Raw genomic sequence first — 144,179 nt, 5'->3', positions numbered from 1 at the left:
TTTGTGTCCTGCAGCACATCTTAACAGTGATGGCCGGTGCTAATGCTTTGAACTATCACCTTGCCCCAGCTAGACTCAGAAACCCAAACAAAGCAGAACTATCGGGACAAGGGTCTTCAGTTACATGCTAGCAGAAAACAGCTGGGGATAGTAACATCTTAAACTAACACAGCTGTCTGCAAATTGAACATCTGTCCACAGGCTAAGTATTCGGCTACATAATAAATGGAACAAAATAGATACACTTTGGACGACTTAAATATGTGATTCTTACTAGGAGATATTCTCTTAAATCTTACAAATCCGTAAGTATTTCTTGCATTACAAATATGGCAACCCTCATTTGCCTACTTTGTGTCTCGATTCTCTGTCAACTGGAAGAGAAAAAAAAGGAGATGCAGAAATTCTATTATGCCACTTGTACAGGGTGTTACTTGCTAGGGATTATCACCATTTACTTTCAAAGCAATAGTGGTAATCACACACACACATACATATATGGAGATATACATGTGTCTTCAAATAAGTCCTCTTAAAACTGAACAGTCTGTGCTGGGTTACACATATGGAATAAACGGAAAGTAAATTGAATGGATTGCTCACTTCCCAAGATGTTACTGAGCATGCTAAAGCCAACAGCAACCTGAAATTGTGCCATTTTCATGACTGTGGCCTACGAGGGGCTGTGTGTTTGTGAAGTGCGAGGTAGTCTTTCTTAAGAGATTGTTAAGCTCTGATGCAGAGGAATTTCTATGCATTTTGTCAAAATGTCCCAGTTTTATCCCCCACACTGGCTCTGTCCCACTCACTCAAGCTGGCAGCAGAGTTTTCTGTTGTGTCTTCGTCATCTAACCTCCTACCATCAACCTGGCAGGGCTTTCTGCTTTTCTGGGGAAGAAGTGCCTCAAGAGTGCCCTTCAGGGTCCATGGAAAATCAGCTTAGTCAAGGGAAGCTGCTGTCGGTGCTCTGCTGTCATCTCCCTTCAATGCTGCCCTTCAGAATGGAGTGCTATGCTTTTGGGGCTTCGCTTGCTACAGTTTTCTTCCAGAAATATTCAGCTTTTTCAAAAAGTATTCAGCCATATCCTTCAGCATTAGAGCTGTTTGGTTTTGATTCAAATTACTCCCTGAGTATTCAGAAGGCTGAGACCACCACACAGTTGCTTGTGCAGTTGTGGAAGAAGCAGCTTGTAGTGTGTAGTTTCTCCAGTTTGAGTCCCTGTCAGCCTTGATGGGCAGGTATGTCCATAGACCTGAAATTTGAGAGCCCTGGGGGAATTCTTCTTCCTAACCCTCTGAGCATCCATCTGAGGTTCAGGCAGTTACTCTGTATGACTTTTGTTAAACCATAAAGCAGGTGCCCCCTGCAATGAAATGTCAGCTTTAGCGGTTGGAACCTGCATCCGTAGCTGCCATCCAAGGTCAGCTTTGCAAGATGGTCAGAATTAGCCTGTCCAGTGGAGCACAAGGGGAAGAGAGTGTGCTTGCACCGGACAGAAAAGCAGGACTGGGAGATATATATCTGCCAAAAGAGTGCTTTGGGAAAAGTTACTTTATTCCTTGCTCCTGCATATCCCTGTGTGAAAAAAAAAGAAGAATAGTTGCTTTCTTCTCAGAATACTGTGAGGTGGGAATAAAGTCCATTATATAGTTCATAAGACATAGACTGATAGATGTAAACATAGCTGGATTTGATAATAGCACCCATCCCAAAAGAGTCTCATGGGCTGGGGTCAGGGTGGACAGTTCCTGACAGGATCAAACTGGGACCTTTTTCTAACATCTATATTTTCTCTAAAGAAAGGCAGTGAGTACTTACAGCTTTCCTGTCAATTAATATCTGCTATACCCTTCCTACACCTTGAGGAGGCCCTGCAGGGAACAGCTCCAAAAGAGTAGAGTTAGCAATATAGAAGATGAGTTCTCATAATTAATCTCAGAAGTGGCTGAACTAGTTTTCTCATTAATGCTAGGTTTTTTGTTTGAGCTCTGCAGAGTTGGTTTCTTACTTGTGCTCATCACAGGAATACATCAAAAAGAGCAAACCTTCTGAGGCACACCAGGATAGTGACTGGCAATTTCCTATGGTAAACACAATATGATTTATTTTTATTAGCTATGGCATGAATGTATATTAAAATGTGAGGGCTTTGGCCCCCTTTTGCTCTAGTATTATACAATATATGCTTCCAGTCACATAATAGAGAAATTTTTAGACAGCTAGACCGTTTTCCTTCCCATCCCAGCCCTTGAGGTTTCTTTTAAGAAACACACAAATATAGACGCCTAGCATGCCACGTGTTTGCTCTATTTTGGATTTAGCTATTGAGGAAAACTAGCAAAATAAGCACTTTTGTCACCAGAAAACAGTATTTGCTCCATGACAAATGTCAACCACTGCCTAAGTTTGTTTCCCTCTTCTGCACTTGAAAATTATTGATTAACCACAGGAACAGAAGAACCTTTGAGTACCAGCCCAAATTGTCTGAAAGCTTTTCTTGGTTTCCCAAGCATGAATTCCACAGCACTTACTATAAAGAAAAATATTTACAAGCTGGGTGGTAGCAGACACCTGGGTGGAGTGAAATTGATAGTGGGAATAGAAGTCTGCCTCAAGTGTAGTTAGAGTGAAAAGCTTACCCAGAAAATACAAATGATAAGCCATTAATAGAAACGGTGTTCTTGAGATTCATCCCATGAGTCTGATAGTACAGCAAGGAAATAGCATCAGCAGTGCCAACTGGCAGCAAAACAGAAAAACAAACATCAGCAGGGTATTAGAAACAGATCTTGAAGAAAAAAAAGCTGTTTACAGGTAAGATATATTAGGTGAGACTTGTCCTGTGAGTGCAGCTCTTTTATGCAGGGAAAAGTCATGAAAAGAGCCTCTGAAAACTTCAGATGCAACTGGAGAAGGATTTCCTCCAGCAACCACGAGGAAGGCTTTTGGCTGTCCCTCTAAAAGTCACTGGTGACCCCAGGCATCAAATAGGCCCCCAGTGGAGGTGGGAGCCGCAGAGCCAAACCACATGCATTTCAGACACATTGAGCAACACTGTCACCAGCAGAGCATACAAGGCAGGTCTCTGGGCTACTTAAATTCTGCAAAAATCTGAATACTGCCCCAATTCTTGCAGCAGCCTGGGCTAGAGGGGGGAAGAAGTGGGCTGAAACTGCCTTCACTTCTCACTCCTGTGTGGGTAGAGTCCTGTGCTCTTTGGCAGGTCACCCAGGCTGTCACCCCTGATCTTTTCTCACTGGCACTGACATTCGCATGGAGTTGCCTTTTAATTTAAAGACAGACATATTTTAAGAAAAGAAGAAGGAATACTAAACCCAGAACTTGCACTGGGAGAGACACGTGCATACAAGCTCTGGTTTCCCACAGGAACACCATAGCACCCACTGTGCATCTCCTCGTGTCCCAATAAGCAGCCAAGGCATATGGAGCTGCTCCCGTTGGGCCAGGCCCCCGCTCACAGCTTCTTCCAGGTGTGAGGTGTTTTGGTGATCACTGGGATAGCACACCCTCCTGGGCTTCAGAGGCTTTGGCCACAGAAAGAAAAGGAACCATTTGTCTGCTACCTTAAAATCTCATATTTTATGACTTAGTTCATGGCAATTCACTTCCCATGACCATAAAGCAAAGAGTAAGTGGAACAAGGAGAAGGAGAAATAGAGGGATATTCTCATTCTAATGAAAAAATGAGTAGGCACATAAGCCTAAAGTGACACATGGGAAGATGTCATAAGCATTTCTTTGCTCTGACAAGCTGCTTTAGCAGTGAGAGCATCAAAGAAGACATTGTCAGTAGCTAAAAAGGAAAAATCCTCAAAGTGGCCACAGCATTCAAGGATGTGTTCAGGTCTGAGTCAGCTGTTAATTAGGTAGCTTCGAATGGGAGAAGTAATTTATAAGAAGCCTTGATCCTGAAAAAAAATCCTATGTATTCCATCTGGAATTATGACAAGTCAATGAATATTAGATAGAAGAGAGGAAAAGAAATGAGGCAAAACAGTGGTCAGGGAAAGTCTTTAACTCCTTATCACCTTCTCATTAACATCTGTCTTCTCCATCAGATTTCAGTTCATCTAGATACATTAGACTGGCTGGTGGGATGACTCAGCCATTGAGGTGAATAAACTCTTTCCAACAAAAAAGCAGAAGGTGACCAAGTGTGACCATGACAATCCTTTCCCCAGTGCTGCAGGGACAGGGCAAAGAATCAGATGCCATGATGGGCAGTTTTGTGGTGTTAATATAATTTGAAACAAAAGTAGCCAGGGAGAACAATTCTGCAGCCTTCTGATTTCAAGTTTAATGCTGCTGATGTGATCTTGTCATTCCAGATTAGTGGATTAGTAAATAGTAGATTAGTGGATTAGTAAATAAACTTCCCTAAAAATACAGCTGCTTTGATGGGTTCTTGCATTCTGTTGGCTTGTATCTAATTTATTTTATTCCCATTCAATTTGTAGAACAGACTCTTGCAAGTATTTCCCAATAACTTTTAAATTTCTACAACTGCTGAGATAGTGTCTCAGACAAAGACCTATAGGGCTGAAATAAAAATAGTGAAGGGTTCAAGATGACATCATGTTTTATGAACACAAGACGTGACCACAAATAACCTACAATAACCTTTAAAATTAGTTTTTTCCTGACTTCATAAAACAATATTTTATTTGGCAGGCCTTTATTGGCAAGCACTTTGAACAGTTCTATTTGTTTTCTGTAACCAGGAAGACACAACCAGTGTTTTCACATAGGTTTCCTCAGTACTGTGGTTTTGCCATTTTCTGCCTCTTTATTACTGCCTGCTGCTGTTGAATATTTTTCTTTGGGATGTTTATTAAGAACTAGGATATGAATTAAAAAAAAAAAATAAAAAAACCTTTCTTTATAACAGCACTGGTGAATTTCTCCCACTGTAATATTACTGCATCAAAAACACAGAAATAGATCATGGTATCTAGAATGATCTGGTTGCTTTAAGTTTAAAGTTATGTAATAACATACATCTGGCTACATGTATATTATGAGAAACTGAAGGAAATCAGCCCATATGTCCTTTGATGCATTAAGTAAGACCAAGGTTTAGAAATCCACCATAACTTGTAACATCATATAAAATGGAGGAAGGGGCTTAGCCAGTCACTGAACTAAATAACAAAACAAAAGCAAAGTGTTTCAGTTAAAGTAAATTAGAAACTAATATCACAGAGTGCAAGAAATGCTCAAAGTTTCTTAGGGGATTTTACCTGGGATTAGATGCTATTTTGTTTCAGCATCACAATTTATCCTAGTTGTGAGAGCCACCACTTGAGAGGAATGTTTTTCATAGCGCCGCCTGTAACTGAATGGGACTGCTCTCTGTATGTGACACTGCTCAGGCTTTTGTTGTTTTGGGTTGTGCTGCTGTGGAAAAATATACCATTTTCCCACCACATCTGTAGGGGTAGTTACTCTACTCCCAGTACCTTATATATGTAATTTTGGGGTTTGGTTTTGGGTTTTTGTTTGGTTTTTCTGTTTGGTTGGTTGTTTGGTTGGTTTTGTTTGGTTGGGTCTTTTTTAATATTCTTTAAAAACATCTCTATAATATTTTTGTTCAGTATATTTTAAACTAAGAAAGAAATTTAGTCTGCAGTCCAAAATACACCATTCAGCAAAGCCCATCCCTCCCAAATGTTTTGTATGTTTGAGCAGGGGCCATGCAATTCAGATGAGCTTTTCAGCTTCTGTACAGGGTTTGGACTTCCTAGTAATCCCTTTCTCTTCTCTACAGCATGAAGCTTGAGTGAATAAGGAAAGTTCCAATAATTAAACTTGCTCTATTGACCTAACCAAAATTAACTGGCTATGCAACAATGTAGCTGTCCATGTAAAAACAGGAAGTCAGATTTCCCCAAGTAACCCTTATTCACCATGAGAAAAACAGCTGGTGCTCTCCCTTTACATGCAAGTGTGTGGGGCATGGATAAAAGATGTATACTTCTGATATCCTCTCTTTTAAAAGGGTGTGTTTTTTTTCCAGTGGAAGTTTTCCAGTACTCAGTTCCTGAGAGGTAGGGCCCCAAGATAGTCTGGTCAAAATAGTTAGAATCATATCTTTGTAAGGAGAAGTCTGTGAAAACGAACAAAGAAGCCACATTAGTATAACATGAATAATCCTCCCTGACCTCCAAAGAGAAAAATAATAAAGGATTTATTACGCTTTTTTTTCTCCCTAAGAAAGAGTAATAAGAAAAATCCTCCTTACAACAACAATAACCACTGTTTCAGAATCAGAGCTTTTGTGTCACTGTTTTTCAGTAGTTACGCTACATTTCTCCCAGTACACTGCTGGGATTTTTTATTTTTTATTTTGCTACGCATGCTTGCACATCTGCTCCACATGTGTGATCAGCAACTGGATTTTCTGAGCTGAACGTCCTGTTAAATGGACAGAGTGGGCAGATCATTCCTTAGAGAGCAGAGAATCTGCCTCTGGTGGATTGCCGCCAAATGCAATGGTGTAATAAAGAAAAGAAAGCTGCTCATTCGGATTGCTCTGAAATGAACTGTGTCCTCTCCTAAAATACCATCTGGTTAGGATCCCTGGAGGCGCAGCCCAACACACCTAGGTCTGGCAGTCTGTGTGTTTGATGGCTGTAAATGTCTCTGCGTAGGTCGACTGGGGGAAGGCAGGATCATTAAGAATTAGAAGAGGTGAAACAATTGTACTCTCATTCCCTTTCCCTCACCCAGACAAAATAACACATGAGGAGGTGGTTGTACACATGGAGGTGATTGTACTTTCTGTTGCTGAAGCTGACAGCTAATCTTTAAAATAGCTGTCTTAGGCTTCAACTTTCTCTATGTTGTCTAAATGCTTTGTTTTCGGCTGGTGTAAACCAGCAGCAGTCTGGACTGATCATCTCTCTTCAGATTTGGCCCTCAGTGCATTAATCAAGGGTTTTGTAGTAAACTGTATGAAGGAGATTGAAGCAAGCCTTATGGTGTGTGTGCAAGGAAATCCAGCTTCCAAAAATCAAATCACACCAGGGACTGATAACAGATGTACAAAGTAAGAGGAGAAATTAACAGATGCTTCCCAGTTTGGGCCATTATCACCAATGAAACCCAACTCATATGGTCTATAGGTCACATTAAAAAGCGCTGTAGATGAATTTGGTTCTTCCCTGATGCTGGCAAAATTAAGATTGTGACTGCACAGTGCTGGATCTATCCTGAATACAAGTTGATTTTCTGAAGCACTATCAGTGCTGCTAAAAGTCCCTCTGTAACTTCAGCAGTTAGTTCTGCAGCCCAATAAATAGCATCACACTGGTTTAATCCCTCTCTGTAATGGATGTCCTGTAAAGCAGGAAATGTGACAGTTCCATTCTCAGTTAAGCAAATACTTAATTTTAATTTTCTTCTCAGACTCCATCTATTCTGGTGAATTAAACAGGGCCTGGAAACATTCTTGGGCACTGGATCGTGATAATTCACAGTGTTAAACAGCCAGGCAAGTCCCTAGCACCCTCAAGGCTGCTGCCAACTACCATTCAAACTGCTCCCAGGCACAAATCCGAAGCAGGGGATTTCCAGAACCATTCCCAATAGGCAATTTGCAAGCAACCACCCACTTTTGAAGGTTAAGAGTGTTTACTAGAGCTGAGCTGGCTGCCCCGTGCTTGTTGGCCTCAGTTCCTGGGAACCTCTGGGAATGTCTCGGCTGCCCATCCACAGCCCTGGACAACTCTCACCAGTGAGACTTAATTTTAAGCAGGGGCAGAGTCTACCACTTTTTGAGGCAGAGGGTTTTTTCTGCCTGGGGAAACCATTTTGGGGGAAACCATTTTCTTTGTAAACAAGCCCAAATTATAAAACTCGAGTTATTTTCAGAGCTTCCCTCTGCAGCTAGCACTTGACAGGATTTTGGCTCTGCAATTGCCCTGGAAGCTGTTTGGTGACCGAGCTCCTGGAGTAGTGTCATTGATGGGGTAGATCTCAGCCTCTAGCTAATGCAAGTGCTCTGCCCCATTGAAACCAACCTAAAAATGTCCCGTTTGGTTTTCTTTTTTTCCCAGAGATGGTTTAAAATAGCTAGCTATTGGTTATATTGTGAGTTCCTATTGTCCTTGTTTATCCATCTGCTTGTAATTGTGTTGGGTTCAGTTCAAGATGATTTTTAACTGATTTGAAATCATTAATTTGATTGTTGCTTACCACCCAGCAAAGAAATGGCCAAAAAGTAGGATTCTGCCTTTTCAGGACTTTTCAAGAATTTGGATTCAACTCAAATACAAATGAATTATTATTGCTAGTTTTCAAATGTCTCTTGAGCCAGACATTATAAAAAATTGCATTAGAAACAACGACAGAGAGCGTATCGTAAAGAAATTACTCCTTTGGCTAAAACTGTTATTTTAGCAACTAGGGAACTGAGAAAAACATCACTTTCACTAACAGCTGTGCTGGCTCAGTGGGTCTCAGACCAGGTATTCCAGGGAAAGTATATTGTTTTACTGGTACTTTCTGGGCTTCCTTGCCTGAAGCTGAAGCCTGGCAGGAATTCCTGAACCAACCAGCTTCCAGTCCCGTGGAGGCCTTTGTCTGAGCCCAGCACTTCCAGGTTCCAAATACCAGCTACAGACGTGACGGGTGCAAAGAGCAGGATTAAGGGCCAGGACTCAGAAGGCTTCCAGCCAGCTGGGGGTAAGCCCTGGTGCACAAACCTGGGAAGCCAGCAGCTTTCAACCTCGACTTTCTGCTGCTTGGGGTTTGGGAAATGCAAGGCCTTTGGTATCCAGCATTTTGGAGTCGGTGAACCAGCTTTATTCAACAGGCAGTTTCTGACAGACCGTTCCATTAGCTAATTCCTGATAGAAATTAGTGGAACAGACATTGGGTAGAAAAGAAAGCAGTGAATGGAGCTGTTTATTAACTAATCACTATGATTAATTAGTGGTATATAAAAAAGTTGAACTCCCAAACCCAAGTGAAGGTTTTTCAGTTTGGCAGTTGGAGGTGGCTGCGGAGGGAGGTTAAATGTTTTCAGTCAGACCTTAAATTGGGTTCAGAATAAGGCAGGATGCATCTAAGGAAATAATACTTACAAAATAAGACTATTAAGTAATATAAAGAGCTCTCCCATTGTTTCAAATGCAGATCCTATCTTGATCATTGTGTACAAAAATATGATTTAGTAAATAGCTAGTTGAAATTAGACAGAAGCATTAAGACAACCGCTGGAAAAAAAAAAGTTTTCATTCATTATCTAAATCATGGTGACAGGGTAATAACTGACTATGAAGTGAAGCCATTTTTGTGATGAACTAGATGACTCAGAGCCCACCATTTGAAATGAACCCATTTTGAAGTCTGGTTAAGTTCATTTAGAGGTTTTCAGTATTTTCTGGTTTTCTTCCTGCATTTCTGGGTCCCCACTGATGCTCAGCATTCTCCTCTGTTCCCCACAAGCTCAAATCTCCCAGGAGTGTGCTTCCCTTCTCGGTGACAGCAGCACCACATGGCAGTGATGCGGCTCCTGCCACAGCCAAGCTGGGCAGGTCTACTCACACTGCCGGTGTCAGCAGGGATCTACAAAACCTTCTGCAAACCAGGCTTGTGGAGAAGGATAGGGGCAAAAAATCATTTGGAAGTGGACATGAGAAACAGGAAGCTGGCTTGAACAGAAAGGATTCCTTCTTTAAAACTTTCTTTATCAGCTGAGCAAAGCACTTTGTCCTGCATGGCTGTACTTTTCCTCATTGTGAGACAGGAGAACTGAGAAGCAGTGATTGCCTGTACAAAATCACTGAAATTGAGTCTAATCTTCTCACCCACCTTGGTAACTGATCTGCTGCCCTTTGAAAAGGCTTCCTGCTGGCTCAGATAGGTTTTTTAATTTGGTCCCCATGCAAGTATAGTAGAAAGCCCTTAAGCAGGCAAATAAAGCTTTGTCAAATCAAACTATTCTATCTTTTGTAGTTCTGCTACAATGCATTCAATAATTCAAATCTTAGCTATTTTATGGGGTCACATAAATGGAAAAGGATATTGAGGAAGACACAATGTGGGGCATAGAGTCCTGCATGATAAATAGGCTATTTTAGCACATATGGTGGCACAAAGGCAGAGCTCTTCAGACCCATGCAATAAGCCATGCCACCTGTCTTCTACTCTGCCTGGCACATGGCTTTCTAGATCCCACAAATCTTAAGAAAAGGACTCAGTAGTAAAGTACTGTGCTATACCACACCACACACCTCATTTCACAAATACCATGACAGCATTATGGATTGGTGAGAGAAAAACAAACAAACAAAAAAAGGCAAAAAGCACCTACTACTGGGGAAAAATGTTTGCCGACTTTTTCTGTTCAGTGTTGGCAATACAGTTTTAGTTACCTCAGCAAGTTGTGGTTAGGTGAAAGATAACAGCCTGCCAAGTCTAGAGAGTAAACATTTTGTGTTGGTCCACCCACAAAGCATTCAAATAAGAAACTGGAGCTTGTTCAGCATAACTCAGGTTTAACTGTCTCATTTTCAAGACAGTTCGCTCTTCATGGCCTTTTACGTCCCGGTCTCTTCGTGTTTGTTCTCAGCCTCCTGAACCTTCCAGCCTGCTCTTTCATGTTTGACATCTGGCTTAATCAGAGTTAGGTTATCGTTATATTTGTGAACATGTCTGATGAAGGTGCCTTTTTTATTACTCACCTGCAGTCTGGTTTTAAACATTAACATCTTAAATGTTGATAGGTTTTTTTCTCATTCCCCAAACTGCATATTGTTTACACATGTTTCTCCTAGGCATGTAATAAAGATATTAAAATGCAAGCAAATAGATATGTGCATAAATGTTGCATCCACACAACATACATTTTATATATAGATATATATGTGCATACTATATATAATGTATGCAATCTTTGTGCGTATTTCTCTTGACTAGGACATGGCTTTAAATTCAAATATTTCTTCAATTATAACAGCTCTTAGTGATGTATCTCTAAGTTTCCTTAACAATCAGAATGGACTTGTGTTGACAGTAAAGCAGTCCAGGGCACCCTGTAATTAAGGGCTCTTTCCACATGAAGTTGATAAGTAAGTTGCACCAGGTGGAACACAACAATATAAAAACAAGAAAAGGAAGAAGGAAAAAAAAAAAAAAGGAGGAAAAAGAAAAAGGAAAAGGAAAAGGAAAAGGAAAAGGAAAAAGAGAAAAAGCTTATCCTTGATATTATAGAGCAAGAAAGTAAAAAAATAAGGGTGTATTGTTCTAGGAAACAGAAGAAGGAGTTTCCAGAGGAGGTTTCTGTTCTCTTGTGGAAACTGAGGTCAATTATATTTTTCAATTCAAAGAAGATCAGGAAAAAGTAATAATGGGAAAAAAGTAATCAGGGAAAGAGTCCTTGCGCAGGAAAGGTACACCTGAAGCTCATGAAAGTATGGACCTGGAGAGGATGGATTTGAGGCTGACAACAGCTGCTTATGAAGGGCAAAGGAACTCTGCAGCTGATGTGGCAGAAGGGGGTTAGGCCAACAGGACACGCAGCTAAGGCTGAGGTACAATCTGGAAAGGCGTGCAGCTGACCAGGAGCATTGGAGGCTCTCACCGTTGTCAGAAGTGTGTGCAGTGCTGAGTTCTGGCAGTGAGTTCACTGTTCTCTCCCTCCCTGATACATACCCCTGAAGCTACTGGTTTTATCACTTAACAGTGCACAGATCTCTAAAGTATGGAAATCCCTACAGTGCGGTGCGTCAATCAAAGTAACCCATTTACCTTTATCTGAAGACTTTTGCTCTTCTTACTGTAATCTTCTTGGAGATTACCAAAGTTTGTGCATGAGACTTCAATCCTGTTCCACCTCAGAAAGCAAGAGTGCAATGTTTTTATTAGCCACTGCTGAGCTATATAGTTTCTTGGTCTCCATCCCTCAGGAGAAATCTGATAAAGTATCTCAGAATGTTGGTCAAAATTTCTGCTCTTGTTGTCATTTTGGACCTGAGACACTGGCCAAAATTCAAGAGGTTCAGACTGTTCCAAAGAGGAGAAACTGGTACAGGAATCAATATTTCTCTCAAACAACTTTGTACATTTACAAGGAATGGCTTGACCTTTTTTCTTAGGAGAAAAACCACAGTTATTCACCACATCAATGTCCTCCTAAGTTACCTCCCCATGAGGACTCTCTCTAGGCTTTTCAGCATTGTGCAACCAGCTGTTCATTGGTTTCCCTCTATACCATGGAAAGGAAAATGTTGCAGAGGGATCACAACAGAAGCCAGACAAATAGAAGAATCAAATTAATACAGTTGTGTCAGATCTGTGTTGCACTTAAGCTAATGAGATATGCTGAAGGTAGTGTTTGTAAGTGCAAACCCAGTACAACATGTAGGAAAACGATTTGTTTGGGGAATATTGTTTACAGTCTCCACAAGACAACACCTGGGTTAGTATGGTTGGACCCTTGGGTTACTGTGGGGGATATCTAGGCAGGTCTTCTTTTTGATTCCATTAATTTCTCTCATATATGCAACTATTAATTTGAACTATACCCTTTCCAGCCCTCCAGCCAGAGAGCTGATATTCCTCAGTTGCTGTCAGTATGTCTGTGTTAGTGTGGAGACCAGTGGTGCTCCATGAACTGTTTATTTGACTCCAGGTGGTCAAAACTGTCCACTTTGAGGGTGCTTCACTAGACTGTCAGTGACTGAAAGCACTGGAAGAAGCCACAACTTCAGCAGCTGTTTTCTCTTTCTATGAATAGTATATATGAAGAGACAGGTATACCATGCACCGCTTTACCAGTTATATCTGGAGTAGTCTTCTGATCTTTAACGTGGACACTGTGGATTTTAGTTTGAGTACCTGGGATCCAAACTTAGTAAACTTAGTGGGTTTGTTTTGGTGTTGTTTTGTTGTAGTTGTTTTGCCTTTTAATGCAGCACCTTGCCAAATCCTTCAAACTGGTTAAACTGTCACAGTCCTCTATAGAAAATAGCCAATGAGCTATTACGGAGAGTGGGGTCACAGGAGCAAATCATTGTAAGAAAAGGTGGGGGCAGAGGCAGTAGCAATTCCTGGGTGTGTGCTTCTGTCCTGCAGAAGGGGTATAATCACGTTATTTTGCTGTATAGGCTGTGGGTGAAGGGAGACCAAGAAATGATGTCTCTCAGCAAAATGGGAACAGCTCTCCCTAGCTATTCCACATTACTTGCCGTCACCTTTAAAGAACGTTTATAAAGTACCTGGGATCTTCCCATGCAAAGTGTTACAAAGGAGCCAGTGATAATTAAATGTTTTATTATGTACTTGTTTAAGCCAATGCTAACAGTAACTAGTGGAAAACTTAAATCTCTATGTCTCAAAAAGGTCAGAATAATTGGAAAAAGCAGACTGTCTGGGTAAAATGTGTGAAATCTGAAAAAAAAGCCTCTGTGAAGAGTGTGATGTGTTCTCACAAATGGGTGGAGAAAGGGAGTCTTTTTTATTTGTCAGCACTAGTATTTAATCTAATGTGAGAGATTAAGACAGAGAGCGGATACAACCAGAATATTTTCTGTGTATGTTGCACTGATAGAAGTCAGGACTTAAACTGGATAATGTATCCGAAAGGATCCAGTATCTATATGATGTTCAAACATACTACATGTAAATGGTCATTAGACAGCTTCAGCAAAGGAGTCCAATCAACTTATTAAGAGCTCTGAATCTTCTCTGAACGGGGGTGAGACACTTGTTATCCACAGCTCTGAATACTAGTGCTTAAAACAAGTAGATGCAACAAACAGTGCAAAAGAAAGAAGAGGTTGGTGACAATGGAGAACAACGCTGACTTTGCCCTGGCTTAAGCACAGGACCTATAAATTAACATGTGTGCAGGTGCAATTCTGAACGTGCCTTTGTGCATGTGCACACACGTTCAGTGCCTGCCAGACAGATCACAGGGAGCTGCTGCGGCTCCCTCAGCCCCTGCTTGGCCCTGGCAGCAGTTGAGGAGCTGGTGATTGTTTCCCTAAGCTATGCACCAGGTGCAGCTCCTTTGGCTCCGGGCTGCCATTCACAACCCTACACTGCACCCCCTTGGGCAGAGCTCACACCATCTTACAAAAAGAAGACAAGTGAGAACCAGAGAGTTAGTACTTTGGTATTGAATGAATATTATATGTATCAATGGCCCTTGCTGTCTCTATCCCTAGCCATTACTATGTGATTATATTACTTTATTTTTAAGATAATGTAATTTTAAAAATGTAACTGTAGGATTGGCTGAACAATATACTCAGTTGTTTCACCACACTTGTAAGCTTCGTGCATCTACCTGTGAGCCTGGGTCTCAACAACTCCATCAGTGGGCAGAGATTTTAGGCTCATGTTCCTCAGCCTGAGCTACGCATCCGAAACCTTGGTATATGGCAGGAGACCTTACCCACCTACCCGCCCGCCACACACATTCACTTCATAATATCATAAACTACCAATCTTTATCATACACAGCATATATATCATACCTAACAGGGTTAAGCTGCTAAATGGCTCGATAGATGAGAACGCGTGCTTTATGGAAGCAGTCGCTGCGGGGTCACAGGGTGCCGAGCGCCCGCAGGCGTCCCCCGCAGCCCGCCGGCCGCCGCTCCGCCCTCCATCGCTGGTGTTCGACTCCCCCTGCAGGCACCGGCCCGGCCCGGCCGGCTGCAGCCGCCCGCCCGCCGCCCCTCGGCGTTTCGCCTGCTCCCGAGCATGTTCGCTTTCCGTCCCCTGCGGTCACCTACCGTTCACCGGCGCGTTAATCAGAGCAGCGTTCCGCAGAAAAAGGCTGTTAAGGGGTAACACCGCACGTTTATCACAGGAGGAACCTTGATATTGTCATCACTTACTCTCTCTCCTCTTGCTCAGCATTTTAGAGTTTCACATCCTTTTTTACAGATCTCAGGTGCTTCCAGGGATCCTGTTTTGCCCTCGAGGCAGAGCCCCCTCCTGCTCCTGTGCTGCTGTCCCCCAGCACAGGTCTCCATCAGGCACTCTCGCCACCGCTCTGTGGTGACAGCTGAGGGACACCAATGGTCTTTTTCAATCCCTCCGTGAATACTGACACCTGAATATTTTTCAACCCAAATCAAAGCCAGAAAGAGACATTTGCTTTTGTTTGTTAGTTTTTTTTTTCCTTGGTATGAATAGTGAAAAAGTAAATTTTGAAACATCTCTTTGAGTACTTTCAATCAAAGTAAAACATAGTTCATCATCTAAATGCAGACGGTTTCAAATGCTTTGTCTTAAACTGGTATTAAACTGCATTTCCCTATAAAAACATATTGCCTTGCAGCAGGAATATTTGCCACGTCTTTCCTATGGAGTCCTCTCCCCAGCTGTCTTTCACAAAGACTCCAGAGATGCACGACTCCCACCCTCGCTCAGGGCTTGCTCAGAGGAAAGCTGTGGAGGATGGTGTCCCTCAGGCGCCTGGCCAGAGAACAGCAACAAGAACGGGCACGAGTGCCTGTGCCGCTCTCCTCTGAGACCTGTGTAGCGATAAAGAAATTGATGGCAGTGGTTTTGGTGAATTACTTGATGCCCGTGTGTTTTAAGCCCACTAAAAAAATCCTAAAATATTCCGGTTTGGTTCCATGGATTGTTTCAACTTTGTACACACTGTGTTTTCTCCCCAGAAATTCGTTCAGGTGGAAGATTTCCAAAGGTTTTCTCCTCACATTGGCCTGAGGTGAAAGGCAGGCAGCAGTGAAGAGGGGTGTGGGGACTGTTCCCTGCTGAGGGTCCCTTGGGAAAGGATGATCCTGAGCTCAGCTGCCACCCCAGCCAGCGGTCTGCTAGGCTGAGCCACTGCACCTCCCTGGGAACGTGCCGAGCCGCCATCAGGATGGGACTGTGGGTGTGATGTACCTGCAGCACAGCCCATGTGGGGATCAAGGAGGCTAAGCCTGAAAATGGCTGCCAGGCAGAACAGGGAGTGGCTGGTCCTCCAGCCCTTTCCTCAGCCAGGGAGTAAGCTGTCCTCCAGCAGGCCTGAGCCTCCATTTTGGGGGAGCCTGTTCTGAGCCTGGTGGGGTTACACACACTCTGACTGGCCTTGCTCCCCTCACACTGAACACACAAGCTGGAAGTCTGGTTTCCTCTTTTAAATGCTTTGAAGAAACCCCAGTTCTTAACAGTGTAGTCATCAGTGTGAGTGACAGTCCCAGGTCTATCCAAGAGAGATTTCAGCTCAATTCATGTTGCTGATGCGGAACATAATTAGGAATGAGCATTCATATATCTATTGCACAAAATCAAATCAGTCAAATGAGAAACATGGCTGGATAATTTTAATACACTGATAAATTCTGCAGTCCTTGCCTATATTTCAGGTACATGAGTAATACCACCTGTTATCTCTAGAGCCACTGAAAAATAAATGCAGTGAAAGAGATTTCCATGATTCAACTGGTTAATCAAGGGTTCCCTGATACATGGAGTTGTTTTCAGCACTAAAATATTGTCTCAGAAGTAATAAATTTTACAAGACAGCACTTTTAAGCTTTTACGGTTTTCAATTTATAAAGGACTTCATAAATATGAATACAACCACTATAACAAACACTACTGTGAAGTAGCCATTATTCATGTACCACAGAGAGAGAAAATAAAGCATAGAGATGTTTACTAACCTGCTGGTGCTCGTCTCTCCCTGAGCAGGACTAGGGCTCAGCTCACCTCACACTCCAGTCTGTACTTTAAACCTGAGACCACGTACACAATACATGCTTTGCTCTTTAATTGGGAGAAAACAGAGCAGTGAGATATAGTAGGGACCTGAAGGGTCTCTGCAACCTAACACTGGCCTCACCATCCTGGTACCTTGTCTTTCCTGAAGTTACTGTTTTCTTGGCTTTTTCCAACCTTTTTCAGGTGCCTGTATCCGGCCTCACTCCCTTTGTTGTTTATTTAGGCTATGATTTCCTTGGGGCCGATGCACTGTGTCTCAGTCAAGATCAGAAACCCCAAATAATGCATTCAAGTTATAGTGATGTGTTAGTTACTTCAGAAGATACATTCATGAAAGCAGCATCTGACTTCAGGTGCTGTGCTTACCAATGAACATACATGACAGTTACAGCCGTAGGCCCAGGGAGCTAACATGAGGTGTTTTTGTTCCACTTACACATATATATGCAGCAAACCTGAGGGCATAGGCAAGGAGTAACCTGTTCTAGTCCATGCTGGAAGTACCTGCCAGAAACGGTAACCAGCAGCCACTCTTCAAAATTATCATTGGTAGGCAAAATAACACATCTTTGATGTTTTAAACAGCAGATCACCCCCTCAGCACTGCTGACTTTTTTGCTTGCTCTAATTATTTTTACTATGATGATTATTATTACTGCTGGTGTTATTGTTATTAATTCTTTGGTTTAGTTATATCATACTTGTTCTTCCCTTCCCAAGAATGCTTTTCTTCAGTACTGACCTTCTCTGGCACTGTAGAAATAAGGAGGAACGTATTTCTCAGGCTGCCTTCCAATATAACTTTTATTTTCATGCACATGAGTCATCTCCATGGATAATGAATATCACCTGCTTTTTTACATATATGCTAAAATGCTTCGCCAGAGTAGGACCTACAAGAAAGCCATCTACAGCCTTTATTTTCATTTGAGTGACTATTTTTTGTGTCATCCAATTACATTTTTATACACCCCTGCACATTTATCTCAAAGTGTACACAGGACTATGATTCCCTGTATAGAATTTTACATGTCCAAAAGTTAGACATCTATTTGAAATTAGCTGAATGGAATCGAGGTACAATCAACTGAAGTAAGACACTTTTTCTCACCTGTTTTCGTAACTGAGTAGGGTGAATCACTTCATATGTTTCTGTGCATAAATGGGATACACATCCTCTGAAAGTGATGCAAAAAGAAGTTACCTGTAATTATGAAACTCACTGCTGTTTTAAGGTAGTTCATCAAGTCATCTGTACATAATTTCTACTTGACAGCAAAAAATTCAAGAAAATCCAAACCTGTGTGGAGGTGGTTGCATGCATGCAGTGAAACCAAGTGTGCACCAGCAAAGATCTCATACAGGAGTGCTCTTCAGCTTCTTCTGAGCTCTCAACTCTTGCTATAAGCGGTACCACTGGGAAAGCACAGGATCATCTGATTTACCATAACGCTTACTAGATGTGAGTAATAAAAGCCACAGCCTAGCCCACAGGCAACCCAAAAAAGCTTCCAACAGTATTTACTGCTCTACAGTTTTACATTAACCTGAGGTACTACATTCCATCACCAGGAAAAACACAATTTGAGTGCACAGACACAAAACAACATTTTAACTGCAGAGGGCAGGAAAGAGCTACTGAACAGCACCGTGTTTTACTTCCAAGGCTCATTACTTGCAATGTAATTTTCTAAGAGTTTGATTTCTTCCACACTGACTATGTATAATATCACATTTTAGTCTTGAAACATTGTCTAATGATCCATCTGATTGATTTATTGGGGAAAAATACAAACCTAAATAACAAACTATCAGATTAATTCAAAAGGATATTTCTTAATTATAATCATGGACTAGAAATCATTCTGTCATCCTTGCTGAATGTAATGCATGTCGCTTCTCACTGAAATTTTATTTCCCATTTTACTTTACACTCAAAATCACTTTGTTTTTGCTTTTTTTCATACAAAACCGCTAATGTAGGATGAGCTGATATTTACCTGTTACCCACTTAAAGCCGCTTTGAAAACCCCCAGCCGTTCATTAATGCCTACTAGAGTCACTGACCATATCCAGCACAGTGCAATGCAGCTATTTTCTAACACTGTCCTCATGCTCACAAGGCTTTCACCAAATTGAGCTTCAGATAAAAGAAAAAAAAAAGCGTTGATATTTTCACTGAAGTATAAATTATCATTGAAAAAAAAAAAAAGCAGTTGAAGATTTGTAATTAGAGCACAGAATTTTCTGGAACTTGCCCATTTGGGCTGTATTTTAATGTCTTCCGGAAATCTGAAACAGATCTTACTCTGGGTGTGTTTCTAGAGGAATGAAAAAGGTCTGCAGAAACCGCTACCAAGAATCCAGCCTGAGGCAGGTACGTGTTGGCAGGAGCAGTCCCAGCCGATAACAAACACTTTGCCATCCTCCACCCACACAACCCGATTTGTGTGAATCCCCAGTTTTCCATTAACCCCCATGCTAAGCATCTTTCCCAGGCTCCTCTTTAAGATACTCGCACCTTTGTTATTCACTTTGCAGCCGTCAGGGCTGGTGCGGAGCTGTAGAACCCACCGTGCTCAGTATTTTTTCAGCCTGTCTCAGTACCCCAGGCTGTCACTGCTGGGAAACAGGGACGGTGCAGAGAAAATTACTGGGTCTTCCTCTACTACAGGCACTGTTCATCTTCAGTTAGGGAAGATTTTTGATAAAATATTGATGGACACCACCAGAGGGTGCATTGCTGCCACTGTAATGCTGCTCTCACACTGTAAGTAACCATGCTCTGCTGTTGCAAAACTTCAGACGCACACTGTACCTTTGATTTCTGTGGAGCTGCCTACACAAAGGTGCACAATGGAAAGCAGGATTAAATATCCAAGTCAGTGAAGCCAATTGCTTTAAAAAAACTGAAAATGAAACCAAACACACAAAAAAAAAACCCCAACTAACCACCACCACAACCAAAACCAAGGAGAAGTAATATAGTAATATGCCTTCTGTGCTGTGCACTCAAGGCATTTTTGCAGGTTTTCTTGAAATATCCATCATAAGAGTATTTCTTTGATCCGCTGCTAGCAGCCACTCCCAGAAGGGGTGAGAGACATCTCGTTTCCTTCCTTCCTTTCCTTATCCTGACCTACCGGTCTGGAATGCAGTTCACCTCTGAGCATTTTCAGGTGTATCATTTTCAGAAAGGTTTGCATGTCACAACACACAGCCAGGGCTTACTTCACTGCTTACAAAGCCTGCACTTGACAGCCAAACAGGGGAGCCACATACTGTGTCTGACCCTCCCCTGCTTCACCTACGTATAACAAATATTCACTTCACCCTCAACATAGGCAGGACCCAAGACTGCAAAGTTGAAAAACTAGTGCCTCAAGGGTGCAGTTAAACAGCAATTTAGGCTGGTCTATGCCTGTATTGCTGCAGCCCTACATGCCCCCAGCACATCCCTTCACAACAGGAATCATGACATACCTCCTCCCCCAAAGTCATCCCACCTGGTGTCTCTGGTGGAAGCCAATCACTTCTCACTGGTTTAGCTTCCAGCCTGATAACAGTTTGGTTTTCAGCTTCCCCAGCTGACTTGCTACACAGCAGCACAACTCTCAGTAGTAGTGTACAGGAGAGGGACAAGCAGATTGTCTAGAAGAGGCCAAGCTACTTAAACACTAACTTAAACAAAGCACAAAATCATCCTTTTAGGCTTCCTGTGCTGTCACTGGATTCAGAATGAGTCTTCGAAGAGGGATTTTAGACTCTGAATTGCCCTTTAGAAGTGCCCCTATTGCCCCTCCATACAATAGGACTGTGGATGCTTAAGTTGGAGAATTCCAGAATTCCAAAAACATACTTGGCATTAATTAAGACCATAATGTTCCCCCACCAAGTGGCAAGGGAGTTGAGCACAGCATAAATACACACATAAAACTGCAGCACAATAAAAATAATAATAATAATAAACTCCCAGCATGGTTGTGTGTGAGTTAGCTGAAGATGGCTGGAGGGAGGAGATGCCAAACATTCTTGAGTGCACTGCAAGGAACTTTCAGTCCCATTGATTTCAATGGGGTTTCAATCAGGCTGTGTCTCTGCTGTGGAGAGGAACTGCTTCACACAGCGTCGTGGGGTTCCTTGGGTTTTGTCTCTGAGCAACTCCTGGCAAAGCCACTGGTTTGTAAGTGAAAACACACTTTTTCCAGTCACCGAGACTGCAAGCTGTACCTGGATTTGGCTTCTTTTCTTCTCTTCCACCCTTCATTGCTGCTGAGACTCTGACAGATTTGCAACTTTGGCTCCTCGACTAGCTGTTGACTTTACAAACCCAAGTTTGGCTACTGAAGGGGGGCAGGGGGTGACCTTGGAGCAGATCATTTCCCCTTCAGTGGGCCAGCTCCGCTTGCAGCTCGACTCCAGCTAACAGGCGGTGTTCAGCGTCAGCCCAGCAGCTGCCATGCAGGAGGTCCCTCCCTTGGGCAGCTGCTGCTCGTTTGCCTGCAGCTGGCAGCGGAAGTGACATCTGTTCTCGGTCCCAGCTGTGAGCAGCGCTGAGGTGCCAAAGCCCAAATGCCTCAGTTCTTGATCCAGGAGTGAGGAAGGGTTTCTGATGCCAGACCATGGCCTGGCTTGCAGGGGAAGGGAGGGTTGGGGTGGGGGGGGGATTGTCTCCTTCAACGATGGTGGGCTGGGAAGAATGGAAAGAGAGGGACAAATAGGGAGAGAAAGAACAAGTAACAGAAGTAGGGGAAAGAACGGGAAAAGACAGGAATGGCTGAAACAGAAAGATGAAATTTGAAGTGACGGGGCAGTCTGAGGAGAGGAAGAAAAGGGAAGGAGAAAGAGTAATGAAAGAGATGCAGAAGTAGCAACAACTAACTATCTAAGGGAGGCAATTATCTAAAAAGGCCACTAAACAGGGAGACGCCTTAATCCAGCTGCCATCTCAGGCGCTACTCAGCCTGGAAGTCTTTCCTGCCCGCAGCCCTCAGCCCGTTGTGCCATTCCAGAGGTCTGCCCTGCAGATTTTACTGTCTGGAGGAACTCTGGTATATTCTCTCTTGCCTCCCTGCTTCTCTATCTTATTTAAATTCACATCACTTTTTGCTTGCCCAAGTCTTTTGCCCTCTCATTTATCTCTGTAACTGTGTTATAGTTCAGTGTTGTGGCATTCTAAGTGAATTATAACTTAAGTTTCTGAGACAGGAATACGTGCAGCATGAAGGACAAGATCAGTTTCAGTCTAAAGACTGAAAAGCAAACTTAAATTACCCTGGGAATAAATATATTAAGGAATGCCACTTTGATCCCCAGGCTGGTATATGCAAGCTGAGTATATATAAATGTATTTTCACAGTTGGTGCTGTTTGTTCAGCACAGGCACTGAAATTGTGTTTTTCAGATCTCAAAACTAACTGAGGATTCCTGGAAGAAATAACCAAGGAAAATGTATATCCCACAAGTGCTTTACAGCCCTGTCAATCAAAATTGACTTACACTGGGAAAAATACAGTGGCAGTGCCTGCTTCTTTTCCTTGGTGCTTGCCAGAAGCACAAGACAAACTGAATTGTGGTAAACAACCGGGCTGAGGAACGGGTCGAGGGGGACAGACATCATAAAAACTTACCAGTCCGACATTGAAAGGGGGCACACAGATTTGAACCCCTTTTGATGCTTTGCCTTGGTATGTTACTGGAGGCACCCAGAGCAGGGAATTAGTCATCGAACTGGTTGCCATTACAAATTATTTGAAACCAGGTGCAAAAGATTGGATTGATTGAGTTGGGAGGGAATAATGAAAGCAGTTTCTTAGTTTCTCAGAATTCAGCTTTTCAAGATTGGCTTTAAATAATGTAGTTATCATTGAACTTTTTATATCACAATTGTATATAAGATATATACACTAATACTCTGAAGGGCACAATTCATCCCATAACACAGTGTTTACAGCTACCAGCCATTTATATGGCCCGGTCACACTAGGCCAGGTCAAAGGTAGCTCTTGCCCAGAATTCTGGCTCCTGTGGGAACACTGTTAACATGAGCCTGAACCCCAAAACCTTCCTCAAGAGGGACAAAAGGAAGGACGCATCATCTGCACATCTTGGTGGATGCTTGATACGATGAACTAGAATTTTTCAGATCAAAGTTACAGATGAAGAGGAAGGAGATATGAGATAAAAAAGCTTTTGCTTATCTGTAAGTAAATGTGCTTTTCTTCAGAAATAAAGCCTGAACACAAAGCAGTGAACAGCAGTAAGTGTCTGACACAGGGAGAACAGAGCAAACCAACTATGACCCTTCTCTGGTGGAGTGGCCTACAGACAGGAGAAGTTGCTGTATTATCAGAAAGGGCTAAAGCAGTAACTGGGAACCTTACGCGTCTGTTTGGATGGCACCTAGAATAGATTGTGGGGATGATGAGGCTCTGGTGTCACACAGAAACACAAATCTGAGTGCACCAAAGGCTTCAAGGCATCCAGACCCATTTTTTGTTCTGCTGCCTACATTAGTTATTGACATGAACGTAAAGCTTCATGGTGATATTTTAAAGTCAACTAGAGTTGTGACACTGATTACAATAAGGTCACATCTCACTTTGTTTCCCTTTGCTTTCTGGTTTGGTTTGGGGGTTTTTGTTTTTAATTCCATTGTCTTCTATCTTTTTAGAGGCCTTTTATTTTTAGAGGACCATCAAACCATCCTTTTCAAGCTAGGTAGCCTGGAAAGCTAAAGAAAAAAAAGGACTGTAACTAGCAATTCTGCCAGCTGATCTAAGACGTCTGAAGTAAGTTCATTTTCAGATTTCGCATGAATTGAGTTTGCAACATAGAAATCTAATTCACTCAACTTTTCAGTTACGAAAAGCCATATTCTGTATTCTCTCTCCTGATGAACGCTACCCAAGGAATACTAATTAGAGTGCTTGAGGAGTAAGGTAAGCAAGGCTGGCAGAGTCTGAGCTTTTATTTACTCTGTTATCTCTGTCCAAATGTTCAAAGCAATATGGGTGGTGACTGATGGACTAGATAAATTCCTAACAGCATGTGTGTACAAAAGGCTGCCAAGTTTCTCATGTATATAGCTATTTGTGAGATGCTATGCATAGACAAAAAACAATCAACAAGTTTCTTAATTTCATTTTATATCTTTATTCCCATTGTATTGACAATCATCCAAAAGACCATTTAAATTTGGTTTGGATACAGAATAGCATTAACCACAGTCCAGTTTCTTTTTTTTTTTCTTTTTTTTTTTTTTTTAAACTACAGTTCTAATATTTCATGATCTGTTTTAGTAGTACTGTTGTTGGTGTATTTTTCAGTGTTTATAGATTATTTAAAGAGAATGTTAATGGTAAAAAAAAAAAAATCCATAACACAAAGATTAACAGTATATTAATAAAGCTTATTATATTCCATTTAAGATTAGTACCAAGTACGTCTGATGACCTGAAACTTACTTTTTTTGTGCATTGTCTGTCCTCTTTTCAAAATAAGTTCATAAACAACCACAATATATTTTTTTTCATTACAGCAGTTCATTGTAGTAACATTTTAAAACAGATTTAAATCCTTTTAAGAGAATGAGGTGAGTAAAACAACCCTAAAAAGTAAAAGGTTCTGTTTAAGCAAGTGACAATTAAACACAATCCAATGCTAAGGAAGTATCACAATGTATAAGTTAGAGTGGATGGAGAACAGAAAGGGTCCCTTCCAATCCCTAATATTCTGTGATTCTGTGTGACTTTCTTAATTCACTTCTATATTATTATGTAGGGAAAATACATCATGGATTCTGTGATTCTGTGACTGTATTTTAGTCTTCAAGCAAAGAAGAATCACAAAATACAGTGAAAGAGACATCTTTCATCATGTCTTTTAAAAGTCTGTGAGATTAATTCCTTCATCAAATTCATTAATGTAAAAGCAAATTCAGAAAACTTATTTGTAAAAGCTGTCCTGTTAAATTATGAATACCAATAATAAATTCTTTAGTTCCTCATTTATTTGCATAGTCTGCATATGAACAGGCATGAATATTTATATTAATAAAATACGCCTATTGTATAGCCATACACAGAGCTAATATGAATGCTTGTGTTGTACAATGTCAGAAAAGGACAAATTATTAATCAAAGTTGAGAGGACAGAAAAGCAAAGAAGAAAGCAGACGATGCATGAGAACTTTGTTAGTTGTTTAGGATGACTTCTTTGTGGAAGAAGTTTGGAAACAGAACAGTCAGCTAACAACTATTTATTTTATCGTGTAATGAAGAAGGTTGGGATCAACACCAGCTTCTTGCAGAGATTTAAAACAGAGATATAGATTGTCAGGTGAAGGGGAAGCGGCCGAGTGTGGATGACGCTATCCTAGGTTTTGTTTGTGCACCAGAGGGAGTGGGACATGGTGGGAGTAAGGGGAGGAACGCTGGTATCAGAGGGATATGTGCTGAACTGACAGTGCTCCTGCTCAGGACAGACCGAATATCGGGCTCACTGGTCACTTCTGGTGGGGTTATTTCCCCAGCACACTGTTCCAAGCATGACAGGTACATGAGACATTAACCTACCACCTTCCCAAATTGCAGGAAAGCTGGAATTCCTGAGCCTGATGCATAGGGAGGACATACTTTTTTGGGGACTATCCTCTTCTTGTATTGATTGCTCTTAGTGGTTGTAATACCTGGAGATACTTCACATAATAACCACTCACCATTTTACATTCCGGCCCCAACGTTTCACACTTGAATATCAATTTAGCATCTATTTGAACTCATAACACCCAGTTCTCTTCACCGCTATTTAATACATAAAAATGCCAACCAGCAAGAGTCAAAAACTGTATGCTTGTACATGAGCTAACAGAATCTTCCTATTTTTCCATTATCTACAGATTGGGTTACAAAACATTTTTTTCAGTCTTAACTCTTCCTTTATGCATGCATATGCAAATACATGCATATACGTACCCACACAGGTGCACACACACAGAGCATGTGTACCACAAGACTCAGAGGAGCGATTGGAGCTACTTGGGAATGCTGGCACAGGGGCACTGGCACCAGTCCCTCCCTGGGGCACTCCCCACAGCCCAAGCACAAAATGGGGCTTTAGCACCTCGTTGCCCCCAGGAACATCTTTGTTTCAAGGTCACCTTCATTACATGGAGGATGGGGACCTGACCCTTCAAACATACCTTGCAATGTGCATTTCTGTTGATGTCAGGAAGGCTACTCTGTATCGTGAACTCTGTATTCACTAATAGGCATAGCAGCCATTTTTAAATAATTTCATGTAACGATTATTTTACCTTAAATCAAATTTCATTCATGCAGTCCTAGAGTACAATACACATATACGGTTAAAGACAATTCTGTACGAAGACTGAATGCTTTAGTGTCCTCTGTGCACCTTTTCCAATGATCAGTACCTCACAATAATGTCTCAGTATTATTCCTCACAGTATGTACCCAGTATATCTCAGAATGAGTTGTATCTCATTTTATACTTTATACATAATATCATACCTGCATTTTAAGTATCAAAAATACACTGTCAAAAGATCTTAATAGCAAATGTCATAAATCCAGAGTTTTCATCAAAGGGTAAAATGATTCAAGGCCTTTGGTGAATGGATGATGAAAAAGACACATTTCCAAAAGCTACACATAATTTATGGTCTTATGCTACCAACAGCTGCCCAACCAGCTCTGGGTTTCTGTCCTTTATTAATGCCAGGATAAGAGCAGCAGCAGAATTTACTGTGTCCTGAAGCAGCAAATGGTCCTGGGAGGGGGAAAAAAAAGGAGTGGGGGAAACAATATGTTAACAAAAGTTGAAAAAGTAGACATTTAAAATCAATTTTCAAGCATGCAAAATTACCATATGATTGTTGAAAAAAAATAAGAACATTTATTTGCACTTATTAGAAGAAGAACTTGTAAAATATATTTTAAGGAAACACAATTTCATTGTAATACACATTTTCCAATGTCTACGATGATTTGAAAAGCAAAACTATTTTTCAAAAAGAAATATAATTTAATTGCTAGAATTAACGCAACTGGTGGTCTCCAGAGACCACCAAAACAGATGCTTGATTCTGTCACTTGCTTCCTAAGTGATTTTTGAAATCTAAAAGGTAGTCAGAATTTGGGGTTTGAAAACATTGAAACACAATTGAGGATTTAATTGAGTAAGCATAGTTAAAGATCTATAACTTTAAGCACCTACTGAATCCCACCTGTAGCCTACAAACTACTTAAACTCACGACAGCATTTAAGCACTGGGACTTCAGTAGTTTAGGCTGATCTTTGTATCAAATAACATTAAAAGTAGTCTGGTTTTGACAGGCAAGTATAGAGACCAACACAGGATGAAGTAATGAAATGAGACTTTGATTTTGTGCTTCTAACTGAGCACTGCAGCTCACATTTGAAAGAGCCCTTTGTCTAATTGCCAAGTTTTCTTAATTGTATTGACTATAAAAGTTTGGCCTCCTGCTACCAGTAACATTTTCATTTGCGCACTGGGAAAATATCAATAGGTGTGGCCAGACACAGACACATCTCTGCAGAGAGAAATAGGCGGGAACAATTTCTGTGAAGCAACAGAGAAAAAGAAAGGTCTACAAAACTCTGGGGAGAATCTGGAAGAGTTTCAAATAAAGAGAGGGAGCTACAAAGAGAAAGCAAGAGCTGTTCTCCATGTCCACAGTGGACAAAACTGGAAGCAATAGGCTTAAGGGAACTTAAACTGGGACATGAGAAGTTAGGGAAGTATTTTAACATAAGGACTGGAATACAATGGAACAGCTTATTGGGCAGATCACAGAAACTTCATCATGAGGATCCTGTATAAACAGGGATGCAGGTCCAGCTTCCTGCCTCAGGCAGGAGGATGGAGCAGTATCTTTTCACTACAACTTTCCTAAGATGCTGCACCAAAGAATAATACATAGATGACATGTTTGAGACACTTGGATTAATGGAGATAAAAGAAACAGTTTCAATAACTTACTTAAAACACATTAATCACTGCTTTTTTAGGAATAAGACTACTTCTAAGCAGACCTAGCTGTTCAACTAGTACAGAGGGGACCTGGAGACTTAGAAGTTTGGGTTGCAGGAAAAATTGTCAGGGGAAAAGTATCCCCAGAACATTCTGAAACATAGCATTATATTTAATAATGCTCTCATTAACTTTGTGCTTTATGTAAATGGCAGGAAAATGCTAGAGAGGTAAATTGATAGAATTAGAAATATCTAGTTTACACCTGATTCTTTTATCATTTCTGGAAACTGATACTTGCATGTGACTAGATTTTTATCCTAAAAATGATCAAATAAGTAAGCTGTTTGTTACGATTTGTAAACTCCCAGAAGATTACAATTCTCACAAATTTATGTTATATATTCCAATGTGTAGTAAAACTATTTATTAGTGGTCTAAAAAATTGTCTTAGAGTGAGAATGTTCACCACAGCCATGTCTTGCAGTTTACTGAGTGACACCTCCCATTCAGCGAAGCAAGGGTTGCACAAGTCAGCTCAGAGGTCCTGCTCCTCCAGCACCTTTTGTCATGGACCGAGGGTACAACGAGGAACTCAGAATCCATTGCTCCAATTTGGAAGGGGTTTCACTCCCTCATTTCCCACAGGTATAAATGGCCGTATAACGTACATGGAGAGCAGAACTCACGCATGCACCCCTCAGACAGCAAACACTGCAATCCCTTTCAGGATCTAGCAACACGTTTCTTGATATTCAGCAGTGCCAACCTCTTTGTGTCCCTCATCGCTATTTGTTCCGTTTGTCTCGAGAAGCACTTCACAATTATAGACACTGTGTTTTCCAAACGGGCCTCCAGCCATGTCTGAAATTGGCTGGAGGTGTATATTTTTTTTTCCCCATTTCACAAAAGAAAAGAAAAGAAAAAAAAAAGAAAAAAAATACACCTGGCCAGGAATGCTCTTATGTTTCTCCCAATAAATCTTTCCACATCCTCTGTTGGTTACGGGATTCAGTACACATTCCTTTGCAGTAATAAATTATTTAAGTTTTTGAAGATAAAAGGAAGCAAGAGAAAGAAATTTAACTTTCACAGGAGAGACTGAAAATGACACCACAAGATTCCTTTAGACTGAAAAAAGCTTTTTCTAAAGCTAAACCTAAGGCTTTAGTGCTAATTTCCATGTTCTGAAGGAAAGACATGCAAAAAATGGTGAGTAGTATTTGTAACGCAGGCAATGTGGCACAGTAATATGTACAGAAACCTGCATGCAGAAGTGGTTTATAAACCACACTGACATCACCATGTGAATTGCAATTTGCTCAAAAAGAGAAACACAAAAAGTAGGCAGCACAAATTGAAATGCGTTTGCAAGTTTTACAGTTACTTCACTTCTAATTATCTGATTATTAATACTATTATTATAACAGGACTGGTTCCTGTAAGTCATTATTTTGGAAATAACCAGAAGTGTATTCTTTAAGTGAATACACACTATTTAAGACGACAAAGGTAATAGAAAAGATATTCTTAATTTTATATGAGTTACAGTTGATGGTTAAGTGACATCATGAAGCATGTACTGAAGCTTTCAACAGCACAGTCCTTTGAACTATTTATCATGGGGGTTACTAATTTTTCCTGGTAACACTGTCCCAGTCTAATTTCAGGGTCACCTACTCATTGAACAGTATCCAGCACCTGGGCCTGCGAGCCAGCCTCTGAGTGCAGGAGAAATCAGTGCCACAAAAGTCAAGTATGTGCCGATTTTAACTTGCTTTATTCTCACAGTCACAGTCTTACTGGAAAAAGGCAGTAAATAATGCAAAAAAAACCCTGGACTCTTCCAGGAATTTCAAAATCGTTGTATATCCTGTGTCATTCTGAGAATCAGAACTCACCCTTATGCTAGAAATTATTGTACTATCTGATAGTCATAGCCTACCCAAAATTTACAACTTTTGTTGATCATTTCTACTCCTTATTATCACAAACAACAAAACAGAAATTTTAGCAGCTGAAAGAGAAGACATTGTTTAAAGCGTAGGCATAATGCTGACTGACACAACAGTATTCTTTCTTCTCCTCTGAATCCTGCTGTGAATTTCATTTTAGGCCATTACTGTGCACGTTAAGTGGATCTTTTCAATGTGCCACAATGATACTTAGCTTTTCCCTAAGTAGTTATAGGTAATTTGGATGCCAGCAGTGTTTACAAAGAATATTAAAAAGAATTTGAGTGACAGAATTCAACAGCAACCCAGGAAGGAGAAAGAATCTTGTGGGTCTTTATTAAAGTTAAACAAATAAGTGAGCACTTCAAGTCCCCCAGCTATACCCTTAAAACACCCATGTTTCTGACTCTGCAGTGTTGCTTCTGGCAACAGTGTTGATTCCAGCTGATAGTGCCTACAGGGAGGCTGCAGTAAGGATGCCAGGACAAATTTATCTACCACACCTAACTCCATTGCACATACAGGCCCCCAATCCTCTTTTATAGTCAATGGCATAGCACTAAATCTTTCAAACATCTCATTATTAGTTGCAGGAAGTCAAATAATCAAGCAGAACCAGGTCTTCACACGTCTAATTGCCTGCCGTGTTTGCATATACTGTAACGACGATAAAAAACAGGATGTAAGAGCAGAACGATCAATACAAATGCTCGTGTAGCCCACAAGAGCTCTCCCACCCACTGTTCAGTGTTGCAAACCCTGAGCAGAGAACACACTCCAGCTCGCTGCTCAGTGAGTGTGTATCCCTGCACGTGCTGGAGGGATCAAACATGAATAGTTCTTTCCCTCATCAACGAAATCCTTAAAAAAGACCATGACCTTTAAATAAGACTCGGAGGCACTAATGACTGTAAATGGATTAATGATTGAAGTTCCACATGACCAACTGATGTGCCAGATCCCCCCCTAAACCATTGTGATACTCACTGTCTATTCATTTCATCCAGTTGACTTAAATGAGTCTCTTGTAAAAAAGAAACCCCCAAAAACCCTAATGTTTCTTGGCCATTAATAAATAGATTTTTTTAATTGTTTGAACAGATTTTTAACTGCATTTATAAGCTAAAACCAAAACTTTTACCACTTTATATTTATGTACTTTGGAAAATAAAGTACTCAGAAACACTGCCAACCTTATAAACCATAAATCCACATAACAGTACTTTGATTCCAAAATAAAATATCCACTTTGTCTGTTATTAAATAGTAAAAATATTCCAACATAACCATATTGTGTGATGGTTGTAACTCATATTCAGAATTCATTTGATGTAGAGTTACTGACTGCAGGGGTTTTCTGGTCTGCACAATAAGACTGGGAATGGATACAGGGACAGAGTTAAAGTTGTGCTTGGAATATGCAATCTGATACTTCACAAATGTGCATTTATTTAAGAAACTGTGAGGATATCTGAATATTTACTGACATTCCCCTAACGATTCATTTCCTTGCCTCAATCTTTTTTGTTTTTTTTTCTCCCCAGCTGGAGCTTCACATACATGCATTTCAATTTACGTATGTACTAGTTCAGTTTAAGCATAGCTTGAAAAACACACATGAGCCTTTTTAGCTAAAATAAATAAAAAAATAAAGGAAAAGCCTCTGCAGGTATTACCTCTGCCTTTTACTGTGTCCCTCCAAAAGAATAAAACAGCTGTGTTCCATTATTTGCACTCTGTTTTGCTGTAGCGTTATTTGACTTTCTATTTAGTACAGTTTTTAAAAATTAATAGAACTGTAATGTTAGCCCAGATTATAATATATAGGTGACGGGAAACCTGACAACATGATTTAAAGATGCTGCCAAACTAGAGAACAGGGACGTGAACAGGGTTCTGTTTGCAGCGGGGATGGACAACCCCTGCCCTTGCTGCGCCATTGTCCGCCTGCTCCCTGGCACAGCTCCGGCTCCTGCCAGCCAACAGTTTCCCACACAATGGCTGGGCAGGGTTCAGGGGACAGCACGGGCCAGGGACCGCTCCCAGGGGACAGTCTGAATGAGGCCACCCTCTTTTGGGAAAACAAGCACTTAGCCATATGGACAGGAGGCATGCTGTGCCGTTTAGCTCTGGGGCAACAGAACCATCCCCGGCCTGCATTATTACCAGTATAGAAGTAGCATAAGTGTTGCTGGGAAGTGACAGTTGTGCCTTTCTCTCCCTACTCAAACACATCAAGAATATATTGAACAATCAAATAATCCCTCCCGGAATTAGGCACAAATCCCATGTAGCTACCACATAAACAGTCATCATTTACAAAAAGGATTAAGTGCTCTACGGACACCTTTCCCACCAAAACAGAGCAGGAGGGGGGGAGGACACAGAGCAGCAGACAGCACTTGTGCTGTACCTCACCCTCCTGCCACCTCATGGAGACAGGCTGGAGTCAGCAGAAGAACCGTGGGATGGAGCATATCCACTGCTCCCTTCCACGGGGTGGGCCTGGGGGCACACCAGCCACACCACACAGCAGCAGTGGGAGAGAGAAGGGCCGAAATAGTCTGTGTTCTGGCAAACATACTGCAAAAGACTACGTTGGCAGTACAAGAGGAGCTGCTGTTAATTTAAAGCTCCATGGGATGCTGCAACTTATACTAAGGCTATGCCAGGTGTCTTCAAACATCACCTGATGTCACATACTGACAGTTTTATTTGCACTCAAAGTGAGTACAGAATCCAGCCTCAAAAACTACAATACTTGAAGTTTTAATCTTCAATTTCTTTTTTTTTTTTTTTAATTTAAAAAGGTGATTTGAGGAGGAACTGAGGTTTTTCCACTACTAAAAATCAATCGTGTAAAATGGTTTGGTGTAATTTGACCATGAGGAATTCTCTGGCAGATTCACGAAGAAGCATTTTTTCCTACTCAAGATATGTAGTGGCATGCAGCTACATATTAAAGCAACCTCCATTTCTGTAACAGTACAAATTAATCCGAAGTCTCCTTTCTTCTCAAAATGCTTCCACATCACATTTTTGAATCCATGTGCCAAAGGCTCTGTTGATAAGTGACATCTCATACATAATATCAATCTGGCAATTTACCTCAATAAGAAGATAGCTATGCAGATCATTTTAAAAGATAAGAAAACTATTTCTCTGAGTATGTTTGCATTTACTTTCAAGTAATATATAAATAATTAAGGTAGCATTTGAGTTCAGTTAGGTAGCTGAGTTCAAAATTACTTCAGCAGGTTGATAATTGAACCTCTGTATACACAGCCTTGCTTCTTTTCTCAACTAAGAAAATGCAATCAATTCTTCTTTAGTGGATATTCCTCAGAATAGAAATAACATAGAAATTGAGGTACTCGGGATGCAATGAGGGTTGAGAAAAGAGATGAGTAGCACTGGAGGAACCGAATTGTCACTGTGCTGATGAAGCCTAACAGAACTCTTAGTTAATGAACTCTGACAGATCCGAGTTAACTCCCTGCAGTTAAATAGTTGTACATCTGTGCTATGATCAACCCAAACCCAGACAAATTGTGCATAATATGTGATAGTGTACTGCACCCTCTGTCTCCTGTACATTGATCAACCATGCCTCTTATAGTTCATCGTAAGAAAACTGAAAGCAATCAACATTTAAAGTGACTGTGTGGCTACACTGAGATCAGACAAGTATTTTAAATCTTCTGGAGTCTGTAAGGATTACATCCCTAATGCTATTTCATGTATCTTTCCACGTAAGATTATCAGATTCAAAACTGAAGCTAAACATAGCTCTCTTGGAAAATAAATAAATAACAATAAAAAAATAATTAAAAAAACCTCCCAAACCAAAACAAAAAGACCCAACCGCCACAAACAGCCAACCCCATAAATTGGATTAATTGCATTCTCTAGTATGAAGCAAATAGACACAGTTCCCCTAAATCAGCTGTTCTAAACCAGCTCCATTATCCACACACTCTGCAGCGTGTAGGTGAGCAGGGTTCAGTTCTGTTCTTTATGCAAGGTGCTTCATCTACTCCCCAACTCACGCTTTATTTGGATTGGCTTTAAAATTCCTGTGGAGGAATTCCCATTTCATGTGCAGTCGCTGTATCACAACAGAAAGATGACATGAATCCAGGCTAGACACTAGTCCAGATGCCTGGGGAGCAAGTGAAAGCTCTGTTTTAACTTTTGCTCCAAAGTTTGTTCATTTGATGTAAAATAGACAAATGGTGTTTGGAACAACCATGAGCTAGGTGCCAATGCCTCTGTCATCTGCATAACCAGACTTTATATTTCCTTGTTCTTGTCCTCTCCAAGTCTTTTTTTTTTTTTTTCCTGTAAGAAAAATTGTTAGCGTGATCATATTGAATAATCAATAAAAATTCCTGGACCAAAAAATTCTCTTAAGAGTTTGTTATAAAAAGCATTTTCAGCACATTCAATCATTGCAGCTTAAGCAAGAGTTTTCATTCAGCACTTACCACTATCTGATCTAAGCTCTTGGCAAGAGTGAGTCTGCCAGTAGTGATAGCACAACCGTCTGTCAACCACCTTTCCTTCTAAGTTGTTCAAAAAGCTACCTCATGCTTGAGCTAGCAGCCAATTCTGCCACCTGTTTGGGACTAGTATGAAAATACTGGCAGAAATAAGCCACGTAACAGATGTGGTTGTCTGCAAAAGTATATTATGTGTTTGAGGTTTCTTAGAGGTGGTCTCTTAATACAGTATGTTACCAAATAAGACTATAATACAAAATGTTAATATATGTTACTGTACTACCTACAGGCCCTATGAAGTATCACTCTGGCAAACTTGTAAAACACACCATAAGGGTTTTTAGGGGGAAGGAAAAAAGTTTCTTACTATCAGTACAGGAAAAGTGAGATGCTCCTGAGGCACAGGAGACCTGCTTCCTCCTCTGACAACCACCACTGCAAGCTGCTGAAAATCTGAGATCGGGCTGAAGTCGAGTGAAGTTGCGGCAAGTCTCTCCTCCGGTTTCCAAAAGCTGTGGATCAATCTGAGAGCACTGACAAATCCACGTGCGAGTGGCATTTAAGCCTCACATGCAGCAGCAGCACATTACAGCGTGTATGTGCGGTGGATCCTCTGCTGCCTGTTCCACTGTGAGAGTCTATAAATCCTTTGATGGGCTGCAGCATTAAGTTCTGCAGGCGGCCAGGAACACGTAGCAGACCCACCACACACACACGCATATCAAAAAAAAAATGGGTAAAACAGTGCTGGCCTCCTGCAAAACATAACACCTCAATCCTGCAAGTCACTTGGACACTCAGAGTACACCAGGCACCAAGAGAAGATGGAGCCGCTATGGATCGTGTGTGAGTGCATTTGACACATGGGGCTAGTAGCACAGCAAAAGCGGTTCAGCACAGATTAGCTCAATTTTTCCTATTATAAACTGAGAAATACAGCGCTTTCAAGCTCAGTTTCACTCAATGACTAGTGTTTTAGCCCTAGTCAGCAGTATTAGGAAGGTAAAAACGTGTATGTGGAGAAGATGGAGAGAAGTGTTGGGGGAACAAGCTGGGAGAAAGGAGAATAGAAGAAATGACGGAGGTAAAAGATTAAGTACACAACTATCTCAATCCTCAGAACATAAAAAGACATACCTTTGTTAAAGATCAGCAGAATTACTATCAATGCCAGAGTTTCTCGCTGATTAGCAAACTCTGTCATACAATGCAGGTAAAAAAAGGAAAAATCTTCAAAGAACTGAGTAGGACATTTCTACCCAGTGAGAACTGAGGTCATCAATGTAATTGTAAAATTACAAGCAGAGAAGTATCACATATCTGAATATTTCTCTTCACTTTTAGAGCACTATGCCATCATTACTTAGGATCTGACAAAACCTACCTAATGGAGACAGAGAAAACAATACAGCATTTCTTCATCTGAAATTCTAGCAAGAGCAAAAAAAGACATATTTTATGGTAAATTTAACACAGAATATTATGATATCACAGGTTTTCCCTTTCTGTCCCATCTTATGTTGACAATATAGATTGGTTGTTGCATTTTTCAAGAAAAACATGAACACAGTAGTTCACAAACATCTAAGTTGCTAATATGCAGTACAAGACATGAAACGCTTTACTATCAGAATTTTGCATACAAATGTGTAGGAGCGGTTTTATATAATTTGTGACATAAAATTTGTGACTGTGGTTATCAGTGTTACATAGAAAGTCTGGGCAACTTTTAATAACAAAATGGGAAGGTCTTTGGAAACAATGAATGATGCATTTGAATTTCCTAATGGGATGCTGAAAATCAGTGCAGAAGAAATGTGAAGTTTTTTTCCATTTTTTCAGCCTAAAGCACAATTCTCTTCCCTCCTATAGGTGCCAGCTTCGTATGGAATATTATGCATAACAGACATCCAGCTCTTCAAAATAAGAAAAGGCAAGTTTGTGTCCATTTCAACATAAGCATTCTGTTCAGTCATTAAAATCTTCATTATACAACTTCTACAGACTGTGAATACTCTGAAATACAAGCACACGGCTGCAGTAAATAATTGATTGGAAACATTCCTCTTGATTACAGATCATTTATTTGAGATGGCTCAGAGGAAAAACTGTATCGCCTACTAAAAAACAAAATTAAAACTTCTCCTTTGGGGAAAGAAATAAACAAAAACCAAGAGATTCTGAGGGGCTAAGTATGTGTACACATGTGCTGGGCTATTGTTCATATCCCAGTCTTGTGGCTTCCAAACTTTTAGGATGATAATATCAGTTCAGTGGGGTAAAGGCCACATTCCAATCTTTGTTACAGAAATACAAACCAAAGTAGCTAACAGTATTACGAGACCAGTTGCTTTGCAGTTGCAGAGACTGGAATCCAACTTTAAACTCTGCATTTTGCTACCAAAGATCTAGTATTTAACTGTTTTTAAATTGTTTTCTCAAAATTTCAAAAGTGGCTTCAAAGTAACTCAAATGTCAGTGTTTTGAGCAGTGAGACACACTGAGAGGGAGTGGCTGTCCAAAAGCTCATCACTGAACATTCGATATCATAGATTTCCCTAATTTGATACTCTTAATTAAATCTAGCTGTCTGCTTGCAAGTGGATTTTGAGTTGCACCATCTCATCGTTGTTCGAGGATGGAATGATTACAGAATAAATCATAAAACCTTCATGTTTAAGTTACCCACTGAAATCTGAAAACATCCTTTAATCAACCTTGACATTTTAAATTAAATATCCATCCTACATCTTTCATCTCACCACTCAAATTCTACTTCTCTGACCATTTGTCTGACATTTAGGCATAGTTTATTTCCCGTCTCTGACTTCTTTTCCTGTCTACAGCTGACGGTCAACAGCCTACTGGAATGCAAAAGCTATGAATTCCTTACAGTTCAAGACTTTTATGTAAGGCCAAGCTCGTCTGCTTTCTCCCAAAAAATAAAAATACCAGACTGATGAAGAAGTGTCCAGAAATGAGACAAAAAGTTACAAGGACATAAGGTGACATCTCTCCTTGGAGAGTAAGAGGAGAGGAGTCACCAGGGGAACAACCAGTTACAACACAAGTTATTAATAAAGATTCATTCCCTTTGTCTCGCACACCAATGTGATGTTCTAATACATTAATTTTGTGGTAATTCTGATTGTTCTCAACATCCCTTTGCACAGAGCATGGACTTGTTCCCTACTCCAAAACACTCCTCATGCAGTAGATGTAAGAAGCTGGAAAGGAACTTGCATTTCTTACAAGCACAAATAATTCTACAGGCAAAGGAGCTCTAAACACACTCAAGTGCACTCAAATGTATTCAAATACACTCAAAGCTGCTGTGATTGGAGAAAGCGTGTTTGCCTCTGTGTATCGTTTTCTTTCAGGAGTGTTGCCTACGCTATGTTTATTTACACACGTAAGGCTGGACAGTTTATCTGAGCAGCACCCGAGGCCATGAACTGAATGAATCCCTATCCAGTATGCACAAAGAAATAAAAATAATTTCTAAAAATGTTGATCCAAACTCTCAATTTTCCCAGGTTAAAGTTTTCAGCTAAGCAATGGGAGGAGCATATAAATTTTGAAAAATTAATCCTAGAGGAAAGATGGCCCTTTGAGTCCGGTGTGAGCAGAGGCGCTGGGTTTGGCAAGCAGCAGCAAACAGCCTGTGTCCAATCCGCAGAGCAGAGAAGAATCATAAAAACACACACTAGGAAGCCACTGTGGCCAAGTGCTGTTTTCACTGAGGGGCTGAGAGGAACCGCCCTGGACACACCGAACCTTTTGTGGAAGTGTGGATGGTAGCTACGGATGGACAGGGCTCAGGGGCATAAGTGCCATTTTTAAAGACACAATCGAAGCATCTTCAAGCGAGCTAACTTGCTAGCAGTATGACTGGCGCAGCATAAAATTTCAACACAGATCGATCACACGTGCAGTTACTTTCTCAGCTGTTTTTTGCAGCCACTTGGTAGCTGGTGCTGTGATGGCTGTTGTGAGCCTGGGCCCCCACCTGAACATCCCTCCGTAGCGTGAACTGCATGAAAGAATCTCTCCTGTCACTAGCTACTGACTAAACCATCACACAGCTGGAGGGCAAATAGCCCATTCCAAAAAAAGCAACCCCTTTGAGTATAAGCCTAGTGATAGGAAGGCAGGAGAGGCTCCAAAACTGGCCTTGTAGCCAAAAGACAGCAAACAGATGAAGCATTTAGTACCATTCCTCAGGGTTCCCTGGTAAACACAAAATGTATAATCCTTACAATTTTAAGGGGACTAGATGTGCTTGCTTTTACATTCTGGTTTTCTTTCAGGCTATGAGAGTCCAGCTACACCACAATGACAGAGCTCACAGATGTTCTCTTACATAAAAATCAGGGTTTGCCAAGACAGGCTTCTTTTTCTTTCTGCCAGCTAATATCAGCCCAAACCACGTAACACAATAGCCTGTCCATATACAATTTAAGGCACTCAAAATTAAAATATATCGAAGTGATAAAACTATTGTAAAATAACAAAAAAAAAGTTTTGCTTTTTTTTTTTTTTTTTTTGGAAAAATGGCTATTTTAAAACTATAGAAAGAAACTGAATACAAAGTAAAAAGAAAATTAATAAAGAAATAAAGATATGAGTCTTGATTTAGCAGATGGGTGAATTGTACTCCATAATTAGGACACTTTATTAAAAACGAAACAGACAAAGTATTTTGTTTAGCTATGAACACATCCCTTTTTATGAGATTAGCGTTCTATGTTAGGCTTATCCTTCAGGTATGTTGCATCTTGAGTTGCATAACAGAGGAGTCTGTGTTTCACAGCCTTTAACACTTTCAATTAAATTGTTACCAATGTTTCCTTTCAAAAGATCCTAAAAGCATCTTGTGCCTACTTGCAACTTTAAATATGTCCTGACTGTCTGTAAAGATAAGTTCAGTTCTCCCTCATATCTCCTCACAATAGGCATTTGATTAAGAAACTATTTATGACAGTTCCAAGGGCATGACTAAACATGATGTGTGAGTTTACCACATCACTTACTCCTCAGTTTAAAATCTGGGTTATCCAAAGCTGATAGAAATCAATGGGCTGAGAACAAGTGACCAGTGCTGTTTTCATGGTGATGGGCACTAGTCTTTTTCATGGGAAAGGGGATTGTTATTCTTTCGAGACAGGAAGGCAAAAGAGGTGATATTTGTGTCTTGCAGACTGCCTGCATGTGGAGTGATTTTGTTTTTCAGCTTTCCCTACAAAAGCTGAATATTCAGCTAAGTATTTCTGTCGCAAATATTTAGAAGTGATGCAAGAATCATGATATGGGATATTAAGTAAATACCTGTATAAATCACCGGCATGATCTCACTTTAAAATGTGAATTGGTAATAATATTTAAAATAAACTCAAGAATAATTAAGAGGGCTTAACAGCATTATTGGATTATTTTTCACAGTCCAAAATAAAAGCAAGCAAAACACTTAAGTAGTTTTCAATCTGATAGTAATTTTGACAGCAGTTAATCATTACAGATCCTAGACATAAGACTACAGAGGAATTTTGAATTGATTTTTAAAAGTCATTACTTTTTTTTGGTAAGAACTGCTTTGTAATAACAACATTCACATTTAAGGGAAACATTGTAGTTTAATTTTTTGGGGTTTTGGTGTTGATACCCACAGCTACTGAGGAAATAACTCCCACAAAATGGTGCGACTACTCAGGCGGGAACACTGGATGGCACAGATGTGAATCTGAGCACCCAGGGTGTGAGCCCAGCTATTACAGCCTGTAGAGTTGCTATGTCATACATTTGTTTGGTTAAAAAAGGAATAGAGCTGTTTAAGCCTCATTCAGAATTAAAAACTAATGTAGCTGCTCAGATGAGTTAGGTGTTAGTTAAGAATTAATCTCCTGGTGCTTCAACTAGAAAGCACAAGATTTTCTCTTTTATTTGCCTTTTTTTCCTCCCAGCTTCAATACTTGCTTCCAAGTGCACAGCTGCATTTAGAACTGCATGCATCTTTGTACATGGACAATGATTTCACATTGTTCATCTCCTCAGCCTGTATTGATTAGATGAATGTGTGGTTTGGCTTTTCACGGACATGTTTTAAAAGTTTTCTCTGGACAAAAGAGTAATCTCAAACTCCATTTCCACTAATTCCTCTCTCGATTCAATATCTCTTTGTCTTCAACAAACTGTATTCCCTTGTGCCTGCTCTTGGCCTCAGCTTTTACCCCATACGCTCTGCTGTCTGTTCAGCAAGCAGAACTCTGTCTGCAGCGCTGTGTACGTGCCACAGCCTCGTCTCTTAACACTCTGAGCTGCCTTCAGTCACAACGTCTCCCTCACAATGACTACTGAGATTAACTTTCTATTATTTTCTTGAAGCTTACCCGTTAGCAATTTTTGCAGTAACTTTAGCTGCTGAATACCCTTTTATATGCACAAAGTGAGATTCCATTTTCCCAGGCAAACAAATCTGCTAAGCGAGCTACACGTTCCCCTTGGGTCCACTGAGAAAACACAGGCTGTCTTGTACTTGGGGCTCTCTAAGTACTTGCTTCAGCCTAAAGACGGGGCTTAGAAAGCCTCATGCTCTCAGTTACTGCTTTCTGATTATTTCCTACTGGTTTCCACATACCGTCTCCTTTAATCAGCCCTGACACTAGCAGAAAGGATTTCCCAAAATGCTTAGCCTAACCTTCACCTGAAAAAAAATACTATTGTCTTCATGCCTTAGTTACTTTCCTCCTCTTATAACATTGATGTTGCAGCACAGATTTTTACATAAACTGTATAGCATAATAGAAACAGGTATTAGAAAAAAAACTGTGTGTCTTCCACTCCCATGATATCTTAAAACTACTTCTCAAATCTTTGCTCTCCTTACCAATATACCGCACAACATAATTTAAGCAACTAGTTCAGTTTTTCCCTGAGAAAGCTGCCATGGACCCTACAATTTTCAAAGTCCTGGAGTTGGCCACTGTGATGTTACTTTCTGCTGTGACTTTAGTGTGTGTTCAAAGGAACTAATATTGTATTTACACAATAGATAATACATAAACTGTAATAAGTTATGACAGGCATTGTATTTCAAGACAATTATAATTTGCCTCCAGTAGCTTTATAAGGCATGAGACTAAATACCTATTGAGTTTTACCACCCAAGAAGAACTGTTTTGGACTAAAATGCCTGGATTATATTACTGATATAAAATAGAAAATTAACATCAAAATAAGGAAAACAGGCTACATATTGATTTGTGAATGATCTCATTGCACACCAGCTCCACAACATTATTTTTGTCAAGAACCCTGAAGCTATTTATAATGGCAATTGCTATCAGTTCATTTTCAATTTCTTAACTTGTTAGGCAAAAGAAAAACACAGTTCAGATGAAAAGAACTAGAAAATACTCTCATAAACAGTTAAACAGTTAAAAAGCAGAAGTAGTGCATGATTGTGAGATTTTGCCAGCACACTCTGTTTATAAAGCATACATTCATTTCTTAGCTTAGAACCTGAAGATAACGTTTTAAAAATTTCAAATTCACAGAACAATGCTAGTTCATGAGCAAAGGGTCAAAATTCAAGACGCATATTCACCATGCATTCATTAAAATGGCAATCCATGAATCCTTGTATCTAAGCAAGGTAATTCAAACTGCTGTGTGATTTGCAATTGCAATTAAAGTTTGTTACTTGTGAAAACTCTTACATTTATTTTGGAATCAGTTCCTTCTCTTGCAAGAACTGTAAAGGCATAAAAAGCATCACAAGGCACCGACACAGATTATTTAGTTACTGCCCACTTTGTCAGTCCAACCTTATGTAGAGACACACACCCAAGATTCAACATCAACAGAACATGAAAGCTTTTGGATGAAACAAACTACCAGCAAAGACTGTTGGTAATAACAAACTCAATCATCTCCACAGGAGGTAGATACGCACTCTCTGAAGTCACACATATGAAGGTTACACTCAGGTGCTTCAGGTGCAATAACTGAGGATGGCTTCTGGCAAGTGCATTGTAAAGCTCTGAGGGCACCCCATAGACATCAACCTTTTTGCAAAAGTATAAATATTTCTGATATTAATTGCTCATTTGTTACACACATGTCCATACTGTACTTAAGCTAGGACTCTAAATCTCTCTTGGCTTTATTTAAGACACAAAGCACTAATAGCATTACTGATAAGTGTCTGTACCTAAAAAATACTTTAAATTAGTCTTGATAAAATATGTAAACCACACACCTTTGTTTCTACTATAAATGATTTCTAATGCACCTTCAAATGTGAGATCATCAAAAGCAGACATGAGCATGAAAGATATTGTGTTCAGCCAAAGAATATTTCGTTAACCACTCCTGTTAGTTGTCCATTCTGTTCTCTCTCTTTTGCAAATTCTGTTTCTGCAACTACAGCTTAAGACATGATATGAAAAGTAGAGAATGAAAAACAGGTGGTAGAACACTACCGTACAGCTTAAATGGGTGAACTGTATAACCTAATTACATAAATAAAAGTAGGAATCAGATTCCAAAGGCAACATAAAAAAGTGAGAAATCTGGCTTGTATGCCAGTCAAGAGGTGCTTTCCATGTTTTATTTAACATGAAAAGAGTTGAAAGTAACAGTGCACTACAGCCTCCTGGGGTACAGGTATCAACAGTGTCTCAATGACACCAGAATTTACTGTTAAAGATAATATATCCATCCATGCATATATGCTTATACATAAAACAGGTGAATAGGTGAATTAATTTGTAGTAAGAATAAAGGCAACTTTTGAATACAATACTACCATTATTTCATACGGATCCCTTTGTTAATATTTATTACATGTCCAAGATCAGAATTTTTTGTGATAGTATTTGGAGACAAGGTGTACAACTGCACAGTTACAGATAAAGGACTAGCACTGAGTTGATATAACCTCACAAATAATCCATAACAAAGCCCATGTAATAATATGATCTGACATATACGGAAAAATGTTTTAAAACAAAGGTTTTAAAAATATCCTTCTGTGTAACATAACGAGCTCTCAATGTCTATTGTGATGAAAGAGATGTGTGGCTATAAATGCTTTCTTTTAAAGCAGACAACCAGATTGACACAATCCACAAGAAATTCAGGATTACAAAACCAAGCAATGGGAGAACAGCTCTTAAAGTAGCTACTAAAATTTACTCCTACATCAGATGACAGGATACAAAACCATATCAGATTTAGACACCGATTCACAGAAGAGTTTTATGGCTTTCAGTAGACCTTGGACAGGAAAAGCGTGCTCAAGTCCAGAAGTACCACCTTAAAATCCAAGGATACGCACAAGTCAAGTAGTTCACACATTTTGATGCTATGCGCCTGAGATATTCTGGTTTAGAAGGAACAAACCGCTAAAACGCACAATCACTAAACCTAAAATCTGCTAAATCTCTGTATACTTTCTCTAAGTTGTCTGACTTACTGCACTTCATTACATGCAAAAAAGTGGATAACTAAATCAGGAAGCCTCCTTCCCCTAGACCAGGGGTGTCAAACTCATTTTCACTGCGGGCCACATCAGCCTCACAGTTGCCTTCAAAGGGCCGAATGTAATTTTAGGACACTATACATGTAACTACTCCTACTTTTATACAGTCCTAAAATTACATTCGGCCCTTTGAAGGCAACTGTGAGGCTGATGTGGCCCGCAGTGAAAATGAGTTTGACACCCCTGAACTAGACCCTCTTTAGAGGTATAAATGAACCTCTCCTTCACAGTATCACAGTATGTTTGGGATTGGAAGGGACCTCAAAAGTCCAATCCCCCTGCTGGAGCAGGAACGCCTAGGTGAGGTCACACAGGAAGGTGTCCAGGTGGGCTTTGAATGTCTCCAGGGAAGGAGACTCCACAACCTCCCTGGGTAACCTGTTCCAGTGCTCTGTTACCCTCACTGAGAAGAAGTTCTTTCTCAAATTTAAGTGGAACCTCTTGTGTTCCAGCTTGATCCCATTGCCCCTTGTCCTATCATTGTTTGCCACTGAGAAGAGCCTGACTCCATCCTCGTGGCACTCACCCTTTATATATTTATAAACATTAATAAGGTCACCCCTCAGTCTCCTCTTCTCCAAACTAAAGAGCCCCAGCTCGTTCAGCCTTTCTTCATAAGGGAGGTGCTCCACTCCCTTAATCATCTTTGTTGCCCTACGCTGGACCCTCTCCAGCAGTTCCCTGTCCTTCTTGAACTGAGGGGCCCAGAACTGGACACAATATTCCAGATGGGGTCTCACCAGGGCAGAGTAGAGGGGAAGGAGGACCTCTCTCGATCTACTGACCAGCCCCCTTGTAATACACCCAAGGATGCCATTAGCCTTCCTGGCCACAAGGGCACAGTGCTGGCTCATGGTCATCCTGTTGTCCACCAGGACTCCCAGGTCCCTTTCCCCTACACTGCTCTCTAATAGGTCATTCCCCAACCTATACTGGAACCTGGGGTTGTTCCTGCCCAGATGCAGGACTCTACACTTTCCCTTGTTAAATTCCATCAGGTTATCCCCCGCCCAACTCTCCAGCCTGTCCAGGTCCCGCTGGATGGCAGCACAGCCTTCTGGCGTGTCAGCCACTCCTCCCAGCTTAGTGTCATCAGCAAACTTGCTGACAGTACACTCAATTCCCTCGTCTAAATCGTTAATGAATATATTGAATAATATTGGCCCCAGTACTGACCCCTGAGGCACTCCACTAGATACTGGCCTCCAACTGGACTCCACACTATTGACCACCACTCTCTGGCTTCTCTCTTTAAGCCAGTTTGCAACCCACCTCACTACTCTATTGTCTAGACCACACCTCCTCAATTTAGCTGTGAGGATGCTGTGAGGGACTGTGTCAAAGGCTTTACTGAAGTCAAGGTAGACCACATCCACCACTCTGCCATCATCCATCCACCTTGTTACATTCTCATAAAAGGCTATGAGGTTGGTCAAGCATGACTTACCCTTGGTAAAGCCATGCTGACTGCCCCTAATGACCCTCTTATCCCTGATATGCCTTGAGATGACACCAAGGATAAGCTGTTCCATTACTTTCCCAGGGACAGAGCTGAGGCTGACCGGTCTATAATTACCTATAATTACCTTCTTGCCCTTTTTGAAGACTGGAGTGACATTTGCTTTCCTCCAATCCTCGGGCACCTCTCCCGTTTCCCAAGACTTGGCAAAAATGATGGAGAGCGGTCTAGCAATGACTTCAGCCAGCTCCCTCAGCACCCGTGGATGCATCCCATCTGGACCCATGGATTTATGGATGTCCAGACTATTTAATTGTTCCCTAACCCAGTCCTCATCGACTAAAGCAAACTCCTCCATTGATCTGGCTTCATCCGGGTTCTCAGGGGTACAGGGCTCCCCAGGACAGCCTCCAGCGGAGTAGACAGAGACAAAGAAGGCATTCAGTAATTCTGCCTTCTCTGTGTCTTCTGCCACCAGGGCACCCACCTCATTCATCAGTGGGCCTACATTGCCTCTGGTATTAGTTTTATCTGCTATGTATTTGAAAAAGTGATTCAGATCAGGAGCCTGATGCCTACAACTTGTTTAGATATTGTAGCTGGATGTCTTAATCAAGTGACTGTAATATGGAAAGGAGTGATTTATTTTCTTTTTTTTTCAGATTCCAAGCAGAACTTTGCATTTCTTACAAAATCTTGTTTAGCTGAGAAAAATTCTTGTGTGGGTGAAGGGCACTATAAAAAAAAAATCTATTCTAAAGGCATGCAAAACCTTATATATATTAGCAGCAAAACACTAAACCAAGTACCACAGACTCTTATTTTTCATAAAAACTGCACTTAATCTTTCTGTGGTAATAAAAAATAACTTAAGACATTATTACTTGAATAGTCACTGAAAAGAAAAGCAACATATTGCAATGTGTTGTTCCATTAGAAAACTATACGTAATTCTGTGTCCGCATTAGTTGTCTCCCATGCACAGAAAATTATACTGGAACTTGATAGATTTTAATTGCTGCAAATGATGCTGAAGAATTTTACTCCTAAGCACTTGTAATAAAAGAAGTTTGTATTTTCTGCCTGCCTTTTTCTTGCAGGTTTGTTTTCGATTTCCCATTTTACATAGTGTCTGAGTAAAAGTACTACAGGTTAAGTAACAGATATTTTCTTAAAGACTTGTGATTAATTATTTCTCTTTGATTTAACTTTTTTGTTTAAATGCTTTGTATACTGTACAAAGATAAGGAAATTCGAATGCCAGGTTACCTGGTTCCAAAGATATTTTTGTGTAGTAAATAAAGTTCTGCAACACACAGTGATAAATTCAAATATACAGCGGTTTAATATATAGAAAATGAGAATTCATTAGAGAAAATTTAATATTTCTACAATTCTATTATATTTTTTTATTTCGATAACTTCCACAGATTATCAATCTGCAGAAAAAAAAAAAAAAAATTGAAAACACAGAACTGAGTATTTCTATTTAGTAAGAATTAAGAAAAATTTTAAATACCCCACTAATAGGATGGAGATAAAACAAATTCAGAATCTTGAAACTGGAAAAGCTTTCCTTTCCATTCTTTCTTGTGGTGATTAACAGGGATGGCACTGCACATGAGAAGTGTCCAAGCCACCAAGATTAAGCCAAACAATTAAATATGAACATTTAAGAGTCCTAACAACTAATTGAGCACAATTGAGATGAAAAGAGAAGTTCCATAAACTTCAGCGATAGTCAACTTAATTAATCTCCTTTGCTTTTTTTAAACACCCAGATTTAATAAGTGTAGGACAGAGCATATCAGAAAAATGAAGCATGCCTGCCAGATACTGTTGCTTAATTCATTGGAAGGTAGACAGGGAAGCAACAGATGAATGACACATACTGTATGTGATTCAGAGATACTACCAGTTCACTCAAAAGTTCATTTTAACAAATACACAAAAGAGCTCTAAAAATGTCAGCTGCATTATCTATAACTGGATGAGTTTATTAAGTCTATTCCCAAGTCACACCTATCACACCCACTCACTTAGGCAAAGACAATTGTTAATGAAGAAATATTTTCTAGTTCAATCTATTCAACCCGTGCTACAAATCTGCATTCAACAGAGCACTTCCAATTTGTCTGAAGTCACGTTTTCAAATTGCATGAATACACAAAGGATGAAAGAAATTCCACTCTTCTTGTGCATATGCCTTGCTTCTCCATACTTCAGAATTTGAGTTATTTCTCAGCAAAGCTTTTTTAGTACTATCACCTTCTATACTTCACTCTTAAATTGCTTTTTTTGAGCACTCATATCAGGCAGCTGCTATTATATTATTTATATTTTCTTTCCTAGAAACAGTATTTTCCCCAAAGGTCTAGAAAAATTTTTAAGCAAGCAAGTGCTACAAAGCCTACCGTTCCTTACAGTATAGTATTGCTGGTACCATCTTGCCTTAAGTTGCATTTGTGTGATTATTTAGACTACTGAACAATATCAGTATATAAAATATACTGTACAAGTATTTAAGACAAAACACATCTGTATACTGACTACAATGTGGAGTAAAGTCCAAGTATCAAATTCTTAATTTCTTGGATATAAAAACACATATGATGTTAATAAACATATTGATCATAGTTTTGTAAATGCACACATTTTAAAAAGGGATGCTTTAAGCAAATTTCTTGAACTAATAAACTTTTTTCTCTTTCACTGAAAAATCTGCTGAGTCTAAGACTAAAATTTGTATAGAATACTCCTCTCTCTTCTGTAGTATCTCTGCTTTTGTGCAATTCAAATACAAGAGTACATTTACCACAGAAAAAAATATTTTTTTAGACACAAGTAACTATGTGAGGAAATCCATCACCCATCAGAGGACAGGCTTTCTCACCATCTCTTTCTTGGTAGTAATTATGGAAAGAACCCATCTATTGATTTTGCTATGAATTCATATGCTGTTTCAAATTGTAAACCTGCATGCTCTATCACATGCAGGTGATGGGATGAGAACAGACACATCTCTCTCTTACCGTACCCAAGAGTTTCTTGTGGGTTTTCACTCTGTAATTCTGATCATGGAATTTATTTCAAAAGCATCTTTTAAAAATAAACCTCTATCCTAATATCTACTATCTTCCTACGTTTTGTTTAGAACACAGTGGTTGTGGCGCCATTCAGAGGGACCTGGGACAGGGTGGAGAACTGGCCAAGAGGAATCTTATGAAGTTCACAAGACGGGGAGATGTGAAGTCTGCACCTAGGGAGGAACAACCCCATGTGGCAGTACAGGCTGGGGACTGACTGGCTGGAAAGCAGCTTTGCAGAGAGGGACTTCAGGGTCCCTGTGGATGACAAGTGGGACAGGAGCCAGCAATACACCCTTGCAGCAAAGAAGGACAAACAGCCCCCTTGGCTGGATTAGTCAGAGTGTCAGCAGCATGTCAACGGAGGTGATCCTTCCCTGCTATTCGGCACTGGTGAGTCCACGTCTGGAGTGCTGTGTCCAGTCCTGGGCTCCCCAGTACAACAAAGATATGGAATGACTATATCGGAATACAAAGTTGATTAGGAGAATGGAGCATCTTTCATATGAGGAGAGGCTGCGAGAGCTTGGACTCATCAGCCTTAAGAAAAGAAAGCTCAGAGGCATCTTAGCATAGAAATAACTGATGGATGAGGATGAAGCAGCAGTCAGTAGTGACCACTGAAACCATAAGATACAATGGATGGGAATATTTTAAAAAAAAGAAGGCAACAATAACTACAAAAATCCACTACCACAATCTGGACACTGTGAAGGTGGCCAAACACTGGAACAGTCAGGCTGGAGAGTCTGTGAAATTTGTCCTTGGAGATATTCAAAACCTGACTGGACAAGGTCCTGTACAAGCCCACTGTAGCTGACTCCACTTTTACAGGGCAGTTGAACTAAAAGATCTCAAGAGGTCCCTTCCAACCTGAACAATTCTATGATTCTGGGACTTGGAACCACAGGAGAATCATTTCTGACAGTGCCATAACAGGCATCAACCTGTGGGTATGACTGTCAACATTTACCAGAATATGAAGCAGAACTGGTGGCAAAAAGCCAGTACAACAGCACAATGTACCTTATTATCATACTTTCTAAGCAGCATCACTCTCAGCTGTATCATTCATCTCATTGCACTAGTAAAATCACTGCACATACATCCTCCCTGTTCTCTTAATGGGCTTCTTGCAAATCTACCTCTCTTTTAATCTTCAGAGCACTATTTTGCATACAGGTGTCAACTCTGGCATTTCATATCAAACAGAGTCCTGCTTGTTTAAGTTGGAGTGTGTGCGTGTGTTTCCAAAATGTCAGTTTTGCAGCCCAAATGAGAGTATTGGTGGATATACTGTATGTTGCTGAACAATAAGTCTTAAATTATTTTATCCTATATTACCCCAGAAAGATGTTAAAATCTTAGTTTTCCTGAAACTGGGGTTGGGTGGTGTGCTTAACCTGGGCACAGTTATATTGTGTAAGGTCACTGCAGCACTAACTTAACATTCCAGGAGTAAATCTTGCTCTGGCTAGATTTAAAACCAGCATTATACCACTGTAACAGTTTTCAGTCGATCATATACTGCTGCAAGAATGGAATCAAGCCCAAAGTCTCAAGTTTAGTGCTACATCTCGATGTGTTTTAAAACTCTGAGCAGTGCTCTCAAAATAACAGCATATGTCATGTTCACCTTCGATGGTAAAGTTAATGTAGATATAGACACACTTGTGTGTTACAGCCTCACCCCACCATCATGAGGTTTCAGCAGAATTTTCAAAATGATAGAGAAAAACAAAGTTTAAAAGGCATTTATGGAGAAGTTGTTTAACAAATGCCTGAAGAACACATTATTCACAGATGATGTTTATAAATGTTCATCAAATCATAGAGTCATCCATCACTTGCCCTATATACATTGTGAGATAGGCATTTAAACTCAAAAGAAAAGCACATTATGAAGTCTGAGCATTAGAACTGATGGACTATTTAGAACTGTACAAAATTGCTATGTTAATACCACTTGGCTTTAACTTCCAGTGTATACTGTGAAAAAATGCTTTTTTGCTAACTGTATTCCCATCACTTCCAATTTTGAAATATCTATTTAATAACCAAAATACTGCTTCACAATAGTAATACTTAATGTTTCCACATTCTTTGCATGTTTAGTCTATCAAAATAAATTGCCATGAGAAAAACAATCAGACAACAAAGTCTGTTCCTATCACAAGAAGATCCTTATCTACATAAAATTTTTTAACGATGAATTGAACTCTCATTTCTCATCACAGTTGGCTTTGTACTCAATTTTAGACATGCAGCACCTTTACTACTGGCAGTGCTGCCGTCCTTGTACCTGCACTAGTGAGCACAACCCCATATATTTGCAAGGCAACCTGAATCTGTGTAGGGTCCTCATCTCACTTTTCGAGTATGTGAACAGCGCTGAAATGGAGCCACCAGCCACATGTTCTCAGTGGAGATGGCTTCCTGCACTTTGGGATATGTCAGGAAGTTATTTCTAATTATCAATATTTGAGCAATACTACCTGTTCGGGCCAGCCTGCTCAGGATATTTTCTTTTTATGAGGGACGTGAACAAAACAACATCTGGAAGACCTTTACAGCCCCAACCCCCTTTTCTTTAAAATGATTGTCTGACTTGATGATTCACTGTTGTAATTTTTCTAGTAACTGGCAACTTTGTGTTGCCAATTATTTAAATATCAAAATAATATACTTGCCTGAAGCAATAAAAACCAATAAAAGTAAGAGTTGGCATTTATTACTTACATTATAAAAATCCTGATGCAAAGAGTTTATCCAATTAGTGAAAAGAATGTTAGTTTAAAAGTACACTATGCAAAATGTTTAATGCTGTTTTCATTTAGATTATATTTGTACTCAAGTCCAAAAACAAGTAGTGAGAGTGACAGGGCTCCATTTTGCGAATCCTGCCATCTGGCACAGGATCCCTTGGAAGAGTCACAGAACAACTGTTTAAGCACCAGCTGCTGTCGAGGGAGACAGATTTCTTCTGTGAGGGGCACGGAGGGGAAAGGAACAGCCAGATGGGGGGATCACTGAAACATCTTCTCCCAAGCCCAGCCTCTAGACTAGCAGCATCCAGGCTTTTTAGATTTCACTTAAGCGAACCACCCACTCTTGGCTGCCTCTGCTCATTGCCAGCAGCCAGCGGCCTAACAGCTGTGAGGAACTTCTGAGCAGTGGTAAGAAAGTAAGGGAAATGAAGATAATTTAGAGTAAATAACAAAGGTAACGGGTAATTCCAGGGAAAGAGACTATTTGCTTACAAAAGGGATGCTACTGCTGTAGATAATTACATGCACTGAAAAGACAGAAGGAGAGGGGAAGGTTGCCTGGCAATGAAGAGAGGCAGGCAGCTGCTGCAGGGAAGGGAGGGACCTGCCTGCTGCTTTCCAGTGTAGAAGGGACAAACAGCTGAAGCTTAGGTTCTGGAAGGCCTGGGTTAATATTTTAACCCAAGGAATCCAGGAAAAAGAAAAAAAAAAGCTCCTGGGATTTCCTAAATTCAGACTTCTTCAGCAAGCAGGGCAGCATAAGAAGAGCAGATCAATAGAATGATGTAGTTGCTGCTGAGGACCTTGCAATCACACAATACACATTTGAGGGATTCAATACACATTTTGGGGGGTTTACTTCAGACTAGTTCAATCTGAGCCCTAGATCAAGCATTCTCACTTCAGTAGTTCAAAGGAAAGCTATCCCACAAAGATTTTGTTTCCAGAGAGCAGATATTTCAGCTGGATACTCTGGGAACCACTTCACCATCCTTTTGTCTGTCACAGGTCATACTGCTAGGTGGCAGGGGCAGTGACAGGCATCTCCCTTATAAGCCTCACATATGAAGTCAAGCTTTATTTCTGTTTTGCTTCCTCGTTTCTTCTGTGTGTGTCTTTGTCCTTGCTTACATAAAAGAGCCACCATAAAGCCCTCAGGAGTTTCCTGTCAATTCTGACCTTGCACCACTATTTTGTCAGTGACCAATGTAGAAGGAAATGTGACCCTGCTCCTCTGTCCATGGTCATTACTCCAACAGGATACCCCAAATGAACTGACTTCAGACCTCATGGAGGCACTTCAGTCTCATCAAGGAGACACAGAGTCAATGTCTTCCAGGAGTCTCTACCACCACTGCTGCTTTGTTTCTAGTCCAACACCACCTGAAGGTGCTAGAACCCCTGTATGGGACTACATCATCTTGGGACATTGTGTCATACAGACAGTACATGCAGGATTTTGGATGCAGAGACACAGTGAAAGCATTGCCATAAGCTGGCATCGTGATTTTACCACACTTAAAATAAATTTTCAGTGCCTACAAGTGTATTCAGTTAAAGTGGGCTAACCCAGTGTGGGAAAAGTCATAATCAACATCTCTGAGAGTGTTTTGCAAACCATAGTCTTTAAGCAGCACATACATACTCCATATGTAGAATATCCTTTCCTTACATGAAGTGATATGGTGTACGATATGATCAAGTCTTGAAATGGAGACTTTCACATTACACATGAAATCTCCAGTGAAATTTCTTCTTGAGGGACGGCAATCACCAGCACTGAAGTCAACGGCAAAGACTACGAGGTTTTATTAGCCTATGATGGTAAAAGCAGAACATCTTGGCAGTATATTTCATAAGCAGCAATACAAAATACTATGATTCCAGAGGTTCCCTTTGTTATACTAATGTAAAAACTTAACAAAAGCAAAAAAAGAGGCAAGATGTCACTAATATATTTAACATTTGTCAACTATGCTAATATACTACAACACTAATACCAGTTGGTTATTTCAGAATGACTCACCTGGGAGTCCACTCTCTATTCTACTCAAATGTAGAAATCACCTGAAAACATTTCTATTTTGCCAGCCTAAAGCAGCAATGAATAACTATAAAGCTTGTCCAAGCCCCATTCCAGTGTACCACAGTACAAAAGCAGAATTTTGTAGTAAATATGTCCAGGAAACATCACCTATGATTCTTAAGGGAGAAGTTTCTTATTCTTGCAAGTTGCAGCCTTCATATTTATATTCATGCATTTGGGGTTTAAAATTTTACTTTGTAATTTTAAAGAATAGCCCTGCCATTCCTTTATTTCACCTTCATAATCTTGCGCTAAAATGATGTTAATATGAATAACAAAGTCTCTGTTTTCTTCTAAATTAAAAATTTTACTTTGCTAATCTCAGTCTTTACAGCATAATCAACCAGTCTGCAAGCACAGCAAGTTCTCTCTTTTGAATAGGATATACCAGCATCATTGCAGAACTTCATTAATTGCCACTGAAATGATTTTTCCCTCAGCATATCAGATAATAATTGGGTCTCCACTGTACATCTTAATAAGTCATTGAGAAATGCTTTTTAACATGCATGTGCGGTGAAATATGATGAGTAGTCTGGCAAAATCATTTTCATAATTGAGTGGCTGTTAGGAATTCCATTTTCTTAAATAAAAGCATAAAACTGGAGGAAATCTCCACAGTCTCCAAACAGCCTCCAAAGCTCTGCTCCCGAGCTCTCCACAAACAAGATTGCTGAGAAACTGGAATACTGTTACTATGGCAACATGGACCACAACACTAACTAAATCCTGCTTCTCACAACCAGGCATGCAGACAAACCCTCCATTCTCCTAGAAGGGCGTGCAGGTTCCAGCCTACTTTAAATTCAGCTTTCTTGAATATAATTAACCAAAACCCACATTGTTTATATACGCTCATACATAGTAGAATAAGGTACCAAAATAAGCTCTGAAATATTGCAGAATTAATTTGCATGCCACAAAGAGAAAATATTTTAAAATAACATTGTTTTCTTTAAAGACCATGATTGTGGAATATCAAAAGAATGGAATAAATCAAAATAATACAAGGTAGGGAAAAAAATTTTCAAAGAAAAAAAAAACCCCACACAACAAAAAATACTGTTCAGCCTAAAAGCTCAGCATGAAGTAGAACCTGTCCTCTATTCCAAGCTTAAGATGAAGAATTCCTCACCACTTTTTCTTTCTTTCAGATCTGATCCTGTGTGTTCACTCCTCTCCGAGAGACTAAGATTTGTATATCCAGATCCGGCCAGACACAGCATTCCCTAGAATATGTCCCTCACATAGAGCACAGCATCAGTGGTCCTGTCATCAATCACAGATGCAGAGAAAGGAATACAAATATGCTTATTTCTAAACCCCATAGCTTGTTGATACTTGAAAAGAAAGAAATCACTCCATGAGTATCTCATAAATAGCATTTACTTACAATAAAAGCATTAATAATTCCAATAGCGTATATATGAAGAGCTATGCAGAAGACTACTGATCTATCCCAGGGTAGGGGAAGGAAAAACTAATAGAATTAACAGTTCAAAAATTCCGCGAGGCAAAACAAACTTGAAAGTTATAAAACACTGTTGGAGAAAAATTTGGAATCACACTAAGATCTTGTGAACTAAAGCTGTGAATCCATACACATTCCCCTCCTTCAGTGATATTTGCCCTGGGCTACTACATTTCTGAAAGAGGGTGTCTGTGTAGAGATTCACAAATTAACTTCACTTGATTTTCAAAAACTGCTGTTCATCATTGCATCATGTTTTCAATGAGGGCAGTCAAAGAAGCTGAAGTGCTTCAGCTGAAGCCACTAAATATTTGCTAACTTGATACTCATGTCGATTCCAGGGTGGAGAAAAGCCCAGAAATTAAGGATCATGTTAGGCCCATTTCACAAGAATTTTGAGGAGATCACTGTTTTCATTCTGACTTTTAAAACTCCTTTCTGCTACTTAGATTTTTACTGGAGTTCTTTCTTCCTTTTTGCTTATACTAAAAACATTGCATCCTAGTTTCTTCTCTACTGAAAGATGTGAGTGGGAAAGATGGAATAACTAGGACATAACCTGCATTACTGGTACTTTTCTTTATATCTGACAGTTTGAGCAAAAAAGAACAGTTTTGCAGTTGCTCCCACTTTACCCTTCAAAAGGCCACGATGAACAGATACTGTTAACAATAATAAAATACCTTATCCATCTAGGAAATGACTATAGTTTAGAAAGCGAGATGTTCAATCTATTCAAAAAATAGTATGAACACACTCTTTCTTCGATGTAGTGTGCACTTTTCATGGCTGGTAGGCCTTGAGTGTTTTTGCACGCATGAGCATGCGTAGGAATGTCTTGTTTCAAAATAAACAGTAGAAGCCTGGGCAATAAATTCATCTGGATAAAATCAGATGCCTAAAATCCTATTGCCTCTGAGTATAATTATAGTAATAAAAGCGTTGCTGACTGATGAAGAAATGTACTATTTATGCTGCAGGGATTGTAAATCAACACTTCTTTATACTCAGCCACTTAAAAAATCCAGTCTGCATTATAAAACTTCATTGGTATATAAAATAATTCACCTCTGGACTGTAGTGATTAATCCTCCTGGCTTTCTCCTCCTGTATTATTCCTTTCGTATGATTTATATTATTGTAATGATAATAAATTCATCAATTCAAGATAATACTTGCCCTTTACTGGATAAAACATGTTTATATAAAATGCACGTTCATTGTCCTAAATCACATCTTTAAGATACCTTTCATATGTAGTAAAACATTGTCTCAGTAGATTAGAGCAAATATTTCCAAACATGTCTACAAAGCACAACCCTCAGAAACCTCCTATCTTATTTTAAAATCATATCTTTAATCTTATTTTGCTCACTATATCCCTGGAGTGAATATGAAAAAGAAGGCCTATTTTACAGTTGCCAAGTGGGGATACATCATCTGAACTGCAAATTTAAATTTAAATGCTTTAGATCTTCTAGCAAGATTAAAAATGTGAGTAGTGTTTTCATCTATATTTATGAAGTACTTATTGACAGTTTCCAAATTCTGTCAGTAGCGGCAGAAGAGCCTTCTCTCATCCAGAAATGGTGTGGATATTGCAATGCCTTTCCTGTTCTCCAGGGAAGAATGGTGGGCAGTGGTCCACCTTCCACTGAGCCAGCTCATCATCAACTTTACATTAGATCACTTTTTGAGAAAATAGAGACAAAATATACTGCGCACTAGATCCATTTCCTATTTTGAAATACAAAGATTCCCTCAAAAGTCAGAACTCCAATAATGAAGGTTTCTCTGTACAGCCTGTTTCAAGATACTTGTGCATAAAGCGTTTTAATACCATGTGATGACTGTTTTCTTCACCCCACCAGACACACTGGGAACAGCACTGAGAAGTGCTGCAGACTCTTAGGAATGGTAACATGACTGCAGACCCCAGCATCTACTCCACCTGTGCCATAACAAGCCAAGTTCATTGCTGCTGCCCTGTTCCCCACCTTTTTTCTTCCCATCTCCTGCCATTTTCACTCCTGTCTTGCCTTTTTTCTCCCACTCTAACTAAAATGTCTGTTTACCCCTCATCCTCTCTTCTTGACACCAGGTGCCTAAGCTGAGGAGGACTGTGAGCACAAGAAATTCATTTCACCCCATCTCAACTATTACACATTGTAAAATAACAACAAATGGGTGCAATGAGCTGTAATGTGCTCCCTGGGAAAGAAAAAAAAAAAAGACAAAAAAACCCCAAACAAAGCCTGTGTGGGGTCTATTCAAAGGCTTTGTGGAAGTGACAGCCATAGTGAAATCTGGGACCTGGGAACAATAAACCATGATGAGTACAGAGGAATGCCTGCAGATTTCAGGGCTGTAGCTTTCACTGTCATCAACAGTGTATGTACAAGAAGAGTGTTTATATAGCAGCATCACTTGGCTAAATCTGGATTAATGCTTACAGGAAAAGAGGAAAATATATTCCTGATATTGTGTTGAGTCTCCATAGCAGGATACAGCTTATTGAACATAAAACCAGGATTTTGCTCATTTTTTGCAAAACACAATGTTAGGACAGGCTACACGTATTTGCTAAGTAAGTGAACAAACCACACTTGCACACAGTAAATCTGCTTTCAGCTGCTAAGAGAACTATACAAACAAGAACATTCCTTTCTTAATTGGAGAACCATTTTTCTAATCTTACCCAACAAACACATCCTGTGTTTAAGTCAGAAAGCTTTTGGTCAGTTTTACATTAATCTTGTACTTACCTCAGTTACCAAATAAAGTCAAATCCTAGAGATAACACAACTTCAGACTAAACACAATGTGTAAGGATATCAGTTTGCTTACGGTGCTCACTAAAGCTTGCAGAAACAATAATCATGTTGCTACCAAGTATAAAATCATAGCAAGATAAAGAGCTCACTGGACCAACACTAGGAGTGTACTAGCCAAGGCTAGTTAACACAAAAGTACCTAATGATAAAGCTCATCCTATAAATTAGCACCCTCTAAGCTGTTCTACCCAAGGTTCCCATCCCAAGTACATCTGATCTTCCAAATCCCTAATTATCCTGGCAAGTACTATCTGAAACATGGCTATACTGCCTTTAGAAAATGTGTCTTGCAGCTCCTGTATATTTACAGCATGTGGGTAATTACTCCCCACTGCCAGTTTGAGAAACACTCATACAAGCATTCTGGATAATTCCTTGCACATTTTCCACTATCTATATCAAATATGGAATATCGATAGAGAATCTCTGAAAAAAACACTTTGATAGTTTCACCAGTGTTACTGCTTTTTTAGTAAAAACAATATTTAAAATAAATTTCCTGTCACATTTTCTCTGTGAAGAAAAAGCTATCTTCAGTCTGCTCTGTTGTAGCAATTTAGTCTGTGATGGGCTTTGATCTGAGACAAGAGTGGACATCATTTCTAACAGGCAACATGAAGAAAGATCTTGACTTGCAAAATAAGATGTAACTGAACATTATCATGATTTGGGCAGACAAATGGAGATGAAAAAAGGTTGCTTTTCAATAATAACCCTGAACAGTTCTGTATGTCTGTGTGTTTGAAAGATACTGCTTATGTCCCACTTAAATAAGAATATGTAGGTAGTAATTAGGCACTGAGCCAGTGAGCCTCCAAGCAGTTTCTCTTAATGCTGTAATATTAATTAGTACAAAATATGTCCTTGCTGAATAGAAGGGGACAACAGCCTAATTCATAACAGAAAGAACTAGAAGAGGAAAAATATCCACAGTTAATTACATAACATCTTTTGCCAAGCAGTGAAAAACTGAAATAGATCGTTACACAAAACAAATCCACACTTCAGATACGCTGTATCAAGTCACCTATGCAAGATGGATAAGAAGTACCAAAACCAATACAGAAGGAAAGCAAAGACAATAATGTTCACCTTAAGGAACAATCTTGCATGTAGAGTGGGGGATGCTGGATGATGATTTTTTCTGTCTAATTTCTAACTGCCTCTGTATGAATAACAATAAACATTATTAGCCACTGATTTTGTTCAGCACTGAGCATTCAAATCCATCTCTTTTAGAAAGAGACCAGTTTCAAACTCCTACAGACAGAGTTGCAAGGAGCTGTTGGCACATTATATAATTACGAAATTATCCCCGCTCTTCTACTAGATGTACGAGCCCTGTTAACAACAAAAGCATCACTACAGTTGACAGAAACACCAGCTTGCATGGCTTTGCTATTGCTGTGTCTGACACACAACCTGACCATGAAAAGCTCTATTAGAACAACCAGAAATTTTCAGCAGCTACTTTCTTACAGCACTGAATTTTACCTCCACCCTCATGCTTGGGATGAACTGTTTCAGCAAGATTAATCTCTGATTGCTTACTCTTACATGCACAGAGGACGGCACAGTTTCTATCAGACCGAACCTTCCTGGCCAGAGACAAAACATGGAATCTGAGAAGCGACCCACAGCCTTAAGTGGGTCTCCCAAGATGACCGACTGAAAACCAAGCTCTGTTTAGAGTTTTGTTTACTGCACCCTCTCCTGTGGGATCAAACACCTGTATACTAATTTACTAGATCATACATGTAGTATTACTAGTCTCCATGAGCCTGTAACGGTAGTCATGCCATAATTCCACAGACTAATCTTTGTGCCTTGAACTTCACGAACACAGAGCGTGCTTTAAGGACAAAAAAATCAAAGCTGCTCTGTGAAACTGGTATCTGATCTAGTCAAAGGAGGGCTTTGAAGCCATTTTACCTCATTTTGGATAATGAAAGATCTCACAAGACAGGGAGAATGTTCTAAAACTGCAGAGCAAAGTGAGTGGATGGAACAGTGTGTGTGTAGTCAGGCTTACAAAGAGTACTTAGTTTCACTGCTGTCATTTAAGTAGAGATCATACTTTGTCTCTCAGATGTTCTGTTAAAAATTTCTGAGAGACACTTGAGCACGTATCCGCATAAGAATGGAAAAACTGAGTCAGGGAAAATGTTGAAGGCAGAGGCTCTGCCAAAAAGGAGCATTCACACTGCTGCCAGTACCACACAGGTTGAATCAAACTCAAATGTAAACAATCCCATTTTTTTAAAATATTCTGCTTGGTGGAAACTTCAGAGATCAAAACAGTTATAAATCAAGCAGATTTATTTAAGCACATTGCAAAGTAATGGGCTCTGCTTCTCAATAGAAAGTATAACTTTTCTGAGCTGGTGGGAAATTACACTGTAAGGCTTGGAATATAGTTAAAATGTTATTTAGGAGCATGAATAAAAATTGGCTTAGGAAAACAACAGCTCAAAGGATATTTTAAAAGCGAATATAATTAGTTCAGACTGCAAATGCTGGAAACTCTATAATGATGACATTTTCCTCCTTTTTTTAATCCAAGCATACAATAGGAAAATAGCTTTCAGAAATTACTTCACAACAAAATTCAGATGAAAATCACTACCTATAGAGCTTTCCTATGACATACCTGTCCTTCTCTGAATGACAGTATTTTTGATAAAATGTAAAAACACCTCATTCTACCTCTACTAATCCTAAATTCATGCACTTTCATGTCTTCAGAGAATTTTCACTGTTGAGTGTAATCTAACTTCAAATGCTATGTATCTCACGCTATCTTGAGATATGAACATATCTTCATACCCAGATGTTCCAAAACATATTGAGATGAAATGTTTAGAGACTTAACATTAGCGAGATGAAGTTGCCACAAGATTTGCTCCTGTTATCTCTTAAATGTTAAAAAGTAAATAGCTCTCAGCAACCAGAAGCAAGCAGAAGAATGCACTAAGAGATTCTTCTGGCCTTATCCTTGGTGAAGAGAAACAACATGTATTTATTGGCTCCAAGTGAATTTCTTTGCTTGCTTCTTGCTTGGTGGTTGGTTTAGATGCTGCTTGTAGCAAGGTCTGTGAGCTGCTTGATGCAAATGTGGGTAGGGAACACTGAAGGAGCAAGGGTACATTCGCACCTTTGAACACTGTAACTGAATCGATAACATGAGGAAAGTGGCTAAATGAGAGACTATGGCTGACAAGGGCACGAGAGCAAGCTAGGAATGGTTCACAGACATCTGGGGAGCTTGCACGAGAACGTTCCTTCATTTCTCTATAAAGACAGATACGTAAGAGATGAAAACAATACTCACATAGCAAAAAGAATCACACATTGAACCTGAGAGACAGTCAGTGTGCATGAAATATGTTGTGCTAGAAATCTCAAAGGCAAGATTTACCTAGGACATGAGGTCACAGCTAAAGAAAGCAGAAAACAGCCTGTCTAGGTAAGACAAGATTTGTCAACATTGCTGAATAACAAACCCAGGGTGACGAGCCACAATAGAAGCAGTAAGATCCATAGAGGCATAGCACAACAGAGACAAAGCAGAAAGAAAAAAGATAACAGGAGAGAAACAGAACCGAAGGATAAGTTTCCTGTCCCAGCAAACAGAAAAGAAACAGGTCAAAATATAAGACATCTTGCAACAAGAATCAGATCGTGCAGCTAGACCTACAAGCGCGAAGATCCTGGTTTCTGCAAGAGTCAGGATCAAAGGCCAAGAAAGAGGAGGTCAACATCACAGACTGAGGGAGAAAACAAGACAGAACAAATTGCAGATGGTGGGGAAGAGAGAGCGAGGAAATCAAACCGACACAAGAACGAAGTTTCGTATGACATTTTGAATTTATAATGCAGATGTGTCACAGAATGGGTCAAAGTTAAGGGAAAGAGCCTGGATTACATATACTGAATATAAAATGACAAGGGGACTGAAATGAAAACTACATACTGAAAAATTGAGGAAACTTGTTGAAAAGAAGGTAAATGAGTAACTAAGAGAATAAAATCCTCACAGGAAATACAGATGTTCCTAAGGGCTCAAGGCAGGGCAGAAAGAGGGCGGTATGGTAAAACAGCAGGATAAGGGAGATGGAAGAACAACAAGGCATCCTTCAAAAATATGGAGACATCCCCAGATAGGAAAACTAGAGAGAATCATAATTTTTGCATATTAAATATGAAAACACAGTAAGGCAAACAAAAACACACACACACACACACACAAAAATTGAGAAACAACTAGCAAAAAGAATCAAAACCGTTAATAAATCTTTCCTCACAGACATCAGAAAGAGGAGGCCTGCCAGAGAGTCTGTAGAGCCACCTGATGGTCAGTGTGTACACTGAGCACTCAGGAAAGACACTGCTATTGAAGGGAAACTAAATTAATTCTCCAAAGTGGTGTGGGGAAATTCACATGCTGGATCCACTCTTTGTTAACAGCCAAATAACCTGTAAAATTGCAGTTAACTGTAGAAGAGGTATGTAAGAAATGAAAGAGAGGAATGGAACAAATCCTTAGGACTGTATGGCATTCACCCATCAGTTTTGAATGTTCAGCTCCTAACAGAGATACGCAATCGCTAGTTTGAAAATTGCCTTAGTAGGCACAACTGGGTGGTAGTAATTGCCAACTTAAAACAAGAACAATATGGAAAGATACAGAGAACTGTAGGATAGAAAGTCTTAAGCCTGTGCCAGGCAATTTAACAAGAAATGAAATACCAGATATTAATAGTAGACAGCGAGTTAAAGATGATGGTAGAGTTAATGTGCTTTTGTTTTGAAGTTTTACTTCACAATCTTACTGGATTTCTTCAAAAGAGTTGGTGAGAGTTGATTGGCTTTACTGGCATTTCCATGACTTTCAACAAAATTCCTTGCCAAAGGTTTTTAAGAAAACTAAGGTGCCACGATGTAAGGCGGAAGTCCTCATATGGATCCATACTTGCTCAAAAGACAGAACTTGCTCTCAGAACAGAACCTGCATAGTTCAGGTGGGATTTGATAGAGGATCTATGTTGTTTAACACATTCATAAACAAACTAGACAAATGAGTAAGCAATAAGACAAGTTTGCTTATGATAAAAAGTTCATTAGGGTAGGGCTGACTGAAATGAAGTGCAGAAAGACCATTATAAACTGAGTAAATAGGCAATAAAATGGTAAATGAAACTTAATACAGATGATGATAGAATAATGCCTATGTATTTTGCATTTTAAACGATGGGATCTCACCAGACCATTATTACTCAGAAGTAAGACCTTGCAATTAGGACACTACTTTGTGAAGACTTAGTGTGTTTCTCTTTGTTTTCCAGCCTATGTAGTTGTTCATTAGGGGATGCTGGGGATGATAAAAGTTTACATGGACCTCAGGGGACTAGACAAGAGCTTGAAAGAGAAATCTATTGAAGTCTAATACTTCCATGGAAAATAGCTCTGTCTCGGGAAATACTTAACAATAAATGAGTATAGGGAGAGAATGAGGGGATGTCATATATGCTTGCCCTGATGTGATTCTCTCCTAGGCATTTCCTTACAGCCAGTGTTGGACACAAGAAAAATGGCCTGGACAGACTTCTGATCTGATCCATTAGGGTCATCTTTGATGGTAATAAATGATAGCATAATAAAGCCCAAACCTGAGATGTATCAGGACAGGTACTTCCATATGAGATGGGTAAGCGACACAGTTCACACAAATCTCAAGAAGGCTCAAGTGCACCAAGGAGCTACTAAGATAGACAGGTATCACACAACAGGAGGATGGAAGAGCTTGGATTCTATATTCTATAAAAATGATTCTGATAAGGATATGACTGCACTGTGAATGCAGAGATAAAATACAACCAGTCTTCCCATAAAAATGAGAGATGAAGAAAAATCCAGCTCATTTTGGAAGAGCACTTGACTGGTTACTGAAAATAATGCAAGACTGGGAAGCAGGGGTGTCAACTCAGTGTCAGACACGCTCTTCCAGTTCTATTTTCTTGATGCTATAGCTTGACCATTTTTTTAGCTGCATTTTCGAATGTAACAAAGGTTATATGAGTGTTGTTAGTTGTATTAAGAGAAACATTCTTAAGTAGTTGCAGAAGTAATGTATGAAAAGGAAAGCTCTCACTCATCTTATGTAAAGATGCATCTTTCGTTCAAAGAAAAATCCTATTGCAGTGAAGAAACTCAGCTTTAGCATAACAAATAAAGTAAATGGGGGCTGGATTAATTCACATTTTTTCAAACCCAGAATCAAAAAGAGTAGAAGTCTCATTTGAAGACAATAGAAAATACATGTTGGGGAAGATCTAGAGTAGCAAAAGCAGGTTTATAATTTCCTACTGTTCCTATCACAGTTATGCTGAGAAAATTATCTTTATCTCAAATAAACTATAAAAGTTATTGCTCTTCTGATATTTTCAATCCAAAATGTCTATTATGTTTTATTTCTGTCTTCCCAAATAATTTTTAAAAGTTCACTAGGACTTAAAGGCTGTGCACAGGCTGGGGAGTGAAGGGCATTTTTCATTCTTGACATTACAGGGCTTTTGCCATAACATGTAATATCATATATTATTTTTATATACTTCAGCACTGGGTTTGTTCCATAATGGATGACTTTCATATGAACAATCTGAGATAAGCAACAAATAAGTTACGGGGCTTAGTATCTCAAATCCCTACAGAAACATCAAGCCCTGCTTCCAGCCCCTATAAAGAACTGGCCAAGAAATCAGCACAGAGCTGGATTACTTGATTCCTGCTTGTAAACAGCAGAAGAATGTACAAGTGGAAAATAATATTTCCAATATAGATTTGATGGCCGTTGCCTCTGCTACACAAATTTTAGGAGCTACCATACCTTGAGGACTGCAGCAAAAGCCACCGAATGGTTTCAGTTACTAACAATGTACAGCTTGATGTGTTTAAATGGCTGAAGAACTTTGTAAGTTTTCCTGGTCAAATACAGTGATGAAAATGTGCTACAAACTGAGGAAGTTATATGGTTGAAGGGATAAGTTGCATGGCACAGTAAAAAAAATATTAAAGCACAACTGCTATCTTTATCATGGGATACAAGTAAATTAATGGAGCAGAAATGACTGGTCTTTGCCTGTAGAAACCTAAATTCCACAGAAATGTTACAGATCTTTGCCATATGATTAAATACAAAACCTACTGTAAAATATTGATCAACATCTATATTACCAGCCACGTTAGCACTGACTTGATAAAATCCTATTTTCAGGGTTGTTTAATACTTCAGCTATAAAACCAAACCTTGCATTGAAAATGGAAAAAGTTATGTGAAAAATTTCAGCCATATTTTTTTGCTAAAACTGTGCATCGAAAATACAAAATACCATTAAGAAACTAACACAACAGAGAGCTGGTAGCATTTTCAAAATGGCTCTTAAGCACACATGACAATTTTAACAAGCTTCCTTTTCATTGTTTTTTTACATATTTAGAGCTAAGCCAGAAAAAACAGATGTGCTCATCTCTATATATTTTGGTTACCTGCTAAATGAGGCCTCTGGGGGATAGTATGGAAGCAAGGTGAGAAGACTAATTTTTGATGGTCAGTTCAGTTTACAATTTTGACTAATTTTTGATGCCCAGTTTAAACAGTAAAAGAGACCAAGGAGTACAAGCATTGCTTTAAGCCAAGAATTGGAACACTAACAATTCAAAAGTGCAACTGTCCATAAACAGATACAATAGACTTCACAGGTTTCTGTTAGGCAAGCTAGCAATGGAAAAAAAAAAAAAAAAAAAAAAAGAAGTTAAAAGCAGTCTGTTTGCAAACAAAATTTTTGTCAATATCCTTTCATCTTAAATGTGTATATGTTTCCACTGAGAGATAACAGGTCAACATCAAAGCTTCCATAAAATGGAAAAAAATTCAGAATAACTCATACTAACAGATCTGAAGATGAAACTCAGATTTGATGCTTATGGTATTTGTTTTTGAAAATGGTTCCAATTCAATGTTTATTTTCTAACACATTAAAGTATCTAGCATAATTAATACATACATACTTTTCTATGTTGTTATATTGTATATTACATTTTCCTTTCCTCTAGAGAGCTCGGCATTTCACCTTTCCGACCCATTTGTTCCCAAAAATTCCACCCCTTGCTACTAAACTATTTTAAAGTAATATACTTTATACAATTAAAATATCCACAAAAGAAAAAAATGGTAACTTTTACCAACTACCATTGCCAGAATGGCTGAACTGGGCTATAAAAGCAAGGAAGTTTAAAGACCATTTTATGAAGATATGACTTTTAAGATAAGTCTACATCCCTTAATATTTTGGCTGACAAGGTGATGGGAGAACTCTGACTTCTCCAATTATAACTTCAGTAGCTGAAGTAACTGTAAAAAGGTCATGTGTAAAAGGTATAAAACATTAATCTCATCATTTTCCATGCAGCTCGTTAAACTCCTAGAAGGTGTAACAGCTGAGACAAATTGAACAACTTTCCGACCTTTCTCTGATAGAAGCCTATACCGTTGTTTCATGAAAACCCAAAAGGTTACCAATTATTTTTCTAAAAAGCTCGTTTTCATCAGACTGGGAATTTGGTACTGCACTGTGAAGTTAGTTTGTGAAAATGCTTCCTTTGAGAGCCTTTAGTAAAGTTGCACAGTTGTAATAAATCCACTAATTTATTACCTGTTTTGGCTAGGAGAGGAGGAAAAGGAAACCAGGAAAGGCAAGGGAGAGAGAAAAGCAGAGAGAAAAAGACAGCAAGAGAAAATGAGCAAGCAAATATAAGAGCATATATGCCTGTATTCAAGGTAGACACACTAAAACCCTGGGAAAAAAGAATAACAGTAACAATTTTTTGATCAGTGTGACCCAGCCTCAGGCTTGAGGATGCCACTAAAATCAGCGGCAGTAGAGGCAAGCAGCAGCAGTTCCGGCAGTGGCACACACCAGAGCGTTTCAAACAAAAGTGACTTTTCCAGGTTTTGTGTAAATAATTTAACACTCAGCTGTTTATGATCTTTCCTGACTTAAAGCCCAAAGCTTAACCAACACTTTGGTAAACTTTGAATTAATATATTCCTTAATTGACTAATGTTCCAGAGACGTGACCTTTTTAAGTTTCTTGACATGCTTTGAATGGTGCAAATCAGATGCAGAAGGCTGGTTTGGTCAAACAGATTTCAGTTCAAAATAAAGAGCCACATAGCCAGTTTATTATTTCTGTATGTATTACATACTAAAAAAATATTCACACATAGAAGTATTACTTTGGAATTACTGAGCTTTCTAGCTTTCAAACATTAAATTTATAACAGATTTTCTGTAGTTAAGTAATATAAATATTTCATTGACAGAAAACTTAACAGAACTCTCCAACAATCTTGATACTAACATGTAAAAATTATAGAAACATGTTGTGCTAACAGGCAGTTGTTACAAACAGCATGACTAAATCTCTATTTTAAAACTGTGCTATTTTCAGAAGTTCCTGTAAATGTGCTTTCATGTGAGCAAGTCTGACAGACAAAAAATTCTGATGATCAAATCAACCAGATGGACCAATGTTTTTGATCACATACTTTTGAAGAAAGCCTGTTAAGATTTCCACACATTTACACACTTAAGTACATGAATGAATGACGAGCTGTTGGAAATTTCAAAACAAAATCAAAGACAAAACTATCGTGATGGGTCATATGCTATCAAAGAATCAGAGAATGGTTTGGGTTGGAAGGGATCTTAAAGTTCACCTTGTTCCAACCTCCCTGCCATGGGCAGAGACACCTTCCACTAGACCACGTTGCTCAAAGCCCCATCCAGCCGTGCCTTGAACAATTTCAGGGAGATGGGGCATCCACGACTTCTCTGGGCAACCTGTTCCAGTGCCTCACCACACTCATGGCGAAGAATTTCTTCCTTATATCTAATCTAAATCTACCTTCTTTCAGTTTAAAGCCATTACCCCTTGTCCTATCAATACATGACCTTATAAAACATCCCTCTCCAGTTTCTTGTTAGGTACTGAAAGGTCACAATAAGGTCTCCTCCGAGCTCTCACTTCTCACACTGAACAACCCCAACTCTCTCAGCCTGTCTTCATAGGAGAGGCATTCCAGGCCTCTGATCACCTTCGTGACCCTTCTCTGGACTTGCTCCAACAGGTCCATGTCCTTCTTATGTTGGGGTCCCCAGAGCTGAACGCAGTACTCAAGGGAGGGTCTCACCAGAGTGAAGCAGAGGGGGAGAATCACCTCCCTCAGCTTGCTGATTACACTTCCTTTCATGTAGGCCAGGATATTGGTGGCTTTCTGGGCTGCAAGTGCACATTGCTGGCTCCTGTTGAGCTTCGCATCAACCAACACTCCCAAGTCATTCTCCTCAGGGCTGCTCTCAATCCATTCTCCACCCAGTCTGTATTTGTGCTTGGGATTGTCCTGACCCATGTGCAGGACCTTGCACTTGGCCTCACTGAACGTCATGAGACTCACCTCAGCCCACTTCTCAAGCCTGCCAGGGTCCCTCTGGATGGCATCTGGCATACCTTCCCTCAAGCATGTTGACTGCACCACACAGCTTGGTGTCATCAGCAAACTTGATGAAGGTGCACTCAGTTCCACTATCCATGTTGCTGACAAAGATGTTAAACAGCCCTGGATGCAATACTGACCCCTGCAGAACACCATTCATCACTGGTCTGCACTTGGACATCAAGCCATTGATGACAACTCTTTGAGTGCAACCATCCAGCCAACTCCTTATCCACCGAGTGGCCCATCTGTTGAATCCATGGCTCTTCAATTCAGAGACAAGGATGTTGTGCACGACAGTATCAAATGCTTTGCACAAGTCCCGGTAGATGATGTCAGTTGCTCTTCCCTTATCCACCAATGCCGTAACCGTGTTGTAGGAGGCCACCAAATTTGTCAGGCACAAGTTGCCCTTAGCGAAGCCATGTCGGCTGTCAGCAGTCACCTCCTTATTTTCCATGTGCCTTAGCACAGTTTCCAGGAGATCCGCTCCATGATCTTGCTGGGCACAGAGGTGAAACTGACTGGCCTCTAGTTCCCTGGGTCTCCCTTTTTTCCCTTTTTAAAAATGGAGGTTGTGTTTCCCTTTTTCCAGTCAGTGGGAACTTCACTGGACTGCCATGACTTCCCAAATATGACGGATAGTGGCTTAGCAACTTCATCTACCAGTTCCTTTAGGTCCCACAGAAGTATCTGATCAGGTCCCATGGACATACAGACCTTCAGGTTCCTTAGGTGGTCCTGATCCTGATAGTTCTTTATTCTTCCAGTCCCTGCCTTTGCCTTCTGTGGCTTGGGCAATGTGGCTAGAACACATGCTGTTGAAGACTGAGGCAAAAAAGTCATTGAGTACCTCAGCCTCCACATCCTGGGTAAGTATGTATCCCATTTCCCTTTGAAGAGAGTCCACATTTTCCCTACTGCCTACCTCTATCACCTGTTGCTTTTTCTTGGTTACGCTGGTTGTTACACAGGGAGCAGATCAGACCGCCTTACTTCAGCATATCTGCTGATGTGATGGGTCCTTCCTCTTCAGTCTGCAGAGCGTTCTGCAAGGGCACCTCAGGCTTCATGGGAAGTCTCTTCCTCCTGCTGGTCTTTGCCATTACAAGCTCCCATTCTCCTGCATTACTGGCCCCAGTCCCTTCTGTCTGTGCTGGTGGGGGAGCTTTTGGCTGTGGGTCCATTGCAGGCTGTGCTTGGAACCAGCCATCTAACTCCTTCTCAGCCTCCCTGATGTTCCACAACCTCCACGTGCCTCCTGCAGCTCAGCCACCTGCTGCAGTGTGTACACCTGTCTGTAATTGTTCGTGTGTGTGAAAATACTGATGGAGCACAATGATTCTTCCCTGTGAAAGTATAATCTTTTTGCAAATGAATCTGCTTCAAGTAATCTCCAACCAACTGCAAAAGTCAAATATGAAGATAAACTAAATATTACTGAAAGTACTTAAGATCTGAAAATGGATGTATGCAAAAATATCACCTATAAATATTTTATTCCATAAATTTTACTACCATCTTTCGAGGGCATTAAAAGGTAATATGGCCCATTCGGCCTATTGTTCTTTATGAGCAATCTTACTATTTTTGTGTGAGCCATTCCCAAGGGAAAGGGATAGTTTTATGTTTGATTTCCTGAGAATCAAGTTATGAGTCCCCAGTTCTGTATCTTTTATTCACTGAAAATTCTATCAAGAGTTACTTGTGGTTTTATTTTAGAAGTCAGTGTTGTAAATCTTTTTCATCATAACAGTACTACCCATTGCAAAATATGCAGCCATGACTAATTGCAGATAGTAGTAATAATTAAGGATAAAACAGTGTCCAGCCTCCTTAAATATAAATCACTGGGGGTTTTTGGTGAATGACTTGCTAGGTGTTTGTATTAATAAGCTTACCGATGCTGATTTGTATGAGGTTACTCACACAGAAAGTTTCAAACTGGATTTGGTTTCCCTCTCTTGTCCCATGCTCTGCAAGCGAGATCACTCTGGCTCATCACTCAATTGCCCAATTTTTCTTCATAAAAGAGTGAATAGTCCATAGGATCATACTACTTAAAAGTTGAGTTTCTGGCTCTTGAAAATACCAAACAGTAATTACTTGGCCTTAAGAACTTCTATGAATAGATGTACATTTTCAGATTCATTACAATCTATTATGTCATTGCAGCTGAAATTAAAAAAGCGTCATCTTGAGAGGAGAGAGGTCTCCAGACAGCAGCCCAATCATTCTAATCAGACTGCAATCATTTGACCAATTCTGTGCTGATTATTAAACGAATTAAGAAGCATGCAGGGGTCATGTAAGGCATGGCTCATTTATTTCCAACAAGTTGTCAAAGTTCTAGTTTGTGATTTTAGTTCATCTGCCCTTCAGTCTCACCATCTCACTACTGGTTGTCAAACCACATTCTGCTTTGCCACTTGGATGATCCCATTTGGGGCTGTGATGCCTGTTTTGAGAACCACTGCCTTAATGTCTGCACATAATATTATTTTTAAGGAATCTTTCAAGAAAAAGAAACCATAAACATTCACCTTTTCGATTTACCAAACCAGAGAGAAAACACTTCTAGCATTCTAAGTATTTCTTAAGCCATCGAGCATGCTGTAGATGGGCCTCTCGTCTTCAAAAATTCTTAAAGACTACAATAAATGTTCAGTGTCTTTGCATAAGAAATCACCCACACTTCAGTTTCCTTTTAGTTTCAAGGAGCTCCATAACAATTATTCTATTGCATCATTTGTCTTTTTTTTTTTGGTGTATGGATTGTGATTCTTCCGGTTTTCAGTGTAGTTTCTTTGTCTTAATCAAATAGCCATTTCAGATGCAAAAGTACTTGGGGCCATCTTACCCCAGAGCAAGCCTGGGCACACATTTCTGTTGGGACCCAACATTCTGTCACTGCGTCTCTGAAGTGGGATTACTTGAAATTAACATAGTTCTATAACCAAATATATCAGCATTACTTTCATATCTTAAAGCTTTCTTTGGCTTCCTGTGTCCATCCATGCATGCTTAATTTTGCATAGCTGTTCTTTTTTATTCTCTGTGAAAACTAGCAAAGTTATTACTGAAACTTCTAGAGCAAGATTTTATTATTGTGACCTTTACAAGCTTCTGAATTTGCTCCCATATTAGAAAATGCTGCTTATATTTTCTTTTTATGTCTGTTGACTCTTTTTTGTTTTTAATTCGGCCATATGACATTATTATTTTAAAAGGGATAGTAGTAGTAAATAAACAAATTAGTGTTTAATAAAAACATTACTGTCATATTTCAGTATAAAACCATTAACTACCTAGGATATGTTTAAAGAGAATAATAGATGTGTTTGTAAGATCAACGCAAAGTTCAGTATTATGCCATTGCTCAAAATACAGATCAACAAATACCTACAGCATGCAACTGAGGTCCCCTCCCAAATTGTGTAGTTTGAATGACATAAACCAATGCTTTTGAGATTAATATATTTCCAGCCCTGTATGGATGCAAGGTCTTGACATTATTGTTAGTATTTTTTGGCTTCTTAGCAGTTATTAATACCTCTTTTAGGTAAAACTTTGTTTCTTTAAGGATACCTTTGCTTCTTTTTATAGCTTTTTCCCCCAATATTCAGAATGGGCTGTTTTGCACTCCGCTCTACTAGACTAACTTCTATTAAAAAAATTTCTTGTTCTAATATATAATAATAGCACACCAGTCACTGCTATTTTCAAGGTAAAGTACTCATTAAATCAAAACAGCTGGAATTTTGCTAACATTGCCATCAACATATGCCAGTTACATCTGCCATTAAAAAACTGATTTTTCTCCTTATTTTTAATTCACCTTGCTTATCAACTATTTCCTTCAAATCACCTGAAAAACTCTCAAAAGTTAACTCCACGGTTCAGACTCTGGAACTTACTGAATACTGTTTTACCTTCTTTGTTTGGAAGATGTAAACCATTTCTAACATGTGAAACTGTTCTAGAAAATAACTGTCTTTAAAAATATTTTGATAAATGAAACTCAAATCAACAATATTTTCAGGATGCAAACTAGAGCTGTTATGAAGTGGATCCAATCTTTGTATCAATATCAGTAATTTGGTATCCCATGTTTATAAGAGAAATAACTGCATATAAGCTGTGACCATGAACTCATTTCAAGCAAATGGAAGGTACAAAGCAGGTCATTTATAAAAAATACCAAAGACTTTTCCTTTAATTTCCTTGATTAGCTTTTTGGAGTATCAAATATTTATAGAGGTACTTGATATCTTTTTTCTAAATACCAAATAAACACTGCATTTATAAATTGAAAATGAAGACTTTTTTTTTTAAGCCTTCATATACCCTCCAGTACTGTCAAAAATCTACTCCAAGGTTCCAAAAGCATTTAACTTCCATTTCCAAAACATTAAAAAGTTATATCTCTCTGTATGGGAACTTGCACAAGAATGGCGAGGAGGTTAAATGTAAATATACTCAAGTGACTTGCAGCTGTGGTGTAGAAAAAGCACACACATCACACTAATTGTTTTACTGACCTTGTGTGCTTGATGAGTAGAACCTCTGTGTTAGATAACATAGGCCTGTGAGAAACTCTAGGCACCTTATCGCTATGTCTGAGATTCCTGCTTTGTTCTGAGAAAGAGCGGGAGGTTGAGCCTGCCTGAAGCCTTGAAATACAGGCGAGCTCAGCAGGCCCAGTGATCTTCTTAACAGGGCTGAACTGACCAGCGCCTGTGTCCCTGGTTGTGTCACCTCTGTGTGGGAGCTTAGGTTCTAATTCAGAGATCCCCCGGTAGAGAGGTAACTAAAAGAAAACTTGCTCTTTGCAAATGCATTCCTGGCCTCTGGTTTTTCTTGCAATGTGCCTGCGTTGGTTCACACACTTTCAAAAAATATTTCAACAAATGTACTTTTCTAATACAGAATCTTAAAGAGTTCCCTCATGTTCTTTTATATCAACGTATCATCACACCTACTTAATCATATTACCCTTATAGACATAAAATAATTTCACCTTAGTATTACCATGGTCATGTGTCTCAATGAATTCTTCATCCCTTACATTTTATCCCTGTTTTTGAATTAGTAAAATTGTGTATATCAACTGTGCATGTCTGGTAGTGATGATATAATCTGTCAGATAGAGGAAAGCTCTGTGAAGTAATCTGTCATCACTTTTCCTGAAATAGACTATAGCTTTCAGGGACTTCTGGAAACTCACTACTGACAGACATCATTGCAGCAACAGGCCAAGTATCCTAAATTACAGCAGCAGGTGCTTTTTGTGTTTCCACTTCCTCTGGACCCCCCATCATGCCTGTATGAGATTCACCTTTCCATCCTCAAGCGTGGAATTCACCTATGGATCCATCTACTAGCTAACGGGTTGTGGTAAAAGTAAAATACCTTGGTGACTTTCAAATCATGCTTTGGAATTTAAAAATGAATAAATAAATAAATAAAGTTTTAAAGATGTCATTTCACTTCACAAACTGCTTTTGTTCACAGTGCCCCTCTCTCACTCTCCCCAGACCAGCAATAAAGTTTGGGTTATGTAATTTCTAGATTCATACATCAAGTCTTTCTGTAGGTCCTCACCTAGAAACAATTATGTTTTGTATATTTGCAATCAAAAGAAAACTTGATAGATATATCACGTATATACACACTTGATCTGTATAACCTATTTGATAGTCATCTATCGAAACATGGACAATTAGCAACTCAGGACTGTATCCCCACTTTTGTGAGCAGGACTTGTTTTAAAGCCATTTTAAAACAAGATAGCTAGAAGTCATTTACTTATTTTGCAAAGTGTTTTGCTCTATATAATACTTTTTCCATGCTAATAAATGATGATTTTCTGTCTGCAGTGACCCTCCATAAGCATTCGAGCTTTTCATTTTAAAAAAATGAAAGCAATGTTCTGCTGCAATTCTCTTAAGACCAAGGATCAAGAATTTCCATTCAGATCTCATATTGTTGTTTTACATGTCTGTTAGTGACAAAATGTTTTGATGCCATGTTCACAAAAATCCTCTGCAGATTATAAAAGTTCTTCCTTTTTTCCAGATATGTTTATTATTGTTATCAACATATGTACATTTGATCCAGTGTCATATAAAAATCATAAAAAACAATCAATGATGTTTACAAGGAAAAAATATTACTTATACCAAAGCAATATTTGCAATGTTAATTTTTACCATGATGACGTGCTAGTGTGACCTCTTCAACTTATGTTTCAAGAGTAATTCAAATTATTTTTACCAAAGAAAGCCAGAATTCACCCTGGAAAAGTGGAGTTTGATAGTACCACAAAAAAGACTGTAAACAGTTGTACACCACCATGCATAATGGTTACTTGGGAAGACAAATGCCATAACTCCAAATGCCCCCTTCCTTCTTCTTCCCTCAGCTTATATATTGAGCATGATGTCATATTGTATGGAATATCTCTTTGGCCAGCCTGGGTCAGCTGTCCTGGCTGTGCCTTCTCCCAACTTGTGCATCTCCTGCCTTCTGGCTCAAAAGTTTGTGACTTGGTATAAAAATTGCTTAGCAACAAACACAACATCGGTGTGTTATCAATATTCTTCACATTCTAAGTCCAAAACACAGCACTGTAACAGCTAGCGGGAATAAAATTAACTCTATCCCAGCCCAAACCAGGACAATATCTAACTTACTTATTCCTTCAGTGTTGACTAAGACAGTTCTGCAGCTGCAAAACCTCTGTCTGCAATGAAGGCAAGGCAGTCCATATTTCTGGTTGGCAGAGCATGTTTCCCATGCATAGATTTTGTGAGTACAAAGGATGCTGGAGTGCTAACCCTTTTTGTCTCTAGCTAAGGTCGTTTTCTGCTATTGCAGACATGGACACTGTTTGTTTCATCACCTATATGCCATGCCCTTTCGGTAACCTGAATACCAACCACTGTTTTCATGGGGAATGTAAAATTCACTGGTCAAATGTACTTTTTTTTACTTTTTAATGCTGCAAAAAGCAAGCTTCAAAGCAGAAAAAAAAAAAAAGGGGGGGTGAAGCCTGACATTTTTACATGCTTCTAAAAAAATCTTTACCATTTATTCCTCTCTAATCAAAATGTTTGCAGTTTTGCCTATAACTAGAGGCTCTTCTGAATTTTGAACAAGAACAGGCAAGAATCTTCCCAATAAATGTTTTTAATGTAATATTTCCCTTTGATTTTGTTTTAAATGAAGATTCTATCATGAATCACATAAATCACAAAAGTAGATAATTTGCATATAGAAAGAGAATCACATACCTTACACTGGATAAGGAGACCATAAACCAAAATATTTTCGTTTTTCACTTCCCTTGCAAATTTCTTGATCCTACTTAGTTCTTCCATCCCAATGCTGAAAGAAATATTTTCTGAAATATCCAAGAGCACCTGTATAGGAACAAATATGGAAAAGAAACAAAACAAAACAAAACAACACTTTTTCAAAGTGTGTGATTTTAGACTGCCAGTTTTTAATATCACATTTTTATGTGTTAAGAACATATAAAACTACAGGCTAACAAAGGTTTTTCATATTTAGCTTCTGTTACAATTGAATTACACCATCTATGTATTTAATGACACAAAAATTATTTCTATTCAAAGAACAGTGAAACCAGTATGCCAGAACACATCAGAACATGATGTTCTAACTGCATATTACAGATATTTAATTAAATCAGGAAACAAACAGCATTTTTTTCTAAGATCTAATCTAGCTTTCACAGATATTTTTTTTTGTTACTATCAGGACACCAGAGAGATAGAAGTATTTTCTTAAGCATCTTAAAGGTTTTCAAACTGGAACTACATTCTTTAAAGATTTATTTTGAATCTCCCACCTTTTCAGTACCGCATGTCAGTTGCCTAAATTGGATTAAATTCAAGAAAACATGTCACCTTTCAAAAGCAGAAACGAGTTCAACAGAAGGTAGGGGATCAGACTGTCCCGCGCTCTTGGGCATGGAAAGGCAGGTCTCCTACCCAGCAGGGATGCTGCACAAACATGGTGGGTCTTCCAGGACCTGAGCTGGTATCTCCAGGGAGGTATCGACCAGCTCAGGGCTCCCTGAACCCTTTCTCAAGGCTTCCATGTACCCACGGTTCAATTAGTTTACTTCACAAAGTTTCTATTAACTGTAGAAATCAAAATTAAGAATGATGTTTTGTATGTATAAAGTTTAAGCATCCATTAAGAGCAGAAATATCTTTTCCCTTAGAAGAAACAGAAAATATTTTTCTGGCTGAATGATTCCATCTACATAAGACTTAGCTATAAGTACTTACCTATAAGTACTGTATCCATAAGAGAGACAGGAGTATAGAAGTAACGCTAGAGATCTTTTATGGGAAAATTACTTCAAGCTCCCTTTGTTCCTTACATTTAATTTATCCTGACAGATAATAAGCTTTTATTCATTTTTCCCTGCAACACTTTTTTAAAAAGTTCTTTACATTCTAAGTGCATATTCATGAGGGACAAGGTTATTGTCTCCTACTACACAGACAGAGATTAATTTTCAAACACTCATTATTTTGTTATTTTTTACTGAAAACAAGGCTATATACTGCTTCTTTACTGCTATTTACAAGAAATGTTAAAGTCTGTTATTTCAAGAGAGAGTGACCTAGCACCTGTTTGTCATTATCCTGTTGCGCAACATTAAAGAGATTTTCCTCACACTTACTTTTTACCAAAATGCAAATATTGGCAACTAGAGTTGAAGTATGAGTATTTCTTTCTTAACAACCCTAAGTAATAACAACAAAATAAAAATCACACCTATTCATATAGACACTTGCATCTATAAATGTGAATACATATTACTCCCTTATGAGGAAAGGCTGAGGGAGCTGGGTCTCTTTAGCTTGGAGGAGACTGAGGGGTGACCTCATTATTATTTACAAATATATAAAGGGTGAGTGTCACGAGGATGGAGCCAGGCTCTTCTCGGTGACAACCAATGGTAAGACAAGGGGCAATGGGTACAAACCGGAACACAAGAGGTTCCACTTAAATTTGAGAAGAAACACCTTCTCAGTGAGGGTGACAGAGCACTAGAACAGGCTGCCCAGGGGGGTTGTGGAGTCTCCTTCTCTGGAGACATTCAAAACCCGCCTGGACACATTCCTGAGTAACCTCATCTAGGTGTTCCTGCTCCGGCACAGGGATTGGACTGGATGATCTTTCGAGCTGTCTTCCAGTCCCTGACATTCTGTGATTCTGTGATACTCAGAAAAGTAATGTCACCTTAAGAATAAGATTCTTCTGGTTCTAGCAGAGTTGGAAGGGATACTGGTTTGATGCAGACAAAAAATGGTATGAAGTTTCTCCCATACCATTGATCTTCCCTTTTCTGCTATGCCCAAATACAGTAGTCGCTGCTCCAGCTTACAGATGCCACCAAAAAATCCAGTCAGGTACCAGGATAAAGGAGAGACTGAAATATGGACAATTTATAGGAGGTAATATGGACAGAAGTCATCATGTCCATGCAAGCTCATCCTTTTACTGGGATAATTCCCCCCAGGTTGGTTAAATAAACAATCTGGCACAATAACAACACCTGTCGTTTTTACAACCAATGAAGATGAACATTAGAAGGAAAAATAAAACTGCTTCTCTAAATTATCAGATTGTTATGAAAATGTTACACGTGTCCTGAAATCGAAGAACAGACAAGAATTTTCCAATTACACAAAAGTATACATAGGACTGTTCCTGATTATGAGGTTAGAATGGAACCAGCTGCTTTCCTCACTTATCCTTTCAATTCTTTGCTACCAGGAAGAAATTAACTTTGAGAGTAGAAAAGAATTTTTCCTGTACAGCTAGTACCTAAAACATATGCATTTAAATTTCGTCATATTGCTTAAAATTCTTAGTCACGTTTGCCTGAAAAATATCAATGTGGCCTTTTCTATCAAAATTGGAGTGTCTTACAGGACTTGTCACTAACAATGCATTCAGGTTCTATGTTAAATGAAGTCTATAACCAAGAATAAACCTGAGGAGAATCCCACTTATAAGCCTTAGCGAAGAGGATACCAAACATTGAGTTTAATTAACGACTGCTGAAGGAAGTCTCTGTCCCTCAGCCATACCATCTGTGATGAGTTTTGGGGATCAGAATTTTAAAGGACTTAAATAGTTCCCAGTGATTAATATGAGACAATGATTTGTTTAGTTAATTTGTCATTTCAAACATACTTTCCAGTCCTCCTATTTTTTCGTTCTTGTATTTCTAAAAGACAGTGTGGTAAGTCCATAAAATTTGAATGTGTAGCACAAAATGCCTGTTTATACTTAATTTATTTTAAGATACTTTCAATAAATATACATGTGTCTGTGTTTTAGATGTTAGCAACTTCTTCCACCTAGTTATAAGACTTTTCTCACACTGTTTAGTTTTGGGAAATTTCAAGTAGTCGGCAGGAACAACTGATGGATCTGGAGTATAGTGAAGTGATTAAATGCTATTATTTTCTCCTGAGGCTATTTTAAAAGGTGTTCATCTAGATAATTTGTTCATGCACCAGGCTGCTCAAGCAAGTACACTTCCATTAAAAATGGTGCTGGATTCCACAACGACTTCAAGACCTAGTAACTTAGTGGCAAAACCTGAGTTTCAGAGCAAGCTTGTGTATACGTTATCTGCATTCATACCTACTTTTCAGGAAATATTAAGTACAGAATACTTATAGTTACAGTTATTAAAACAAAGTTCTCACATTCCATGTGTCACCAAAAAAAGCATGAAATTCAAACTCCAAGGTAGAAATTAGCTATGAATCAGGTACAAAATAAGAATGCTTTTAATACTGTAGTATTACCTAGTTGATTAACAATTCTAACTTTATCTGCACACCCCCAAAATTTAACAGAAAGAAATGGGTTTTTTAAATATTCCTTATAAAGGGCTAATGAAAACATCCTGAGTCCAGAAAAGAGCATTCTGCATATCTAGTAGTTTTGTAAATGGGCAACAGAATTAGAGGTGTATCATTACTGTGATTATCAAAAGCAGAAATAAATTATCAGTAAAATGAAAGCTCCACCCTGAACTTCCTCAGAAATAGGGTCAAGAAAAAAAGATGGCCTAGAAATAAAGTGCTATATATTGATGTTCAGAGAATTACAGTAGCTTATTCCAAGACAATAGCAAACAATAGGTAAGGATATAACCTTTTTCATTTTGAAAAGTAATTGATCTTCATGATACCTCATTTATTTGTTAGATCAGTAATGAAATTTCATTACTTACATTTCAGATTAAGCCTAAAATTGAGAAATAAATGCTCAGCTTTACCTCCAGATCACTAGACTACGCTCTTCAGAAACTATTCAAGCCCCATATAAAATACGTATCTATTCCTTTTTCAGGAGCTTCATATATGGTATTATATTTTAAAATCACAACGTATTATCTTGCATTATTGCTGGAAGGTATAATAAATATAGTCTGGGGGCACACTGCTTGCTGTCATGTGGCATTAATGACACTCATTTCACGCAAGACTTCTGATCCCTACCTATTGAGCCAGAATTAATAATGACAGAATTAATTTGGGCTGGTTACACTGCATGGAGACTTTCCAAATCTGCTCATATTTTCTCCTGAGTAAAATAAAAGTCGTGTACACCTTCAGCTGTCGCCCACATGAATTGTTGCATTAGTCTGGCAGTAATATTCAAATAATGAGAATTTCATCCAAAAATACACTTTAAAACTTTGGCCACATGCCAGAATAGATTTTTCCATCTTACAACATCTCAATAAGTAAAGTATGTTTTTAAAGTTATATTGTAAAGTACTTCAAAGTTAATTTTTAATACTTGGACCAGAAAAGCAAACAATAATTTTAAACATTTGAATAAACCACACAGCATAGAAAAAAATACAGCCACTTAATTCTGCTTCAAGTGAGCATTCAGGCAGAGTACATCATTTGCAGCATCCCCAGCAGAAATGGAATACAACAGCAAAGCAGGAGTTAATGGTTCAACATGAGTGCCCACAGTGAATCTTTTACAGAAATACGCAACTAATAAATTGTCATTTGGTAGTGTTGGTTTATTTCCTGACACCATGCAGTGCATTTGCTGAAGTGTGAATGATGCTCTTTACAGTCCAATTTACAGTTCAAATTTACAATTTTACTCAGAGCTATCAGTATCTCTTGAAATAGTTTAAAACTAGTCTAACATTTAAAACTCTCTCACTAGATGCTTTTTACAGTAACTTACAGGAGTTACCTACCAAAATAAGGACAACTGGATATAAGAGAGGAATATTTGATTTTTCCAACATATCCACTACTTGCTGGGTTTCTTGAAGAGCATGGTTTTTATCCTAAATGAAAATAAATGTTTATAATTACTGAAAACATCAAACAATTATTTCATTAAAAAGGAATTCCAAAAATCTGTTATTTACCAGAAAAAGATACACCACTTTTTTGTTGTTTTGCGAGTTTTTATTTGGTTGGGTGGTTTTAATATATTTGTAATGCTTTTGTCTGGTAAAGTTATAGCTGTTTTAAAAAAATAAGATTAATTATATTACTCTTAAGAAAGATAGATAGATGGATAGATGAATAGATAGAACATTCTTAGGGTCTTGACTGGTCTCAGATATGATTCAGCTCAAATCTTCTTGTTCACATCCAGGGACTCAAATACAGAAATACAAAACTGGCACACATGTGTCCAAAATGGGAAACACTAATATAGACCATGGTAGAAATTCACAGTTAAATGACCACACATATGACTTCCTTCTTCTTGAGACAACTCACTTCAATACAATGTCTATGAAAGGAAATTTTAAACCACTTTCAGTTGCAGCCCCCTTGTTCAAGAACTCATGGCTGGTTTAACAACATACTGACCAAAGCGCAGAACCAGCAGAGAAAGAATGAAACAGTATTGCAAAGGTCGAGTTTGGTGCACATCAGAAACACCAAATATCAGTATGGATACACCAAGAGGAGAGAAATAATCTTATTATTCAAAAATGTAATTATTATTTACCATTACTAAGAAGTTTAAGTGCAAAATGAAAAGCATGTACCCTTTCTACTTACATTTACACAAACAAAATTGTAGCACTGTCCAGAAAGGATGTTTTGCAGATGGCTATCATTTTTGCTTAGACATACTGATATAGATTCAACCTGATTAGGAAAAAAAAAAAAAGAACAATATTACAACTTTGACTTCACCCTTAATTATCTGCTAAAGTTTCCACCATGATGGCAGTTTGGTCATTCAAATGATTTAAAACTGGCAGTTGTTACTTCCACTGTGAGAATGAAAAATGGCACAATTTTTCAGGTGACAACAGTGAAACACAGAGACCAACACCCTGCAGTTTTCTGCAAGTTTTTGCTGAACCGTACTGGCAGGAAAAGGCACTCCAGAAACCACTCTGGAACTATCGGACACCAGCACTGCTCCGAGGGCAGGATGTTCACCTGTTGCCAGAGATGAAAACACCGTTCTTAAGATCAAGATGATCTCATGATTTTAGACCACTAATTCTGAGAAAATCTCTATAATGTTCCTATACATATTTACATTGTCTCCATGCAACTAACAAAATCAATGGAGTCTGTACGACGGACCAGGTGCACAGGTATTCTCTAAGATTCTGCCTTTGACAAGACTCATTTAGAATTTCTCCTGAAAAGCATTTCTTCAATGAACACTTTAAAATACTGTCTTAATCACAGACATACATATTTTGCAAATTTTAACTGTAACAGCAGCTAAGAAATGATCTTACTAAAATAAAAAGTAGATTCTGCTACATTATCCTCTTCAGGATTGCCTTAAGTAAAACACCAAACCAGACAGTGGAGAGGGAATTTGGTCCCTACAGGAAGATAACAATTCGAAACAAAGTAAAAAAGCTGAAAATAAGTTCAAAAAAAATCTTCATGTTGCTTCTATTAAACCAGCAAATCTCACTGTTCCATTGCTCAAATAAGCGTTCTTTCTGCCCAGGAGACATATTATATATAGCTGCAAACAACAGAGCCAAGACACTACTGTGTTCCCTCAAAATGTCACTTAATCCACAACCCAACAAAAGGACCATATACAACATTTTAAAAGGCTTTGAGCTGTTATCTAAAGCTGTATTTGTCTATTTCTATAATACTCCTGGAGCTAACTTGTTGGCAAAGGAAGGTGGTTTGAAACCCAGAGGCTGATATTTCTGCATTAAAGACTTTAGAAACATTTTGGGCTGAAAATGTGATAATGCAGCCCCAAATAGTTGATATTTAGTACTTCGAAGACATTTAAAAATAAAACAAAACAAACACAGAAAGCAAAAATTACTTAGAACACTTTAAAAGCGCAATACTCCTGGGCTGTTCTGTTTGAACTTCTGCAGAAGTAAAACCAGAAACCCCCGGTATCTTCACAGCCTTGCACATAAATAGATGAACAGGAGCGTATCACACGCCAGAGTCTTTTCAGAAGTTAAATGGAACATGACTCAAGGGAGAAGGCCTAGTTTTTTTTTTTTTTGAGATACTACAATACATGATGCTTATGTATTCTTGAGCATTTAAAAATTAATTTCATGCATCAGAGTTTTGATTTAACTTGAACAATTTGATAAAGCAGTACATTAAGCCTTTGTTTTACAGCTATATTATCCAGCAAAAATTAAATCAGATTCCCCTCTTGAAAAACTAAGCACAGCTGCCCAATGAGAAGTGTCAATGCCACATCAATTAACTAAAATTGATTCTTATTCTATTTGGCATGTTAATTAAAATTAATATTAATACTAATATTAATCAAAGTTATCATATACTTGGGATAGCAAAAATTACCTAAAAATACCACCTCAGTACAAAGCATTTGTCACATGATGTTGCAGTGTTTAAATAGAAAAAAAGTATATGGACTTTTTAAATAAGTTCTGGTCATTGTAGCAATTGATACTCAGGTAGTGTAAAGAGGCAGAGATGGTAAGCTTTTAAGAACATAAAGATAGGAATAATAAATATGCTTTCTTTAATGTTTTTCTACTTATCAGATGTTCTATGCTGAAGTTCCAACTTTATTCAACATCTACTTTAAAGAAATCAAACAATAATACCTGGGCAGTGGGAAACTGTACAAGTTGGTTAAATTCAAAATTTAAAAGTCACACTTAATACCAATCCAGCAAACAGACAATGCAATGATTAAGAAATCAGTAAATTTCTACTAGTAAAACACTAGTTCATTTCCTAATCAAAACCAACCAAATACTTTCATATACTGTTTGTGGATATTTATCTAGTCACAAAAAGAAGACACGACTTCATCCAGCTGATTACATTTCATTTGATAGTAGCCCCTGGTCACTGAATAAGCAGAAGTACATAATTTCCAGTCACAAAGGCAAACACCTTCGACCCCCATTTAGTTTGCTTGCTTCAAATGAAAAGGTTAAATAACAAAGGAAAGACTCAACTGATGTCTTTCACAGTATGATATCTTCTGTAAAACACTTATTTATTAGTTATATAGTTTAAATTATCACTGATTAAAATACCTACTCTGCAAGTACTTTGCAAGCTATAACTGCTGCCTTAACTTGGTTTTTTTTTGTTTGTTTTGCTGTTTGGTTGTTTTTTTGTTTCAGAAAAGCTTTTCTTTTTCTTTATTTCATTTTAATTTTTAGGTATTTTTTCCTGTTAGTAGCATTATCATGTTATCGGAGTTTCTCCTGGAAATCCCTCTAACAAAATTTCTTTTGAATTCTTCTGTAAGGATTAAGGACACTCCTAGAAGTTAACAAATATCCTAAAAGTAAATATGGTGGCTACTAAGAACTAGAGTGTCAAAACTAACTAAAATGGTAAAATATTGACCGTACTTAGTTTAAATTTCAGATAATGTGTACTCTACAGAGTGATTCCCAATTAGTGTCTTATTTGGATGGAGCACCCTCCAATTAGCCCTTTGAAAAGGCCCAGCTTCCAGTATGGTACATTTAATGTGCTTAAAATAATTATCACATGTTGTACACAAGGTTACTGTGCTCGACTTGAGAATGTCAGATATATTTTTTCTAAGGTGCTTCAAATTCAGAAGTTCTGTATATTAGCAAGCTTAAAAAATCACTCTTAGAGATTTTACAGTTTAAAACCAAGATACTCAATACATATATATTACTTTGTATAGATTTTCAATCCAAAGATTCAAAAAATGAATTACTAGGAATGTTTCAATGACCAGGGATCTTGCTGGAGTTCTTTGGCAGGAGTCACTTTGGAGGAATGTTTTGAAAGTGTTGAATTGAAATGTAACAACATCAACAATCAGCAATCAGCGTCGTTATGAGGAAAGACAATATGGATCAAAAAAGAGAAGAATGATGCTAGAAATCATCAACTATATAAACTGGTTTAATAGAGCCATCAAAAAATTCAGTCCCATATCAGTAGGAATCCCTTCATTTTATGGCCTCATTCCACATTATTTTATTCAAATACACCAAAGATTTAAGCATCTGATCAACCCAACAGTTAACTGGTTATGCAATGTAAATTTGGCCATATGTTGAAAATTTTAAACAGTTTTGACGCCAGTCTGATCTGAGGTTACTAAGTCACAGTGTTGGCCGATAGAACATAATGCATTCTTTGTCTTTTCTTACTGGCTCCGAAGAGTTTCTCAAGGTATAATTAAAGTGATTACATAATATGTAGATATGTTAACGCTTAAAGAAGTACTTGCTTTTCTAATATGAGTAAAGATGTCTTCCTAGAAATTGCAGAGAGGTTAAATTGAGAGAAAGCAGGAAAATTAACAATGGATCTGATATCAGTGAAACAGAAACACACTTCTGCTCCCTTGTTAAAGCTACTCAGACAAGAAAAGATCTTATTCAATTCTGCTAATGTTTTGCACTTGTAAATGCAGATATGTAGTACATGTAAAGCATGATCTTCCACAATAAATACAATTATTTTCAAAAAAGACCTGTAAGTATAATGTTAAATGAAGTTTCTAGATATAAAATAGCAATAGTTTGCTACAGAAGAACATTCTAATATTAACAATGCACAAGACCGCCAGACATCAATAAAACCTTTAACAGAAGTAACATCATGGGAATCAGGAAACCTTTCTTTTTGAACAGCTATTCCCCATCTGTTTCTCTGGGTAGCAGAAAGAAATGATATCATCACATAAGATATAATTAAGACCAGTCAAGATTTAAGCAATTAGCAAATGTTAATCACCTTTGAGAAAACAAAAATATGTGATAGTTCTATTATTAGGAATAATGAAAAAGAGAGTTAAATGCTAGTAGAAAATTCCATCAATATCCTACGCCAAAGGCATGCACTATGAGTGAAATGCACCCCATCTCTCTGCAAAAAGGCTGATAAATTTGACTTTAGATTTGCAGCTCTGCAGAAATACAACTTACTCTTTAATTGGTTCAGACTTGAACTCAGACTTCAAAGTAACAAAAGCATTTCCTCTGCAACATATTTGTAACATTTTAGGCTTACTGAATTCATAAAATCTAAAGAAAATAGCCTCTGTGTTGTCTGGATCCAATTTCTCCTCTAATCTAATATATACATTTTAAGAGAATCTGCAAAATCCCCCCCTCCAGCATAATTGTGCAGAAGATGTTCCTCTCTTGGTAACTTCCACACCTGGTGTTAATTCCTTGTAATAAATACTGCAGTGACACAGGAGGTCTCAGTTTCTGTACTCACATTATTTAGACCATTCCTTCCAGGTTGTGACAACCAGAAACATTACATTCATCACAGAGTTTACAGCCATAGCGTTGTACTTACTTTTATTTGGCTTTTCAGAGATTCATGAAGGAGAAAACCTACTTGGGCAGCAGCTTCCTTCACATCAGTAATAACACAAACTTGTTGTGATAGGTTGTCTGTGATCAAGAAAAAAACCCTTAGTATTTCATAGAAATATAAATCAATCAAAATTACTAATCTGAGAAACATTACCTTCAATTCACACACTGCTGTCTCCTGGCAGAATTTTTTCAACAGATGTAAATTTAATTCTAAGATGACTTATTTCAAGGCACAGTTAATATAACTACATAATCTATATATTTTATATCTCAAATATAAAATTAATGTTATATTTTATATTATTTTGTACAATGTGAAAACATCACATAAGGCTTTGACATCAGAGCCTATTTAAATAAGGGTGAGAAGGCATTTGTTCAGGTCCACGTTCCTGACACTAGACAACAACCAAGGAAACAACTTTTTGAAAACTTCGTACCACTTAAACAGATCATTAAATGCAAGGACAGCAATATTGACAAAAGCAAAAAAACCCACGAGATAGCATAAATCATCTTCCCAATAATTTTTACTACATAATAGGATACTACTGTCTCCTGTTCAGGGAGATAGCAGCCATAACTGTTCACCTCCATATCAAAAAGTTGCAGAGTCAAAGATTTTGGCATGGGGAACTTCTTAGATCTTTCGTTGGTGTGGGGAAAAAAAAAAAAAAATATATATATATATATAGTATTTTGTTGATACCAAGAACAACAATTTCAAGTTATTGTCTTATCTGCTCCAAAAGGCAAATATTTTTGAAAATTAAGATTTTTCTCTTGCTATTGATTACAGTTTCAAGATATAGTGAGCATTCTCCTTTCTTTAAGCAAACAAATCAAAATGAGTCTAGAACTCCCACATCTAATTCAGGACTTTATCCGTTAGATGTTGAATCAATATGCAGACCAAAACATAAGATTTCCAATGTCTTTGGGGAAGTTATTCCACAAGCAGCTAGAAATTTCATATATGTAAAGTCTAATTATATTTAAAGCAGCCTTCAATGAAATTTCAGGGACAAAAATATACCAAACATCACCACAAAATAAATGAGTAGTGAAAGACATAAAAGAAATTATAAAAATATGGCATAACTTCTCTTCAAACAAGTCTGAATATAAAGATACATATTTGTTGCATGTGGAAAGGTTGTTTTTTTTTTAATTACATAGCACAGAATAAGTTTAATCAGATGCATTACTTGAGTAAACATCTCACTTGCTATTGTAAATTCAAAGACTTCTTTACAAAAATAGACATATAGACCCGAAAATTAATTTTAAAGCTGCTGCCGAGTTCATATTATTGGAAAGTGACTTGAGGAATTTAAACAGTATTTTGTGAACAGGAAAAAGTGAATTAACCACTGAAGATCTCAGAAGATAACTGCAATGATTTTATGAATCATGGGCATTTATTATGTCCAATATTTATAATGTGACAACGAAAACAGTGGTAACAGCTGGCTTTGTATTAAGTTAGCAAGAATGGGGAGGGGGGAGGAAAGAGAGAGAACAATAAACATCTGCTTATAAACCATCACAACCAGATGAAAGTGAGGATTAAAAAAATTCATGGCCAGTTCTCACCCGACTGGAAATCACAGGATACCACAACTGTGGGAGAAATTATCTTCCCATAGATTCACTGGGCAAAAAAAGATACTGAACAAGCATCAAAGTTGGCTTCTACTTAATACAGAATAACTTTACAGTCTAAAAAGTGGGTGAATGGGAAACCATATTGATTTAATTTCTTACCAGCAGAAAGCAAACCGTTGGTAGATTGAAATCAGAGAACAAGAGCCACTTGAATTTAGTACTATACACAGAATGCAGATACAAGATAGACGTACAAAATAAATAAGACTGGTATATCAGATTTCAAGGACCCAGATTCTATGGAACTAAGTAATTTAACAAAGACAGACAAATCAGAGCTATTACGAAAATCCACATGTGGAAGAAGGTTGTGGAATCCAAAAAGGCACCATAACTTACGCTCAGACAATTCTTTTTAAAAATACGTCAGTTATCAACATCAAGTGTCTGAAGTAACCTCACAGGAGTCTGCCCAAAGACCAACTATAAAAGCTCATCTCATTCTTCTCCCCAGCCCCCTTAAACTTCTAACATCTTGTAACATCATTGAGAAGTGAGAGAAGACCACCAAAAAAGTGACTAAGATTTGCAGGTTAAATTTACTAGAGAAGAAAGCAAAAACTGAATGAATTATGAAAAAAATGTATTTTTAATCTGGAGGAGGAACATAATGTTACAGGTGGAAAGTCTATTAATAAAGTATGAAAAACTAAATTAATTATAATACACGCATTGAAAAAATGCTGCATGCTTTTAAATGATCAAGAAAATTTAATAAAGTCTGGGAAATCATCATTTATAAAATCATCATAACAAAGCAACAGTGCTGTTCTAGCTGAGGTTTAAAACCCAATTTAAGTGGCCAAAAAGATCTATACGTTAATTTAGACAGTCTGCACCTTTGCCTTCGCATGGCAATGCAGGCTGAGTGGAGCCCTTGTCCCCGCAACTGCCCACATCCCATCTCTGACAAGCTGATGGAGCTTGTGGTCCCCAAGGATCTCATGGGTTCTTGCTGACCACCAGTAAAGTTAAGTGCCTGCCTCACTTCATTCCTGGTTTTCAGAAGCCTGACAGGTGAATTCAACAGTCATTCTGCAAAGCCACGTCATGGTCATGTCACAAGAAGTTTAATACTCAGCTAATGAAATTTTGTTTTTCATCAGAGTGCTGGGTAATGCAGGCTGCAATGGACCTCAGGAGGCCTCTACTCCAAACTCCTGCTCAAAGCAGGATCACCCATGAGGTCTGGCCTGGTTGCTCAGCCACTTAATCCCTTGGCTCTTGAAAACCTTTGAGGGCAGAGATTCCACAACCTCTCCAGACAACCTGTTCGCTGCTTGGTTGTCCTCATGGTGGAGTTTTTCCTTTTATTGAGTTGTAACTTCCTTTGGTCAGTTTTTGCCTGTTACCTCTTGTCCTCCCACCATGCACCACTGTTCCACTTTTCTTCCCTACTTCCATGCTATACCTTTCCGTTCATCTGCCCAAGCTTTTCTTTTTTTCCCTTGCTATTATATTACCTATCAAAATCTGTCTCTTGCTTTGGCTTCCTCTTCCTCTACTTAAACTTATTATTTCCCTTAAAACCTCTTCTTCCCAATACACATCTCCCATTTACTCCCAGCTTCCTTCCAGCTGTACCAGATTATAGTGTAACTCTCCCCATACTGCATCACATTTAATATCCACTCAGAATGTACTTTTTGAATAAAATTAAAAATAGTTGAAACTTTACAACACAAAATTCTGTTAGGTTAAACATCAAATTTCTCTATCAGGAAAGAGGTAAGAATTTTCTTCATTAAAGATAAATTTAATACAGGATTTCAGAATTTGTTTCATTAAAACTCATTCTCTCTCCAGCAGAAAACTTAATTTTCAATTCTGCTCTGCCCTTCTTTGATATCCTGAAAGCCTGAGATCACATTATTATTCAGTAACACCTGTTACAGTCTTTATCCTAGGATCTCACCAAAAATTACAAATTAAAATGTGTGCATGTTTATGGAACTACCTCAGTAAAATAATGTATTAAGTGTACTCTAACAAATGGCTTAAAAGGTTACCCTGAAAAGCACGCCACAAACAAGTAGCAATTAAAATAATACGTTTGAATAAAGATCATGAATATCATATCCTAGGGAATTAACACCATAAGAATAAAAAGGCATCTGAATGGCAAATAGATTTTAGCCTAAAGATGTAAATTTCCTCTCTTATTGCACATATCTGTCTATACATACACTTGTTTCTGTAAACATATGTTCATACTACGCCATTCTTGGTCTGTCATTACAATTCCTACTATTTTGGAAGTACATTCTATTCATCAAAATAATTCTGAAGTTTGTATTGGATTCAAAATGGTAAATTAATTTATCAGAATTTAATTTTCAGTTTCTGCACAGCAATGGCTTGACTGGTCTGGAAACTTAGTATGGTTCTCCTTGACATTTTCACTATCTCCTGCTAGAGATGTTTCTACCACTGTAAACACAAGAATAATGAAATAAGTACTGCCAAGTATTTAATTGATTCATGCTCAACAGAATGAGCCAAAATTGTTATTCTTATAACACAGGTAACCAAAAATATCTACCAATTTTTTGTTGATTCATTCCACATTTCTCTGTAGCCACAAAAAAAAAAAAAAAAACAAACACAAAACAAAAATCAAATTTGCCCCGACCAATATTATAATGTGAGAAAGTGAGGAACATTCTGTGGTAGAAGCCAAGGAAGAGGGTTGTTTTCACCTCAGAGTAGCTATTCTGAGGAGAGCCTCCCCACCGGCCAGTCTATGTCTTTGCCTCAGAGCAGAGAAGAGCCACTGGTTAATGAGTGTGCCCATGAAAATGCAGCCTATCTCCAGCAAGATACCTGTCCTTTGATAAATAAAACTTACATTTTCTTTTCTTTTTTTTTTTTTTAATAAAAGGTCACACGGATCCTTCATATAACACAAAAATAAGAATATGACTCCCAAGAAACATTAACAGTTTGAAGGCATTAGGATATTTTTCTTGGCACTTGCAAAACATGATTGTATCTACATCAATTGATGCATATTTTGCCTTTACATTTGGCTAAATAAGTAATCTGCAAGCGCATGCACTGGTGAAAAAGTCACTGCAGAAGAAAGGCCCTTAGGAAAAGAAAACAGGGGAGGTGAGAGAGTCAAACTCTAAGCTACAATCCTCTACTGAGAAGAACCACTTAAAGTTTGCATGTTGGAACTAGAGTTCAAAGATATCTACCCCAAGGGCAGGAGTCTTAAATGGAAATTTTTTAGGATGTTTTGGATTAGCCTGATCTTAACAACATTTCTAGATGAGTCACCCTCATTGGAAGATGATGTTTTCTTACTTCAAGACTATTAAAAATAGCATGTGCCCCCTTGTCTGCATACTCTACAAGTTCATACCTGCTAAAGAAAAGCATTAAATTTACTGTTTATAAAACAAATGATATTAGGACTCAGACTCTCAAAATACAGGTGTAAAGGAGACTTGAGGAAGTAAGCAAATTAATAAGACATGTTTTAAGAAAACAGTCTCAAAGACAAATAACTCATTACTCTATTTACATTAGTGAAGTGTTTCTTTGTATTGCCTTGAATATGAAAGCTACATATAAATATCTACAGCACAAAAATATATGCATGCATGTATGTTTTTCTTACTCCCACCTGAGTCAAGTTTAGCAAGCTGAAATTTGTCAGTTATTATGTCTCATTAGCGCAGCAGTTAAAAATCTAGCTGTGCTTCTATGAAACATTTGGGACTTACTAGATATGTAGAACTACATTTGTAATACAGCAGACTATAGAAATAGTCTCATAATTAGAATCTAACGATGAATTGTACTTTTTCAGACATAATTTAATTGCCAAACATATATTACCATAATATTTTTTCTTATACTTAATTTGATTAGTTACAGAATTATTAGTTAAGACATAGACTATAGACAGAAATTTAAGAGTACCTCAAAAATAAACAGGACAGCAAAATAACATGTCAAACTGAACCACAAGGAACATGTTCCTTGGCAGAACTGTTTCTAGGCACAAATGTAACCTTAATATTCTAGCATAAACATTAAAGTATTTAAAATCTGTTGAAGTTCATAATTCAAAGCAAAAACCCTGCTATTTGAAACCAAAAAAGAAAAAAGTTGGGTGAATAATTCTCATCAAAACAAATATTTTTAATATAGCTTAAATTGATTTTCTAAATAGAATGAACAGGTCAACAGAAAAGATAACTGTCATTCTCTGAAGTTGAAGGAAACCAAGTTTCAGTCACTAATAAATAGAACTGTAGATGACATGAAATTTGGAACCGTAGTCATGAAATTAAGTATGTATACTCAAATGTTCTTCATCACTTCTGAATTAATCCAGTGATAAAATGTGCATCCCGTATAATTCATCCAGTCATAAAATGTGCATTGGATCACTTAATAATAAAGAAATCAGTTGTGAAGACTTGAACAGTACTGAGGAGCTGGTGTGAGGCCAGTGTCCTTGGTACCCTACACCCTCCCAGCCTGCACATTTAGCTCCTGGGACATCTCCAGAGGGTCTTGGCAGCATGCAAGGTGGCACGCCAAGAGCTGGGACCTTGCAACCCAGCCTTACAGTGTCATGTGGGACTTCTTCAGGCACCTACGCGGCTTAAACCTGAAGTCTGAATCCACCCAAGTGTGCGATACGGGACTGTACTATCTAGTGCATAATGCTGCATCTCAGTCCTGCATCCTCTTCAACAATTTAACACAAAGAACCATCGTGTAGACCACCATCCCAGAGGTAACACCATTTATACCTAAAGTGATATGTAGTGTCAGGAAGAGTACCCTCTTCTCCATATAGGTAGGAGAGACTGTTGGTTGCTGTGCTCAGCAACGTTACAGACAACCCAGCAGCCAGTGCCAAGCATAAGTAAAATGAGTTTTAACAAGGCAAAACACAGTAAATTCCACATGGGAAGGCACGTATTCCTGCCATAAACCTGCCTTTCTGAAGTTTCTGGCATCTCATTATCAACCTAAAAAAGGAAAAGGAAAAGGGAAGGGAAGGAAAAAGAGGAGGTAGATATCCAGAGAACCTGTCCCTGAGGACACCTCTATGGCAGAACAGTATGTGAAAATTCACAAGCATGTGGGTCTCACGTGAGCCATGAATAGCGTATTGGCACAGGGGGGACTCCTGCTAGCCAGGTTTGTATTGCCAGACCAATCAGCATCAGCAGAAGGTCCTTCTCTCCAGAGACTGTCACTCAAACCATCACAAGAAACATCATATGGAAACTGCCACTTTCTTGCAGGGATTGCTCCTCCATCAGTCTCTGTGACACACTTCCACGACACCAGCTGGTCCGTAACACAGAAGCTCATAACGAGCAATGAGTAGCTACCACACAGCAAAGAGCTACCCAAGTTGTAGGAGAAAACACAGAAGGGTAATGACAGGTAGGAGCACTTCATATTGCTATATGAATATGAACCACGTAGTAGGCTGTGAATTCTTGAGAAAAGCAGACACTGTGATCCAGTCAATCATTCGGCTTGTAGGAAAGGCCTAACTGAGCCTGCCTTGGCTTGTACGATGGTTGCCATTCTAGAAGATGATGTGCACTTGAAGGTTTCCCATAGGCACAGCACAACACAGGGATATTGCTATTAAGACTACTTGTGTAAAACTAGCAACCATGAGACTGAATGATGCAACAAGGGGGTACAACAGGGTGATGCTCAGTAGGTCAAAAAAAATACACTTCCCTTAAATATACTTTCCTTTAAGTGTGGCACAAACTGTGACTAAAATACTTACCTAATATTAATTCACATGGCTCAATGGTCCACTAAAAAATAAGTCATGTTATATCAATGTGAGGATCTGGCATTTGAAGCCTTTTGAAGGGCACAGAATAGATAAGGCACAACTCTCAAACCACAGACTTGGAGTGCTAACAGTGTCTATTCAAAACCTCATTAAAGATAATTAATTATGTAAGATAAATCTTTTATGAGGTGTCCTAAATTGCTATGGAGGGCTCTTATTACACTGCTTGCATAAGGAATGAAGAATATGTAAGGCTTTCCCTTCCTGAAATCATGCAATGCAACAAAAAGCAAATCTAAACTTCAAGGAACTTAAGATACAGTTTTCCATACAGACCAGGCACAATAAAAGACTATCGTGGTTACTGAAGCAGGTATTTTGCGTGTTGCCATAGTAACAGAACATTAGATAAATAAAGATCAAGTAAGGGATCAAGTAAGGCCCGATTTACAACCATGCAAATCTTCATTTTTACTTCAAACTACGTAAATATTTACCATAACCAACGGCTGGAGAAAATTGCACTTGGTTTAGTGAAAACAAAAAATTTTACGACATGGTGAAATACACATGTATAATATGTATCTATGAATGGTACGTAGAGAATGACTAATACAGCATTTTTGCTCCAGTTATGAAAAGAAACTTAGTGAATGTTCCCTCCATTTAAATAAGTGGCATCCCCATTTTCTACTCAATCAGATTTAGAAAAAACTGCTTGGAATGGATTTTGTTTTTAAAATAAATTATAAGTAACCATCTTTAATGATTTATGTTATTAATGAAACCCTCATATACACAGGAACATTGAAATTAATTTGCATGAAAGCTGCAGTATTGTTTCAGGTTTATAATCTTTTGCATGAAATAGTGTGCATGTGTTACATAAAATTAGCATAAACTGCTATAAAAATTTTTTAAGCGGAACACTTCAAAATACTACTTGTTTTTCTTTCAAATAAACTCCAAAGAAGAAAGGATAGCACTGATTAAAATAATACAAGGAGTCACCTTTATAGGGATGAGAGGGCAGCAGGAGAGAAACCATTTTTTCACACTGTATTCGTTTCTGATTTGCCCACAAGAAGCGTGAGGACTCAGTTCCCACCTTCCAAAGAGCTGCCCTGTAATGACGGCGATATGTGGGGAAGGAGCATAACCAAACTGGACAGCTGAGTGACAGGATGAGTGACAGGAGTAGGGTGCTGTCTCCTCTAGATACATGACTCAACATATTTCACATAAGTTGTCCATCCGGCTTTCTCCTTGCCCACTACAGAAGACCATCTCTAGTAAAGGATAAAATAAACCGCAAGATGAGGAAGAACTTTTAATTTTTCTTTAAAGTTTACACATCCTCATTACATCCCGAAGGTCCTCTGAACTAAATAATTCTTAAACATTTGACTAATACTGAATGATACAGTTCAACAAATTGGCCTTTGTATTGAAAAAATAAGTACAGTCTGCAGTTAAGCTCAAGGAAAATGGAAATTAAAGTGGATCTACTTGATACAGTAATGACTGAAAAATTGCCATTAAATATTAAGAACATACGTGGTAAATAAATACGAAAAATACACACGAAAAAGGAAAAGAAGATCAAAGTTTACACAGAACTACAAGTTTACTGAGACTTTTTCCAAGTTGAATATTGAATCTTTTTCTCAAGATTCGACCAAAATAGCCCACTCATCAAGCTGACTCATGGCATTTACACCCTTTTATGCTGTCATTACTGGCTTCAGCAAGCTTCACTGACAGAAGTGCAACAATTCTTGTTCCAGCAAATATTTACAAACGTTGTAACAAAACAGCACATCCCAGCCACTGAATCTGACTTCTACATTTCCTAAGTAATGTTACTACCAGAGGGATTTTTTCCTCTACAGTCTCTGCTATATAGATAATACTTAAAAGTACAGATAATTTTCCATCCTGTAAAAACATGCATATACTCTGTTAGAATTAGGAATTCAGCGAGAACAATGTAATGGGATCTATATTTAGACCGGAAAAAAACAACTTGATTTTTTTATAGTTTTGCACTTCTCAAAGGTTGGAAGCTTCCCTTTTTCCATTCATCTGTCATTCAAGGTAAACTATTAGTTCCAATTCCTATTCATAAAGGAGATAAAATCATTGCTTAATGTTACGTTATAGTGTACCATGAAATCCATCTTATGCATACTGATTTATTCAATTAACTATTTTTGTCTTATGAGCCATTTTGCTCATATGGCAACCATAATAACAATATTTGAGCTTTTAAGATTTATATGCAAACTGAATCATTTTATCCAAGGAAAGATCACTTAAAATTAAATGCAAACTACTACTTACTTTTCCAAGAGCAGTAGAATTTCAAAAAAATGCTTCGATAATCACTAGGCAAACCAAAAACTTATCTAGACTTTATTTCTGAAAATCTCCTGATGGTAGGAAGAATTCTGTTTGGATTAAGTTTGTAAATATCCCACAGCTATCAAAAAATAAGTGGACTAAATGGAGAAACTGCAAATTTTGAAAATGTTTTTCCAGTTTAAGTCAGATCACAACCCCATTTTCAAAGCTTCCTAGTAGCATAAATAAGCTAAAAAAACTGGTTTGAAAATATTACCCAAAGTAATTTCTGAGATGAAATATTATTTTCAGTAGCTCAAAAAAGCTGATGAAAAATGGCATTTATGAGCCAAGAGATGCTCATATTGTCAATCGCAGCTGAACGAATCATTTCTAGAAAATCAAGGATAGATAGTCTCCCTTCCAACCTCACAGCTTTGTAATAAAAAAATCTGAGAATCTTCGGAATTTCCAGGCTTTCCAGATGTAGAAATGGAATGTTCTGTGTTTCAGTTTGTGTCCACTGCCTGTTCTCTTTTGCTGAACATCACTGAGGAAGAGTCTGGCTCCATCTACTTCAGTTTGCTCCATTTGGCATTTATACATATTGCTAAGATCCCTTTGAGCCTTCTCCAGGAATAACAGTCCAAATTCCCACACCAACTCCTCGTATGACAGATGCTCCACTACCTTAATCATCATCATGGCCCTTCACCTGAGTCTCTCTGGTATGATCATATCTGTGCTGTACAGGACAGTCCAGAAGTAGACCCAACACTCCAAATGTGACCTCCCCAGTGCTGAGCACCTCCCTCAACCTGCTGGCAATGCCCTGCCTACCATAGCCCAGTTTTCAACCCACCTCACTGTCCACCATTCTATTCTGTACTTCATCAGTTTATCGGGGAGAATGTCATGGGAGATAGTGTCAAAAGCCTTGCTGAAATCAAGGCAAATCATATCCACTGCTCTCCCCTCCTTTACCAAGCCAGTCATTTCACTGAAGATGGTTATCAGGTTGGCCAGGCACAATTTCCCCTTTGTAAATTCATGCCACCTACTCCAAGCCACCTTCTTGTCTTTAATACGTTTGGAAATCCTAATCTTGAAAGCTAGAGGAGTGTGGAACCTTTAAGAATCCTATGCAAAACTTGATTTTCAAAAATTCCAGGCCTCCAGCTATGGAGATGAGAGCTCATTCCCTGTCAAAAGCAGGATTTCCAAGGCTTCCCAGCCCTATCTCCTCCATACATGCCTGAAAAATCCAGTCAGGTGGTTCTTGCAGCACGTTTAATATGCAATATTTGCCTACTGTAAGAACCAGAAACTTCAAACTTGCTGCATTCCTGGAGATCTAAAGAAGTGGCATACAGAATGCCACAGTGATACCTGAGCTCTGTTGAAGCTTTCTAGCTTGTCTACAGCGACAGAACTGATCTCGGCATGGCCTAATTTACCCAAATCAGAAGCTAAACCAATACTGGATATTGCAATAACACATCAGCCACCAAAGTGAACAACCAGTCACTTACCATGCCCTAACAGTACATGGGGTTTGCTCTGTTTTTTTTAAATAAGAACCACACTCTTTTCTCTGGGAAGACATTCTTAATCCAAAGGGAAGTTCCTTTCTCTTCATCAGTTTCTGGGCTTTTATCCCTCAGTTCTCAGTGCCTATCAGTTTACAATAACTATCAGTGTGCTCATTATACAGTACTTAAGAGTTCTTCCTTTCTACATTTTTTTAGAATGAGTCAATCTAGATAAAGAGTAAATCTGTTTTTTTTTTATGTTAAACTGCTGCAAAAACACTGTTCCCAGTACAGGAAAAGGTTAAAAATCAGTTTAATATAGTATTTATAAATTAACAGAATACCTCAATATCATATAGTTGCTATATCAATTTAGGTAAACAAGTTTCTGTATGTAAAAGAGTGAAGAGCCCTAAAGAGTTAATATTTAATTTTCAGTCTCCTACTTAGATTAGAAAGATGGAACACATTCAGAATTGAGCTGGAAATGAAAGAAAAATATTGTTTATTCCTTATAAAGGCATTCAAAATTAATTTCTCTTTGACTCTGCAATATACACAGCTTTTTACAACGCTCTCTTTTCTAAGAGAAGTAAATAAAGGTAAATAATGCATAATTTAAGTATTCCAGTGAACAAGCTAGAACAACTTACCTAAGCACATTTTATTCTTCATAAAACTTTTCTTAAAGACATTTAAAACTACAGCACACAAGATTCTTAATCAGGCTCAGGAATATGCAAAGTGACAGCCACAAGGACGAACACATACCCTTAATAATCGATTCAGCTGCATACAGATCCCGCTTGTAGGTCACCTAAAGGACAAACAAGTCTCATTAGGTTTAACACAGCAGGAAGGAATGTAAAACCAATAAAACAATGCCCTGAAGGCAATTCTTTACATTTGAAATACCATAAACAAATGACATTGTCAATTTCTTAATTCTGGTAAAATATCCCTGGCAAGTCATGAGAACAGAAGTTGCAGAAATTACTGGGGACTCAAGAGAAACCTTTTTTAAATGCTTAGTTCTGATTAGAACTCATTTGAAACCTAAAACTATTTTTAACCCCTTGAACAATCATTAAAACATTATATTGTATCTATTTTCACATATCCATTTTCGTGATTCCTTAAAAAGCTGTATTTCTACTCTATAATTTTATTGTGAAATAGATTGATTTTTATAGGACTTGTGATCATAAAAATGATAGCCAGGGAGAAGCCTCATTATTTCTTTTGCTAATATAGGTGTAATTTTTCAGTAGTGCAAGTCTATTACTGTTAATGAGAGTTTAATCCATCAGTAGGAGTCAGTGAGACTATAGCAGGCTTTCTGTGAGCTTTCGGAGGATTAAACACCATCAAGATCTTCTTGAAGACATTAATCAGATTAAGGTAGATTCATCAGATCAAGTTAGGTGGACAATAAGATGCTGAATATTTACTTGGTACTAGCGAAAAACACCTTTCATATCTGCCTTTGTAGCAGTTTGTAGCAGTTGACAAACACAGTATTAGGCTTTGTAAACAAAATAACAGAAAACTAAAAATAGCAGCTAACCAAGATACTAACAATCTTTGCTAGCAATGTCTTTGCAATGACATGCAGTGACATGAACTGACACAAGAATAACTTCTAAATACTTGTTGTTTTTACTGTAAATTCCTCTTATGTTAAATAAAATAATACTGACTTTTCTGCATTTGTTGCTCTAGAGTCTGAATAAGCTTTTTCTTTATTTTTGAAATGCACTAATAGGATTCCAAAAGCTCTAGTGCTGCAAAGTAAATCTTACAGTAGAAGCATACAATTGCAGGTATCAGCATTTTAGTATCCAAGTAACCAATTACTTGATTTTAACATGAGGGTTCTTGTAACCACTTTCCTTTCCATCTCATACATTAAGCTGTGTATTGTAGCCAGAAACAGATGAATGATATCACCTTTCTCGTTACTCATAATTTCTCCAAGGAATTACATTATTTTGAAATTAAAAAGTAACTTACTTTCCCCACAGCTTGTCCTGCAGGAGAAGCAACGAGGGAATGAACTTAGCCTGAGAAATTGTAGGTATCTTGAGTTTACATACTGTTGGGAAGAATCAATGTCTTGAATTATTGTGTGAGGAATTTTGTTGTGAGGTTTCTTTCTAACTACCTGTTTCTAGAGGGCTTTTATACTGACCTTTCACTAAACCTGTACGAGATTAGCATTTAAAAGCCTTTCAAGAAATAAGACTACCTAAACTCTGTCAAAAGTGGTCTCACATACTCCAAGGTTCACAATCCCTCCAAGGTGCAAAAGTATTTCTAAACAGTCTGTTTTTAAAAATAAGTTACTTTACAAAGTAGACCCAGTCTTAAAGAAAACAGCACAGAAAAATGAAACATTAAGACTGGAGCTTTAAAATTACTTCTGAAATTCTGAGTCAGACAAGAGCAAGTAATTTTTTGAGTGGTGAGGATTTTTCACAGTATCAGCATTAAGTCTTTAAATGCACACCGATCTTTCTAAAGTGTTCTTACAATGCAGTTTTCACTTGCATTATACACATACATATATATTACACTCCAACAATTATATTCTGTTACACTATTTCATACTTTATTTAAGAGGCTGTTGCCCCAGAACATTTAAGGTCATTTTGTTTAAAAGGCATCAAGCACAGACCAACTGAAAAGGCGGTGTTGATAGTGTCATTCTGTTTTCTTTTTTTGCCGTCCTGATCCTAAATAGATTATAAATAGTTACATTAAAACTACATTTATAATAGAACTTATAAATATTTATGACACTAAAGTAATTTGAATATTCCTGCCTGGTTATTGTCACTACAAAGAATGATTTTAATTTTGTAATTTCTTACCAGAAAGTAAACAAACCCTCTCTTGCTTTAGTTCCAATGGTAAGTGACTTTGAAGGGTTACTTTTTCTAATGCACTCTAAGTAGACAGTGCTTAGGTAGAATAATTAAGAGTTAACTCAATAAAACAATATATATGCACACACAGGTAAACTTTTTGCACAGCTTTGAGTCATTTATTGTTATAGATCTTGTGCACCTAATAAATAAACCAAACTCTTACAAATACCAGGTCTGCTCTTGAAAGGTTCAGGTCCATATAGGATAAAAGCAGTTTGTGATATCTGGACTTCAGAAACTGTTCCCCACCTGTTAATTGGCTGCAGTTTTTCTGTTCCACACCCTCTGAAACCTCAACTGAACAATGATTACTTATTTCATTTCTTGTTTATCTGGAAGGAATATCTTTCTGCATCTTGTTGAAAAACAAACAAACAAACAACAAACTGGGGCCATTGGGAGCACTTCAGTTCTTGGCATATGAAATCTAATTTATCTCAGCACTGAAAAGCCTTACAGAAAAACAAACAAACTCCACACATGGTAGAAATTACATTACTATGACAGCTAAGGAAAGACAATTCTGCTTCCAAAAGGTAATCAGTAACAAATAGAAATAGGTCCTAACCATTTTGTAGGCAAGTATCACAGGAAAACTGGCAGACTTCTGCACTTCATCAAACTGCACAGACCGAGCACAAATGTTCTTTAATGTTACTGCTCCAAGTCACCTGCCAAACATGGTGTGACTAATAGCACAGTGCTACCCAGGCAGGACAGAGCCAGCTTCCTGTGTAGCCTCTGAGTATTCGCTACAGAAACGATTTACTGGTTTGCGGATCCCATCATTTTTATGCCTTTGAACGTCTTCATAAGCCACAGAAGACACCAACGACATTCATCTACAAAATAAGACAGGGAATAAGATGTGGAAGTGATGGGTACTTTAATGATATGGCACCAGCATCTTTGTGTATACTATATATGGCATATTCACTGCTCTGCACCGCCTGCAGCACAGTATCTGCACATAAATGGGTGCTGTTGCTACTGTCACATGTTGCACAATATTGTCAACACTGAGACTCTGTGGTGGGTTGACCTTGGCTCTGTCTCTCCCCTCCTCAGCTGGACAGAGGGGATAAAATGTAATGAAAGGCTTGTGAGTCGAGGTAAGTTCAGGGAGATCACTCACCAATTACTGTCACAGGCAAAACAGACTCAACTTGGGGAACTTGGTTTAATTTATTGCCAATCAAAATCAGAGCAGGGTAATGAGAAATAAAACCAAATCTTAAAACAACTTCCCCCCACCTCTCCCCTTCCCTTCTTCCTGGGCTCAACTTCATTCCCAATTTCTCTACCTCCCTCTCGAAGCGGTGCAGCAGGACAGGGAACGGGGGTTGTGGTCAGTTCATCCCACGCTGTCTCTGCTGCTCCTTCCTCCTCAGTGCAGGACTCCTCACACTCTTCCCCTGCTCCCGTGTGGGGTCCCTCCCACAGCAGACAGCTCTCCACAAACTTCCCCAATGTGAGTCCTTCCCACGGGCTGCAGTTCTTCACAAACTGCTCCAGTGTGGGTCCCTCCCACGGAGTGCAGCCCTTCAGGAACAGACTGTGCTCCAGCCTGGGTCCCCCACGGGGTCACACGTCCTGCCAGCAAACCTGCTCCAGCGTGGGCTCCTCTCTCCATGGGGCCACAGGTCCTGCCAGGAGCCTGCTGCAGCATGGGTTCCCATGGGGTCACAGCCTCCGTTGGGCATCCACCTGCTCCCCTGGGGTCCTACCTGGGCTGCAGATAGATCTCTGCTCCACCGTGGACCTCCATGGCTGCAGGGGGACAGCTCAGCCGGCCTCATCATGATCTGCACCATGGACTGCAGGGGAATCTCTGCTCTGGTGCCTGGAGCACCTCCTGTCCTCCTTCTGCACTAACCTTGGAGTCTGCAGTTTCTCCCTCATATTACCACTCCTCTCTTGTGGCTGCAGTTGTGCAGTTTTTTTTCTCCCTCTTAACTGTGAAATCTCCATTCTGGGGGATATTGAAAATTCAACTGGCCAAGGCCCTGCACATCCTAATCTAACTAACCTGGCTCCACTTTCAGCAAGGTGTTGGACCAGATGACATGTAGGTATTTCCTTCAGACTTAATTATTCCATCATTCTAGGTCAAAAGACTGCATTTCATTTGCTGGGCATCAGTAGTATCTACAGATAATAAAAAACTAAATAAACATTATAAAGAACTAAATGAACCTTATGAGTGTATTTTGTTACCCTTCACATAAATACCATGCTTTGCAATGAGAACAATGGAATCATCCAAGAAGTGATGTAATGCAAGTATGCATGACATAATCTGTCCCACAGAAGACTGAATAGGAAAACAGACAGTATAGTGTTTCAGAAAGACTATGTCCCTGGAAAGGTATTGAAAGAATTTGCTATATGCAACCAACGCATAAGTAAATTCTGGTGCTAAATTGCACAGGAAATTTGCACTGCAGATTCAGGAAATTACCTTTCTGCATAAGATTTACTGTCATATTATTAGAAATTATGTCCTGTTGGAGGAAATTTACTGTCAAAGACAGATGGAGTGATTTGAGCTGCTTCCAGCTCCTTCCATGTGGAAATGAATAAAAAAAAAAAAAAAAAAAAAAAAAAAAAAAAACCACCACACAACACTTAAAAATTGCATGACACAACAGCTTCTGAGAAAGAATAATGTCCCACCATCCAAAACAATGAAATGGGATACTTTAAAGTAGTAGGATGTATCCTTTGGCACCTGTATACACACCTGCTTTGTCAGTCATCAGGAACCTGCAGACAAAGTGAATGATGTTTAAAAAATTTAAAAGACTGTTTGAAGGGGTCTTAAATGCTACAGCATTACTAAATGGAATGAACTGCTCCAAAAATCAAACTGTTGTTAGCCAAGTATTTGGCATCAGAGAAAAACGGATGTCCTCATAGGAAAAGCGGAGGAATATACACAAAATATATAGGAATGGCAGGAGAAAGATCATCTCATAAAAGAATGTTCTTTGTTTTAGAGATTATGGATTTATAGTTGTACAGATTCTCAAGTTAGTCAAGTACCTAGTTGGTTTTCCTACCTTCAGATAAACACTGACTTCATTGACAATCTCAGATAACATCTGTCCAAGTCTGTCTACAACAATGAGCTCTAAAAAACCTCATTGATAGTCCAAAAACAATTCTGAAATTTGGAAGAGAAAAGCATAACTATTACAATTGAAAATATATCTGAGTTTTTTATGGCAATATGTGAATTTTATTAATTTTTTAAGATACATAAAAATATAGATTATTATTGCCTTTACCTTCCAGAGGTCAGCTGTTCCTTCAACAAGTTTGGCATTTGTTTTACAGTATTTCAGAGCCAGATGCAAACATTCAGTTCCATAATCCAGGTCATAGTCGGTACACTGTAGAAATTAAAATAGAAAAAATATACTTAATTAGTCTTAAAGAAATCATACTTCTAAGCAATAACAGATTTTCTTTCATTTATTAAAACTTACATCTCAAAAGTCCTTTCCAGAATAACACATGCCGTATTAGGTAGATAGGTTGAGGAGGGATCAGAAGTAAAACCCTTCCAAGAAGCTTATGCCAAATTCTAGCTATCCAACAAAGCGTTACAGAAGTAAATAAACACTTTACAACCACAAATTAAGTCAATGAAGTGCTGCAATATCTTGCTACACCTTTATGTTGTTAACTCAATTAATGAGAAGTTACATGTATAATTTTTTTTATTGTGTTGAGGGGTCTCCAAAAGAAATCATCAACCTTCTAATGACAAAGTTGACAAATTGTAGAAGCACGATTCTTCAAATGCCTTGTCCTTTGGTTTTTGCAGCGTCAAAAAAGGATGATGGTAACTAAAAATCTCTGTTTTTCCGTGCATGTTTCTCTCCATATTTTTCTCCGGTTATGTGCACACAAAATAGCAAAGTTTAACACTGTTCCATCAGCCTTTCAGATTAAAAAAAAAAAAAAAAAAAAAAAATCAACAAAAACCCCAAAAAAGTTTGTCTGCTTTTTAGTCATCTAGAAGAGGCATTCTTCTCTCAGCAGCCCAAGCAGTTAGGCTTCTTACAGTTAGTGATTATAAGAATCTGTTAATGGAAAACTGATTACAGTGCAGAATCTCACGAGCCACAACAGAGGTAGCTACAAAAGCAGGAACTGGGAGCTTATCAGACAGGACTACCTCAAGATAAATTGGCCTGATTAAGAGAAAAAAGTTCTAGTCTATTTTCATATTGCTAAATTACTGGTCCACCCCAAAACATGAATTACATCTAACAAAGAAGGATAATTTCAGATAGAGTCTTTCATAAAAACGGATGTATTTGATTAGACCACAGGCTGGGCAGCCCCATATTCAGTCACCAGGAGAGACTAACAGTGGATAGTCAAGGACAAGTAAATAAGAACAAGGCAATCACATCATCATACTTTCCCAGACTACACGCTTGGCCTCACATAAAGCTATTATCTTGGCTTAGGAAATCCCTAACTTAAGAAGTCCCTGAGGGACACATCGAACCAGAAGCAACTGCTTTAACAGTCATCAGTGAATTACAGAAATCCTGAATTCCCCCAATTACTTTTTGAATAGCAGTATTTTTGTTAGCGCTGGCACCAGGAAGCATCTGATCCATCACTCTTTTCATCACATACTCTGTTGTTCTGACAGAAAAGGGAGTGCAAAACCATCTTCCCAGCTCTTCAAAATGCTCCACCACATCTAATCTCTTTGCATGGGTAAAGAGATCACCATCTACTCAGTCATTTCATGTGTGGAAGGTACTTCAAAACTTTGATCAACCCTTTTGCCCTCCTTTATTTACCTACCAATTTTATCATAACATCCTTCTACAAACCTTCTTAGATAGTCCTTATCTCTACCACCCAGAAAAAATGGGTATCTCCACCTCCTGTTCAAATTATTTATGAACAAATTGAACTGCACAGGGCCAAGCACAGATCTTCACAAAACTCCACTGGTAATTTAGTGCTCTGAAAACTGGACATGTACTTTACCTCGTTATATTCTAACAAATACTCTCTCTGGTGAGTCCTTGTTCTTATCCCAAATGTGTTCAGCTTCCTTAAAGAGCCTTTAGTACAAGCTTCAGTGAAATATCACATTACGCAAGTAGGCTGTCATCAGCTTCAGTAACCTCACACAAGATGCTGGTTAACTCCTCAAAGAACAACAATTAGCTCTGCAATGCATAAGCTTTCCTCTAAAAAGCTGAAATAACCTTTCCACTCTGTCAAATTCAACCGTGTGTCTACAAATTTGCATTTTGAATAAAATGACAGGTCAGGTACTGTGCTCAGTATTTCAGAGTCTTCTCCGAGATGCAAGAATTCAAAATTGTCAAGAATGCAAAAGCCTAAGTGGGTTAAAGAAGAGAGTGCTGTAATACAACTTGCCTTTTCTTTTCATTTCCTTAAGAAGTTTAATTAAAAAGATGAAGAAAAATTTTAGATTCTATTCTTGTTTTATAATGCATCAGTGAAATTCAAGAAATTCATCAGCATTATATACCTGAATTTATCACTAATACACACAGATGTCTTAGAAAATCACAGTTATCACTTTTATATTATTTAAATCAGTAATTTATGTGATTTTGGTTTGTCATAACTGTAATCAAACATAAGATTATTTTACACAGTCCACTTAGAAAGAAAAGTAATTTAGGTGTTTTAAAGCACTTTGAGTAACAAAACAAAACAGACACAAGAAGACAGAGTAACTTAAAAAGAAAAACTTACTTCAAAATACTAAACAAAATAGAGTTTTCAAAAAGACACTTTGGAATATTTGTAAATTAAGTAGAAAATATTTCTATTCTTTGTTTTGTTCTAAAGGAAAAATTTCTGGTAGAACATAAATTATTTTCTACTAATATAATATATGGGTAATGAATGATACCAGGACAAGACTAAGCAATTCCAACTTTTTAGCAAGGTATTAATTACAGGTAATTAGTAGGGAGTGGAGAAGTTCCATAAATGGGCTAAAGCATCTTGAGGGTACTGCTGGCTTCAAGGGATGAAATATGACACAAAGCAAAGTAATAATTAAAACCATATTTCACTAACACTTGTAGATCATGACATTTACCACTCTAATTATATGTAATTGTTTAAACCTAAACATATTGTCACAGTGTACTCTTCTGCAAGTCTGATACACTGATGTCAGAGAAGAACAATGAAATGGAAGTATAAGCTCAAAACCAGCTGATTTCATATATTATCCATATGCTAAACAGCTCCACAAGCAAAATTTCAAATTCATATTTAAGGTGAAGAATTTGAAAGCTTCTATATTGCACTAAGAAATTCAGATAACAAATTAAGCATTATCAGGGAGTGCCTATAATAAAAAGTTGTAGAATATCTATGAGGAAAATTCTTACTGATCCAGGCATGCAAACAAGCTCATCCTAAGTCTTCCATATGTATTTCATTGTACAACCAGAGCCAATTCACATTACAGCAATCTGTTTAAAACTCTTACTATTTCTAAAGTATCTTCTTGAATGAAGGCCTTTTAACATACAATTTGACAGGATACAGTTAACTGAACTTGACGTGCACACACAGCTTTGTGGGACAATAGACATAGTTTAAGTTTTAGACCACAGATTGGAAATGGTGGAAACAGCTGGAAATATTGGCTCAAAACATATCCACAAAAGACAGAAAACAGATTAGTTTAGCTCTTTAAATGGCACAGAAGGAAATATGTTATTTTAAAATGCTTTTGAACTGTTGAATATCCAAAGGCATTTTAATAGGTAGTTATGGGGACTGACTTTTTTGTGGGTGTTTTTTGTTTGTTTGTTTTCCAAGAGTGGATGTTTGAATAAAGTGCTATGGGTAAAGTGAGATACATATTTTAGCATTACACCAATTCTTCTTCCCCCGCTCACCAGATTAGTTTGAAAATATTTGGATAAATAATATTACTTCCTAAAACGCAAGCTACTCTGTTGTTGCTTAGCTGTAAATGTGGAACAAGGGGTTAGAGAAAAGCACAGCTATGCAGCCTGGATCTCCCTGGTACTTCCTAGAAGTCCATAAACTGACTTGTTTCCAATATAATACTTCAAACAAGTAAAATGCTAGAGAAGCAGTATTTAACATTAACAATTGCTTTTACTGTTAACATGCACTATTTTACTGTATCTTTACACTGATAAAAGATTTTGAATGAATACAATGGGAACTAGTAATCATACAACAGAACACAGATGCAAGAAATTTTTCATGACAGCATTATCATTTGCTTATTTTTTCATCATTCCTTAGTTAGAAAACAAGAAAACAAAAATCAGTATCTCTACATTGAGGCTGACAATTACTGTTCACTGTACATAACTTGCTGCTGGGCAGGAGGAGTCCCATGGGCAAGAACGTGAAGCACAAACACACAGTGACACAACATGAACTTTGCTTTCCCTCTCACTGTTTAAAGTCATAGCTACTAGCCAAGGTTGGGGATAACTCTCATCTTTTTTCTTTTCTTTAAATACAAATCTGTTAAAAAAAGAAAACAACACAGTCACAATACGTAAAAGCAGAATTTTGGTGGGATTCAGAAATGCCTATGAATGCAGAGAACAAATACTTACATCAGACAAAGTATGGACTTCTGAGCATAAATTAAACAAAATCATTGTGTTAGATCTAGGAAAAAAAAAATAATGTGGATATTTCTGTCAATTTTGAACAGGTTCCCTCAACTTTCTTATAAGGGTTCCCTCAACTTTCTTATAAGCAACAAATCACACATGAATCTGTGACCAAAAGAAAGGACCTAGGACTAAAGAGTAGATAGAGAAACCCTTGTTTTCAGTGCACCATTCTATCAAAACCACTAAGAAAAAACATTTACCTTGATTTAGAGTCATCAAGGAATCATTACAACAAAAACAATGTAATCAGGTAACTAGACAGTTAGAAAATATATCCATTTTATTGACTGTCATTTCCTATCTCTGACCTCAAAAGGAAGCAGAAGTCAAAGTATAATCACAAGACTAGATCCTAGCAAAAGTCTGTGATAGCCCCAGCTGCCTCAAGTGGGACTCTGTATAGAAGAAACAGAAAAATCAAGGTTTAAAATTCTTTTGAGAAAGCATAAGACCTATTTTTCCTGTTCTTAAATTCATGCCTTAAGACACTCGCAGATACCGTACAGGATTATTATCATAGTGTCTGTATCATTAAAACCTATTCTTCAAGTCAGCATTTTTTGGCTGCTACTGCTTGTGTCTGTGCAAAAGGTGAGGTCCAAACAAACCAGTCATCCTGTAAAAGTAGTACACGAGCTCAACTTTGCACTGAAACCATAAAAATACTACTATCCCTTTGAAAAACCCTAGTTCTGTTTGAAAATTAGACGGAGAGTCCTATCACCTACATACCCAGAGAATGAGGTCTGTGATGTTCTAAACAAGTCATGATTGACCTGTAGAGAGATGGGGGAAAGGGCAGCTTTGCTATTAAGGAGCAAAAAGTTCATTTTCTTTGCATTTTGATACACCAAGCTGTCAATAGCTATGGGATGAAAAGCTGTAGCATTACTACCTCATATTTTTTTTAGCTCTCTCAGAACAAGCAGCAGATGACAATTTAGATGGGTGGTCTCCCATCTGCTGGATACCATGATTCTCTCTCAGTATTCAGCATTTTTTGAGTCTGTGCCAAATGGGTGATTCCTGTGGATACAGTACACTTATCAGGGTGCACCCAGTAACACTTTAAACAATACTCGCATAATCCAGTCTAACTTCCAAGTTGAATAATCGCAGTATGTCTCCGCAACATAGACCCTCTGAACTGTATCTGGAGACAAAAGGCCTTTTCACTGCTACAGAGACCCCAGATTTCACCCAGGGCGTGGCAGCTTTGCACCACTGCACCAAACAGTTCCAAGAGCTAATATGTGAATTTGTGAAGTGCTTTGAGATCCTACAGGATGAGGAGTGCCATAAAATGGAAGTAATTATCTCATTAGCAAAAAAAACTTTCTTTTTTTTTTATTATGCAAGGGATTAGAATTTCTCCAAACATTCTTGTGGCAGAAATTAATTAGGGCAAGGTGGGGATTCATACAATATCCTGGCTCTACCATTGCGCCAAGGAACTAATCAAGTACAGAGCTATCTAAGCGAGTGTAGCTTTCTCAACAGACCACCAATCTAGTTTCAAGTTTTGAATAAATGAAAGCATTACAGACAAAATTCATTTAGTATATTTCTCCTGAAAAGAATTTTGTAGAATTGAGTAGGTTTTAAGGTGGGGGGTGGAGGGAATTCTTCTAAATCTCAGGACAAAGCCACTAAGGTAAAAATATGCCAGATGAAGTAACTGTAAAATCTGTTTGGGAAACATGTCAGAACTACAACCTGAAGAGTGTACAAATTAGGATATCCATTTAGGTGTATTTAAACAACAGCCTGTGTGCATCAGCCAGAAGATGAGTAGAGAAAGGCAAATCCAAATCCTCTGTAAAACTGCATTATTAAAAAATCAGCTCCATTACAATTTTGCATCAAAACAAAAAAAAAATACCAATTTTCAGCAGGAATGAAATGGAATAGAACTCAGGTTGTCCTGAAGTTTCAAATAAATCATTTTTCAAATGGGATTAAAGCCAGAGATAAAATCCAAACCAAAATGCACCAAAACAATGAAAGGGTGCTGCTAATAAAGTAAAAACTTCCCATGTAAGGAGAAATGAGATACTAAGTTTTCTTTTAACATTTTGGAGCTACACAGATTTCCTTGTCGAACAATCAGATCTAAAATCCTAATGACCCATGGACAAATCAGGAGTAGGACTTCCTTTGTTAGTTTTTTTAAGATGCTTAGATTGCACATTATAAAACTCACAGATATTCCCCATCTTGATACTATTATCCAGCTAATTAAAATCTATATTATACAATCAAAGGAACTGGAGTAGGAGTTTAAACAAACTGAAATAATTAATGCTACTTTATTATTCAGCTACGTTGACTTGGACGAACCAAGTAGATAGTTCCACTAAAACTGTAATTACCTATTGCATTTCATAGCCAGATGGAAGTGTGCTGCTGCCTTTGGGACTCTATACAAAGAAAAGCATCAGGTTCTAGTACTGATTTCATACAAATCATACAAGCAGCAGATAACTATTGTTTCAGGTAACTCTTGCCTAATTCATTAATCACTTCTTGATTCAGTATTTCAGAACACAGTTGATGAGAAGGAAGAAAACCTATAGACACAAACTGGAATGCAGAATTAGGAAAAACACAACAGTATTGTTACATGGCATATATTCAGAAGACATGAATATGTAACTACAAAATACAAAAGCAAAGTGGGTGACCAGTGCTGGGCATGGTGGAAAAGGAAGTGGATCTCCATACAAACACCCAGCATATAGAAATCACAAAACACATTTGAAGAAGAACAAGGTAAACTGATCATCCTTACAAGCTAATACACTTAATAAAATATGTCTGACGCTTTTTTAAAAAGATGAAGGCCAAAAAACATCCCATTACAGCTTATGATAAAATCTACATGTCTTACCTACTGTTAGCCATATGTTAAAAACAATGGTGATTTTTTTTTCAGTGTTTTACACTACAAAATCAATCAGCTCTGACCTATATCACTAATTCATGATTGAATAGCATTAAGCAATTTTTTTTTTCCCCCAAGCGAATGTTTACATATTGTAAATATTACGCTGTCCCGTTTCGCCACAACTTAGATGCCTTGGCATACAGAGAGTTTTGTATTTGGTGAATGTTAAAAAAATAAAAAAGTTGAAGTGCCCTGAAGATTCAGATATCTTTAGTCTTAGGGGGGAGATGAACAGAGTGTTTTTTCTCAGGATCCCAGCATCACACTTAAATGCCCAAATTCTGCCTCACATGTTGACCCTTCAGTCCTTTTTCTCAGTCTAACCCTTGCTCCCAAAGTTGCCACGGTTTTAGTCAACAATTTGTCCACTACTGTTCATTTAATCGCCTGTTGCCCCTGGCAATGTTAATTTGACAGACATTGATTTCTTTAACAAAGAATGAACCCACAGGAAAATCCCCAAATCAGTCTAGACAGGAATTGCCTGACCTGTGCCAAAATATTACTAAACTGCTACAGCTGACTCCACTTCCCCACTACAGAGGATACTAAAATGCTTCACGCATGTTTGAAGAAGAATCCCAGTAATGCTGTGCCCTTTCAAAAAGCAATTTAGAAGTTTACAAAATCCACATGGAATACACTCCCTATTATTTACATACAGAAAAGACAATACTTTGAGCAAATATTTCTACAATGGGCCTAACAAAAGCCAACTTCCTTTCTTACTCTGGCAAAATCTTCCTTGAACATTCTCAGGCCTTTGTTAGACGAGAACAATTTTGGGATTTCCTTTTCTTCTACTGAGGACCAGGTTGGACAGTTTGCAGAAAATCTCTTCTCCTCATCTCAACCCCATCTGGTGACATCTTGTAATGATTTTTTGGGGAGTGGAAGAACATCTGCCTCCCAGAATTTAGCATCAAAGTATTTGCATGATTCTCCCTGACACACTGTTATTTTGTATCTTGTCATTACTATGCTTATATATATAGCAGCTCTCCTGTGCAGGCAGATGCTGTAACCTCTTATAAGGAAATGTGATTGCTTATTATTCAAAGAGTGGGTAATGTTGGCTATGAACAGATGTACAAATTCACTGTAGTGCCAAAATGTACTAATGTCTACATAGTTTCTACACGGATTAGAATCCCTGAAGTCAATCTGTTCCGGGTGGATATCTGAAAGGAGGTTATAGACATGCATCAGAGAAATGTCTCTAAATATCTTCAAGCTCATCCTCCTCCAATGAATACTCCTGCTTCCTCTTCCTATTATTTTTTTTATTTCAGCTTCATTGTTCTGATTATCTAAATATAAACTTCTGTAACCTAAAAAAGGTCTGCCATCAACAGATGTTTAAACTACCTTTGCAATACAAACACCCCCCCCAAATACAGTGCAGCTTTTGTGGTAATTTTTTCCAGGTACAGAAGATCTTGAGACTACATGAAAAACAATACGTAAAAGATTCTCAGAAAAAAATTGTGTATCAAAATTATTTGTTAAAATTAAGATTGTTATAAACCTGTCACTCTATTTTCAAATAGTGATCAGGCTTTGCCATGCCATCAACGTGTCAAGGATTCCTGCAGAATAGCCTTCTAATATGTCTCACCCTTTCTTTCGCATTGTGTAGCTTGACTTCACCAGACTTGTCATATTGGTGAGCAATTCTGTTTTATCCCCAGCATTCATGCTGACAATTCTCTAACCATCATATCACAGAATCATAAAATCGTTTAGGTTGGAAGAGACCTTTAAGATCGAGTCCAACCATTAACCTAGCACTGCCAAGTCTACCACTAAACCATGTCCCTAGGCACCCCACCTACATGTCTTTTAAACACCTCCAGGGATGGTGACTTCCCTGGGCAGCTTGTTCCAATGTTTGACAACCCTTTCATTGAAGAAATTTTTCTTAATATCCAATCTAAACCTCCCCTAGTGCAACTTAAGGCCATTTTCTCTCAACTTGCTACTCAGCGTAAGAGATCAACACTCTCCATGCTACAACCTCCTTTCAGGTAGTTGCAGAGAGCGATAAGATCTCCCCTCAGCCTCCTTTTCTCCAGGCTAAACAGCCCCAGTTCTCTCAGCTGCTCATCAGACTTGTGCTCCAGACCTCTCACCAGTTTTGTCACCCTCCTCTGAACTCTCTCCAGCATCTCAATGTCTTTCCTGTAGTGAGGGGCCCAAAACTGAACACAGGATTCAAGGTGGGGCCTCATTAGCATCGAGTACAGGGGGACAATCACTTCTCTAGTCCTACTAGCCACACTATTTCTGATACATGCCAGGATGCTGTATCTTGGCCACCTGGGCACACTGTTGATTCATATTCAGCTGCCTGTTGACCAATACCCCCAGGTCCTTTTCTGCTGGGAAACTTTCCAGCCACTCTTCCCCAAGCCTGCAGCACTGCCTGGGGTTGTTGTGACCCAAATGCAAGACTCTGCACTTGGCCTTGTTGAAACTCATAAAATCAGGCTTGGCCCATTGATCCAGCTGGTCCAGATCCCTCTGTAAAGCCTTCCTACCCCCCAGCAGATCAACACTCCCGCCCAACTTGGTGTAGTCTGCAAACTTACTGAGGGTGCACTCGATCCCCTCATCCAGATTGTTGATAAAGAGATTAAACTCTTGCCTAGGCTTTTGTTTACATCTCTGATATAGAAGCTAGTCAGGATCTTCTACATACCACTCCTCTTCTGTTTCCATTTTCAGTTGTTTCTCTGTCAGATGAAGAAAGGCAGAGCTTTTTAATTGTTCTTGCTACCTTCCTTACTTTGGCAGATACGTTGCAAATACAGAATGTTTTGTTAAGTTTGGGTATTTCAGCCCTTGTATATTGTGATTGTGTCACTTTGTACACTAACGTGACATGACACAAGAAGATGCTTTGTGTTGAATACAAAAGATCTCTGAGATCCCTGTGCATTTTGCAGTATGTCAGAAACAGGTATTACAGACATCAGTCTTAGCCTACCCTGATTAAAGGAAAAAGGCAGTCTACCTGGCTTCCTGATACTCTGACTCCTCAAAAGACACTGCTCCAGGGGAACACTTGACTTCTAGTAAGTAAAGTCTTCCCTCCACCGTCTTCCTCCCAGGCTTACAGGATCATACTTTGCATTTGCTTCTTTTTAATTTAAAAAGCTGAACAGAAACTTGAAACCACCTAAGCAAAAATGAACAAGTCTGGTCTAAGGAATTTATCCTTTATTTGCTATCTTTGGAAAGCGTGGATTTTCAATTAACACTTAAACTTCTCTGATTTCCCTTAGGGCTGATAAGAATTGAAGAGAAACATGCATTTCCCAAGATCAGGAATTTAATTCTTATTAACTTAAAAAACAAAACAAGCAAAAAAAACCACAAAAACAAACAACAACAACAACAACAACAAAGCATGGCTGGTTTTGTCCTAAGTAGGTTAGAATGGAAGTAAATCATGAGTTCTGCAATTTTACACCTATTCCATGGGTTTTACTAGTTACTAGATATTTGCATTTTTTATTTTAAAAATATTTACTGAAGGTTAGTGGTGTGGTCCATTACAAGAACTCTCAAATTAGAACATATCAAAACTAGGAGCACTGATACAACATTATGTTTTTCCCTTAACACACTTATATGGCCTTTTACTAAACATCCCAAGGAAACTCCTGGCTAAAGTAAAGCCTCCTGCCTGTGAGATACTACACACATTATAAATACAATTCTTTCTCCCATTGTGGTTGTTTCCACCTGTCACTTGTCCACCTTGTGTCAAGCATGCATCATACAAATAACAGCTATAACTTCTATAGATTTATAACTTCTATAAAATTAATAAATTGAAGGGCATGAAAGAAGTGCCGGTACTTCATAAGAGTATGAGATGAGGAGCCATATATTTGAAGAATGACACAGTAACACTCACAGGCATATGTAAGGAGGCCTGTATAATTCATTCTTTTCTCACTTCAGGACCATTAAATGCTAAATTAGAAAGTCCTACTACAAAGCGGAGGCATAAGAATACTTTACTGAAGTAAACAGCTGTTTTCCAAAGCTTCATATAACTAACAGAACTGAAACTTGCAACAGAAAGTGTTAAGCATTGTTACATATAGGGGTAGGTGCCTATATATGCCAAAATGCCATTAAGTCTATTTATTTATTATAGCTAAGTGCTCTATGTAATGACACACAAGTTAGGGCTTACATGATGTCCAATACAGGAGGCAAGAGATATCCCCAGTTAAATGCACAACTCATAACAATATAACAGAAACTGTATTAAAATGTTAAAATCAATACCACTATTCTGGAGAGGAAGGAGTCACTATTTCCTGAACAGTGGTCTTCTGATCCTGCTGCATTGGAGCAATTATCATTTGAGGTAGAAGAATACTGAAAAGCTTTCAGTCCCCTGTTGCACCTCCACTTACCTGCTATATCACAAAAAGGCAGAAACAAAGTACTCCCAAGTCTTATTTCACACAGAATCACAGAATGTTAGGGATTGGAAGGGATCTCGAAAGATCATCTAGTCCAATCCCCCTGCCAGAGCAGGAACACCTAGATGAGGTTACAACAATGGTTCTCAAACTGTTTGCACTCTCCCAATAAAAAAGTAAAAATATGGGACATTTGAATGTCTTTTTTTTTTTCCTCTCAAGCAAATACACAGACATATAAAGAAAAAGCTGCTTCTATTACTTATTGATGTTAAAACTGATGCTAACTGAAAACATCTGACATTATTTTTAAGGAAATATTTTCATAAATCTATAATATTGTTTCAGTATGGTTAAAAAAATATTCAACATTAATCACCAGAAGACCTGGCAGAATCCAGCACCTCACCAACATTTTTTGACTGTTCTTACCGTTTCGGGATTAAAAACAAACAAATAAACAATCCCTACTTTACAGGCAGAAGTCCTTGGCTACCTTACAATAGCAGAGCAGAAAGATGAAATAATTTCCCCATAAGAATCAAGAAACATCAAATTGTGAGAGGAGGACTGTTCCAAAGAACCAAAGATTTCAAGTTAATGCAGCTTGCAAAAGGAGAAGTGACTAGTGGTAACAATGAATGCTTTTAAAAACAATATAACACATCTTCTCACAGAACTTAATTTTGTCACATAACACAAGCAAAAGTTAGAAACACAATGCAAATTATTTCATAGCATACTTCAGAGGTAATGGATGGAATACTTCAGTCCATTGCTGGGTAACTGACTATACAGACTCTAATTTGATGTCACTTCCAGACCACCTTTTTTTGTTTCTTTGACAAAGTGGTTGTAATAAGGAAACCCAAAGCCAGAAAAATCGCATTAAACAAATAAAAGTAATGGGTTTTAACCTCTGAAAAGTGCTATTAAAGTGGGCGTCAATATCAGACATGCAAGTGATGAAGAATGTTTGTTTCAATTAGTTCTCAAAGTTATTACAAAAAAAAAATGGAGTACATGCAATTTTTGAGCAACAAAATTTAAAAGGTTTCAACAGCACTACTTTAGAGCTGAGAAGTTAACACTTACGATGTCAGAAATCTTGACATCATCACAGTTAAATCAGAAAGCAACACATATCTGAACAAAGAAGATCTGTTTAAAATATGTACGTTCTAGGCAGCAGATAAGACGTAAGAGTGAAAACTAAATTGAGATCCAGAACACAAAAAGGAGATGCCTCACAACCAAATGCATGCAAACAACCTGGCTGAATGTCCTCAAAATCTGTGCTGGATTTTTGGCACCACACATAAAGGAAATTCACTGTAGTATACATACATTTTAAGATGATATTGTAAACCCTCTTTGGCATTTGTTATTTCTCCTTCAATTCATTTTATGTACAAGGCATCTTTTTTTTTTTTTTTCCCAAATTATTGCTATCATTTTTTTAATCAAGCAAGAAATGCAAAAAGTTTTCTAAGGAAATGACTCCTAATTTGATGAAGATCATACAAGAGTATTTCTACCTACTTTAATAGTGTTACTACGTTATTCCTTTCTAGTTCTAAACACATTCAAAACAGCAATAAAAGTCTGCTCTGCCCAGATTGGTACCAGAAAAGAAGAGCAAAAAAGACTACAGATGGCAAACCTGTAAGGATCAGGTAACTGACCTTTGAATGAATGTTGCAACCTAGTGGTTAAGATACTCAGAGATCTTACATTTGTGAAAAAGAACACATCTGGAAGTAAACTCTCTAAATCTACCAATGATGCATTAAAATAGAGACAAACTTTAAAAGCAGTATTCCACATTACCCACAACATAACTGAAAGGCCTATGTTATTTGAAGCAATAATTCAAATGGACAGTTTCTTTCTAAGGAATGCATGTTTGACTGTTGTTTCTTTCCCCACACTGTTGTTGCATAAAGGTCACAACTGTATAAAATACACAAGAATGGGATCATGATCCCATGCTGAGTCAGCCAAAATGAATTCCATTCCCAGCTTTGTGAATGACTTGCAACATGAGTAACAAAAATTCTTTTTTTTCATTTTTGTTCATCTGTACAATGATACTTATCTACTTTACCAGGTTGTTGTAGGAACTAATGATGGGTATATTAATACTTAGAGATCATCATAAGTTGCATCCATTCCTACAAAAATCTGTCCTACAGTAGCTTGACTAAGTTTTTCAGGACAGCAATTATCTCTCTTTTTTGTATTTGTTTGTACACTTCCCAGAACAATAGGGTCTTAATCCTTGACTTGGACAGCTAGGCACCATTGAAACATAAATAATTAGCAAACAATACGAGTTGAGAGGCTTAGCGAAGTGTTATCCTTCGCAGAGCTCCAAGGCACAGAGCATTTACATGACCAGAATTTAGCCAATGTAAAGGGAACTGGGAACTAGGAACCATAGCCCCAGATGCCTGCTAACAACTTTGGTGGCTTGCTCTTGAAAGAGCAGGGACATGAAAAAAGACGACTGATGGAATGCATATGTGAGAAGAGAACACTATTCAGAGAAGCACAGGGACTGAAAATACAGTTGCCTTTTGAGCATGGCATTTAGAGCAAAAGCTTTTTATGTATTTGCCAGTTCTACTGTATCTGCAAACGAACAGCAAACAGAGTAGGAAAAAATAGGGGTTTGTTTTGGTGTTTCTTTTTGAGAAAAAACATATAAACATGCACTTTGCCAAACAGACACATCAGCAAGAAGGAAACAGCTGTATAATCAACAGTAGCTGTTGTCTCTTGAGATGTGTTCTATGCACAAGTATACCCACCACATTCAAGTAAGAGTCTCACTTAAAAGTATCAACTGTGTGTTATCATACACACCAAGAACATCCTCCTGCTTCTCATCAGAAGCAAGAAATTTGGAGCTAGTCCAATCCCTTGAGTAACTCTTCATCTTGGACAGCCCTTCATTTTCAGCATCTACAAATAGCTTCAACTAACAAGCATAAAGAGTAGAACAAGGAATTTGTGCCAACATTTTTAAGTAAAACAATTACCGAACAATTCAGCAACTGTTTCTTCTTCATTGCATGTCCACACATTTGTTCTGCTGTTGGTGACTTCTACGCTACGCACTCTCTGAAGGTGGATATCAGTAATTTGGGCTTGTTTAGAAATGAAAGACTGGTGGGAAGTATGGCTGTCAGCATTACTGGAGTGAAAAGTAATTCCTTCCAAGTGACAAATGAAGAAATGCACTACTTCCAGTCAGTCTAGAAGATACCTGGAGGACAGGCAATTTCCACAAGGTGATGAACGAAAAGGAAGTAGAATGCTGAGATGAAAGCCTGGAGCGTTTCCAGTAAACTGTGAGTGCAGGCTGGGGCAAGAAAAGAGCACTCTCCAAGAGGGATAAAGGCAAAAGAGTCATGGTTTAATACACAACCCACAATTTTTATTTTCTTAAACAAAGATGATGTTAAAGCAATATATTAAGAAAAAAATGGAGAATTACAAAAGATACTAATGAAATATTATTTTTAGCCACTAATCAAAGTATGTACAGTACACACGCAACATGAAACAAATTATACACTTATTTACCTACATGTATCAATTTAATATTATCCCAGTATTTTAGAACAGCCTATATCCCATCATATTATTATATGTCATTATTACACTGTTTATGCAAAACTCTTTGATACTCTCTGTCAACAAGACATACTTAATACACATGTAACTTTAAACATATGTAACTTCTCATTTAAGTAATCTATTTAATGGGCAATACAAATTAAAGCAAATCTGTCTTTCCAATAGTTTAGACCCCTCATCCCCTCTTACATGTGGCAGTTCCTGAAAAACTTGAACAGATTAGAATGATAAAGCATTTTCCTCAAAAGACTACAGAGAAGTAATACACATACAGCTGCATGTGATCTGAAATAGATGCTGAGTCTCTGTTTTTGAAAGAAGAGCAATAAAGTTTTTTTTTTCTTTTTTTTAACTAAAGTAAATGGAAGTCTTAGTCACAGAGTCTTACCTGTTGGTATGCTTCATAGATTATATCAAACAAGAAAGCCTGAGGCATTTCACTCGCTCTGTACTTGGCGCGTTCCAACGAGTGGTCTAAACAGCCATCTGCAGCAGAGGCAATAACCGTAGAAACTAAAGGACGAATTGCTCCTGCTGCCTGCAGAACAAAACACAAAGAAAGGCCTAAATGTTATTGATATTAATGTATATCAGAGAGCTGCAGCCAAATAAAAGTAAGAGCTTTAAAATACATTTTCTACCTATTTATCTTTTATATATCTCATAATGCACAAGTCATACTACTTAGTCTGTATAAAACTTTCAACATGAACATAGCAACAGAAGACTGCATAAGTACATGCTGCAGGCCAATTTCCAAAAAAATAAATCTGAAGTCCTTCATAAACATCTACTACAAATACACGTACAAATCTGAAACCTTCGTTATTCAGACTTTCTTCTACATACATATTAGGTTGTTTCTGTGAGGGCAGTTCTAGGCCCATTCAGATATCAAATAGCAGGAGACATTACCTGAGAAGTATTGACAATCCACAACACTTATTGCTTTCATAGATTTCAATTTGGCTAAACAGCTCAAAAATAAGCAAAAAGTTTCAGAAAACTGAGCTTGTTCCTCTGTGTTGAATTCACCCTGTGAAATACTGAGCACCCACACTTACCAGTGAAATCACTGGGAATACAGTTTATACATCAGAAATAATTCAACATCTAGCAGCACCGTGCCCCAGAACAGCTATTTAAATGCTTATATTTCAGTTTTGGTTTTGCTTAGATTTGAAATCAACTAAACATATATCTTTGATCTTTTCATCAATATATATAATATTAAATATCTCTGGCATTTCTGAAACAGAATCATTTTAGTCATTTTTACACCAGAAAGCTACCCACACTTCATCAGTCACTTATCAGATGTTCACATTAACTTTATATGAAGCTAGAGGCAATTGGGACAAAAGTTGTCCACACAATAACGAAGAAAAAGATGCAATGGAAGAACATTGCTTATCAAGCCACAGGGCAAAAAGTACACCTTTTAAAAATGCCAACCACTGAGAATAGCATCCTTATCCTATACTATTTATTGTCTCTTTTTAAGAATAATAAAAAAAGAATAATTCATGCTGTTCCAAAACATTTGGAATTATCCAACATCTTAAATCAGTATACCTAAAAAACCACTCCCAATAGTGGATTTTGACATTTTTCACTGCAGCCACAGATGATCGTTGGAAGTCCAATGAAGGTTAACACAGGAAACAGGTCTCTTATGTAAAATAAAAGCACTGTTATTGTTGATTTCATCTACCTTCTGTTGGCAAATCCTGCCCTCATATATGTGAGTCTTGTCTATTCTTACAGGATTTCTAAGCTCAGATAAGCATAGGGTGACAGAATGACACACTAAAAGAGAGCCCAAAGTTTTTTTCCCTCTTGGAACAGAAAGAATTAGTGTTCTTCCCTCCCCCTTTCACACTACTGAACAATAAAACAAAGAGGAATGCAGTGAGCCTGTTGAGCACTTTATGAGCTCTAAAATACAGCTTCTTAGTTCATTCTTTTACAGAATGAGGACAGAGATGTGAACCAATTTCTCATGCCCAAAGAGGACTGATATGGATGAGCTACTGGGGCAGGGAGAAGGGAGACAAAATATTCAAAAGATTCATATGACAGAGAAATATCTGAACCATTTTCTCAACATCCAAAAAGCACTTTTTCTTTCTAATATGTGGCAAGAGATATCTCTATAAAACACCACATCATCCAAAGCAAAACATCATCCAAAGGCAAATCATGGTACAGAAAGATGAGCAAGAACTATGAAATCACAGAACTATCTGTAAAGGATCTTGAGAGGTCACCTAGTCTAAGTCTCTGTTCTAGGCAGGATCAATGTTACTCTTGTCACAGCAAAGAAAAACTGACAAAACTAAATACCACTGTAATTTTAGTAATAGGTCAGTGTATTAAATGAGGAGTAAATTTAATAGACATACTTGGAGGAACAACTGTGCACAAACAGAAGTAGAGAAACTACATTATCTGCAACTTGTCCCCTCTCTAGTTCCGATGATCCAGGACATGGATTATTACCTCTATACCGCAGCTGCTGGGCATTTGGACTATGTTATTTTGCTCTGCTGTCATATTTTAATTGGTCACACACACACATAAAAAAAATATAATATGAGAAGGTCATGGGAAAAAAAGACAGAGCAGCATGCTAGCCACAGCTTTTCTGTAATTAGTTGTCTTTTTTTTTTCCCCCCTGAAACAGTTACCATTCCAGAAAACAAGTTAGCAAAAGACGGTTTCTTAGGCTGATCCAATATTTTATTACGGTTTTTAACAATCATGTCATGTCACATTTTAAGCATAAAACAGGCCAAGAGAATACAATGTGACTTGCATAACCAAATCTCACAAGTGAAACACGCACTCTGAGGAACAAAAAAACAAACTGCAATTCTAAATAAAATTGAAGTACTTAAAATTATATTCTTAAAAGAGCTCTGAAACACATTGTTTTCTTGACATCTGGTTTATTGCACAATAAAAAATCATGAATATCTGTATCTGTATCTTTGTGACAATACTGAACCACATCTCCTGCTCTGCTGAGGCCTAGCTCTTCCAGAAGATTCAGGAAGGCATCATTTCTAATAAATCCTAACATATCATGTTTTAAAACTGACAGCTAATGTCTCAAGTAATTGGAAGCTCCATGGCACCTAAAACCTCACACAGGGTATTTTTCAAACAACTACAGCATTGTTTTACATTATCCCAGAATTGAGTCCAGTGCAGCAGGCTGGGAGTTTTTCACCTGCCATCTGTCCATTTCAATGAGAAATAGCAAGTTGGGCACAATGAGAGGTCTTCTGCAGCAAACTCACTCAAACTGTAGCTGACACTGACTAAAAAAGTGAAGTTTGTTACAAAGAATAAGAATTATGGCTGACTTCTGACTATGTGAGGGAAATTCTAACTATGAATACAGTAACAGGATAACTAGCAGTCATTGGATTAAAAAAAAAAAAAGAGCTTTTATTCCAACAAAAGGACAACTCAGTCCACTTCCTAAAGCCAGGAAGTTTCTACTGCACAGAAATCTTTCATATGATGAACAGATGTGGTCCAAAAGTCATGAATCCATGAGCAAGAGCAGGGGTGTCAAACTCATTTTTGCCGGAGGCCACATGAGCCTTGCAGTTGCCTTCAAGGGGCCAAATAATTTTAGGACTATGTAAAGGTAGGGGTAGTTACATTTATACAGTCCTAAAATTACATTCAGTCCTTTGAAGGCAACCATGAGGCTGATGTGGCCCCCAGCAAAAAAACAGTTTGACAGCCCTGAGCTACAGCATACTTGCTAAGGTTCAGAATTTAGTTAAAACCTTAATGTCCTGAGAGAAGATACAGAAACCGGCTGGTTGTTTTGCTCAGTACCAGCTCACCTTTTTGCAGGACCCTCCTCTGTCTTGGCACACACGCACAGGCTCCCTCAATCAGATGACACGCCACAACACAGGGCTGAGTTTACCACCTCAGTGACACAAGAACTACATCAGTTCCTAAGGTGACATTCAGACTGGGTGAAACTGGGATCAATCAAAGGAAAATATTGGCATGTGTATGGCCTGCATTGTTGTCATACATGACAAGAAAGCTGAGTCCCTTACACAGGAACCTTGCGTCTGCAGTATAGGGCATCTCAAAATGATGGACCCAATTTCAAAGCCCTTTTGCTTTGAAATTGCATCCCTCTTTTTGAAACACCCTGTACTTCAGGTGCATTCTCTAGCTGGCATACGCCAACACAGCTGTCAAACCCAAGCCAGCTTACAGACATCACCACATGTGCTTCTGTGGCCAGAATCAGCTCACGAATATCTTCATTCATGGTGTAAACATCATATTTGGCATGTAAGAACAGAAGAGCTGTGAAATTTGTTCTCGTATGCAGGCAAAAGAGCAGTACAGTTTAAGACGTATGGTTTGTTCTGTGGTGTTTCCTTCTGGTTAGCGCAAGCATCTACCCGACTCAGCACAAAGGCTTTTCTGAACTCCACTCCTAACAGTCCTGCAACGAACTGGACAGGGAATTTAGGGACTTAAGGCAATGCTACAGACTACATTTTTTTAGTTCAGAAACTTAAACATTAGGACACAATATGGCAAATAATACAATAAGGTAGTACTGTATCTAAAGGGGCTTTTGTCCCTGGCAACTCTGGGGTCTAAGTGAGGAACACAATCATCCAGCCAGCCCATGTCTATTCAGTTACAATACAAAATATTTTATCCTTTGCAAGGAATTTCCTTGTTGTCTTTCCGGTTGTAAATCAGTAACAAAGACCTATTTCCATACTAGTAAAGAGAATGTATACTGAGTCTCAAGTATTTGAATTTTATTTGTTCTAATTTGGGAAGATTTGACTTGCTATTTATGTCAGGAATGTACAGGTATTTGGCCTAGCTCTCAGGCAAGAGGTTCAGACATAAATTTAAAAAGTGAATAAAACAAAGGAAATCTGTCCTCTTTCAAAGTTATAAGCACCTGTTAATGTCACTATAGTTTTACAGATCTTTCTTACACTTGGAATTAGCTTACACAAAACACAAATCCCGTGAGCCTAAACCAAGTGTCTGGATCTTATGCTAACATTTCCCTATCCAGAGTACTCATCTTCCAATTTCTAATCATTTTGAGCCAGATCTTGAGTAGATTTGCTTTCAAAATTATACACAAAATGTATCATACACCCTTCCTGAATATGAAGTGGATAGTTAATAGATAGTTACACTGAATTCCTTTAAATGTCGACTTTACATCTGTGAAGCCACTCCACTTCAGAGACAGTCAAGCATTAGCTTCAGTGAACCTGCAACGTCCAGGAAATACATACACTTCTTTCTCCTGTTTTTTCATACTTCATTAAATAAATTAGTTAAAGTATCAAAAGATCTGTTGGCCAGCTCTTATGCTTTCATAGCTTACCAGACATAGAAACAAACACTGCTAACTGGTTAGTTTTCATTTTGCAGACAAAAAATTGGAACAAAAACCATCCTTTTCTATCATTTTCTTCAAACAATCCTAAAATGTCCTGAGAATGCAGAATTCCAACAATTTGAATGGAAGTGACAGACTGGTACCACTCAGAAGCAAGCGCATCCATCCGCTGAAAACTGACCGAGTCTCTTGATGCTTTTGGAAACAACAGGTGTCTTTTATAATCCATTTTAAACACCACAAATAAAAAATGTTTACTAACAGGTTCTCAGTTTTGTAGTCAGGCTTTTTTTTGCGTAACTGCATAGACCAAAGCATATATTCAAGATGTAAAGATTCAATGGCAACTGAAAAAATAGGTAGAGAATGAAGTGCACCATGCAGGTCAGTTTAACAGGTTATCGTAAGCATTTACAAAAGATTCAAGACGTACTTATCCACCTTTCCACTAAACAGTAACACTTTATCATATGTTTATTCTGACAAGAAATTGTTTAGATGCATGTATTGAGTGAACACATAACCAGGGTGTGTTTTAAGATCAGACAACACAGTCAGTTAGTTCAAGCAGTATTGATGACACCTTTTATTACACAATGAAGTATGAATGTTTAGGCCACAGAAACCTACACACAATATAGTAACTTGCCTAACATAATGCAGTACAGTTTATTTTACTGGGAGTTCATAAAAACTGAAAATCATTGTTTTATTATAACAAACAAACAAACAAAAACAGGAAAAAAAAAAAAACACAAAGAACCCATTAAAATTTCAAAAAGGACTGAGGGCTGGGGGAAGCAATAAATTATCTGGGTTAAAAATACCCCTAACACTCCACGTCTAAAATACGATTTACCAAGAACAGGTTAACAAAGAGCCAGAAGCTTCAAAAAAACAACACACCCACATCTCTGATCAAGTCATTTTTGTCAGCCAGAGCTGAAACAGAACAAAGCTAGATAGCTGCAAAGCTCAACAAGTTGAAAGATATGGACTAGAAAGAGAATTTAAAAAAGCAATGGCACAAAATCCTTACAAAAAATTCCACAACTACAATTCCTTTTGTTTTACAACAGTGTGGTAAGAACCTCAGACAACCACAGATCCTCCAGGCCAGCATACTGAAGGAAAAAAAAGAAAAAAGTATTCTATTTCTTTGTCATGTCCCCGTCCCCAGTAGGCCCCAAGTACTAATGCGGAACCACAAAGAAGTTCACTTACATAGCCAATTTGCAACCCTGAACTTCAAGTGGGAATCACAGCCTACAACTTTACAGTCTAGTCCTAAATGAGCAGACTCCCCCATCCCTCTGGCATGACTTCCTTCTACTTCCTTATTACACCAGCAATACCTTTCTTCTCCATTTAGAGCCTCTATCTCTCCTGAAATTCATTTTCCCTATCTTCTCAGCCATCTAGTAGCATTAAGTAAAAGCACGTTTTATATTTCAATCATCCTAATTGCATTAGACTCAATGTTTTAAAATTACTTAGGAACAGACCTGATACTAAACACATACAAGCATAACTTACGAGTGCTATCTTTAAAAGCATGTGCCTATTCTCATGTTTTTTCATATTTTCTCAATATTTGTATTCATTAATTTTTATTCTTTAATCAGAGTTGTTTCCAACTCTAAGAAGCAAAATAGTACTGAACCAAGACTCACAAATAATTTAGTCATCCTGTCTTAGAAAAAATAAACTTGTCTTACATATATACACTGGAAATAGAAGTATATTAGAAATACACTTTCATCCCTTCAAAGCAGCTGACTTCTTTGAAACTGTATGCTGGAGATTGTGGGGCTAATCACACTTAGTAGGACAAATATACCTTGGAATTCCATTAAAGTCAATTTTGTAGAGGTGAATTTGGTAAATATACAAACAATTTTATCTTGCTTTTTCATGAAGACAAGGATTGCTTTAGGATACTGTTCAACTACATAACAATAACAATCGATGTTAATTTAGATAAGCTAGGTATCTAACAGTTTACAAATATGTCCCAGAATGTTTTCTATTAGGTTATTATTCATATGTTATGAAACACTATAATCTCCTTACGATTTCAGTCTAAGTTAGGTCTGGCTACGAACCAGCGAAAGAAGCTCAGAATAACTATAATTAATTTCTTCTCATTTTATTCCATCGAACTGTTTCCACATGTTACTACATGGAAAGTATTCTTTTACACAGATCAAACTACTTGCCATGAAGGGCATTCACAGGCATCTACAATGTGAAAAAATACAGAAATAAACACAGGATCTGTGATGCATGAAACAGGTAGAAACATGTATTTCTATTCAGACATCTGCACTCAAGCTAACTGCATCTATAGTAATCAACATGCTTCAGCCACCCTCAGTAATTACCATTTAAGTTAGAAGGAACTGTCTCTCCCAAAAGATTTCTTATTTCAAATTTATCAAACAAGCTTCAAAGCAAAATTTAAAAACTCAATTATAAGATTAAAATACTTCATGTATTTAAGAGGATATTCTTTTCAAATCTTTTATATGGTAAATCTAATAAAACAAAGTCATGTAACTATCTTTGTAAAATCAAGCAATAAGAGAATTTTTTCCTATGTATATTCAAGGTATCGCATGAAATATCGTATCTTTTTATATATATATTTCTTTTTTCCTTTTCTTCATTTTGTATCCAGCTGTTGTCTAGGGTTACATTTTATCTTCTCTATAACCAAAGTTGTAATCTATTAGAAGTTTTATGATTCTGCTGCGGAGATGGAAGACTTGAAGTATTTCCTCCTCCAACCTACAGAAATCCTGGCAAAACAGTTCTATTTGGATACAAAAGATTTAGGCATAGACAAAGAAAAGACACAAACTACAAGCTACCACTCCTGTACAGAAGTACAGCTGATAACTGCAATTTGGCTAAAAGTGCAAAGTTTTCTGAACTTAGGTATGAAGACATGTCCAAGCCCAAACTAGCCAGACTTCCAAACTGAACTGATTAAAGCCTGCACATAGTCCACAGTGTTCCTAACCTCATTCTGCAGCCCAAACCCACCTCCTTGCTGTGCAGCAAGGCAAGGCAGCAGTCTGGATGCATGGGTTCTACTCAACCCTGTCATCACCTGCCCCCGTAACTCCTTCTTTTAACATCGTGTCCAAAAGAGCCCCCAAATCAACACCTCAGCTGCACGCTTCTCTAAGGAGCAGACATGGCACACAGTCAGGACTACAGGACAAGCAGGATGACTCAGTACTCTCATTACCATGCAGTAACACAAACCTGAGTCCAGAGCACATCACACTTTCACCCACACTCACACCCAGACTCTACCATGCAGCACAGACACCCTTTGTGTGGCAGGGCTGTGGTGTGGACAGGATTCCTCCTACCTATTTCCTCTACCAACAAACAAATACAATCCCCAACCTGGGCTGTGTATCCATTGGAGATTAAGGGTGAATTTAAAAAGGTTCCCTGCTTTATGCTAGGTATTTTCCTTTAAAAAAAAAAAATTCTTAAATTACCTTATTTTATTTTTGTTGGGGAAAAAAAAAAAATCAAAATTCATAGTCATTATGGGCACACCATCTTTGATTCTCATTAGAGAGGCATCCACCTAAAATTCTCCTATGTAGGCAGTATCACCAAACAGTCCCATTCCAGCTTTCTTGACATATTTGTACTGGCAGCTTTTAATTGCCTAAGGACAGCACTGGTTGAAATGTTAAATGAGCCTGGCATAACACAGATTTTAAACCTAATCTTCATCCAGACAAAAAGAAGGTTAATTAGAACAGATGTAAGGAGTTTTAAACACTAAGAAAAAAGGCTTGTATGCTGAACTTCGCCTAATTTCCTTAAAGTCTGTTTACCCAGCTGGCTAGGAGCAAGTGGAACCCACTAAAATTGGGCACATGTTAATCTTAAACCAACACCAGGAAGGAAGAAGTTATAATTGTGTTTATTCCTAGCTGCAAAAGAGGGGATGTTTAATCAGAAATTTAATATACGCTTTGATCCAATGTTAATGAGCTGACACGATGTTGTACATTGAACTGACTTCAAAGACACACTATGCCTTAAACAAATGTAATGTATATTTATGACACTGTTTAAGAAAAAGAAAACATTTCTTCTAATGAGGTCACCTTTATCAGAACATGCTATCTGAGTAACTGGGGATAGTACGTGTACATCAAGACATGTTAGAGCTCCAATTAGCTATAGCAAACTAAAGAAGATTACTGATAACAGGAACTGGTGCTCAAAAATTAAGACTGCACGTGTTCTTTTTTACTTTACATAATTTCAGTTCTTTTGTATTTAAAGCATTTACCTCCAGAGTGTCAGTAAATGGCACATTGATCTTACTGACAGCATGCAAAATTCTAAATGTTATTACATAGAAATAGTAAGATTTCTCAAATAAAAATCAAATCGTTTCCCCTCAAAAAGACAAGACAATAAGAATATGCAACTGAAAACATGTATATGAGGTAGAGGATGAAAGCAGAACTAGGCATATCACAGGCTGTGGTTTTTCAACACACAGCACTGAAAACAAGCTCAGTAACATACTGAAAGTGGAAAAGAAGCAAAACCGAGAACATATACATGTATTTACAAAAAGCAGAGAGCGGTACTACAAACTACGATACAATTAATTTATGTCAACGTTTCATATTAAAACTGGGGCTTTTTTAAAAAAGGCAGATTAAAAATAAGTCTTCAGAATATGTCATTTATGCTGCTATAGTATTAATACTGCCATGTATCAGACGAACTATTTTTAATACAATAAGGAATAAAATTACAAAAGTTAGCAGGATTACACCAATAAATACATTTTTAATGGTGTCATACAAGTTATATGGCATTTCTTCTAGTGCATTCCTTATCCAGGCATTCCATGTGAGAAATTCAAGAATGGTCATGGAAATTTATGTTTTCCATAAATACAATAGTACTGGATATTCAATAAAATACATTTTGTCATATCATTAGCAAAATGAAGTCTTATTACCTCAGTCAACATATTCAGCTAATTTTTGTCACAGTGCGATAATTGGTAACACTTAACAACATGTTCTCATTTATTAACGTTTTGTTTTCTTCTTGATGGATTTTTTAAAGTACTTCAAAGTTTGTATAAAGTCTACATAACGCTACCAAAGATCCATACCAAGTACATGATTCAGACCACACATAGGATCCCCCACCTAAAGAGGAGCACATGCTGGTATAGCACTTCAAGACTTTCTTAGGACGTATTTAATCTTTTCAGTCGTCAGCAATAGTTGTATAAGTTGTATACTATACACAATTATGACGGACTCCATAACATGTAACATTCAATCTAACCAATTTATACATTCCAGAGGAAAACATATGGCTATTACGCTACCAATAGTTCTCAATACTTTTAGAAATATTTTAAAGTTTACTTAGAACTTTAAATTTTGGCATTCATTCTACATAAGATAACAATAAGATGAGCTACCAGCACTTCCTTTTTTAACTTGTGCTGTACTGAAAACCTAGATAGCAAAAACTATACACAATATTTTCTATAAAAATTAATCATAAACCAAATAATTTTTGCCTCTAAAATTAAAAATATTTATTTTACTCTGCATAATATTATCTTGCATTAACAAGTAACGAAACACATCTTACAGTCAGCAAGCTGTCTTTCAGACCCTAATTACTGATTTAGATTGCAACAAGCTGCCAGTCAGAATGCACTGTGCCACAAAGAATTTTGCATGTTACAGTGAGTCAATATGAAGAGTTAACATTTGCACTCAGCGGAGAAGAAATCTTGAAGCTACAGCCATAAGACTTACAGTTAAGAAATTATGTTTTCCCTCCAGAAAGTCTACGTCACTACAAAACCAGCAATCCCATCATGTGACAGCTACTGATCTACTGCACGTCACTGAACACATCATTTGCATCATATTATGAAGACAGAAGAAAAAAAAATCTTGAGGTGTTGTAGGAGGACTCTTGCACAATTTGATCAACCAAATGCAAAACTGCAATGTGTAATTAATAACTCGTTCCCACACACACAGTCCTGAGCAACCAAAACCACAGGCACTATAATTTGTGGTCACACAGTTCCCGCAGCAACTCTGTGCCTGCTTATCAAACGTCTTTCCCTTCTGAATTTGCTCTTCTGCTTCTATCTAAACTGCTTGTGTCCTCTCCTTGCAGGAAACCTTGCACCCAAGCTTCTTTCTCCTACAGTCCATTAAATTCAAAATTTCAAGTCACCTCTTTATACAAGTTTCAATTTAAGACCCTTTCTCTTATAAGGGCCTTGTAAAATGGATCATTATACCTTAGTATGCGAGTTAGGCTCAAGTAGTGATTTGAATACATGTATGTATGAATTTGGTATCTCATGAATTCTCTTCTACATGTTCCAATGCTCCTCAAGGCAGTTTTAGTTCTGTCTGTACCACAACCCACTTATCTCCTTGGAAGCAGGACGATAAGCACAGAACTAGTCCAGCAAACTATTACAGCACATGAAACAGGCCAGGTTGGCTTTTAGAAGCTTCACCCAACTTGCAGGGCTGGTGTCATCCTTGCCACAACCACCCAGATCACAAACTCAGCCAAAACGCAGCCGCGGGCATTTCTGGATGAAATCTCAGATTTCTTTTCAGTGCAGTGTTTTCTGAAAAGGGGCAAAACTCGGGGAGGTGTGCATGCCTAATCTTTAGCCAGCAAGATATAGCTAAGAATCTCTTACAGATCTTGCCATGTAGAAGCGGCAATGATCCAAGGCCCTTATTCAGCCCCTCACACATGCTGGACAAGCTGAGATTTCCCTTATTTTAAGGAACTACTCTGTACTCCTTTGATCTACTGCGGGAAGAAGAAATCTGAGTGATTAAATAGACACAATTTGCTAAAGGCTGTTTCATTTTCCAAAGTCATACTGTTTTCACAGATGAAGATTTTAATTAGACTCAAATCAACAGCAGTGTCATGTGCAGTTTCGCTAAATTTAAAGGAGGTACATTTTATAGACATTACATAAAAATTACCTCAGCAAATATTTAAGCATAAGAAGCTGTGCTCAAAACTTATTTCCAGGATAACCTCATCCTACGTAAAAAGAAAAAGAAAAAAAAAAAAAAGGTAAAAATTACTGTATGTGTAGACTCCCAGAAGCTAAAAAATGTGGGTTAAGTCACCTCTTTAAAAAGGATTAAATACTAGTTGTAGTAGGCACAGCTGGCTGTTCATACAACACACAAATACCGCAAAGAAGAAAGGGACATTATAATTTAAGTTTCTGCCTATGAATGCAATGAATCATCTGAATCACTTAAATTGAGACTGGGAAATCACAAGAGTTGTGTCCCCCCTTACCAGTGCTCGCCCACCACCAAAGACTACATCTTGCTAGGACAAAGACTTCAAGTATTTGCTGACAATACATCAGTACTCCATTCGACACAGAAAACAATTAGTAACTTAGTTGAGAAGGTTATAACTTTCTATCGGACCAATAATGCCATGAGCTATGGAAACATCAGTATGTTTCCTATAACTACCCATTACTACAGAGCTGAAAAAGGAATAATGCATTGTATAATTATTTTCCATGCACCAGCAAAACCACACTCGATTTCTTCATACATCCAGAAGAGTTACAGGGCTACTGAACAGACTCTGATCTTCACATTAATTTAGGTCTTCAGATCTTGTTTTCTTATAAAATTGCTATGCAACACCCCTACAATTAATTAATACGTATTTTTACATTGACATAAGTCAGAGTCTCCTACAGAACTACAGAACTCATTCCATCAGTGGAATAAAAATCACGTCAAGATGGTAACGTGTCATCAGTTCTTGATTCGGCTTTTGCACAAGCGTCTGACAGGACAACGGGAGCCCCTCGAACTATCAAGCATACAATGAAAGCAGAACCCCCAAAAACACAGCCACAGGACGGCTTCAGATGACCCAGTGTATAAATATGACTAAAAATGGTCTGTTACTGATGCAACCTTTACTGTTGGTTAAAATGAGTTTTTAATTGCAACAAAGAGGACAAAGATCATGTGTGAAATATTCCATATATGGCAAAAACAGAGGAGATAAGAAAAGAACATAAAAAGGCAATTGCTTTTAAGAGAAAAAGAACAAAGGATGGACAGAGCAATCAGAACTGCTCCAGCACGGCTTTCCCCATCCAGTTGTAACACACCAGATCATCTTATTTATCCGCCCAAGTCCTCCTTCACCCTCAGCAGAGAAAAAGAGGTGGGTTTTGGTTTGCTACCGACCATATTTTTCTAATGCAACTTGACTACCGTAATACATAAAGCATTTTACTTTGCTGGCTAACTGGGTGAAAGAATAACATGCGTATGGATGCATGTTTTCTGCGTGCAGTAAGAGTGATAACCGCAGCACTGAGTCAGAGTAAACTCAGCAACAGGAACAGACTGAGCATAATATGTAGTTCTTGCAGTGCATGGGTATTATTTGGACTGATTCGAACTATGAAGATGATGAGGGGCCTAGACCACCTTTCTTAGGAGAAGAGACTGAGAGAGCTGGGTCTGCTCAGCCTGGAGAAGAGAAGGCAGAGAGGGGATCTTATAAATGTTTAGAAATACCTCAAGGGCAGATGCCAAGAGGATGGGACTAGACTCCTTTCAGTGATGTCCAGTGATAGTATGAGGGGCAACAGGCACAGACTGAAGCATAGAAGGTTCCATCTGAATGTGAGGAAAAAATTCTTTACTTTGAGGGTGCCAGAGCACTGGAACAGGCTGCCCAGAGAGGTTGTGGAGTCTCCTTCTCTGGAGACATTCAAACCCACGGGACAAATTCCTGTGCAATCTGCTCTGGAAGAACCTGCTTCAGCAGATGGGTTGGACTACATGATCTCCAGAGGTCCCTTCCAAACCCAACCATTCTGTGATTCATGCGAATAAGAATCCCTGAGACTGAGTAGCACTGTACATCTGTATTGCTACATATGCTTTATTCAGAACCTCGCTAAAGCTGAGAATTAAGTAATAGTGCTAGAAAACTTCCAGCAACCAGCTTTTACAAACGCCATTTTGATTCTGTCTCTTCAGAGAAATAAACTGTACTTTCAAATCTAGTTTAACTAGAGAAAAGGAGTCTGACTGTATGTGCCTCTTCTTTTTTCTTTTTAAACTCTCAGTAGCAGAACTGAGAAGTTCCCTCCCCCACCTTCCTGATTTCTTTTCTTGTAAGCATTTTTCTTTTTAGTTATGTTCTTTAAAATGTAATGTTGGCAATGAGATAATGCTAGAGGCTCTGGACTGTTGCCTTCTGAAGCTTCCCCTTTTCCCAACTTTTACAAGCAATAAAGAATTTGTTTCTAGAAACATGTAATTTTAAATACAAAATTACCCCAAAAACATACATGGAAGTTAATTGGTTACAAAGTAATATTTTCACATAATCAAGGGATTGTTTGGCGGATTTAAGGCATAATTTATTAGTTCTGGATAAGGTGCGCATTTTGATTCCTACAGGCAAATAACAAACTGATTAGTAAGTATAATAAAGCAGTTTATTTGTCTGACAATTGGCAGATAGAACTGCAATCACTCACTTGATCAATTGCCATTTTAAAGAACATTAAAGCTTCTCATAATTATGTTATCTATATGGTATGCAGATGAACAACAGTACGGTATTATCCCTATTACACTAGGGATTTAATATAATGTTTCTGCCAAGTTTTGTACCTTTCTACATAATGCAAAAGGAAGTAATTACTTTCTTTACTGAAAGATTGAAGAATTTACTCCCTTTTAGATATGCAAAGAATTTGACTATAGGAAGAACTAAAGATGATAGCTTCTCTCAATCTATTTCTCTGATATTCAAAACCATGCATGTCAGTCTTGAGAAAGGGTCTCAGCTTTCCAGTCATTCAGTTCTTCAGAATTCTGTACCTGTCAAGCAAAAACAGCCACCTCTCTCTGGCAGGAAGCTTTTCCAATTTGTTACATAAAGTGAAGTTCTTCTCATGTTCCCTTAATCCAAATACTTCATTAGGTAATGTCAATAGCTAACAGCTTTCATAGTCCACTTCTCTGATGGCCCAGCCTCACTGAATTCAGTTCATCTAAGCCAGCACACGAAGCCAACAGATACCACACACATTGCAGACAGATATTATACAATGGAAAAGACTATGACAGATGTATAAGATTATCTTTTTGAGATCAAATGATACATCAGTGATTTAGGTAAGGAAATACTTATCAGTCAGAAGTTCAGATGAACTAAAGTATACTGCCTTGAGAAGGTCAATGGAGACTACCTTGATTCCCTACTGTTTTACTGAAAATGTCTTATACCAAATTAAAAAGAAAACCAGGAAAAACATTACATTAACATCACACAAGTTTCAAGAAAAAGTGAACATGTTAAACTTCAAGACAAACGAGGTATGATATACCTTAACATGCAAAGACACCTAAGCACAAACACATTCAGAAAACAGTTATTATTTCAACTCAACAGCAGTACAATTTAACCCCATTCTTCTACTACTCTCAAATAGTCTCATTGAACAGACTTACAAAGGGGATCTATTTTTAAGTCTTTGGCAGAGAATCAATTCCAGAAAGCTATTTTGTGCTATATGAGAAAGGCCAAAAACGTTGTTAAAATTCTAACGGAATCTAAGTGTTAATTACTGGAAACTATGTTCTGTATCACTGAAAACAAGAGAACACAGTTTCTGTTTTATTGTCCTTTCTCATTAAGCCAATCTACAAAAGTAGAGGCCTACAAGTAAAGAAGCCAAATATATATTTAGATTTCTAACATAATTTTCTGAGACCTTACATCATTTAATTTTCACAATAAATATTTTAACAAGTCATACGTTCCCCTTCGACATTGAGATTTAAAATAAAGGTGGAGGAGCACTACGGAAATACCACAATTCATGCTTTGGACTCTTTATTCCACTGTCAAAGTTGCAAATCATTTGTCAATTAGCTTATCTTTTACTCCAATTCCTGAAAAACACATTCAGTGGTAATTTTCCTAGCTTTCTAACACCCAAACAATCTGCTGTCACTAATGACTTCTACCTCAAATCATCTCCTTGAAGAAGAGAAGCTTTCTACTGTCTTATTAATGGAGAACTGAAGTACAAGGTAAAGACAGCAAATCGTACAGACAAGCCTGCGACTAAGTGGTGATTTCTTACATCTCTCTCCTAGTCAGCCACTTTTTCCACCAGTTCCTCTTGTTGCTAGTGTATGCCATAAATAACTCTTAATAATTGTACTTCCATAACACTTCTTCCAACTCTTCCCCCTCAGATATCACTCACTTTCTCAGAAATCTGTCTAGTTTCTAGGAATATTCCCAGTCCTCAAATGGAGAGATGAACAAGGAGAATCTCTAACCTATGGTTGGAGGCTTCTTATTTCCCCTTTTTCCCAGCAGTTTGCTATGCTTACAGATTCTAGAAAAAAATTACCCTTAATACAGATAGCTGTCTTGCCATTTATTCAGGATTTTCATAAAAGTTTGAGATGAAAACACATGAAGTTTGCAAGTCAACCAACGCAGTGGTCTCTTAGGCTACTATTAATAATCACTAATTGAACTACTCTAGTATTAGGTTAGAATTCTGCATGGAAAAATAGGTAAACTATGTTTATGTAATTTAGCTTTCAACTAACAAATTGCTGGTTAATTCAATCTGTTACTGACAGTCTCTATGGTGATAATTATTCCCCACAGCAAATAATGCCTGTAACACTTTAAAATGTCTCCCTCCCCCACCTGACCTCTCCACATAACAGGGATTCTCAATCTGTTCTGCTTACAAATTAGCATAATACAATTGCTACAAAAACCTTATTTATCAATCATATGAAGAACACTGCAGAGTTCCATTGCTATATAGTACATACCCCATGTTCTTTAGCAGCCATAACCACTTTTGAAAGAATATCTTCTTCAACAAATGGCCTCACAGCATCATGGATAATCACTACTTCTGGCTTCTGGAGCAGATGGTTGGAAAATTCATTCTCTGTAAATACTTTCAGTCCATTGAAAATTGACCGGTGACGAGTTATTCCACCTTTTACTATCATAACTCTTTTGTGGCCATATTTTTCAATTATAGCCTTCATTGTTTCGATCTTTTCAGAAGACACCACCACAATGATGTCAGATATCCAACTTATCCTAGAAGAAATAGTACAAAAACAGAGGAAGTAGACATGAATGACTAAATAAAAGCACAGATCTCCATGAAACAAGGAAATTCATATCAAAAGAAATTCAAGATGGCTAAACAAAGCATATGTCAAAATACTCAAAGTCCATTTTTGTGTCCGTATAAGCACTCCATCCCTGAAGGGAGAGCTACATTAGAGGATCTCTACCAATACATGGACGTCAACTGAAGTAACTGGAATTCCAGGAAGAGACTTGCTTCCAACAATCAGTTTGCAGAGAGAAGAGGTTAAAAAAAAAAAGTGCACCTTCTGATAACCCTTCCAAAAGCCTTCAAAACAGTCTCATTCCTAGCTTCAAACATAATTTCTAAATCCATCAGCTACACTTTGTTATTTTCAGCTTTCTCTAAACTCAGTCTCCAATAAATTGGTAAATCCTGAGACCTGGAGTATTCCATGTTCTACTGTGCAGGTACACTGCATCCAAATGAATAAGAGGATCACAAAAAACTCTGAAACAAAGATCACTATCAAGACAGGCACGACAGATTTCTAATGAATCAAAATTGTGATACTTGAATATTGACAGAAATCATTAGCCAGGTAGTTTGGAAAAAAACCAAAAAACACAACACACAAAGGTTTCTGCTCTAGCAAGCTAGCAAAATGTAAAAACATAGCTATGCTAGGCAAAATTACAGTAATATGAAAAGAATATTTTTAGAGAACTCCAAGCTTGTACTGTTGGTATCAGCCTAGCTCTACAACAGGGGTCGTGTGGAGGGGGAGAATGACCCACAACTCACAAGAGTGAAACCAGACATAACAGAAGTTAAGCTGAGGTCATACTTGTGTCAAAGGGCCTAGGAATACAAATTATAGTCACATGTGGCATACTGTACTTGAAAATAACAGAAATGCTATAATTCAAATCCAGTTATTTCAGTGTCTTATGTCCTAAATGCTACATAGAGTGCATTTAAAAGGATTTTTAATCATTTTATTTCCTTTCTCTGTCTGCACAGATGACAGAAGGGTTTTTAGTATAACAGACAAGAAACTCATCGGATGAGGAAGGATTACAAAAACAATTTACTGTAATAAAATTCCTCATGTAGCCTACAGATCCAACTACGAAGGAAAACTAATACGGTATGTATATTCTCCTAACTAAAACTAGTAAAGCTATTGAAACTAATTTTGCAGACACAAGACAAAGGTACTAAATACTTTCAGTTCGAAAATTAAGAGTCAGAAATTTACAGTTCCAAAAAACACAGACTTAAGCTATTGGTTTCTGCAGTAACACATGAGAAGGCATCGCCTAGGATTCCTTACTCCAAAAGGGAAGTTATCTGTGATACAAACCACTCCACTAGAACTATGTGGAACAGAGCATCTTCCACCTTCCATATATTTTTGTAATTAATACAACTCCATGGTAAAATATTTCAATGCATGTTAAAATTACTATTAAAACTAAAAATAGACTGAAGTGCTATTAGAATTCTTCAAAAGAAAAATATTTGTCCTTATGTTCATTTTATTATTAACAAAGGCAGAAAAGAGAGCCAAACCAACATATTCTCATCATTTTTTAAGTATTGAAGTTGTTCAAATGTAAAATCTGAAGTCATATGGGTTCAAGTTTCATTTCATCTTGTCACTCACCACACATTCAACAAAAGGTTTTCAAATCTCTCCAATGAGTCCTGGCATAGCCTTATGTTTAGCCACCAAGCTTAGCACCTCTGCAGGACTTTAACTCGGAACTAGGACAAACTAATTGGATTCATCTCAGTTCTTTTGAATATTGAGAGTCTGTGGCTTAAAAAGCCAAGTTCAAGAGCTATTTCACACTAAAAAAGAACTATGCAGTTCTATTTGCAGATAGGCTATAGCCTTGCACAGTTCCCAGTAACAGTGGATAGTCTGCACATCCACCAGTGACTGTGTAAAAACACCGACATTTTCCATTCTGGAGGCAAATGAAACAGATTATGAGCCAACTGGGTAGTACACAGCATCTTCTGAGAAGAAGGGAAGAGAACAGAAGTACTGGCCAGGCTATGATAAAACTCTGCATGGGGCAGGGGTGGAATGGCTCAAGGCTTCCAGTGGTACCGAAAAGTGACAGGATGCGGTCACAGCTCCACCCTGTGTCTGGATAAACACATTTATAAACTGGAGTATGTCCTCCTTAAACTCACTCTCAACTAATATTCTATAATTAGCGCTGGGATTCAGAGAAGCAACCTGTTCATATAGGAGTATAAAGACTGATTAGATACAAGAAGAGCTTTGGCTTTGAAGCCTAACATGACCCATCAGAACTGATTTCTAAAAGTCATGAAAAGTACTAATTTTCTAAAGTATGCTACAAATTCTCACAAATGAGAACTGTGCAACACACAGGTGCTTACTCTTTTAAAGATCAGCTTATGGAAATGCTGCAAAGTGTTCTAATGAAGTAGAAAGATATCAGTATACACTCAATCTGGCAGTAAATGGATCTTTTTTTTTCCTCTTTCAATTTGTCACAGCCTTTTCTTCAGAAAGATTTCATACTAAAATAATAAGCAGCTCAGGATTTGCTCAAAGGCAGTTTAAAAATAGAATACACCTTTTCCATTTTATAACTAATATTAGATCAAGAAAACGCAAGCTTCAGAAAGAATCAGCACAAGTCATGAAAAACATCGGAATACTGTCCGTCGATGTACTTTAACAAGCACTAAATACAGAATGCCAGTGCTTCCATACAACATCTGCTGCGGTTCTAAATCAGGTCTGATCAAATGAAATACAAGCAACAACTCCAGTTACAATCCCTTAACTTGGGAAGGCCTCACTAGGAGGAAAACAATGCAGCAGAAAAGGACTATGCGGTTTTTTTTTCCTGTGACTGTCCTTCTGGTCATCACCTACAGACAGACAGACCAATCAGCTGCCTAGCAGAAAATAGTGTTGTTCCATTCAATTTCAAACAACAGTATTTATATTAGCTAAGCTAGAACTCAAAGTACAGGAGCTCATTAACTCAGCAACAGATTAAGCTACCACATGACATCACAGACTGCAGAGGAAATTAAATAACCAGTGAGTTAAGCTTCGAGACTCCATCACCTAAATGGCTTGTTCAGGTATAGGTTTGACTGAGGTTTAACCTTCTGTTAGTTCACTCACATATAAACCAGCCCTGAGCCTTCAATTTGACACACTGTTTAAATACTCACAGTTTCTTGCAACTCCTATCCAGACCAGTAACAACCCATCTAACACGTGAGCTACTTGAATCAACAGTTTTATCAGCAAAACAAGGCCAGAACCAGACAGGCACTGCTGAGACGGCTGTAGCACTGTAAGATATGACTTTTCACTGCCACAGAAACTCTTTAGAGGTACAAGGTAAAGATTTATGTTACTCTTGCTGATCATGTTATTCAAGTGCTGAATGAGAAAAAAAAAAGTCAAGAACAAAATGCACTTGCAGAACGCAAATTTCCTTTTGCTCCCTAATGGTTTTATGATAAGAAAAAAAACATATATATATATGACTACATATGTATATTTTACAGTACAAAAATTTAAGCCTGAAAAGTTTCACAGGTATATTAAGGAAGTTTTGAGCATCTCATGTACAGAAGCCATCTCTTTTTTTCCTGAAAGAAAATGTTCCTTATTAGTCAGGCAAGATAACAAAGATATCTTAATAAAGTTAAAACAATCGGATTGTTTGCTATGATTATATTAGCTCATAAGCAATTTTAAGAATAAGCTAGAGATAACTGGACAAAATGAACTATCACAATGGATATATTTAACAAAACTGTAATTGTGTGACCTGTAGAGCAAGTGAACATGCACCAGCCAACAGGGACAAATACTTGGCAAATAAACTACACAAAACACTTCTGAAGAGGTGATTTTTGGAAGCTCCCCCAGGTGATTTTTTTTTTTTTCTTTTTTAAATATATCAGGTCACCTGTTTAAGAGATTACATTAGAGTAAGCAAAGTAAACAAAGCTGTCTGAAACCTTTACAGAAAATTTTTATTCTGCCAGTAAACATGTTAACTCTGCTTTTCTCTTTCCTCTTTCATAACGTCTCACCATACTTTCAACAACTACTGGAATATGAGCACCGCAAGAATAGCAGCAGCTTATTTGTCCCACACTTTTAATATGCTATTAATATTATTAAAATATTTGTCTGAATGTGCAGACGGACCTGAGATTCCTGCCTGTCTCAGAAAGCAAATTGGAAAGGTTCTATTCTAAGCAAACACACACCTCAATAAGAAAATAAAAACAAACAAAAACAAACATACCCAAACAAACTAACAAAAACCACAACCCACTAGTCCATACAGAAGCAAAAGGGAAGAATGCCATTCTAGTCCTGTTGAACTTGATACAAAAGCCTTACATAATTCAACAAAAGTAAAAACAAATCAAATGGAAAAAAAAAAAAAAAAGAGATTTAACTTCTCTAATACACTTTAATTTTATCCCCAAGATAGGACCTGACCTTCCTATCAGCACCACTGTACTGGCAATAAAAAACCAATCATTTCTCCTCACCCCATTGCTTTTCACCTTTTCTTCCTAAGGACATAATCTTTGATTATTATTGGCAGGCCAACATTCCACATGCTGTCCTCCCATGCAACAGGATGTGTTGCTTATTCATTCATGTCTGCTCTCGTCTGCCAATTTTTCCACATCAATATTTAAGATTCTCACTACTTTCAGCTGAACAGTGTCAAAATCTTTTTCTCCCGATTTTTTAAAAAGCACATGCAAACCAGCTGCAAATTCTCAATTTGCTCATGTATTTCCATCTATATGTTGCCGCATTTTTTCCAGATTAAAAAAGGCATAAAGTTACAGGTTAATGAGCCAATGATTCATTCAATTACATCAGGTAAACGACAGACTTTAGAAGATAGTATCAAACTAAACACAGAAAATCTGCCACTTCTGGGTGATAGGTAATGTGACAAACTGCATTTCCTCAATATTACATTTTCACGCATACATTGGCATAAAGTAAGAACAAGGTATCTCCTTTGCAGTTTCAGAGATCAAAGTAAAAGTGTGGAGATGAAAATCCAAGCCATTCCAAGCTTTAGAGTACATCTGTTCCCAACTCCCCATACACACAGACACTCCAGTACGGAGATGCCTGTGACAGTACTGGCACCAGTTATTACACTCCTAAAGTCAAGCAGAAGCACTAGGTTGTTACTTGCACAATCAACTTGTGATCATGTGCCTGGTTGGCCTGAACAATTAGAATTCAACCTTCTAATTTTTTGCAGCTTTAAGACATAAATATAATATTATTGCCTAAAGAACTGTCATTTTCCTGTAGCTCACTGGCAGCAAAAACTAAAGAAGGGTTTTTTTAACAAATAACGTTTTATTTTCCTATGAATATAATTTCCTTCCCAAATCTCACTCTGTTCTCTTTTCCAGGTCTCCAATACACTGAGGATATTATTCTTCACTGTAGATTCCCATGACATTTTGGCAGAAGCTACAGCTGTGACAAGCTTTGGACTGGAGTTTTTACTTACTGATGTGTTTAGCTTTGTGACTGACTGCTGTTGAAAATTAAATAAAGAAAACAAGCAATATTTCTTTCAGAAAGTAACAAGTGACCTGAGGGAAGCCATTCTGGGTGGGAATGGAAAAAGAGCCCCAATTTTGATGTTCTACAAGTTTCCATGAGTTAAGAACTTTGGGAGATGTTGGCAGTTCCATTTCTTTTCACCACCCTCTACTCATCCACATTTATTCTCTCTAAAATCTAAAGGCTTGCTTCTCTACAAGTTACTGCAAAACATCCAGAGTGCAGCTGATGCTCCACTCCTACCTGCAGCGTTTCAAGTGACACTAGATACAAGACTTACATTATGTTAACATTTGACAATAATATATTAACTGTCAGTCACATGCCTAGAACTCAACAGCCTTATGAAAAGGAAAAACCTGACTGCTAAGATATCCTATTACTTAAATTCTTTGCTACAATGTAAACAAAGGAAAGTCACGCATGCAGCCTCACACTATGCAAGCTATCAGCTTCTGGCCCAGTAACTCGGAGCTTCCTGCAGAGACCAAGAGTTCCACCACCACTGCATGGTGAGGGCATAAGAATGATGTGGACCACTGAGGTTGTCTCACTATGAAGAGTGGATCCTCTTTCGAGGCCTCTAGGCAACATTAAGACCATCTCCAAAGCCTATGAGAGAACAGATCTTTTCCAGCCCTCTGAACTGTATCAAGACTCCCTCCAATGGCTACAGCTGGCACCTAGCTCAACAAACCAGCCGATGCTACAGAAATCCTTGAGCTTCAAGGCTGAGGGCGTTGAACAGATCTCCAGTAGCACTGGAAAGTAACACAGCTCCAAGGCACCAGCAGCACTGGGGAGCAAGAAGACCCCATGGGTGGCGGTGCCAGCGCCAGGCTGGGACAGGGGGAAGCACCCAGCCCTGCCCAACTCCTCTCAAAGAATGTTAGGGATTGGAAGGTACCTGGAAAGATCATCTAGTCCAATCCCCCTGCTGGAGCTGGAACACTTATTTGAGGTTACACAAGAATGCGTCCAGGCAGGTTTTGAATGTTCCTAGAGGAGACTTCACAACCTCCTTGGGCAGCCTGCTCCAGGGCTCTGTCAGCCTCACTGTGAGGAAGTTTCTCCTATTTAAGTGGAACCTCCTGTATTGCAGTTTGCACCCATTGTCCCTTGCCTTATCATTGGTTGTCACCGAGAAGAGCCTGGCTCCATCCTCGTGATCCTCATCCCGAGTGAGGCTGCCCGGTCACAGCTCAGAGCACTCCCGCCCTGTCACTGCTCACACATGTGGACTGGGCGGGGAGGGCAGGTCCTGCTGACACGCAAAACCAAACACTCCAAAGAGCTGCGGTACCGCGGACGCCCAGGGCCTGAGCCAAGGGCGGTGGGCGGCCGCCAGCGGCTTCCCAGGGTCGGCAAGAGCCGGCGGCCGGGCCCCAAGCGGCGAGAGGCCGCGGCGGAGGGGAAGGCCCGCAGGGCGCGGACGGGTGCCGAGCGGCGCCTGCCTCGTTACCTCTCCATCGCCTGCACCGTGTAGCTGACGAGCGGCCTCCCTTGCACGGCGCAGAACTGCTTGGGGGTGGCACCACCCAGGCGCTCCCCGCTCCCGCCCGCCGGCAGCACAACGGCCACCGGCGTGCCGGCGGGCCTGGCGTCGCCGGTCCAGCTGCTGGGCTCCATCTGCGCGGGGCGCTGCTCCGCTCCTCGCCCTCCCAGCGCCCCAGCAACACGAACGCAGCCGGGACAGCTCTACCGCCCGCGTGTTTTATTCGCCCGCGACGTCCGCAATCCAAAGAATCCAGCGCCCGCCCGCCCCCAGCGGGATCCGGGCCCTGCTCCTCGCCCACCCCGCACTACCCAAGGCCCCGCAGAACCGTGCGGCGCCGGGCGCGGCCGGGCAGCCCCGCGACACACGCCTTGACCTCGGAGGAGGCGGGGGCGCACCCCCGCCTGCGGCTCCCTGGCAGGGAAACAGAGGGTGCACAGTGCCACAAGTGGGGTACGGCAGCCATTGGCCCTTTAAGTGCCCGGCGCTGGGTGTTTCCCCACAGCGCATGCGCATCCGAGCGGG

General features: G+C 38.3%; 1 protein-coding gene across 5 annotated transcripts; it reads right to left on the bottom strand.

Moving 5' to 3' along the window:
* Nucleotides 1–23,888: 23,888 nt before the first annotated feature.
* Nucleotides 23,889–143,788, bottom strand: CRPPA (CDP-L-ribitol pyrophosphorylase A). Of its 5 annotated transcripts, none has more exons than XM_065832310.2 (10): nt 143,622–143,788; nt 136,250–136,529; nt 119,265–119,414; nt 103,433–103,537; nt 97,984–98,029; nt 85,856–85,953; nt 81,113–81,202; nt 80,287–80,379; nt 75,287–75,415; nt 23,889–26,509 (listed from the first exon to the last, which is right to left on the bottom strand). In XM_065832310.2, the coding sequence occupies exons 1-10, from the start codon at nt 143,786–143,788 to the stop codon at nt 26,405–26,407; spliced, it is 1,263 nt and encodes a 420-aa protein (XP_065688382.1). In that variant the 3' UTR covers nt 23,889–26,404. The 5 variants fall into 5 exon arrangements, with proteins under 5 accessions (XP_065688382.1, XP_071661185.1, XP_071661184.1 ...); XM_071805084.1 differs by lacking the exon at nt 23,889–26,509 and adding an exon at nt 36,134–36,207; XM_071805083.1 differs by lacking the exon at nt 23,889–26,509 and adding an exon at nt 66,643–69,395.
* Between the last annotated feature and the right edge of the window lie 391 nt (nt 143,789–144,179).

Source organism: Patagioenas fasciata, chromosome 2, assembly GCF_037038585.1.
Source record: "Patagioenas fasciata isolate bPatFas1 chromosome 2, bPatFas1.hap1, whole genome shotgun sequence".
Lineage (NCBI taxonomy): Eukaryota > Metazoa > Chordata > Aves > Columbiformes > Columbidae > Patagioenas > Patagioenas fasciata.
This window is presented reverse-complemented; position numbering and strand designations above follow the sequence as displayed.

What these genes read in the sequence shown, in the direction of transcription:
- CRPPA (XM_071805083.1), bottom strand. Translation starts at nt 143,788, where the DNA reads ATGGAGCCCAGCAGCTGGACCGGCGACGCCAGGCCCGCCGGCACGCCG. An exon ending in GAACAGCTGACCTCTGGAAG is followed by an intron (nt 98,030 to 103,432) that starts GTAAAGGCAATA and finishes TTTGTCCTTTAG; the next exon opens with GTGACCTACAAGCGGGATCT. An exon ending in ACAATTTTGTTTGTGTAAAT is followed by an intron (nt 80,380 to 81,112) that starts GTAAGTAGAAAG and finishes ATTTTCATTTAG; the next exon opens with GATAAAAACCATGCTCTTCA.